The 142,863-nt window shown below is 48.6% G+C and overlaps 5 long non-coding RNA genes and 2 pseudogenes across 10 annotated transcripts; 5 read left to right on the plus strand and 2 right to left on the minus strand.

The window, feature by feature from the left end:
• Positions 1-24,299: 24,299 nt before the first annotated feature.
• Positions 24,300-26,612, minus strand: LOC112662078 (TOM1-like protein 1; annotated as a pseudogene).
• Positions 26,613-33,168: 6,556 nt separating this feature from the next.
• LOC112662242 (uncharacterized) lies at positions 33,169-48,528 on the minus strand. Its single transcript, XR_003138292.3, has 3 exons — positions 48,467-48,528; positions 33,565-33,857; positions 33,169-33,411 (listed from the first exon to the last, which is right to left on the minus strand). It is a non-coding gene; the product is annotated as an uncharacterized LOC112662242 (long non-coding RNA).
• LOC112662229 (uncharacterized) lies at positions 34,821-61,037 on the plus strand. 3 transcript variants are annotated; one of them, XR_003138271.3, is made up of 4 exons: positions 34,821-34,903; positions 50,268-50,335; positions 56,170-56,315; positions 58,754-61,037. It is a non-coding gene; the product is annotated as an uncharacterized LOC112662229 (long non-coding RNA). The 3 variants fall into 3 exon arrangements; XR_004814181.2 differs by lacking the exon at positions 34,821-34,903 and adding an exon at positions 40,179-40,509; XR_003138272.3 differs by lacking the exon at positions 50,268-50,335 and having other exon boundaries at positions 34,840-34,903; positions 58,754-61,036.
• A 5,254-nt stretch (positions 61,038-66,291) lies between these two features.
• LOC112662236 (uncharacterized) lies at positions 66,292-77,302 on the plus strand. 4 transcript variants are annotated; one of them, XR_003138282.3, is made up of 4 exons: positions 66,292-67,047; positions 75,443-75,578; positions 76,425-76,611; positions 76,865-77,302. It is a non-coding gene; the product is annotated as an uncharacterized LOC112662236 (long non-coding RNA). The 4 variants fall into 4 exon arrangements; XR_003138284.3 differs by having other exon boundaries at positions 76,425-76,577; XR_003138283.3 differs by having other exon boundaries at positions 66,294-66,996.
• A 29,373-nt stretch (positions 77,303-106,675) lies between these two features.
• LOC112662231 (uncharacterized) lies at positions 106,676-108,795 on the plus strand. Its single transcript, XR_003138276.3, has 2 exons — positions 106,676-108,242; positions 108,539-108,795. It is a non-coding gene; the product is annotated as an uncharacterized LOC112662231 (long non-coding RNA).
• Positions 108,796-114,434: 5,639 nt separating this feature from the next.
• On the plus strand, positions 114,435-114,534 carry LOC112662573 (U6 spliceosomal RNA; annotated as a pseudogene).
• Positions 114,535-117,835: 3,301 nt separating this feature from the next.
• LOC125752395 (uncharacterized) lies at positions 117,836-124,496 on the plus strand. The gene is made up of 3 exons (XR_007401827.1): positions 117,836-120,011; positions 120,601-120,706; positions 124,394-124,496. It is a non-coding gene; the product is annotated as an uncharacterized LOC125752395 (long non-coding RNA).
• Positions 124,497-142,863: the final 18,367 nt, after the last annotated feature.

Below are 142,863 nucleotides of genomic sequence, written 5' to 3' on the forward strand. Positions count from 1 at the left end.
CTGTCCCGTGGCTCTGGATCCGAGCTGGCGTAGCCGGCCCCCGGGTAGCGCGCTAGCAGCAAGGCCGGCAAGGCCGCGTGCAGGTTCAGGGTCACAGGTTCCCTGGAGCAGCGGGGCTGCAGCAGTGGGACCCAGGCTGGGTGCTGGCAGGATGCCTTCCCGCCAACCCTCTAGCCACCCCTGCATGTCTCCCCTCCTCGCTGGGAGTCGTTCTCAGTCCTGCCCCTCCCCCTCCGTGAAGGTGCACCTGCTTGCATGTCGGACGCACACACAGCCACCCTCAGCCCCAGCTGGTACCCGGCCAGAGACAGCTGCTTGCACCTGGTGCTTGTGTGTGGATCCCAGGCCCGGACATGGATTCCCTCTACTTTGGGGTGCGTGCCCACCCTTGTTGTTAAAGAGGATAGTACAGTTGGCAGCTCTGCGTCCTGGCCAGGGCCAGGGCGGCATGTTCTCAGGAGCAGGGACTGAGATCATTGTCACTGGCGTCCAGGACAGTCTATCCTCTAGCTACGTGTGACATGCATGTCATGAGGTCACAGGATTGCCTTCGTTTATCATCTCTGCCCCGTCTTCAGCCAAAATACGCTCACGTGCTCCCTAGCGAGAGAGACAGCTCCGTGTCACATCCCGTTGTTACACCAGCTCCCGGGGTAGCACTCCAGGCATCACCTTTCCTCTAGGACACACTCAAGCCTGGCTCTCTACGGTCTAGCACCCCGTGGCTAACCGTCTCCCAAATACCCAGTGTGTGATGATGCAGCTGGAGGGGTAAGTGCGGGTAAAGACTGTCAGTAAAAAGGGAAAGGGGGAAGCGGAATGCAGCAAGCCAGCCCTCGGCCTTTCCCCTGCCCTGCTAGACAGGGAGAGGGGGCTTCCTTCTCCAGCAGTGAGGCCGCTGCACAATCCCACCACCTGCTACCAAGGGGGTTCGTTGCCAGCTCACAGTGTCTCTGCCTCTGTCTGTGTCTAGGAGGGGCGTGGCCCATTTCTCAGGGGACGCGGAGGTCAAACCCCTGGCGTCTGTGCCGTCCTCTGACCAGTCTTTTTCTGGTTGCATGATGCTGGCCATACATTCCAAACCCCGGCCTGGGCCTCGTGGACCAGTGATGCCGGACCTCCCTTCAGGCATGTCCAGCAGTATGTGTTTTTTATTTTTATTTTTTTTAAAGATTTTTATTTATTTATTCACGAGAGAGAGAGAGAGAGAGAGAGAGAGGGAGCTTCCCTGCGGGGAGCCCAACGTGGGACTCGATCCCAGGTCTCCAGGATCACGACCTGGGCTGCAGGCGGCACTAAACCGCTGCGCCACCGGGGCTGCCCCAGTATGTGGTTTAGATGACAAAACATTCGCTTTTTAGGGACTTTATTTTGAAACTTTTTTTTTTTTTTTCAATTTGAGAGTAGTTGACCCACCGCGATACAGTAGCTTCAGATGTGTCGGGGCCTTTCCTTGTCATGCGAACCATTTGTGTTGGAAAACTCTCTATGATCTAACCGCACTTCTCCGCCTCTAAGAAAAATGTGAGTAATCCGGTTCATTGCGGAAAAGCAAAAACACAGAAGCATTGCCCGTGATACCACAGCGCGGGGATGGCTGTGAAGGGCCGACCTGGAGTCTTGCAACGTCCCTTTTCACTGTATGCCTGGCATTTGTGTGCACGTTGGGCAGGAAGGATCCCACCGCACAGCCCGCTGCTGTCCCACGCACCCCGACGCGGGATAGGCCAGAGCGGGGAGAGCACTGGCCTTCCTGACGCCCCGGAGGAGCCTGTCGTCTCACTTACTCAGGATTACGAATCCAGGGGCATAGCGGTGAGTGCTGGCCTCAGCCAAGGCCTCCCCCTACCCCCTCCTAACTACTCCCCGGAATTAGTCCCCCCTTCCCGCCCCGGGTACAGCTACCTTCCTCCAGCCTTCCTCCTCTTCCTGTGCTCTGTGACAGAGACCCCTGATGTTTTCCGTTTGCAGTTTTATGGGAAGTTCTCCAGGACATCCTAATGGTTTGAGGGGCCCGTGGGATGCGATATATGAGACCATGACTGTCCTGGAATGTGTGGGACCAAAGGTCACCATGAAATGGAGATAGGGAGTCTAGAGGAACAACACTTTAGTTTATTTTATGTTTTAAAGATTATTTATTTATTCATGCGAGACACAAAGAGAGGCAGAGACCCAGGCAGAGGGAGAAGCAGGTTCCATGCGGGGAGCCCGACGGGGGACTCGATCCCGGGACCCCCGGGGTCATGCCCTGAGCCGAAGGCAGATGCTCACCCGCTGAGCCAGTACCTACTTTCAATGATTTATGCAATAACACTTATTACTCACCTATCACTCGCCTCTGGTCAGACCCTACCTGGGATTCCTGAAGAAACGCGTAGCTGGACCCCTTGTATGCACACCCCTACCCTGCAGCGAGGGCGACACGGAGTCCCCTCCCTCTGAGCCTCGCGGACGCTCGGTCCCCTGTAATCTTTCCCCCAAAGCCGTTAGGTCCACTCTGCCTTTACTTCCCGTGCCTCACCCTCGGTGTCCATGCACGAAGCCAAGGACCCTCCTGCCCGGTCCCGCGGGCCCGCGCTGCCCCGCTGCACCCTCCGCGTCTCCGTCACAGAGCCTGGTTCTTTCCTCAAGACCGAATTTAGGTTTGGGGTCAGATCCGGTCCTTTTGTTTCTTCCTTTTTTCCCTCTCCTCGTGTTGCCCTGAGGCACGGCACGCCACGCGTCCCACGGCCCGAGCTGTGGCCCCGGGCGTGCATCTCGCCTGACCCATGGGGAGACCCCCTCTTCCGTCTCGCTCCAGCCCGTGCACCTCTGTGGGGTGCTTAAAAGGACAGAACTAGGGGATCCCTGGGTGGCTCAGCGGTTTGGCGCCTGCCTTTGGCCCAGAGTGTGATCCCGGAGTCCCGGGGTTGAGTCCCGCATCGGGCTCCCTGCATGGAGCCTGCTTCTCCTTCCTCCTGTGTCTCTGCCTCTCTCTCTCTCTCTTTATGTCTATCATAAATAAATAAGTAAGTAAGTAAATAAATCTTTAAAAAGAAAAAAAAGGACAGAACTGCTGTTTTCCCTATTTTTGCAAAAGGAGCTCTCCGCCCAGTTGTGGGAATCTCAGTGGGAATATGGAGTTGAGGCGGTGGGTGGGTAGGAACTCCTGAAGCCAAGTCCCAACGTCTCTGGGGCCTCAGGTCACATATGTCTGGCATCCACGTGCCGCTGCCAGAGGAATGCTTTCAAAGGGCAAGCAGGTCGCGCCTTTGCCTGGCTCAGGTGTGCAGTGCTGTCCCCTCTGCTCCCACGAAAGCCCCACGAGGCCTGGAAAGGCCTTCCTACTTGCATCTCTTTTTAATTTTTTTTTTTATTTTTAAAGATTCTATTTATTTTCTCATGAGAGACACAGAGACTCGATCCCGGGACCCCGGGGTCACGCCCTGGGCCGAGGCAGCCGCTCCCCCGCGGAGCTCCCAGGTGCCCCCGTCTGCCCCTCTGGTACCAGGCCTCTGACCTCACATCCCCCAGCCAGCACCCTCCATCTGCACCAGCCACGCTTGTCCTGGGGCTCCCGCCCAGCAGCCCCACTTCAGGGCCCGTCCATGCGTCCACGCGTCCACGCGTCCATGCGTCCTGCTCCTTCAGCTTCCTGGAGTCTGCGATCTTTTTGTCAGGTGCATGGGCCTGCCCGCGGAGACCCAAGTCCCCCTCCTGGTGAGGCCGGCCCCACACTGCCCCCGGCTCACTGGTTTCTCGGGCCCTCGGAGCAGTCCCGTCCGTGGGTGGGCTACCGCTGCCCCTGGGCCGCAGGCCGCCAAGGCGGACTCGTTGGCTGCAGCGTCCCCGGCGCCTCCCCAGCGTCCGGAGCCCTGGGGGTGAGTCCAGTGTCCACTCCCCGAGGGAGCTGATACCTTGTAGGAAGTTGGCTGTAAGATCAAATCTATTTGCCACTTGATTTTCATTATGAAATTAAAGATGCATTTCTATGAAAAAAAAAAAACCAACAAAAAACAAAAAACAAACTCCCATGGAGATTAAACAAGGATTAGGAACGCTTCCAAGCTTTTGACACTCTGGGCCTCATTGTCACGCTGGGTTTGCTCGCTGCCTTGGCGCCCACCCTCAGCTCCTACTCCTGTGTGACATTTGCAGCCCGTGATGGGGGTTCTAATGCTGGGTCTCTCTCTCTCTCTCTCTCTCTCCAAGGACGGGATTTTTTTTTTTTTTTTTTTTTAATGCCAGGATCCCCTCGCTTCCTACTCCCGATGTCCTGAACTTTCTTCTCTCCCCTCTCCTTTGGTCTCAGGAGCGTGGCATTACCCAGAGGTTGCCACGCGCGGCACCTTCCAGGTCCGGTGCGGTCACGACGCGGCAGCTTAGATTCCCTGCTGCGACCTCCCTGGAGTCTCTCGCCCTGAAAACACCTCGTGAGATTGCTGGCAGCCGGCAGGGCTGGGGCCGCCACCTACGGAGCAGAATAGACGCCAGTTGGTGTCCGGCTCCTTCTTTTCTCCCTTTGGCTGACGTGTCACAGTCGGGGGGTGGGGGCGCAGCCTGCTCTTGGGCCTCCCCGGTGTGGGTGCTGGCGTGTCCTCGCAGCTGCTGCCCCTGATGCCCCAAGACCCAGCGCCCGGGACGCCGCGGCTTTGGCACCGAAAGCACCGCCCGGGCTTCTCTCTGTGGCTGCTCTTTGCTTCACATCTGCCTGAAGCTTCGGAGTCGTGGTCGACCCGACGGCTACCGTTCCTACTTGTGGTTTTTTTTTTTTTTTTTTCTTTTTCCTACTCATGTTCTAAACATTTTAAGGTTGAATCTTGGTCAGAACTCAAGCCCAAGGTTCCACGAGCCTCCTGACCCTGTCGGTGTACCCGAAAGGACTTGAATGATCTCACTAGGGAGGTTGGGGATGGGAGCCTGAGAAAATGATCCACGTCTTGCTCCAAGGATCAGAGCCTTTTTTAAATTTTTTAATTTTTTTTAAAACTAAACCAACAGTTTGTGAGGAGAAACTAGCAGACCTTTCTCTTTGTATCCAGCTAATTGAAACAACTCTCAATATTTTAGATGCAAAGTTGTCATCCATTCCAGGCCTAGATGATGTCACATTTGAAGTATCTCCTGTAAGCGTCACTGGTATCACAAATGAATCACATTCTGAAGCTACTTCAGAGAAATCACAGCAGAACAGTTTACAAGACTCTGGACCACAGAGAAGTGAAGTAACACCAGAAAATATCTTAACTGTAGCCAAGGACCCAAGATATGCCAGATATCTCAAAATGGTTCAAGTGGGTGTTCCAGTGATGGCAATAAGAAACAAAATGATATCAGAAGGATTAGACCCAGATCTTCTTGAGAGACCAGATGCTCCAGTGCCTGATGGTGAAGGTGAAAAAAATACAGAAGAAAGTTCAGACACTGAATCTTCTTTTAGTGACTAAGCTTAATTTTGATAACAGTTACATATACATGTGTAGGTATACATATACATTCTGTAAGAAAGAGAACCTGAACTTGAACCCTTAATCATAAAACATCAAATGGCCATATATCCACCACCAAACTTCTTCTATGTTAAAAATAAATAAATAAAGCATTTATAAAAAAAAAAAAAGTAGGAAAGTATCCATGGTAGTTTCAGCGCATAGTCAGGGTGTGTTCCGTTCCTTCATTCCTTTATTCACCAGATCCAGCAAACGGTCCATGCGAGGTGTTGGGGATACGTCACCGAGGCAACACGAACATGCCTCCTGCCCACCTGTAGCTCACTTATAGTCTGGTAAGAGGGGCAGATATTAAACAGGTAAATGCACATTGACTGCAGATGAATTAAGAGCATTAAAGAAAAGTGCAGGTTTTCTGAGACCGTATGGAAGGAGGCAGGGAGGCGACCCGCAGGGATTGGGAAAGGAATCATGGACAGCCTCTGCAAGGGACTGACAGTGAGGGAGGCTGAGGTGTGAGACATGGCCAGGAGTTCTCCAGCAGTAAAGAGGAGAAGAATGTTCCAGGCAGAGGAAAAAACAAACAAACAAACAAACAAACCCAAACCAAAATTTCTTAAGAATAAGGTTTTAAGGGTCTATGCACACGTTTTAATTTATATTATATTTATTATAAATATATTATAAACTTATTTACAATAATATTCAATATAAAACAAATTATATTTAATTTACTTATAAGAAAATGGCAGACTGGGGCATGATAGCTTGAATTTAAACGTGGGTTGTAATAATATCCAAAATAACCCATCTTATTGCCTGTGACTGGGGCCACATTTCTTTGCATCTGTTTCTACTCCGATAATACCAGTGTTATGTGGATATTCATAAGAATGCCAGGACTCTTTGGTTGAGCAGTTTTTGGGATCCAGTTTTGTTTATTTAAATCATTCCTGGGCAGCCCGGGTGGCTCAGCGGTTTAACGCCTGCCTTCGGCCCAGGGCATGATCCTGGAGTCCCGGGATCGAGTCCTGCATCGGGCTCCCTGCATGGAGCCTGCTTCTCCCTCTGCCTGTGTCTGCCTCTCTCTCTCTCTCTCTCTCTCTGTGTTTCTCATGAATAAATAAATAAAATCTTAAAAAAAAAATCATTCCTGAAGCTAGTCATGTGAGTAAGCCACAGGGTTTCATGGTTTCTAGGTATGTTTTCAAATTGCTCACCAGCCTCGTGCTTTGGTGGGCTGGATCAGCCCGTGGAAAGCCCCTGCGAGTACACACGAGGGGAATCCCTGACCCGAGGCACAGTTAAAGAAAAAAGCAATGCCTAAGAAAGGTGCAACGAGAAAAAAAAAAAAAAAGAAAGGTGCAATGAGGATTCCAGTAGTGAGACCCTGGACGTTGGGCCTTTGGGACGTGGCTTGATAATAACCAGAACCAAGGCCCTGTACGTGGGTACAAATTGTTTTTGGAAATTGATGTGACTTTTCTGGCAGGGAGTGGGTGAAAGCAAGAAGCCAGGGATCCCCTTTGTGTGGAGACCTTGGGCCCTAGTTCATTTTTCATACACCATGGACCGCAAGCTTGTGAGTAACAATAATCCGCTTTCATGAGACTCTTTTCTACCATTCACAACCCCATCTCTGTTTTTTCTGAATCTCAGTCTAAGACAGAAAATATGGATGTCAAAACCACTCGTACTCTTGGGTGTTATGTAGGTGGCACCTTCAGGGTCCCTTGTTTGTGCCAGTTTTGATGGTATTCCTGTATTTGCTTAGGAGAGTGTGGACTTGCACATTGAAGAGATTTAAAGCTGCCCCGTGAACCTTGCATAGGCGTCTCATCCGTTTGTTCAATCAGCACATGTTTACTGAGAACCTACCGTGTGTCAGGCACTATTTCATGAACTGATGGTAAACCAAATGAATTTCCTGTCCTAATGGGCTCTCATTTAATTGAGAGACACAGACATAAAAGAGCACATGCATAGGGACGCCCGGGTGGCCCGGTGGTTGAGCATCTGCCTTTGGCTCAGGGCCTGACCCCGAGGTCCCGGGATCCTGTCCCGCATCGGGCTCCCTGCATGGAGCCTGCTTATCCCACTGCCTGTGTCTCTGCCACTCTCTCTCTCTCTCTCTCTCTGTCTCTCATGAATAAATAAATTAAAAATCTTAAAAAAAGTACATGCATAAATAGAGGAATGTGTTAATAATGTAAGTGCTAAGAAGGAAAAATGATAGGAGATAGAGAGTGATTTGGTGGTGGCGTCCTGCTTTGTGCAGGGTGGCCAGCAAGACTCCTCTGAGCTGAAAACAGTTTAGCAAAGATCTGAAAGAAATAAGGGAAGGGACCATGGGCTCTTGGAGCATCTTAAGCAGGGGAAATGGCACATGTAAAGGAGGGGCGGAGCAAGTACGTTTGGCTTTTCAAGGAATAGTGAGGACTTGAGAAGTGATAGAGCAGGGCATCAACATGGTGGCCGGGGTCGGATGCTGAGTGAGCAAAGAAGGAAAATGTGTTAGGACATAAAAGACTGAGTGGTGGTCAGAGACCAGACAAGTTGGCCAAGGTTTTCTCTCATGAGTAGCAACCATTGGAGGGTCTTGAACATCATCTATGACATAATCTGACTTTAGGTACTATTCAAGAGACTTTTGGGGTGGGCAGAGACATTGGTTATTGGCCTGGGAATGGTTTCTAGAAGGGTTCCAGGTCTCCCAGTGTTTTTCAACCAGGGAAACTTCACTTTGAGTTATTTTATGTATTTGGTTTCTGGATAGATTAAAAAAAATTTTAATTAAAAAAATTAATTTTATCTTTATTTTTAAATATTGCATTTTTTTAAAAAAATATTTTATTTATTTGAGAGCGAGGGAGCAAGAGTGAGCAAGAGAGAAACAGAGAGAACATGAGTTGGGGCGGGGAGCAGAGGGAGAAACAGGCTCCCTGCTGATCACAGAGCTGGATCCCGATCCCGGGATCCCAGGACTCTGGGATCATGACCTGAGCCAAAGGCAGACCTTAACTGACTGAGCCACTCAGGTGCCCCGATTTGTTGTATTTTTAAAGTAATCTCTACACCCAACATGGGGCTTGAACTTAACAACCCTGAGATCCAGAGTCACATGCTCTACCGACTAAGTCAGCCAGGTGCCCCTGCGTAGATTTTATTTTTTAAAGGAAAGGTTGTTATTGTTTTAAAAACTTCTGAAAATTATTATTTTATGTAGCCTGTGATCTTTATAAAAACAAGTGGCAAATGGGAAAATTAAAGTCATAGGAAATAAATATCATAAATTTTATTGCATTAAGGCAAAGAAGGAAACTACTACAAAATCAAGAGGTGGTCAGTCTTCATTTCAACTGGACCACCTCCTTTTATGCCAGTTGAATTATTCCTTTGTATTAACTACAAAGGAAAATGGCAAAATTACAAGTGAGGATTATTTAATTAATTTGTTATTATTATTTTTTAGTAGGCTCCATGCCTTCCACAGGGCTTGAACTCATCACTCCAAGCTCAAGAGTCACAGCTATATGGACTGAGCCTGCCAGGTGCCCCCAAAGTATGGATTATTTAGATAATTTATAATAATTTTTTAAGTGGATGGGAATAGAAGTCTGATTGTTCACATCCATCTTTAGGAACATGCGTCAAGATGGTGAGTGTCTGTAGAATTTGAGGCCGAGGTTTAAAAACATACACTGTAAATAAATATCATATGTGATAGAATTAGACATTTTTTCTTCTTTCCCTTTGTGTCATGTTGGCGAATAGGAAAAAGCATATAATATTTGAATTTTAAAAAATTGATATCGTAAGTTTTCAGGAATTTTAAAATTCATTATCCTGGAAAGGTACTGCCTTATTAACTTGTTGCCTGACATTTATTGAGCAACAACCGTATTCTAGGGCCTGTGATTTAATATGATTGATCTAAAAAGACATAAATCCTTTAAACCTCAAAACCCTACTAAAAGTGTGTCATTATTTATAGGAAGCCTGCCCCTGCTAGGTTCTAGGCTGAATACTTTGCATGCGTTCACCTTGGATTCCCACACTTGGCATTAGTTTATCCATTTCATAGATAAGGAAACTGAATCACAGAGAGTAAAGCGACCGGCCTGGCGTGAAGCAAAGGAGGAGTGGAGGTGAGCTTGGGAGGAGGGTCCGTTGGCCACACAGCTGGCCCTTTTGCTGCTGCACGCAGAGCCACCTCCCAGGGTGGGAGAGGCAGTTGGCTTGTTGAGGAAGGAGCCCAGATCTAGGTGGTAGAGAGAGAAATTTGACATCCTCTCCCTCCTGCGAGGACCTGTCTTCTTGAGCCTGTCATCTGGCGATCACATAGAAACTGTTCCTAGTGCTCTGGGTCATGGTACTTGAACTTGTCAGCACTTTTGTGGTTTTGGGGTGATGGATATTTACCATCTGAAATAGACTGCCTAAAGCATGACATAATAAAACCTCAGAACTCTGATATCCATAACATAAAATATTAATGGTGCTTGTCAGCAAAGTATGTCCTGGGATGTGAATGAATCCCTGCTACGGAGACGTGTTTGTCAAAGTCTTTCTCCTCAAGAATCAAGAAATCTTGGAATATCTGTCATTAGGATGTTCGCTGTTCTAATAATGTTACTTCCTAGTCCTGAAGATATGAAAGCCGTATCTGTATTCATTGGACCTTACAAAGTGTTGAAGAAATTTGATTAAAGTTAGATATTGACGTGAACGGGCGGGGGGACTGACATAACTTAGGTGATTGTGCCTACGTCCCGTTGTATTCATTAAATGTTGTTGGAAACCGAATTTCTTCAGCTGGAGTAAATCAGGCTGAGGAGGTACTAGAAAAGTCTCAGATCATTTTATCTCCCGTGCCCTCTCCCTACCTTCTCCTTCTCTCTCTCCCTCACACTGTTACTTTCCCTTCATCGGAAAGAAAAAAGAAAGTATGAGGGTAATCAATAAAATTTCAAACATTAGGATTAAAAAATGGGGTCCCAGCCCAGTAGCTTTTAAAACACGTTGTAAGTTTACGAATATTAAAACAGTGCTTGGCCAGGAATGAGGAACCCGATGATGAATCAGATGAGAAGGTCCATCCGCTGGATGGATTTTATTCAGAAAATAATTTTCTAATCCCCTAGGAAAAAAGAATGACAATGTGTTTTCTTATGGCTTACATCAAAATGCATTCAATTTGGAGAAGATTTTTTTTTTTTGGAGAAGATTTTTAATGTAAAAGCAAAATTCCCTAATATGTTAGAATGAAAATAAATACTTTGGGATGGTAAAAGGCTTTTGAAGCATAATCCTGAAAGCAGAAATAAGCACAGCTGATCTATTTTATTAAATTTTAATTGAGAACTTCTTTTTTTTTTTTTTTAATTTTTATTTATTTATGATAGTCACACAGAGAGAGAGAGAGGCAGAGACATAGGCAGAGGGAGAAGCAGGCTCCATGCACCGGAAGCCCGACGTGGGATTTGATCCTGGGTCTCCAGGATCACGCCCTGGGCCAAAGGCAGGCGCTAAACCGCTGCACCACCCAGGGATCCCTAATTGAGAACTTCTATATGATTAAGAATATAATACCCAATTGAAAAGCGTATAAACTTGGACCAAAATGTACAGTCATATGAAAGTTAGTATCTTTATTATACAGAAAGCCTTTGTGAGTTAGAAAAGATCATCATCCCAGTATCATAATTTAAGTTCATGAACAAAATTTCACTGAAGATACAACTGTTAAGTAAGTGTTTTAAAAACTACTTTTAAGGTCACAAGTGATCAAATATATGCATTTTGAAACAAAGAAATTCCAGTTTTTGCATATCAGACTCCCAGAGATTATAAAGCATAACGTCCAGTCTTGCTTTGACTAAAGGGAAACTGGCACCAGGGATGAGAAGGTTATATAACATTTCTTTTTTTTAAATTTTTTTCTTATTTATTTTATATGACTTTTCTGATAAAAAAAAATTCGATGGTGTGCATCAGAAACTTTAAAAATGTTTATAGCTTTTGACCCAGTAATCTCACTTAAAGTATTTGTCTTAAGAAAATAATCAGAAATGTGTACAAAAATGTCTTTTACAGATATATTTAATGATGGCATTAAAAATCATAAATAGTGCTATAGGAAATTGCTTATGACCAAATTATCAGTAAAAAGTAAAAGGAATTCCATTTGATTCAGAACAAATATAGATATACACCTATGGATACCAAAAGACAATACACCAACTTGTTAATAGTGATTATTTCTGGCATTATAGATGATGTTATTTCTCTTTTTAAAAACTTTTGGGAGTTCTCTGATATTCCTACAATGCTTATGTATTTCCTCTATACTTAAAAAGGAGCATTAAATGGTAAGAAAAAGTTCCGTCTCTTTGACTTCGGACGAGTTTGAAGCAAATCTTCCTTGGATGGCTACCCAGTAAATTATCAATCTTTAGTGCTTCAGCGTCAATTAATTTATCTATTTTTTCCTTTGTGGCTACAAGAAGGGCCCTTGGCAAGGGTAGTCAGAGAGGGAAGGTTGACAAGCAGGCTGCTTTGTCCCCTAAGTATTTCTGCTTTGTGGACTCCTTCCTCTATAAAATAATATGAAAAATCATACTTTATGATGGCCCTGGCATAAAGATGAATACAGTCCACCCTGGTAGATCGTATTCATCTTCTTCTTCTGACTTGAAAAGAATGTAAATTAAAACATTTTAGTGGGATGGTGGCCCTAGGCACTGGCCCGGAGCCCAGGCAGGAAGCACAGAGGTGCAGGAGCTGGAGATGGGGGTTGGCGGGGGGCGGGGGGGGGGTTGCCGCATGGAGGAGTGGTTTCCTCAAAAGCAGGTAGAACAATGCCATCGACTCCACCGAGCGGCCTTGAGCAGCTCCAGTTTCTTACGTCCTTGTGAGAACAACCCAGATCTCAGGCTGCTAGGGAGCCCGCTTTGAACTCGGTTCTGAATCGTGCATTCGGGCCCCAAGGCCTTCCTTGGGAGGCAGTACTGGAATTCTGTGAACTGGGGCGCCTGGGTAGCTCAGCTGGTTAGGCGGCTGCCTTTGGCTGGGGTCGTGATCCCGGGGTCCTGGGATCGAGCTCCAAGTCTGGCTCCCTGCTCAGCGGAGAGTCTGCTTCTCCCTCTCCCTCTGCCTCTCCCCATGCTTGTGTGCACGCTCTTTCTCTCAAATAAATAAATAAAATCTTAAAAAAAAAAAAAAGAGTTCTGTGAACTTCTGTTTGGGGGTACGAGTGGTTAACAAGAGGTAGCTTGACTCCCAGATCTCCCATCGGGGCATCTGGCTCGGCGGCGGCGCTCTTCAGTGCAGGGCACAGGAGGAGGAGGCTTCCTATTTAGGTATGCCGAATTTTAAGCGACTTGAGACCCGCAGAAGGACGTGGAAAGTAAAGCTCTTGGGTATGTCCCAGAACTCAGAGGGGAGCTGTGTGCCCGATTAGGCGGCTTGAGCCCCGAGCAGACGAGAGGAGCAAGGATAGGTGACTGGGAGGAGCCGGGTGACATGAGAACAGAATTCCCAGGCTGCTCCCAGAGCATGCGGTAGGGGACCCCTGGGAGCGGGAAGGAGGCAAAGCTCCGCGTAGAGATGCTGATGCCAAGAGAGGATGCAGTTCCCGAAGGAGGACATGATTCACGGTTTCGGAAGCCACAGGGAGGTTTAGCAGGATCAGGATTTAAAAAGGAAGATGATTTAGGGCCCCTGGGTGGCTTAGTTGGTTAAGCATCTGACTCTTGATCTCAGCTCAGGTCTTGATCTCAGGGTTGTGAGTTCAGGCCCCACGTTGGGCTCCACGCTGGGCGTTTAGCCTTCTGAAAAATAAAATAAAGGGATCCCTGGGTGGCTCAGCAGTTTGGCACCTGCCTTCCGCCCAGGGCGTGATCCTGGGGCCCAGGGATCGAGTCCCACGTCGGGCTCCCTGCATGGAGCCTGCTTCTCCCTCTGCCTGTGTCTCTGCCTCTCTTTCTGTGTCTCTCAGGAATAAATAAATAAAATCTTAAAAAAATAATAAAATAAAAATTGAAAAAACCCAAGTAAGATGATGTACAAGTCAGGTGGTTATTGGTGACGTTCTGAGGATGTTTGGTGCCAGGCCAGATTAAAGTGGTTTGAAGAGTTAAGTGGATGGAGAAATGGAGAGATTACTCTTTTCGGCTGTGAAAGGGAAGAAAGAAGGGAGGTCATAGTAGGTGTTGGTAGTAGCAGCAGTGGTCGTAGTTTTATTTATAACAAGGAAGACAGTAGAGTGTGCTTGTACGTTGAGCGGGTGGGAGCGCTGTGGCCTGGATCGAATGGCCCAGAACGCACGTATTGAGGTCCTAACCCTTCGTGCTCCCGAACAAACCCTCTTTGGAAACAGGGTCTTTGCATAGGTCTTCAGTCGGGATGAGGTGATAGTGGCGGGGAGCAGGTCCCCCGCGCAACGGGCCTTGGGGCTTTATATGCACGGAGAGTGTGGACACAGCTGTGCAAACGGAGGCTGCCGAGGGGAGCGTGAAGGCGAGTCGAGGGATGTCTGCACTGATGGCTCGGTGGCCTGCGAGGCGCCAGACGCTGGGGAAGGGGCAGGGGTGGCTTTCCTGTAGGGCGCCCGAGAGGTCCCAGCCTCTGGCCCCAGATCCGCCCGGACGAGGCACCATGAAGAGGGCCACGTCCGCTGCTGTGGCTGCGGCTCCTCCACCCAGGAGTCGTTCCTCCGTACAGCCTGCTGGAGACAAAGATCGTCGTGAGTGGTGCTGTTTTTTTTTTTTTTCCTTTTAATTGATCACTTCTCTATTGCATAAGTCCAATAAAATCTAACATCACGCAGCATAATTCATAGCGCTCTCGGCGATAACAGTTACAGTAACTTGGCAATATAAATCTTGGTAGTATTGACAAAAAGTGTTCATATAGATATTTCCAAGTACCCCGACTTGAGCAGAAAAGAGGGAGTGAGTAACAAATTGCACTCAACAATATCTTAACAGATTGATTTCCACTAAAATGAAAATGAAAAAAAGATTCCTATCTCGGCCGAATATTAATTCTTATGCTCTTTATAGAGAGCCAAATTAATCTTTAGGGCGAAATTCATAAGTCAGCCCAAGGAAAACTATATGCGTCAAGAAGAAGAGCTGAAAGTGTAGTCAATGAATGCAAGTGCTCTTGAATTCCAGCATGATCTTCACTTATTTATTTTTGGGGAGCAAATGCATTGTCTGACAAGCGCCACCTTATTTACTTTGCAAATGACTTTTGAGAACGTCGATCGTACTAAAAGGATATGAATAATGTGTCAAACAGGAGAAGGGCTCCTCTGTGTTTAGGGGTCGCCTGGGAAAGGCTTTGTGTGGGAAGAGGGAGCAGGAGGTGGAGAGGGCAGGGAAGGGGCGGGACGGCGGTTGCAGCCTTCGGGTCGGCCCCTGGGGCAGGTCACCTGTCTGGGCCTCAGGCCGCCCTCGCTGTCGTGCGCCAACGCGTGTAGCAGAGCGTCCGGGGCAGCATGAAGGCACAGCTGACGTTGGTGGCATCAGTTTTATCCTAGAACCTGTGGCGGGAGGCCGCGTGGGAGAGCATGCAACAGGAGGACTTGCGGAATTGGTTTCCCCGGACACAGACGTCGGCCCAGCTTCCCCGCAGCGTGTGCTGGAGTTTGAGCACGTCGCTGAAGTTCTCTGAGCTGCTGCTGCTGCGTTTTTTTTTTTTTTCCTTTTTTTTTTAAAGAAGATTTTATTTATCCATGAGAGACCCATGAGAGAGAGAGAGGCAGAGCCACAGGCAGAGGGAGAAGCAGACTCTGTGCAAGGAGCCCGACGCGGGACTCGATCCCAGGACCCCGGGGTCACGCCCTGGGCCCGAGGCAGACGTTCACCCCGGAGCCCCCCGAACGTCCCATCTGAGCTTCCCCTTCTTCATCCTAATACTGTTTATTTTATAAAGTTGCATATTGATTAAGTGAAGTTTCATGGAAGGAACCACCCGCCGTTTTGACTCTCAGGTCACCGCTGGCCTGTGTGGCACTTGCATGTAAGTCATAAAACATCCCCCCGCCCCCCTCCTCAAGTGCTCTTACTTCCGCGTGTTAGAGGACTTTCCCAACGTGCTGGTGATTACAACAAAAAACACTTGGCCGTGTCTATTAGCTTGCTGGAGCTGGCAAACAGAACGCCACAAGCTGGGTGACTTAAATCACGGAGCTTAATTTCTCGTGGTCCTCGGTTCTGGGAGGTCGAGGTCGCGGTGCTGGCAGGGCCGCCTTCTCCCGAGACCCCCGTTCCTGGCTTGCAGATGGCCACGGTCTCACCGTCCGCGCGGGGCCTTTGCTCTGCACACAGCGGTGGTGTCGCCTCCTCCCCTTTGGGGACCCCAGCCCTCTTGGATTAGGGCCCACCCACGTGACTTCACTTAACTCTGTGTCCCCCGCCAACGCATACGTTGAATCCCTAACCCCTGCGTGACTTGGACACAGGGCTTCCACGTATGCGTTCGAGGGGGACACAGTTCACTCCGCACACTAGTCTCTGCCAGAAAGTTGTCAGAATATATAAATGTATGGGGGGCGCCTGGGGGGCTCAGTTGAAGAGCTGCCTTCAGCTCAGACCATGAGCCCGGGGTCCTGGGGTGGAGCCCCGTGTCGGGTGCCCTGCTCAGCAGGGAGTCTGCTTCTCCCTCTGGCCCTCCCCTTAGACAAACAGATAAATCCTTTAAAAAGGTCATTAAAAAGAACATCAAATATCTACGCTTTGAACAGAGTGCCTTGTGCAGTGTGCAACCTGCGGAGCCTTACGCAAGCCCGGCGCATGGCAGGTCCTGATTTCATGTGGCTCTCCTCCTCCTCCCTCTTCCTCCTGCGTCTTCCTCCTGAAGTTGCTGCGACCTGTACACCTGTACGTGGTGTGGCGGGTCCCCAGGGAGCCAGACTTGTTGAGACGGCTCCCCGGCTGGTTTTCTGGCCCCCACGCCACCCAGAGGCAGGGGTGCCATTGCCACCCTCCATTTTTCTTTCTCCCACTGCCTTCTGTGTCCTCAAGCCGGCTTCCCTCGGGGTGGGGGGGGGGGTGAGCCAAGAAGGCCGGGCCTAGTGCCGGAGCTGCCCCGCACCTGTCCTGCCCAGCCTGGGGCCTGCGGGTGGCCAGCCTCTGCGAGTGGGCCCGGCTGGGCCGAGCACCCAGGAAGGCGCCAGGCGGCACCAGGTCCGGCCCGTTTCCAGGACTCCCGGCCCCGCTGGCTGCCGTGGGCTCCCTGGCGTCGCTGCGCCGTCCGGTGCGCTGGCAGGGCCCTCCCTCGGGGGCTACTCCTCGACCGTCGCATCCCTGATGGCTGCAGTCGCTGTCGCGTGGATATCTCCAATACCCTCGGCTCCGGGATTCCTTTTCTGTTCCATTTATCTGGCAAAGCTCTGACCTGGACCCACGTGTGTGCCTTCCCTGGGCATGGGCCCGAGCAGCTGGGCGCTGGCACGTGTGGCACGTGGCGGTCCTGCGTCACCTGGAGGTGGCCCGGCTTTGTCCTCGGCCCCGGGCCCCCGGCCCCCTCCGCTCCCTCGTTTCTCCCAGGCAGCTGTGGCCCACGAGCGCGTCTTCCTCGGGCGATAGGAGCCCTTGGTGGCAGCACCTGCCCTCGCCGTCACCGCTGCCACCGCCGTCACCGCATCGGCCGCAGGTCTTCTGTGTCCGCATCCGCCCCTCGGCCTCTCCCCTGTCTCGCCCTCCTTGCACTGTCACCTTGCACCCTCCCCTTTCTGCTGGGCCACGGGGCGTCCTCACGCCCCTCCCCGGACCCCACCGCGTCCGTGTCCGGGCAGCCCCTCCGTGTCTCCGCATCTCATCGTGGTCAGACGCGTCGGCAGAGCTGCCTGGCTCTTGTCGTCGGTGTCCACCAGGGAGACGCCGACCGTTTACATGGTCGCCCTGGGGGTTGCACGGTCTCCGGCCCTCCCTGCGTGTGCTAGAGCCGTGGGGACCCCTGGACGCCCCTCCTCCTTCACCCAGGCACCGCTTCTCGTTTGGTACCCGTGCCCCAGGCCCTTCTCCTCTGTTCCACCGTCACTACCAGGTGGCCTCAGGAGCTGCTCATCGGTCCCCTTTGTTGTCCACAGTCTCTTTCCTGGGGACCCTCTCCTGAGGGTCCCAGGTTCCTGGCATGTGTGTGCTGATGCTTCCAGCGCCCGCCTGTCTTCCGAGCTGCAGAGCCCACGGCCCGACCGCCGCCCTGCATGTCCCACGAGCGTCCCAGTAATGCGGCGTCCAGGCCCTGGCCGTGTTGGGAGGTGCTGATCGCCCAGCAGCCCCCCTGGAAACCGGGAGGCGCTCCTGGATCTTCCCAGGGCCCCCTCTACATCTAGCGCCTAACCCGCCCCCTGGGACTTCACGCTCTACTTGGGGGGGGGTCTTCACCTCCCTGCTTCCCCGCCCCGTCCTCGTGGCCACCACCCCTCTCGGGGCTGACGCGCATGTCCCCCTGCCTCCCAGGTGAAGGCTGCTCTGGCAGCAAAAGCTGGAGGCCAGGCGCCTTGCACGAGGCTGCCCCGCATGCGTGGCTCCTGCGGGTGTCCCCACCGTCCCGCCGTGTTCCTCTCCGCTCCGGCCTGAGCACCCCGAGCACCCTGATCGTCGGACGGCCTGCCCCGGCCTCCTGTTGGCACCACAGCGCACCTGCGCTGGCACCCAGTCTGCTGGCACCTCAGCCCCCGCCCGGCCTCCGGAACCCTGACACACACGCCTCTGCCACCTGTTAGCCAGCCAGTCCCGGGCCCAGACCCCTTCCTTGGGGTTGGCGTCCGGGGTTGGCATCGGGGCGGTCCCCTTGTCTGGCATCAGCTTCTCTCCCATCCCGGGGAGGCTGTTTCCTTCCCGACGCGGAAGCCTCTCCTGCAGTGTCCCCCTCCCCTTGTCATGGGGGGTCTCGTCCACCCTCCGCCAAATGTCTTTGCCTCCACACACTTATCCCAGGTGTAATTTCGTACTTACTTCTTTGTCACTCATTTCAGCCTGCCCCCACCCCACCCCCGGGACCATCAGCCGGACAAAGGCAGGGCCCGTGTTGGGTTGTCCCCCTGCCCAGAGAAGCCCGGCCCTCGGCATCACGCGTGGCTCCTCATTGGCACGTTTGCTGGATTTGTGATGGGATGAAGCAGCTGCAAAGTTTTTTATTTTATTTTATTTATTTTATTTTATTTTATTTTATTTTATTTTATATTTTTACATTTATTTATTTATTTATTTATTTATTTATTTATTTATTTGCGAGGTTTCCGGTTAAATCCGTTATCCTGGATTTGAGCTTCCTCACCTGTATTCCACGAAGTGTCACTCTGGGATTCAGGAGATGATTACAAGGAACATCATGAGTCATCATGGTTCTTAAAAGTACCCGTTTCAGCTTTAATTAGTAGCTCTTCCTTCCCTGCCAGGAAGGGTGGAGGACGCGAGGACCCCCACTTCCTGCCACTCTCCCTCCCCACCTCCCGTTTTCCTTCTGGTACCTGATTACATCCTGGCAAAGCCTTTGCCGTCTACACCTGTTTCGCAGCCCTGACTCCCTCAGTTACTTGATCATGGTTTTCTATCGAGATGGGGGAATTGCTCACCGTCTGCATTATTTTAGGTCTTTGGTGTTAAACAACAAAATTCAGTCTTGGCTGATTCGAGCAGAGAAGGAATTGGCCGGGTGGGTGTCGGGCGACTCACAGGCGGGAAGAGGGAGGGAACCGGCTGGAAGTTGGGTGGGAACCAAGGGATGCGGAGGGACAGGGAAAACCCAGCCCAGGCCCGGCCTCGTGCAGCTGGTTAGGACGCATCTCGGGGCCTCCCTCCCTCCCGTCCTTCCTCTGTTCCCTCCGTCTTCCTCCTCTTTTCTGTCCTTAATGATCGTCCCCAATCTGAGGAGCTTTTCCAGCTTTTCGTGTGGTGCAAATGAAGTCCCCTTGTCTCTGAAACTCCGTCTCCCACTCTCAGTTGTTTGAAGGCCGGATATTTCGTTTTCTTTCGGTCTTGGTTTTTGTTTTGTTGTTTGTATCCTCAGGAATGGGGAAAAGCATGGTTGAGGCTGTGGGAAATCTTTATCAGAAGACCCGTCTTCTGGGGGATCCCTGGGTGGCCCAACGGTTTAGCGCCTGCCTTTGGCCCAGGGCGTGATCCTGGAGTCCCAGGATCGAATCCCGCATCGTGCTCCCTGCATGGAGCCTGCTTCTCCCTCTGCCTGTGTCTCTGCCTCTCTCTCTGTGTCTCTCATGAATAAATAAATAAAAATCTTTAAAAAAAAAAAAAAAAAAGAAGAAGAAGACCTGTCTTCTGTTCTGTAATGTGATTTTTGTCAAATGACTTCTACGAGAATCCACTCCAGGGTCAGAGGGTGGATTCTGTTCCATGAGCTGGGAAAATTCCCTACGTTCCAGATTATTTACCCCCCACCCCACCCCACCCCACCCAAGGCCCTAGGTTCATTGAAGGGTCCTGACACCTTCATTTCTGGCGGAGAAAACAGGCCACGGGCGTCTCCTCTCTCACCCGTCCCTTCTAAGGAGCCGTTTCTATTTTCTGCCAGTTGGATGATGGGAAATACAAAGATACACCCTCAGTTCACCTCTGTCCAGATTTGGAGTAAAGTGGTTGCAGCGTAGGATTTTTTTTTAAAAAATATTTTATTTATCTATTCATGAGAGACAGAGAGAGAGAGAGAGAGAGAGGCAGAGACACAGGCAGAGGGAGAAGCAGGCTCCATGCAGGGAGCCCGACGCGGGACTCGATCCTGGGTCTCCAGGATCAGGCCCTGGGCTAAAGGCGGCGCTAAACCGCTGGATTTTTTTGTCTGGTGGGCCAGGGAGGTTGGTGGTAGAGGCTGGAGGGCGTGGGGGGAGGTCGTACTCAGGAGCTATGCTAGGCCAGAAACCCCTGCTTCGTTCCTCTGCGGCCCCTCCCCTTGTTTGATGTGGGTGAAGTGTCTGCTAATTGCTCGACTCTGGACGTTGGCGGAGGGAGAGGCCCTGAGAGTCTCCACGGGCCCCAGTATCCCGATATTGCACCTGTCACCTCCTCTGGCTCAGGTTGGGTTTCTGTCACTTGTGAACTGGACCGTGCGCACACGGGCAATGCCGTAGGTGGAGGAGGCAGCCGTTTCCCGTGCGAATGAGGGGCCCAGCCTGCAGCCTAGGAGCTTCGTACCTGGTCTGCAAGAGATGGCCGGTGGGGGGGGCGGGGGGAGAGTCAGGAGCATCTTTCTTCAGCGGCTCGTTGGATCCTCTGCTTAACTGCTCCCCTTGCAACCTCGTGGAGTGATGACAAGCATAAAGCGACCCGGCCCAGACTGGGTAATTTTAAGAGTGCTGTGGTGCTCGGTGCGATGCGCCAACTTGGCCAAGCCCAACTATCTGGTCAAATACCACCCTAGATGTTGCTGTGAAGGTGGTTTTGGATGCGATCAACATGGCAGTCAGTAGGTTTGAGTGAAGCAGATCACCCTCCAGGACACGCTCGGGCACAGTGGGAGGCCTTCAGGGGAGAGACTGAGCTCCCTCCCTCCCGACAGGCTGCCCCACAGTGCGGGCCTCCTGGCTGGCCCACCTGCCACCTCCCACCTTCGTGTCCGCGCAGCCGCTTCCTTAGCGTCCCCCCCTCGGTGTACCCGTGCTTGCACCTGCCGCAGCCGACGGCTGCTGCTTCCCTGGAGGACCCCACTCAATACAGGCGGGAGGCCTGCATGCCACGGTCACCACGGATGCCCAGTGGGTCTCCTAAGGGCCAGGCCACTTTGTCTCCTGTGGACCCGTGTGGGGTTTGCCGAGGTGAGTTTGCTGCTGAGGGGGGGCCGACTCTGTGGTCAGGCTGCCTTGTTTCAATCCCCAGTGCCCCCCTCCTTGCTGGCGACTTGGGCAGTCGATGTGGCCTCTGTGCACCCCGGTTTCCCCACGTGTGAGACGGGACGGAGGTTCGGATTGTGTACAGATCGAGGTGACACCTACAAAGGGATCGGAATAGCTTCTGATACAGTAGATCCTGGGGAACCTCGCAGATGCACTGTGGCCTCGCATCTGAGCCCCGATGGGGGGGGACCACCACTGCCGCCAGCCTGCCATCCCCGTCTAAGTGGGCCGCACCCAGAGGAGGAGATGCAGGGGACAAGCCCCGCATGCAGGTGGTGTCACGCTTCACCTCGGGCGTGGGCTTGGGGCGCCGCGAGCAGGGTACCAGGCTGCAGGGAGCTTGCGCCACCCCCACTCCCCCGGCACCGGGCACCAGGCACTGTCTTGTGGGGTGTTGGCGGGGAGGCCCGAGGCAGCCAGGCCTGGCAGCAGCAGCTTCTGCCCAGAAGCGCCCTGAGCTCAGGGACAAGGACCCCGGTCGGCCGGGGCCCAGGGCGCGAGGCGGGCTGGCCACCTGCTGCCTCCTCGGCCCAGCGCGGGCGCCCCGTGCCCCTGGTGCCTGTGGGGGTGGAGGCCGGCCGGTAGGCGCGGGGTGGGCCGCGGAGCTCGGTGCGTTAGGGCCCAGGTGGCCGAGCCGCTCCCCTTAGGCCGGCGGTACTGGAAGCCTGCACGTCGGGGGCACCCGCTGAGCCAGCCCTCTTTGGTTTTAATAGTAATCCCGTTGTCTCTGTTCCGACTAGAAATACTAAGTTGCAGTAAAAAAGGGTAGAGAAAGGAACATTTAGTATGAGAAAGAATAACAGAAAATCGCCAGGACTCAAAGACAACCTGATACTGAGCCCGGGGACTCGTGAGGGCGCCTGAAATGTGACTGAACTCCCATCATCAAGGCTTTCATAAGTGACATTGTGAACCAGAATATTTATAAAGCAGTACAAATTGACTTTTTTTTTTATTCCAACGTTGTGCTTATTTATTTATTAAAGGTTTTATTTATTTACTCACGAGACGCAGAGAGGGAGGCAGAGACACAGGCAGAGGGAGAAGCAGGCTCCCTGCAGGGAGCACAATGCAGGATTCGATCCCGGGACCCCGGGGTCAGCCCTGAGCCAAAGGCAGGTGCTAAACCGCTGAGCCCCCCAGGGACCTCTCAAGGTTGTATTTAAATTCAAGTTGGTTAACATATAGTGTAGTGTTGGTTTCAGGAGTAGAATTTAGTGATTCATCACTTACAGGCACCACCCAGTGCTCATCCCCACAAGTGCTGTCCTGAGTGCCCGTCACCCAGTTACCCCACCCCGCGCCCCGCTCCCCTCCTGCAACCCTCAGTTCTCTGTAGTTAAGAGTTGCTTGTGGTCTGTCTCCTTCTCTGTTTTTATCTTATTTTGTTTTTCCTCCCCTTCCCCTGTGTTCATCTGCGAAGAAGTACAAATTGACTTTCCCATTCGATTTTAGTTAAACGAAGGCACTCCACAGTCCTATTATTTTGTAGGAAAATACTCTTCATCTGCTCTTCTCACAGCTGCGTGGTATCTTCTCTTCCAAATGTGGGAAGGCCTGTGAACCACCACATGCTATAATATAACTAAGCTGGCTGGCGCTTGTACAACGCATTTTTCTTCTGCTGAAGTTTCAAGGGAGTATGTGTTAAACCAAGTTCTGGGATAAAGCTTGCACTATGGTCAGGAACCGGTAAGGTCACACCGGTTGGCCACTTTTCTGTTTTTATTTTATTATTTTATTTTATTTTATTTTATTTTATTTTATTTTATTTTAATTAATTAATTAATTAATTGGCTACTCTTCCGTTTTTATTTTATTTTAATTAATTAATTAATTAATTAATTTTTTTGGCTACTCTTCTGTTAAACTGCATTATTGCAGGAGAGAAATGGTCTACCATGTTTTTTCAGGCACAGGTGGGTCTTGTCTTCTGAGTTTCAAAGCTGCCCAGGGCCACCTTTTAGAGGATTGGCACCTCTAATGTAGTTAATGGGCCGATCATCACTTTCACCTCAACAGTCACTGTGACTTAGAGCTCTTTTATGGTGATAAACATCAGGCTTTTTTTTTTTCCTTTTCCTTTTTTAAAATTTTTATTTATTTATGATAGTCACAGAGAGAGAGAGAGAGAGAGAGAGAGAGAGAGAGGCAGAGACACAGGCAGAGGGAGAAGCAGGCTCCATGCACCGGGAGCCCGACGTGGGATTCGATCCTGGGTGCCCAGGATCACGTCCTGGGCCACAGGCAGGCACTAAACCGCTGCACCACCCAGGGATCCCCTTTTTTCCTTTTTCATACATAGCTTCTGTAGTGACAGCAGGAGCTAAGGACTCGAACCCCATCACCCCGTAGTACTTGGGTGGCTGGAGATCATTCTTTGCCGTTGCCGAGTGATTATTGGGCAAAGATGACAGTCTTCGGCTCGATGGTGTTGCTGGAATGGCCTAGCGGCTACAGTAGGAACACTGCATTTGAATGTTTTGAAAAACTCTCATATGTAGGACTCCAGGTGAGGCTTTGGCTGGCCCTTTGGGGAAACGGGGGTGTTTCTGTGTTTACCAAGGCCAACAGACCCACCTGTGGAGGAAGGCTAGGTTTCAAGTTGTTCGTTATAGCAGGACTTTAAGTCTGAAAGCTGAGCAGTCGTGGCGCCGGGCTCTCTCAGAGTGGCCCCGTGCAGTGGAGGGCTGGGATTAGGTCAAGGAGATCACAGGATGGGTTTTGCTGGTGGTGTGGGCATCTTCCCTCTGGTTCTTGTTTTGCTCCAAAATCCTTTGATGTTTTCTTTTTTTTTTTTTTTTTTAAAGATTTTATTTATTCATCAGAGAGAGAGAGAGAGAGAGAGAGAGGCAGAGACACAGGCAGAGGGAGAAGCAGGCTCCATGCAGGGAGCCCGACGTGGGACTCAATCCCGGGACTCCAGGATCCTGCCCTGGGCTGGAGGCGGTGCTAAACCGCTGAGCCACTTGCGCTGCCCTCTTTGATGTTTTCAAGTAAGGCTGTCACATCCAGGGACATTTAATCCATTGAATTAGCTCAACGGTGACATCTGCATTCTCCACTACCGTGAGCAGGTTCACCATCCTGTTCTGCGTCTCCTGACCCATCGTATAAGGTTTCCGCAGTAGCTCTGTGTCTTCATAGTTTTCGGACCCAGGAAGACAGTGGGTCTGCCTCAGTCGGGCGGACAGCACCGTCATGTTCATTGTCACCACATCCAATTCGCTGTGCAGTTGTCCAGTCTGTTCGGGACCGATGTAACAGTAGAGCTCTGGAGAGCAGTTCAAAAAGAAGGGCTGGTGGGGTAGGTGTCCATGAGGTCTGGGCGGTTGCTTGTCTTGCCGATTCAGCCTCAGCATCTGAGGGAGGAAAATGAACCCCTTCCTTGAGAAGGTCGGGGTAGACATCTCTCACTGCTCTTATGTCTGTTCCTCCTGGGAAACGCTGTCACCAAATCTTAATGAAACTTAAAGATTCTATACTGAATGTCTAATAGCAGAATGTATCTGGGATCCAGTAGCTTAACTAGATTATCTTTCATGAATTCCTTCTTCACAGTATTGGAAACTTGGACCACAGTCCTGCACGGACGGGCATGTCAGTAAGTGACCAGTAAGTTGGAGTTCTTTATGATTGTGGTTTTTGGAAATCCTTCACTTCAGAGTTCTTATTGCATCTTTTCACCCATGATGGGCAGTGCTGTTTATGTCACACAGGAACTGGCCCCCGTCTTCAGCCTGAATGCTAGCATATATGGCCTTTCTGTATTTTGGGGTGCTCTGTCCATCATTTGTAGGCTACGGATATGGCACATTGTTTCAGAGGCAGGATTCTGGGCATCCTATGATCGAGTCACTCAACACAGAAGGGTCTTCGTAGAACACCACTTAGGGATCCAGCCACAAAGGACACCCTTGGTGGGAAGCGTGGTTGGGAAAAAATGGAGAGTCAGAATCTTGTTCTTCAGCATGAGGCCCTACTCCCGCAGAACACTCGTGTGTGGCCTGTTCCAAATGCTTCAGATCGTTTGCGTTCCAGTTTAACTTCCAGACTTGAGCTTTGCAGAGTGTGCACTGCTAGAGCTCTTTCACAGGAAGAAGGCTCCTCTTGCTGTGCCCTGGGGTGGTAGCAGGTTAGGAACTCCTTCTCCCCTGGTCACAGTCCTGCAAGGCCCGCAGATGTGAGCTCCACTGGCCACCTGAGCCCGGACATCTAGAGGTGCCCCTTGGCTGGTGTAAAAATCAGGGTGCCAGAGGAGGGCCTGAGCTCCTTGATACCAGTGAGCTGCAAGAGGCAGAGAGAGAGAAGGAAGACGGGCCCGCCGGCCGCCATCCCTGGAGAGCATTTCAGCAGGCTCCTCGCTGTACATTAGATTAGCTGCCTGCCCCTCGGGCCACCGCCTTCAGACCAGCAAATATGCCTCCTTTCGCAGAGAGTCTGGGCACTTTTTAATCTGGACCCTGGGGCAAGATGAGTCCTCTAGAAATGTTCTCAGTTTGCAGTATAGCTTTGTGGGTCCAGTCGACGCAAGTTCTGTTGATTTTCGAAGCACCATGCTTTGGGGCTTGTCTCTCAGGCGCAGGGCTTAAGATGTGGGGTTCCCAACGTTAGAGTCAAAACTTTTACTCCTCAAGAAGAAGCAGCTGAGCATTTTGAGTTCCTTCCATGTTGTGAGTTGTCACCCTGGAGTATGATTTATGGTGAGATTTGTCTCAGCTTTTCCTACCCGCTTGGATGTAGGTTTCTTCTCATTTTTTGGACGTGTAGGAGTCCCTCAGCTAGCTTTTTTTTTTTTTTTCAGAGGAGGTTGTGCCATATGTAGGTGTAGATTTGGCGTGTCCACGGGAGGAGGCAAGTTCAGGATTTTCCCGCGTGACCATCATGAACCAGAATATCTGTAGTGTGTATACATATTTGAACCCATAAAGGTCAGATGGTTTAGCACTCGTTGGTGCCAGCCATCAAAATAGGATTGAAGTAGCTTTGGCAAAACATCTCCTGGAACTTGTTTTGGTTTAAGGAGGTTAATCAGAGATTTTATTCTTCTTCTGTGGAGGCTGTGCAGCATTGCCCAGGTCCCTGCTTGAGGTAAAAGGGCTTAGTCCCCTGGCTAACGTCTGTCTCTGGAAATTGCCACCTGCTGGAGAAAGAGCCTTCTTGCCCAAGGTCACACCCCTTTGGGGGCAGCCCTCGTCCGTGGTGCTGAAATATCCACGCTCCTCCCCCGCTTCCCTGGCTGGGGAGAACTCGGAAGGGCTGTTCCTGCACCAGACTTGCCTGTGGGGTCGGCTGAGACCTTGTTGTACCTGCTCCATAGCCCAGCTTCTCCCCTGCCCTGTCCTGCTCCCATCCTTTTCTTCCGTGGGTATTGAACCAAGGGCAGTCCCAAATATGCCTCTGTACCTAAGTCAGCCTCTCAGAATTTGCTTCCTGGGGAATGCAACCAGGTCTCAGCGGGAGGTGAAAAAATATAGTTCTCAGATCCTTACCATGTGAGAAGATACTCACTTTTTTTTTTAAAGATTTTATTTATTCATTCATAGAGACACAGAGAGAGAATGAGAGGCAGAGACACAGTCAGAGGGAGAAGCAGGCTCCATGCAGGGAGCCCGACATGGGACTCGATCCCAGGTCTCCAGGATCGCGCCCTGGGCTGAAGGCAGCGCTAAACCACTGAGCCACCCGGGCTGCCCGAAGATACTTTTGAGATACTCTGCCTTTGATCATTAAAAAGGAAAGAAAAGAAATGACTCTTTTGGAAATTCGCTGGGTCTTTCTGCGGAGCTGCACGCTCTGCTGTGTACTGTTTCCCTTTACTTAACTAACTTTCACCCTGGTTTTAATTTATCTCAAAATACGAATAGCCAGGCCGACTTGAACCCTTTTTGCAAGTGAAATTTGTTGCAGAACAGAAAATTACACGAGGAGCCGGGAGGACAAGGCATTTGTTGGAACGGGAAACTCAGAACGTTATAGCAGAAGGGAGTACTTCTGGTAATGATGCGTGGGGTTGAAGCGATGTGAAAGGGAAATCATTTAACCATGTAAATTGAATGAAGGAGCATCCCATGAGAATGACCCCAGGCCCCAGTTTTCAGGAAAAGAAAATGGTGGGTATTGGAATGAGGTCACCCCAGCGCATGTGGGACATTGGGTCTATCGGTCCACTTGGGTTTGGCATCCTGGTTTAATTCTCTACTGGAGCATGAATTAGTTTTCATCTCAACAGCCCTCCAGCTTCTCAGAGGGTAAAAAAATAGGCCCATTTTATAACAGACTGCAAGATATCTCCGGGTAGGAGCAATTTTAGGGAAAAAGGATTTTCGCAAACAAATTGGTGACTCCATTTGACCTGGAGTCTCAATTAAAGGTTTCAGTAACAGGTTAAAACAATTGCATTTGCTGGAGACAAGGAAGAGGAGGAAGAGCTGTTACTGTTGTCATTGTTTTTTTTTTTTTTTTTCTCTAATATTTCCTAACCAAGCAACTGCTTTGGGATAATAACAAAATGATTTCACTATGGAAAAAATGCAGAGAAGAGAAACTGGAGCCATTTGATTGGCTAATAATGAACATAAAGGACTTCATGCTTGTTGAATGGCAGATTGAAATCCAGTGTGTATTCATGCAGATCTTATGGGGGTGGTATTGGATTGGACCACAAATTAGTGCTGGCATTAATGAGATGGAGGCTGTAAAATACAGAGAGTTCCAATAACCATGATCTCTGATAAGGCCCGATTGAAAGCACCCAGACCTTTCAGACAAGTTCTGTGTGAGAGCAGAGCAATAAACAACAAAGAGACATTATTCAAAATGGGGGAAAACTGGGGATTATATAACGGACTGAAGTGGTGTTAGAACGCTTGGTTAAAATGACACAGCACAGCTGAGTGACAAACAGAGCCTTGCCTAGAATAATGATTTTTAGAAACAGACACTGTTTAGATGCTACTCAAATGATCAGAGAGAAAAATTATGCCTTTTTATTGTAGGGAAGTTGGTCTAAATGAGGAACTGCTCTGTGGCAATACCACCGCCGCTACCCTTAATGCTAATCACCTTCCATGTGATGTGTATTGTGATTTATGGTTTATGACGCTCTTAACATTTGTTATCCTGTTCTGGCCTCACAATGTTTGCACACCAATAGTTGAATACATGTCTGTGCACCCGGTTAGCTCTTGCATTCCATGACTGCAGGAACTGGATCTTACTCATTTTACGAAGCTTCTCCTCTTTTGTTTGTGAATTCTCCAAATCAATTTGTTTCCAAGAACACTGCCAGGTGAAAAATCTCTCTTTTCCAGCATTTCCGGGATTATCTGGCATACATAACAAAGGCTATTATGGCAAAATTATATTACGTAATGACATTAGGTTGACAAATGAACAGAAGACGCCGTGTGCTGTTAACGTGGGTGGCTTGCGTTTGCATGAGTGGAGTTCTTGGGTTACCTCAGTCTGCAAAACTCGTCCATACCTGCTGTGGGTGTGTTCTCTTTCCTAGGCCGACCAGCAAGGTTTCGATGTGCACGTGTGCTCCTTGTAGAACCGCGTGGCTTCCTGGAGCTCTGTCAGTAACTTTTCAGGAGTTTGTCTTCATGTTGTCTTAGGTGAACCGGCTGGTGGCTCTCCTGCTGGAGCTCCCCGTGCTTATTTGCTACTCAAACTCCAGTCTTTTATTTCCTGAGCCTCTAGCAAAGCCTTGAGTTCTAAAGTAGCTGTGGCCTGCTTTTTGTTGAGGGCACACGCAAGGCGTTACTATAGAGAGAACTTATTTCATTTCCTTGATGGTCACCATCTTGGATTTGTTCTTCCACATTCTCATTTTCCACATAACCTGAGTTATTTCTGTCTTTCAAGGGCCTCATCAGATACGCTGGCCTTTAACCTGCCTTTTTGTAATCTCTCCTTCCTGCAGAAATTTGTTGGGTGTTCAGCACAGAGCCTGACATACAGTGTTTGTTTATTTAGTAAATATTGAAATGAGTTGAAGTACCCTCCACGAGAGGCCCTTCTATATTCATTGAATATATAAGAACAGTTAAACCAAGAGAGATTATATCTATGACCTTAGATAAAAATTTACAGCTGAGGAGACCCTTAGAAATCAACTAAGCTTCTCTACTGCATCCCCATTGTTTGTTTTGATAAGAAAATTAAGTTAGAAGGAAATTGGCTTTGCCAGTATCTAGCACTCAGGGGGTGGTTTCATAAAGGCTAGAACCCTGAGCAATGGTTGTTGTCTGTGTCCCCATATGTCTTCCTCAAGGTTAAACACAGTAGACATAGAGACACTCCTGTGTGCATCATATTGATCTTGATTTCAACATCTTTCTCCCAGGCGTGGCGTGCCAATGGCTTTTTATTTACATCCCTTGGTGATTTCATGTCTTTCTATACCAGGAATTTAAGAAATGTCAGGGAAGGAGAGGCTGGAAAACTTCCTGAACTGGCTGTCATGGAATCGTAGAATCTTGAGGTCAGAAGAGGTTATACAGGTCACCCAGAGCAGCCATGCTCTAAAATTTGAATCCCCATCTACGACATTCTGACAACTGGTCAGTCAGATTCTATCGGAACATTCCTAGCCTCTCTCTTTGGGCAGAGCCGACTCTTGGGATTTTGCCTGAAAGCCGTCTTCCTGGAGCCTCCACGTGAGGACCCAAGTCTACCCCTTTGGGGATGCTCAGAAATACTGAATTTCTGGTCCCCATGGCAGTTCTTCCAGTGTGCTTCTCCATGATGTTTCTCTTTCTATATCAACGTTTTTTTCTTTTTTTTTTTTTCCTACCACTGTTTCCCAGCCTTTTGAAATCCAAGGCAGACACTGAAGATATTTGCAGAGCACCCTGGGGTGAACCCGAGGGGAATTAGGGATGTCTGTCTGGGGAGTGGTGAAAAACTCATTACGTTTTTTCACTATAGTATATAATTATGATAAAATAAAGTACAAACGATTAGGGAACATGTTAAATATTGAAATTGTAGGAAGCTTCCAAATAAAATCTTTTCAAAGGTTTGAAAATGAAACTTAGCTTGATTCCATGAACATAACCTTTAATACCAGGTTTTATGTTTGAAATGGCTACTTATAATTCCCGATCAAGACTCGTTAATGATGAATTCTTCAAATTTTCAATAGTCGAGATGGACAAGAAGCTGTGATTAAGAATTCAATACCGTTTTTTTCCCCACCTATGAAAAACAGAGTAGTTGAAATTATACTTAATTAAAGACTCTAATACCGCTCTCTTTACTTTCATTGACAAATATAATGTTGAAATTTCTAATGTTGGTGAGAAAGGACTTCTACTCTGATTGCACTTTCATGTTAAGTATTTCAAAATATGCTGGAACTCTGCTTTGCAGAATGCACATGCGTTGTTCGAGCAGACATCCAGCAGTATGGAAGCCTCCCGGAGGGGTACATCGGTGCACAGACACAGAGGGAAGTAGTTGCATGTGAAGGAAGAGACCCTGAGCAGCATGAGTCATACCCACTGGAGCAGCTGGCAGGCTCCTCCACCTCCGCCCCCCCCCCCTCCCCAGCCAGGAGCAGGTGGGTAACTGTGCTCTCTGGGCACCTGGAGTGGGAACTACTTCGGCAACGGCATCTCCACCTCTCAGGATGGGCAGCTGTGCTCTGCCTCTGGCTGCCAAGGTAGATGTAGAGGTGATAGATCTTGTTTGTGCTCAGTACATCCAGGCTGAGTAGCAAGTGCCAAGTGTCACTTTTAATGTTTTCCCATTGGGGGACCGTGAAAGACATCCTGACCCCACTGTGCTTGGACAGTGCTTGCACAGACCGACCAGAGCTGCCTGGGCCGGAGCTGGCCGGCATAGGGTCTTTGGCTGTCCAGGTCCTGCTCAAGAGCTGAGTGATCTAGCTCCAGGCGCAGCTTTAAACAGTTCGGAGCACACCATGATGCCAGAGGCGCGTGGCCTGGGAAGATCTCTTGGACATTGCTTCCATGGTGTGCATTCAGATTCTTTCATCATCATGGTCTTTCTCTGAGGTCATGTCTGATTGATCTCCATCCTTTTCACAGCCTGATGCCCAAACTTTGAACACTAGGTGCAAACTAATCAGCAACAGAGAACCCCCGTCCACCAGCCCCAGGGATCTTTACCTCTTTAGACATTGATACAGTGCTTTTAAGATGCATTCCTGGCACCTACATCGTGCCATCTCGTATTAAGCTTCTTGAATATTTTAGCTTTTTTTTTTATAGACTACATTTTTTAAATTTTTATTTATTTATGATAGTCACACACACACACACACAGAGGCAGAGACACAGGCAGAGGGAGAAGCAGGCTCCATGCACCGGGAGCCCGACGTGGGATTCGATCCCGGGTCTCCAGGATCGCGCCCTGGGCCAAAGGCAGGCGCCAAACCGCTGTGCCACCGAGGGATCCCCAATATTTTAGCTTTTAAGTGGCTAACTTTGTCTTAAAGAAAAAAAAAAAGCCTGCTCCCCTGGCCACAAATGATTAGGCCAGTGATTTTTGTAAGAGTTAAAGGCAAAATCTTGGTTGAATACAGGGAGACCAGCTGCCTCTGAGGTGACAAAACTGAGCCACATAGATGGCAGCATGTCCTCTTGCTTTGCTTAAGGAGGGTGAGTACAAATGCTAGGTACATGAGGAGGAGGCGTGTTACTCTTTGTGAACTTAAAGAACCTTCAGGTACTCCATGACCAAGAGCTTGGACATTTTTCTTTTTTTTTTTTTAATTTAAAGATTTTATTTATTCATGAGAGACACAGAGAAGGAGAGAGGCAGAGACACAGGCAGAGGGAGAAGCAGGCTCCATGCAGGGAGCCCGACGCGGGACTAGATTCTGGGTCCCCAGGATCACGCCCTGGGCTGAAGGCGGAGCTAAACCACTGAGCCACCAGGGCTGCCCTTGGATATTTTTCTGTAGGCAATAGCAGTCATTGTGTTTGGAAAAGCAAGTAGCCTAATCTAGTTGTACACTTTTACTTTGCTTTAGGTTAGGATTTTTTTTCCTTGTAATTTTTCTTCCTTTTTTAAAATAAGCCAGTAGTGTTGGAATATGTATAAAGAAGAGTGCACCAATCATACACGTACTCCCTAATTATTACAAAATCAACACACGAGTCAAGAAATAAAACATTACCAGGAACCTAGAAGATTTCTTACTTCCATTTACCAACCACTTCCCCTCCTCCTTGTCCAGATGTAACCACTCTCCTTACTTCTAATATATAGATTAGTTGTGCCTGTTTGGGACGTCCTACACGGACTCATCAAATATATATTCTTTTGTGTTCGGCCAGTGTGTCCAATATCGTGTCCACGAGGTTGATCTGTATTGTTGAGATAGCCGTAGTTTGTTCTTTTTCATTACAATGTAGAATTTCAGCGTATCGAATATACCACATTTCATTTATCATTCCATTGTTATATGGATGTTTGGGTCGCCTCCAGTATTTATCTCTCATGAATAATGCTACTAAGAGCATTTGTATACATGTCAGTGGCCCATATTTATGATTTTAAGGGATTATCATGCTTTGCTGCCACTTGGAACTGATCTGCTCTGGAGCAGAGCCTGGGTGTTCTTCTCCCTGGGCACAAAGGCAAGTAGTAGAGATTCCTTCTCGAACCACGAAGCTATTTTTCCTGATGTATATCCCAAAGTTGTCCTCGGTGAAATAATAACTCTGAATTTCTTTCTTTCTTTCTTTCTTTCTTTCTTTCTTTCTTTCTTTCTTTCTTTCTTTCTTTCTTCCTCCCTCCCTCCCTCCCTCCCTCCCTCCCTCCCTCCCTCCCTCCCTCCCTCCTCTCTCTCTCTCTCTCTTTCTTTCTTTCTTCTTTCTTTCTTTCTTTCTTTCTTTCTTTCTTTCTTTCTTTCTTTTCTTCTTTCTTTCTTTTTTTCTTTTTGGCTTGATGCAGTATGTATGCATGTATTTTAGTTCCAGTGTGGTTCACACACAGTGCGATATTGGTTTCAGGTGTGTAACAGAGCGATTCGCCAGTTCCACATATCACTTAGTGTTCCTCAAAGTAAATGTACTCTTAATCCTCTTCAGTTTCTTAAGGTATTTTCCTCTCTTTGAATTCCAAATGTGTAGTCCACACCTGTGCAAGAGAAGAAAACACAAGACTGAGCTGTGAGATGGTGACATTGGAGGTTCTTTCCTACTCTGAGACCTACAAAGCAATGAGTGAGAGCCCAGGAAACTTGACCTTTGCCTCTGTCTCCAGGGTGATCGAAGCCCAGCCCTTTCTTACCCTGTAGTACATTGTATCCCAGTCATTTGTTTATGCTCATCTCTCTGGCCCCATAGGATCTCCTCAGGGATCCACATGAAGTCTTCTTCATCTTTTTGGTTCCTAGCACGGCGCCTGCACATGGTAGATTGTCTGCGTGAATTCCATCCTCAGGGTTACCACTGGACAGCTGCAGAGGGGAGGCTGGAGATTGGCCCTGAGAATACATCAGAACTGCTCTCGCACCTCTAGATTTTTCAAATTTGTTTCTTAGTGTTGGTGATCCAGTATTAGCACTCAGAGGCACAATGTGGCTTAAAATAATAAAAAAACACATAGTTAATGCTAATTGCATCTTTCTAGTGACCAGACACCGTTCTATGTGTTTTACATTTATTAGCTCATTTAATCCTAGCAAATCTTCAGGTGAGAAAGTTAAGGCTCCAGCAATTAAGGCTTAAAGTCCTCCAACTAGAAGGACAAAAGCAGGATGGGAACCTGGGCTGTCTGGCTGCAGAACCCCTGTTACAGCCATTCCTCTGTGTTGTGTTCACCAAGAGACGCGTAGGACAAATACCTATTGATTAGTTTTTGGTGGAGATTCTTCACTCTTTAAAGAACAAAACCATTTCCTATGTTAAAAGTTCTCTGGATAAATTCAAATGTATTCCAAATGGAAGCCTTGCATGGTAGTCGGGTACAGAATCCCAACCCGCGGTGGAGTGAGTAAGAGCATGGGCCCTGGGGACAGATGCCATGGATTTGAGTCCTCGCTCTGCCTCTTATTCCCTGTGAATTTGACAGTTTACATAACTTCTCTGAGCCCCAATTTTCTTATCTATGAATTAGAAATAGTCATTTTTACTTTAAAATTTTTTTGAAAATGAAAAAAATATATAAAATACTTAGCATTACTAAAAAATAACAACAAATGGTAGTAATATTTTTGGTAGTATTAGTATTTCTGTTAGTATTATTCGCTGTGACACCACAAAAGGTCTTCGTAGGGATGTTTCTTTTCTGAAAACTTGTTCATCTCTAGCCCTCTACAATCAGGACCTTTTCTCTCTCAGGCAATCTTAGAAGGAAATAGACTCTATCTTCTCCAATACTCAGTGTTGTGGCAAAATATACATGAAATTTACTATTTTAGCCATTTTTAATACAGTGCTCTGGAAGGAAGTACACTTAAGTTGTTGTGCAACCATCACCACCATCCATCTCTAGAACCTTTTCATCTTCCCAAACAGAAGCTTAGTACCCATTAGACAATAGCTCCCCATTCTTCTTTGCTCCTGGCTTTTGGCAACCATCATTCTATTTTCTTTCTCTATGAATGTGACCACCCTAGGAGACTGGCGTAAGTGGAATCACACAATATTTGTCCTTTTGTGACTGGCTTATTTCATTTAGTAGAGTGTTTTCAAGGTTCATCCAGGTTAGAACGTGTGCCAGCATGTCCTTCCTTTTTAAGGATAAATAATACTCCATTGTGTGTATATATCACAGTTTTTTTATCCATTACTTCATCAGTTGGTTGCTTACCTTTTGGTTATGTCAATAATGTTGCTAAGAACATGAGTATACAGATACCTGTTTAAGTCCCCGTTTTCAGTTATTTTGGTATATACCTAGAAGTGGAATTGTTGAATCATATATTAATTCCATGTTTAATTTTTGAGGAACTACCATGCTGTTTTCCACAGTGGCTGTACCCTTTTATATACCTACTGGCAACACACTAGGGTCCCAGTTTCTCTACATCCTCACCAACACTTCTTAGTTTCTGTTTTTTTTTTTTTTTAATAACAGCCATCCTAATGGGTATGAAGTGATAGCTCTTGTGATTTTTTGTTTGTTATTTTTTATCATTGTGGTTTTGATTTGAATTTTCGTATGATTGGTAATGTTAACCATCTTTTCATGGGCTTATTGGCCATTTTTCTCCAATATCCAGTTTTATTCTTTACGAAAAACACATGCTCCCACTCAACTCTAACAGTCCATCAATTCATACCAGGCAAGTCACCATACGATATAGTAGGTAGTTGTTTCATATTTTCATGATACCTCAGCGTCCTCTTAGTACATTGCTGGACCATTGTAGGGTGAGTTACTTGCGATAGATGACTAATCTGAAATGCAAGACATTGATCTTTTTTCACTATCAGTTTTAGGGCGTGCTTTTTCATCCATCTGTTGCCTTATCTGATGGGCAAGAAAGCTTTCAGTAGGAATTACCCCTGTGTGCAAGTAAACCCCATTGAATGAATGATGAATGAATGATGCCTTTCTTCCCCAAATGTACTGAATATATCTTGAGCAGTCTTTGACAATGTTGACTACTCTGTCCTTTTGAACTTGTCTTCTCCTTTGGCTGCCCTGACACCATCCTCTCTGGTTCTCAGTCTACCTCTCTGACATTCCTTCTAAGTTTCCCTCCCTTTTCTTTGTTCTTTTAAATATTGGTGTTTTCCATTTCTGTTTTGGCTCTTTTGTTCATCTCCATGGTCTTTCTCCCTCACCCACCATTTTTACCTCCATTTATATATGGGGAACTTCCAAACATGTCTCTTGCCTAAAACTCGGAGCTCTAGGATCGTTTATTAAGCTCTTCATTAGAAAAATCCTATAAGCACCTCAAATTCTACATTATCTAAAATAGAACCCAGATTCCCCCCCAAATAATAATCTTTCTTGAATCTTCCCTAAATTGATGAAAGACATTGCCATCAAGTCACAAAACAGGGAAATCATTCTGCATTCCCCTCTTTCCCTTACCTCCCCACATCTAGTAGGTCTCTCAGTTCCCCTCTCATCTCCTACCTAAGATTTCTGAACTCAGTAAGATGATGCTTGCAGTATGTTGGCTCTGTGCCCTGCACACTGTAAGCATGCCATTCATGATAACTTTCCTGTTAGTAGTAGTTGCTTCCAACTCCTGTTACTACCCACCAAGGCTCTTTCAATGGTCATCTCTCCTCCTGCTTCCAATCTTGCCCCCATCAAATCCATCCGTTAAATTCCTTCAGTCATTTTTAATTTTTTTCATAGCACACATCTTACCATCTCACGTCCCTGCTTAAAAATGCTTTCCTGGCTCCCTAATGCAATTCAGTTTCTAAGCTCAGTACACAAGGTCCTCCAGCATCTGGCTGCTGGCTAAAGTTGGATCCATCTTTGGTTGCTTCCCATGGAACCCTATCCTATGTTCTGGCCAGAGCAAATGCCTATGCTTCCCTGAACACACCCCGTAGCTCCACAAGTTTACGGCTTTGTGCACACTCCTCCCTGTGTACAAAACGTGTTCCTCCCTCCTTTTCCTCCAACCGTAGTTCATCCTTTGAGACCTCACCAAGTGACTTCTCTTACATGTTGTCTCCCCTGAGCTCAGGTTTTCCAGGATGGTTGGCCATCCTCTGGCTTGTGCTACTGTAACTCGTACATTATCACAGGTAATTCAGGTGTCTGATGAATAAGACAGAAACTGCTGACAGCATCTTAGATGTAAGGTTTTCTAGCATTGAAAATAAAATAAAATTTCAAGGTCTAGTCTCCACTGGAAATCCTGTCACGGTATCATTTTTTCTCCCCAGATTGCTTTGTAATTGTTATTTTTTAAAATGTCTGCCTCCTGACTAATGGAAGACACGGGAAAAGGCCTGGGTCATAGTCACCTTTACCTGGCTCAGTGTGTGATACCAGACGCTTCTTGAGCACTATCTGTGTGCCAAGAACTGCTGTAGGCACTGTGCAAATTGTAAGGAACAAAAATCCCGGCATCCCTGAGGGCAGGGATGCACTCTATGCACTGCCCACCATTTCCCAGTTTCCCTCCTACCCAAAGGCTGATGTTATTCACAGACTTTTCTATGATTAGGAATATAAAGGGGGAAAAATCACTCAGAGAGAAAATACGAACTGTCAGATGAGAATGAAATTATAAGTGGTAAGAGGAGAATTAAATTAAGAGCAGTAAGCATCATGGATTTATAAAAACAAGTCATGTCAGACAAACTTAATTGCTTTTCCTGATAGAATTACCAAATTAGGGGATGGCGGGATACAATATCCTGAGAGCAGTTTCCTTCAACGACCAGGTAATGAATATTATTTTTGAAGTTAGCAGAACCCTTTGAAATAGTATCTGTTGAAATTGTACAAAATGAATTCAAATTGACTTTGATGTGAGTCTGGTTCACTGACTTGACAGCAGATTGAAAAGGAGAAAAGCTAAGGCAACTACAAACAATATGGCACTAAGCTTAAAGATATTGCCTAGCAGGAGCTTGGGGGGCTTTTTATTTAGATGTGTTTATCATGATCATTATCAGGGGTCAAAGTATGATTTGGTGGCATTTAAAAGACATTGAAAGAAAATCATAGTACTTGGGGGAAGTCATTGAATGGAGCACAGAAATGAGATGGTTCTATATTATCATTCTAATGGTATGGTCCTTGGAGTGATAAAACCCAATATTTTGCATAGTGCTTTAAACTCTTGCTACTCAAAGTGTGGGCTACAGACGGCAGGAGCCCAGAGAGCCGTCATGATCTGGGAGCTTGTTAGAAATGTAGAATCTCAGTTCCCACCCCAGTGATTCCAAATCTTCATTTTAACAAAGATCCCCAGGTGATATTTGCACGCACATTCATTAGAGAAGCACTGCTAGGCTATTTTCAGATTGTTCTATATGATTTGAGTTTTAGACCCTTCTCAGAGGTGCAAGACATTGCATTGATCTAATAAGTGGGGACTAAGTCCCAGTCTCAGTAATCCCACTTATTTACCCTTTTTACTTTGCTTAAAAGCAAGCCTGTGTAGCTGATGAAGCTGTGTCCTGGGGGCAGTTAACTTCAGTGGGTCACACCATTGTCGTCTGTAAGGAGGAGCTACCCACCTGTGCCTCCTCACAGTGTTTCTGTGCGCCATGCATGTGTGCCGTCCATTTGCATCCTTTAACATCACGGAGAAGTGTCTTACTAGTCTCATTTCACAGATGTGAACTCTGATGTTTGGAGTGTTAATATAATTGGCCTAAATTCATGTTTTTAGTAAATGGCAGAGCCAGAGCCAGAATTTAAACCTAGGCCTGTCTGATTCCCAAAGCCTTGGTGTTTCATATATAACGGGCTACGTCATGGCTATGTGTGATAGGGATTTCAGAAGATGGCACAGAGAGGGGGATTCACTGAAGAAATATTTATTGAAGGGATGCCTGGGTGGCTTAGTCAGTTAAGCCTCCGACTCTTGATTTTGGCTGGGGTCATGATCTCAGGGTCGTGAGATCTCGAGCTCTGTGTAGGCTCTGTGCTGGGAGTGGAGTCTGCTTAAATTCTCTCTCCCTCTTCCTTTGCCCCTCCCCCCAAAAAAAAGAGAGAGAAAAGAAGAGTCTTTACTCAAAAAAAAAAAAAAAGTATTTATTGAGCATCTATAATGTTGTAGGAAGCTTGAGAATATTTATTAAGGAATAAAACAGACCTAGGCCCTGACTTTGTAGAATTTACAATCTAGTAGAGATGGGAAATTGTGTGTGTGTGTGTTGAAGTGGGAAGAGTATGAGGAATATTGCTTCCAAACGTGCCGTTTGTTGGGATAATGCAGATATCAAGAACGACGGATGATTGGTAAACATGCGGGTATGAAAACAGCTTAAAATACATAATATACTATTAACCTATTAACGACAAACTTCTAGGTAACCATTTTGCTTTTTAAGAATTTCTTCCAACTTTGTAAGGAACCTTATTGGGCCCTTAGAAAATTCTAATATCAGTGTATGTCAATGAGAACTTTGGAAAGGAGAGGTGAAGGAGGAGACTGAAACGCCATCTCTTTCATCTGACTTTGGCCCCGTGTCTAGGTCCCACTCCCTTTTGGTATTTGAGGTTGAACTAAGAGAAAGATGTTTGTCTTCACGTGAGTCTGGTCTCTAGAAAACTGCTGAGTGACAAGCATCATAGAAATGTAGACTCCAAGAGTGAGGATCCTTAGTGGGGAGGTGGTACATTGAGACATGTGGGACCAAGCATCGCTCAGAAGCTTTTCTCCTAGTGAACTGTCCTTTATCCCTCAAGTTTCTGATCCTGCAGACCTGGTTAGGAAGGTGATCTCTGCCACATGGTCCTGCACAGCTTTTCCTTTTCCTTTAAAGTCCTCCTTAAATTGTATTCTTTTTAATATCCATTTCTTGCCACTAGTTCCCAGCTCCATGAGGGTAGAGCATTGGTCTCTTGCAATAAATACTACATCCCCAGGATCTAGCAGAGTGCAAGGCATATAATAGGTGATAAATCAATGATTCAATAGTTGTCCTATTAAAATTTGAAAAGCTGATATTTTTAAAAGTCTTTTCGGTTTTAAAAAATGTGGCTCAATAAATATCCTTTGTGTGTGTGTGTGTGTGTGTGTGTGTGTCTGTGTCAAGATGCATGTAACATAAATTTACCATCCTGACCATTTTAAGCATACAATTCAGTGTCATAAAGTACATTCAGATTGTTATACAACCATCATTACTACACATGCACAGATGGATGCAAAAACGAAACTCTGTACCGATTCAACACTGACTTCCTGTTTTCCCTTCCGCCCTGTCTCTGGCGACCACCATTATGCTTTTTGCCTCTATGCGTTCCACTACGCTAGGCACTTCACACTAGTAGGCTCGTGCAGTATTTGTCCTCTGAAGACTTTTTTACTTTTATTGTTCTGAAGGAGCAAGGAACACAAACTACATGGTGGTGTTTGTTGGAGTGAGTCTATTCTTCATCTCATTTAGAAAGAAATATGCTTATTCTTGGCCTGTTCACATTGAAAGAGCCAGAGACTAGTAGAAGAGGAAGAGAAGTGGATGGATCTTCTCCAGGCTTCTTACTATTAAACTTCACTTAGAGATTTGTGGCTACACTGAAATTCAAGGGTGTGACCTATTGAATGTGAGAATCCAAGGCAATGGATTTAAGGTAGGGTTTCCCCAACATTACTTATTTTCACAGCTCACCCAGGCTCCTAGCATAGTATTAAAGAGAAGGCTGAAATGCAGATAATAAAGAGAAACAGAACGAACGTGGCACGGATCCTCGGGCAGTAATTTAATACCTGAATCTGGGGTGTGGAGAAGGGACTGGCTCTGGTCTCTTTGATCTAACAGGGCCAAGCAGGGATTATGAGGTCTGTCTGTGCTTTGCCTGGGATATGCTTACCACACACACAAATCAGTGGTTTAGAGATGACAGAGAGGGCTTGCGGAAGTCACATTTACCTTTGCAACATCATCTTTGACTAGCGGGTGAATTGACAACAAATAGCAAGTAAAGATGAGACATTGGGGATCTCTGTTTAGATTAGCTATCTATACTACTCAGATTGGCCTTTCCATGGTACAGGGAGGGGTGGGGAGAGTGATGTTTGATGGGGGCTCAGCACCATGGCTGGGACCTGAAATGGGATTCTCCCTCAAGGCTTTGAGCATCATCAGATTCTGGGGAGCACATGGAGCCAGGAGCTGAATAAGACACCAGAGTCCACTAAGCCCATTTAGGAGGTGGGAAGGAGTACAAAACGTGAAGGGAGTCGGAGATTGTTATCAGAACGAAGAAGCTGAAAGATAAGAAAGTACTCAGCATTTAAAGCATAAGTGGGCAATAGCTGGGACGGGGTGTTTTCTGTGACCATGTAGGCAAGTTTAAAGAGCTAGGAAATTTTGCCCAAATTGCTAAACAGGTCACATTTATTTTACTGGGTAGACATAACCAAAGTGCCACGTTGATGTCTCTTTCCCCTAAACCCCACCTCCTCCACATCCTAGACGCTGGCCAGCTTTATATCCCTATTACAGACCAACCACCTGGATGCCAAATGATGTACTGGTGTAATAGTTAAGGGGGCTTCTAGCAAGATAAGCTCTCTATATCCAGTGATTTGCCTGGGATTAGAAATGTGCATTCCACTTGGAGAGCCCTGCAGGTATCTGAGAAGCTTTGGGTCTTACACAAAACCATTTGCATGTCTTACGCATGCGTTTTAGCTTTTACTTGTGCAGAGATGATAATGGTTTTATTTATTCCTTCAACTTTCTTTGACTATTGAAAGAAGTAGTTACAGAGTTTGCTGAGAATCTTTGCAGCCCAAGTGCAAGTGAAAATACATATATCATGGATCTGTGTCTCTCTCTCTATATCATATATCAAGTATATTTTTATCCATGAAAAGATGGCTTCCGAAATTAGTGGACGTATTTGTCTTAGCTTTTGCAACCTCAAGCCCTGCTGCCAGACCAGGTAATGCTTTTCTTCTTGGATCATATGGTATGTGCTTCAGTCTGAATAACATTAAAAATATTTCTCTTAGCAGGATGTGGTGGAGTTGTTTTCTTTTTTAATTTCAAATAACACCACTCCTTGAACTGGGAACAAACAATTCACTTGCAGCTCAGCTCTGCATTTATTTGTAATTTTCACATAAATCAACTTATATGAAAATGTATTCATAATTTGAGCTTTCTCTATAGCGATAAAATGTTTCTGCTTCTGTGGTAGAAAATAGCTTATTATGCAAACAACATTGCCACTCTTACATTATGCATGGGATTTACCTGGAGAACATCACAAAAGCTTCAGAAAAGGGGGGGCGTCCAGGGGAGGGTGTAGGGTACTTCATTTACTGCACCATTTACCTATAATAATTAGCTACAAATGAGTTAATATCTGTATTTAGCAACTTATTTAATATTGCTTTGGTTAATTCAGTGAAACAATGGAGGAAAAAGAAAAAAATACAAGGGAGGTCTTCTGATAAATGGTGCCTTTCAGGATGTCAGCCCAGTGAAAAATGAGATCTAGTGGTTTCAAACTTAGGCCAGTGGTGGTGAGTAATTAATGGCCAACTCATTTGAACTTGTGTGCTCGATCTAATTTGGGATATTGAGGGTTCACACTGATTTGCCTTTAAAAAGAATGTCACTGTCAAATAAGGTGATTGTATAAGATTGATATGGAGAGCTCTGACTTGGATGTATAGCACAATTTATATTTAGAGAGGCAGCAGCAGTGTTATTCCAAACCGTGTGTGTAGTGTCACCACCATATCTGGATGGAAAGCTGGTGTTCTTTCTATATAGGATTCAAACAGGGATCACTTTAGGTATAAGTGGTATATGGTATTTATTTTTTTCAGTCACATAACAGATATGTTTTAAATGTCTTTTTGCTGTGTTTGGGCGTGTGGATAAAGTAGTAATACACAATGGCCTCTGCTTTTATGTTACCTTATTGTGATTGGAGGGGAGTGGGTAGGCAAAGCATAACACAAGTAAATAATTGCAATAAGATTGATAAATGCTATGAAGGAAACATACAAGGAGCACGATTTAAGGAGTATTGGGATGGTAGAGATAATCTTTGACAAATGATTTAACCTTTCTGAATTTGCTCTTTGTAAATTGTGAAGGACTATATGTGAATTATCATTACTTTACACAGTTACATACAATTCTACATGGTTGCCTCTTGTGAATCTGCCATCTTGAATCACTGTTAGTAGTCCATTTGCTCCATCTGGGTGATCCCATTTCAAAGGACCAAAAAGCAAGAAGATCACTCTGTGGTTGTGGCTTCTCAGCAGTTCCTAGCTCTTCTTTGCAAAGGCTTATGACTTTTCTATTGGGTGTTCTCCAAAGGGCAGCTTTCTTTTGTTGGTCCTGCTATAAGATTTCTGCTAAACTTTGTTTAGGGCTGAATTAGAGGCTCTTACTTGGAGAGATGACATGGTAGATCAAAGATTCAGGCCTGGAATCAGAAGCCTGGTGTTCCATTCCTAGCTCTACCCTTTAATGGTTGCTTGACTTTGGTCAACTTACATACTTTACTGAACATCTATTCCTTGTCATGTTTAAAAACTATATTACAATAATACTTCCCTAATAGTATCTAATAATACCTTTCCAAGTTATCATAAAGTAAAATGGAAACTCCTGTTATTTAATAATTTCAGTCTTTAGAAAAAAATAGATAGTTCCTTAGTTCATTTTACAAAGCCAATGTAATCTGATAATTATGTATTGATTTCACTTATAAATATGGATGCAAAAAGTAAAACTAAAACTGTAGCCCTGTATAAAATGAATGACATACCATGACTAAGTAGGATTTATTTCTGTAATGTAAAGGTGTTTTAATATCAGAAAATCTACATGGTAATTCTTTAAATCAAACTAAAAGGGGAAAAAATCATGGGATTAAATCATTGGATACTATAATGTAATTTTATAAGATTAAATAGCCATTCTTGGCAAAATAGGAATATAGGGAAATTTATTTAAGCATAAAAAGATTATCACATGATTTTAGCAAGTATAATAAGCTATCCAATGATAAAGTTATTTTGTTTAAAATTAGGAACAAAATAGGGCTCTTCTCTATGACCACAATTATTTACCTTGATTTGAAGATAGTAGCAAATGAAATGAGAGAAGTAAATAATGGGTATAAATATTAGAAGAGATAAAATTGCTGTATTTGGAGATAGTATGGCTGGATACTTAGCAAACCCATGAGATTAAAAAGAATACTAAATTTGGTAAGAGGTTTTGGTAAGGTGTTTGGTTATTTGATAAATATACAAAATCTGTAATTTTTTTGAAAGATTATTAATGTGTTTATTTGAGAGAGAGAGTGAGCAGGGGGAGGAACAGAGGAAGAGGAACAAGCAGACTCTGTGCTGAGCCTGGAGCCCAATGCAGGGCTTGATCTCAGGACTCTAAGATCATGACTTGAACCAAAATCAAGAGTTAGATGCTCAACTGACTGAACCATCGAGGCACTTCTGTAATTTTTTTTACTAGTGTTAGTCAACTAGAGGTAGACTTTGAAAAAAACATTCCATTTATAATAGCAACAAAAATTTAAAGTACATAGGAATAATTTACAAGATTTATAGTCTTCCTTAAAAAAGCTTAAAAAATCTTATTGAATACATTGAGAGACATATGTTCTACACGGAAGACTTAAAACTGTAAAATTTTCAATTCTTTCAAAATCAAACACATATTTGCAATTTCATTTAAAATCTTAATGGGATTTTTTAAAAAAGAAAATAATTAAGTATCTTAAAATAGTCAAGAAAATTATGCAAAAGAATAATAAGACATACTTACTAGATATTAAAACTAACTTCAGAGCCATGGTAATAAAAATTGTTTGATATCAGCATCAAATCAAATAAATAGATCAAAGAAGCAGAGTAAAAACTCCGGAAAAAGATCCAGGTATTTATAAGACCTTACCATGGCATTGTGGGGTGCCTGTGTGGCTCAGTTGGTAAGTGTCTGACTCTTGATCTCAGCTCAAGTCTTGATTTCTGGATCATGGGTTCAAGCCCTGGGTTGTAGTCTATGCTGGGTGTAGAGCCTACTTTAAAAAAAAGGTGGTATTGCAACTTATTAAAGCAGTTATTTAATAAAAATTGCTGGCAAAAGTGGCTACCCAAGTGGAAGAAAACAAAATTTATAATCCTTACCTCATCATATAAAAAATAAAGTCTGGATGGATTAAAGAAAGTAATATGTCAATTTTTATTAAAATGAGTGATGTACTTAAGCTTTGACCTTGCAAAGTGAGTGGGATTCTAGCCAATAGACATAAAGCACGTATGTAAGGACATGTATACTAATATTTATTACAGCATTGCTTTTATTAGCAAACAAACAAGAAAACTGGAGACAACCTTAGTTTTCATCAATAGAACTATTGAGTAAGGAGATCCATTATTTGGCATTTTGTTTTTTGGGTTTTTTTTAATGTAGCATTTTGAAAGAATGAATTCCACCTCTATTTATTGGTTTGGAAGGATGTCTATAAAGTAATTCAAGAAATAAAAGCAAGCTGCAAAATTATGTGACGAGTATCATCTAGTTTCTGTATCTATATTTTTATATTTGCCCAAAAAGGTTTGAAAGTGCTCACCTAGCCGTTGATATTGGTTTTCTCTGGGAAGAAGGCAAGGATGGAGGGAAATGAAGAGGGGGATGTATATTTTCTTCTTTGCATATTGTTAGATTTTGTCACATGTTAAAATGAGCACATGTTCCTTTCAAAATTAAAACAAAAATCATTAAAAACGACCAAATGAGTTCATGGATACAAAGGCGTACTGTCTGATTGGCATTACTTTTTGCCTCTCCTATTTTTTTTTTTTGCCAGAGAATAGAAAACTAGCTTATTGAGAATGGGCCAGTTCTCATCTAATTAGATAATATTTTTCCAAAGATACTCTAAGAAATAAACCTTCCCAAAGATCCCTAAAAACCCAGATCCCCAAATCACAAGCACTTTCCTTTATATTCAAATAACCAATGTTTTAACAAAATACATTTGACAGTAAGAACAATTTATAAAAGTTAGATCAAAAAACCTTTGGTAGGGCAATTACATGGGGTCAGCCTCCAAAAGGAAGAGGCCTGGGGCCTAGACGTTCTCAAAGGACACCAGTCTCATAGCTAGTAATGCGAGGCTCTGACTCTCCTTATCTGACTTGGGATATGATATCCTTTACTGCCTCATAACTGCCTCTCAATATGGTCAAAGGGCACTAAACCTATTCCAAATGGAAATGATTTTTTCTCCCACCGATTTAGTAGATCTTTGAGGACTTTACAGGCTATTGTACTAAACCATATGTATCAAAATGTTCTGCTGTTTTGAATTCTGGTTTTTGAGATACTGAGTAAATAGAAATTTTCATAGACTGGCCATGACCATTTCTTGCCAGACCAAGTCAAATTGATGCCAGCTTCTACCTATCTCATTCTTCATTTTACTACTGTCCTAGTAAAAACTAAAGTTGGCTTGCAGTCTAGTGATAACTGGGCATCTATCTCTTGGTGCAATGCTATCAAGCTCCAGGTATCTGATGTGGGGTGAGTTATTTAGGAGATGCAAGCTGGTGGCATGGACAAAGCATACTCTCGGGTATTAGCATAGTAGCCCAGTCGTGTGTGTGTGTGTGTGTGTGTGTGTGTGTGTTTGTAAGGCTTAGAATTGCCTCAGTAATGATCACAAGCACTTTTTTGATGTTTGCAACCTATGAACACATGCCAACAATTGACTGGCTGGCTGAGTTGGATGAGTGTCCCAGAGGACGGGTTGTTGGCAGCTGTTCTTGGTGTATCTTCAAGCATAGTTACTTGGGAGAGAAGAAATAAGATTGGAGCAAGAGAACAACTTGGCTTCATTTCTCTAGTATGAGAAAGGGTTGTGACTTGAAGTCATCTGTCTGTATCCTGATGTTAAGAGTAGCTCAGATGTAAATTTCAAATTAAAGAAGAAAATCTAAGAGAATGCATTATGAGCTCAGTGCTCAATGAACAAAATAAAAAATGATTTCACTAAGGGAGTTCATTTTACTCTGCGGATGAGTTTATATGTTTCCCCTTTAAGTATACTTAGAATTCAGTCCTGAGGGTCAAATATTGACATTAATGAGACGACTTCTTATACTATACAGCAATGATAATGAAAGATTGTACATGAAACATTGTGAGTGAATCTCACAACATAATGTTAAGCACAAGAAGCCAGACACCAAAGAGTACACTGTATGATTCCATTTACATAAAGTTCAAAAACAGGCAAAACTCATCAATGGTGTTGGAAGTCAGGAAAGTGGTTGCCCCTGGGGGCAGGGGTGAGAGGAAGGAGCATGAGGGGAGGTGCTTGCCATATTCAATTTCTTGATCTAGGTGCAGAGTACATGAACATGTTCAATTTTTGAAAAATTCATTGACCTGCATGATTATAATAAGCATACTTTTCTTATGTATATGTCAATAAAAAATAAAAATAATTAATTTCTTGGGCCTTTCTTACCTGCCCTTTCTTTAATTGGCTTTTTTATTATCCTTGGTAAATGGCAACCGTTCCTCCTCCCCTATCTCACTTTCTTCCTATGGGTAAATCTTTAATAAAGGTTACAATTGATTAGCATGAAACTGTTTTTGAGTCCTTGACTATTTAGAATGGAGTTCTTTTTTTTTTTTTTTTAAGATTTTATTTATTTATTCATGAGAGACACACAGAGAGAGTCAGAGACCCAGGCAGAGGGAGAAGCAGGCTCCCTGCAGGAAGAGCCTGATGTGGGACTCGATCCAGAGACTCCAGGATCACACCCTGGGCTGAAGGCCGGCGCCAAATCATTGAGCCACCCAGAGATCCCCCAGAGTGGAGTTCATTTATTGTAGTCTTTTCACCTGACACTTACTGAGGGGGCAGCCTAATAAAACAGGTGCAGACAGCTTGAAATAAGTGTTAGGCATGAGGAAAAGATGGCCCATTAACCTCACACAGTGAAGGGTACCGTAATTGCAGGTTGAGAGGCAACTTTCACCCCGTTTACAGATTTGCTTAAGGCCTGGTCATCTAACTAAGCTTTTAATCTCTGTGCTGGGTAGTTTGCTTATTTATTCTGTCTAGAGGCAGGGCGTTGTTTGGGAAACCTCTGGAGATATTTTCTGGTCTTTTCATTTCAGATTAAGTCTATCAGGGAGCATGGTAGGAGATGAGCACAACTTGCATTGTGAGTAATCCAAGCAGGGAGTGCCCAGGAATGAATAAATGAAGGAGGGGATGGAATCTGGTTGACCTCTAGGTCAGGACATCCCGCCTTCAGCTCAGTAATGTCCCTACCCCAGACGCTTCCTCCTGAGTCCACTCAAGCTGCCCAAGGCTGCACTCATCTTTGGTTTGTCTGCACCTCTGCTGTTCCACCCCTACTTCTGTTGTGACCCCCTGGTACTGACCCATCTCTTGCCACCAAGTGGTGTTCCCAGGTACCATCCCTCTCTGCGAGGGATGGCTATCCACTCGCTGGCACTTGCCTATCATAATTCTCCCCTCCTTTCTGCAAGGGAACTCCATCGGAGCCTACCTTGGGATGTTTTCTCACCACAGCTTGAACTGCCCCTTGCTCACGGATCAGTGGCCCTGAGCTGGCACTGAACAGACAAAAAGAAGGGGGGTGGTGGGAGGAGCAAGTAGAAGGAGAAACTCTGATAAAAGTTGCTCATCTTCAGGGTGCTTCAGTTCAAATGTTACTTCCTTAGAGAAACATTCTCTAACCTCCCTTTCTACAGGGACCCCATCATTTTCTATCATATCACTCTTTTAGTTTCCTCCTTATTCCTGAAATTCTCTTGTTCATTGTTTACTTGTTTGCTAGCTAATTCTCTACTTCACTACGACTGTGATCTCTGTAAAGAGTCCCTTACTTATCTTGTTTGCTGTGACATCCTAGCACTGTGATAGGACTCAACTCACATTTAATGAATGAGTGAATCTTTTTTTTTAATTTTTATTTTTATTTATTATTTTTTTAATTAATAAATTTATTTTTTATTGGTGTTCAATTTGCCAACATACAGAATAACACCCAGTGCTCATCCCATCAAGTGCCCCCCTCAGTGCCCCCCTCACCCATTCACCCCCACCCCCCCTCCTCCCCTTCCACCACCACTAGTTCGTTTCCCAGAGTTAGGAGTCTTTATGTTCTGTCTCCCTTTCTGATATTTCCCACACATTTCTTCTCCCTTCCCTTCTATTCCCTTTCACTCTTATTTATATTCCCCAAATGAATGAGACCATATAATGTTTGTCCTTCTCCGAATGAGTGAATCTTTAAAAACACTCTGAAACTTGAAGAAAGTTTGAGTGACTCCCATTCAGAGTATAATATGTGAAAGTAAAATGGCCTCCATCAGTATGAAATCCTTGTGGTTTTGTCTTGCAAAACCCAACTGGCCAAAAACTATTGAACACCTGCTCGGGTTAGTTACACTGTGATGCTGGTGTAGACTTTGTTGGGCTAAGTGTAGATCATTGGCCTATGATGGTGATGCTGCTTCTCTAGGCTAGCTTCTGGCTCTGGCGAGGAGTGTGGCTTTTAGTTACAGAGTTGAGAAGGCACGCAAGGTTAATTCTGAGTTAAACTTTAGGATTCAACTCCCCAGGGAGACCTAGAAATGGCTAAGATCTTACATTAATATGTAACCAAAATTTAAACTCATATTTCAGCAACAAGGAATAGTAAATAATGCATTGCTTCATGAAGATTTGTTTAGTTTATTTACTTACATTATTTATAGATTATGTTGGGAATAGACTTGGCCTGCTCTGCTTTGTTCACAGTAACATTCCATAAATATAACAGCAAGCAATAAAATAGCATTGATTCAGAAGTGAGCTCATAGCTTTGTATAACATCAAACATAAAAGCTGTGTTACAATGATAAATACTAAATCTTTAAAATATCTTTAAAATATCATTGGCTTTTTACTGCCATTACTTATGCAGTGTGTATTTCAGATTTTCATATTCAGTATTGTACGTTTTATGTGTGAGTTATGTCCTGAAGCTTTTGGTGTAGTCTGTACAAAACCGGCATTTTGAAGTTTTGGATGGGTGGCGAAAGAACTTGATTCTGGTTCAGAAGACCATTGTGAGTTGTCCAGAAAGATCTCAGTGAGAGAACAAATGGCGTTCTCTCTCTCTCTCTCTTTTTTTTTTATGTTCTCAAAACATATTGGCGTTTTTTTTTTTTCTATGAATGTGAAGTTCAAGCAATTTAGAAAAAATAAAAGTGTGGGTTTAAAACAAAAGTCTTTTATTCTTCCTATAGTAGGAAGTGTCCTTGTTTTCTTATTTGACATCTAGAATTTTCTTGTGATTCTAGAGTCTCTGCATGGTCTGCTGTTGGTCTGATGGACTCCAAGATGGTGCTTAGCAGAGGCTGGGAGATAGGTATGTAGTCGTGTTAATATCTGGAATATGGAGTCACGTAGCTCTGGCCTGGGGTTCTGGCTCTGCTATTAACAGGTTGTGTGTTTTGGGCAAGAGACTTAATTAAGCACTTGAGTCTCAATTTGCTTGTCTGTCAGAGATCATACCATATAGCTAATAATGTAATGAATATCCAGTAACATAATGTTTGTGGAGCACAGTGCCTGACACATACTGAAGGCCTTTACATGTTGCATCGCCTTGGGGAAGGGCCGATGAAGAGGAGGGGGAGATATCCCGGCCGTATAACCAAAATAGAAGTTGCAAATTACCTGATATTTATGGGAAATGGTTTATATGAAATAGTCATAATTATACATTGAGACCTCACCTTAACACTATTTGGCATAAGGCATGTCTTGGAGACCCCTTTCAAGGAAATTTATGAAAACCAGTATTACAAAAAGGCCTGCCATAAAGTACAGTTATACACATCTATTTCCCTGGCAAAGGCCTGAGGGCAGTGTGAATATATTTAAAAAAAAACACAATCTGCAATATTGCTAACTCTGAGTGTTGGGTAATTTAAAAAAATTTTTTAATGCCCTTATGGAGGCACAGTTGTGTTTTTATTTTTTTTATTTTTTATTTTTTTACGCAGTTGTGTTTTTAATATAGTGACAGACAGAAGTAGGAATGGGAACGATGGAAAAAGCAAGCCCAGGGGAGGACGGAAAGGAAGGGGGGCTGACAAATAGCCCTCGGATGGGACAAGTTGGAGCAGCTCTCAATTTATGGGCCACCACTTTCAACCCTGGGTCTGTCTTTGACATGCAGATTGGAAAGCAGTGGCTCAGACGGTTAGATCCCCATGTGAGGTGACCTAAATTACAGCCTCAGTACACTGGGACACGGGAGATTTGTTAGAAATGATTTTCTGTCTCTTATGGTACCCTCAAGACTTATTTAATCCTCTCTCAAAGTTTGAAGAATACATAAGAATTATGGTATCTTGTTGAGAGTATCTTTTTTAAAAATTTCATCTTTTAATTTGAAAAAGAAAAGTACTGAAAAGTTACAAGACCAATACAATGAACTACTGTACATGTTCACCTAGATCCACCTATTATTCCTATTTTTCCACCTTCACTTTATCTACCCATATCTATGATATAGGATGCATGACATATAACATTTTTTACTTATCCTTCTGCTGAACCTTTGGGAGTAAATTGTAGAAATCATGGTCGTATCAGCGAACATTTTCTAAGAACATAAAATGCATCAACATCATGATCCCATCAAATCTAGAAAGTTTCACATTGATACAAGGCCATTATCTAACAAACAGTACATATTCAAGTCTTGTCCATTGTCCCAGAAATGTCCTTTCTGGCACCTGTTTTTTCCACCCCAGGATAATTTATTGTATTGACGTGCCATGTTTCTTTAGCTTGCAATCATTCCGTGGTTTTTCCTCTGTATTTCCTTTTTTTTTCCCTCTGTATTTCCTGACAGTGACATTTTTGAAAAATATCAGCCCCTTGTTTTGTAAGATGTCCTCCAATTTGGGTTTGTCTGATTGTTTCCTTATGATCCATTTCAAGTTCTGCATTTTTGTTACGACTACCACTGACGTGATGTTGTGTCCTTCTCGGGGCCTCAACGCAGGTGATATGCAATGCCAAAGTCGAAAATTTTCATCAGCACTAAAATATATTTTTAATAATCTTATTTGTTAAAATGAAGACTTTGGAGTACTTCTTAATCGGAAAAATCTCCTTGAAAATCTTACTTTATGGAACATTACAACCATAAGATCTGCCACCGTTTCTTGGAAGAATGGTTGTGGAGTCATCTTTCTAGTCTTCATCACTCGGTAGAATGGCGCTGATGTGTTTAAATGTCAAAATATCTTAGGGACTTCTCTAAGATGCCTTGTTATCAGGAGAATCCAATTACATTGGAAGTCTGAGGGTGCAAATTAATCCCCATTCCCTTTCCGCAGGTGTTTAACCAGTTGAGAACACAAGGGACAAAATGATGATCAGCTTTATCACCAGGAGACCCGGAGCATATGGGCAAGCCTTTTCCCTCCCTCTCCGAAGCAGAACCTTCAGTGCTTTCCCAGTCCTGACCTCACCATTCTCAGCCCACATTTGGAAAGGTTGAGACCTGGCCAGGCCTGCCAGAAACTGGTTGGGAGAGGAAACAGCTATCTGTGTTGTCGAGCACATGCAGATCTGAGAGGCCACGTGCAAATGGCAAGAGGTGGGGGCCCTCGCTGGCTCCCCACTGCCTGGAATGTGCCCACGACTGCTCTCTTTTTCCAGTCCTATCCTCTTCTGTGGAGAGGAACCAGTGACAGAGGAGAGAGAGGAAGTACAGGTGTTCTCCCTAACATTCCCCTAGAGGACGAGAGGTGAAGTCTTGTCCCTAGTGTAGGGTGGCAATGTGGGGAAGAACAGAAAAGGACTCTTCCTATAACATTGCCCACATTTATTTCTTGGGTTGCACCAAGTGGAATGGAAAATATGAAGTCTAATTGCAAAGTGAAATCTCATCTTTCTAATTAATGCTGCAGGCTGCCAGGGATGTCAACTTGCCTTTTCAACTTCGGAAAACTCATTGAAGAGCAAAACATTTGTCAGCTTTGCCAACCTAGACTGTTACTAAGATAGACTCTCCTACACTGTTTTTTCTTTTCTTCTCTCTCTCTCTTTTTGGAATAAATAATACATTCACATGGTTAAAAGTTTTAAAGTTACAAAATTTACAGAAATCTCCATTTCACCTTTTCTGTCTGTTGTTCAGTTCTTCTTTGAGGTTCCAGGGCTATTGCTTCTTTTTTTAAAATCTGTTCTTCAATGGTGTGGGTCCAGCATTCATTTTTCAGACAAGTCATTATCGCCTGAAGCTTCCTCACCCTTCCATCCCTCCTGTCCATCTTGGTTCCCAATCTTTTGATATTAAAGCCAGATCCTGGAAAGGGGTCAGTACTAGACAGGGAGAAGATTCTAGGCATATGTGTATGCATATTTATGTGCCAGCATTTCAAAGTCAAATATAAATGATTTAGGAATTGTTCATTTAGTCAATAAACCAAAATATATTTATTATTTAATTATCATGTGCCAAGGATGATACAAAGAGTACAAAGAATGGTCCCCTGAATTCAGAAAGCTCCAGAGTTTACTTGTGGAAGCAGAATTAATAAACCTGTTTGCAGACAACTTCTAAGCCGTGTGGGTACTGGGGTCTTCTGGAAAGGAGTTCTCTGGCGAGAACTTCATGGAGGAGATAGGATTTGAACAGCCCTTTGGAGGACAAGTGGTACCCAGTGGGTGTTGGGAAGGAGGGGCTTTCTAGACATGACTACCTAAGTCACACCGGCCCCTCTTCCGTTCCCCTCCCGTGGAGGCTCATTGCTGACATGCACCCTTACTGTTTCCTCTGCCCGGATCCCTATCCAGTCTGCTTAGCTAATTCTCCATCCCCGGGTCACTGCTCTAATATCACCTACCTGATGACACCCGCCCCAACCTCCCTATTGAGAATCAGAACCCACCTCCATGCTCTGAATGGGCTGTCAGCAGTTTATAAGACATTCTATCGTTTAATTTTGAGATTATTTATTTATTTATTTATTTGAGAGAGAGAGAGAGAGAGAGCAAGCAGGGGGAGAGGGAGGAGCAGACTCCCCGCTGAGCAGGGAGCCGACTGTGGGGCTCCATCCCAGGACCCTGGGATCATGACCTGAGCTGAAGGCAGATGCTTAGCCGACTGAGCCCCCCAGGCGCCCCTATCATTCAATTTTAAAAACTCTATTAGTTGTTCATTTTCTGTCTACCCCCCACTAGAAGGTAAGTACTGTAAAGGCAGAGATTTTTGTTTTCTTCCCTGTTTTCTGCTAACCTCAGCCCTTAGACATTGGCCTGTCATAGGCAATCTGTAAATGCCGAGTACAAGAAGGAATAGAGCCATCCCTTCCTTCCTCTCCAAGAAATTGTGGAGAGAGAAAGCCCACGTCAAAAAAAAAAAAAAAAATTAATCAAGTCATCCCTTTGAGCTCAAGACCTCTTTGCATTTCCTTTGTGTGTGTGTGTGTGTGTGTGTGTGTGTGTGTGTGTAAGATTTTATTTATTCATGAGAGACACAGAGAGAGAGGCAGAGACCCAGGCAGAGGGAGAAGCAAGCTCCATGCAGGGAGCCTGAGGTGGGACTCGATCCCGGGCCCCGGGGTCACACCCTGAGCTGAAGGCAGATGCTCAACCACTGAGCCCCCAGGTGCCCCACCACTTTGCATTTCTAAGGGACAGTTATTGAAAGTAGGTGGCTCAATGCTGGGCCTCTGATTTTCTGCAGGCCTGAACATACACAGTTTGGAAATAGAAAATGAAGGGAAGAAAGTAAACATTGTTCTGCATATTAATGTGACACAGTGATGCTATTGAGAGAACAGCACCTTGAAATTTATGAGCAGTTAGAAACTGATTCCTCTTCATCTCTCCGGGTCTAGACGGTCTAGACGGTGTTGCTGAACTGCTTTCCCTCCCTCGTTCAGCCTGGCCCTCCCCTCTGCGTTGAATCCCCCTGGATGTGCTGCTGACACCCACACTTGAATCTCTTAGCCTGACAGCCCCATTTGCATGTCATGTCTAAGTCGCCCCTGTCTTCTCCGTCTCCGTTAATGGCACTATCATGTACAAAGGCTCCGGCCCCAGGCCTCCTGGTCATCGTCCATTCCTCCTTTTCCTCCCTGCTCACATCTCATTCAGTGGCAAGTCCTGTGAGTTCTTCCTCCAAAATGTATTACATCCCAGCGCTGTTTGCCGTCCCTCTCCACCACCATCACCTCCTCCTCCTGCTGCTGGAGACTTCCACGGATCTTCCTGCTTCCTCCCTTATCCCCAAGAACCTATTCGCACAGATCAGGCTGTGGTAATTCTGTCAAAGATGTAGCTCCGATTATGCCCCACTCCTGTTTAAACCCTTTTAAGGTCATTGGATGGGACTTAGAATGGAATCTAAAGGGGATCCCTGGGTGGCGCAAAGGTTTAGTGCCTGCCTTTGGCCCAGGGTGAGATCCTGGAGACCCGGGATCCAGTCCCATGTCAGGCTCCCAGTGCATGGAGCCTGCTTCTCCCTCTGCCTATGTCTCTGCCTCTCTCTCTCTCTGTGTGACTATCATAAATTAAAAAAAAATAAACAAAAAAAGAATGGAATCTAAAGCCTTACCGTGGCCCTGGGCTTCACCTGATCTGACCTGGCCCTTGCCTGCTTCTCCATCCCATCACCATCACGCTCCTCCTTCACGACGTTGGCCTCATTTTCCTTCTTTGAATATACGGAACTCATTCCTGCTTTGGATCTTTTGCAATTGAATTGCTTTTCCCTTTGTCTGGAAGTCTCCATCCCAGGGCATTGCTGGACTCTGTTCGTTAGTCAGGTCACCCACTCAGAGAGCCCCTCCTGACTGTCCTGTATAACGCCTTTCCGCCCCCACCCTATCTCCTAGGTCTTATAAGCAGGAATCATTTTGATTGTGTGTCTGTTTCTCTTAAAGAGGTCCCACAGAAGACAGCCCGGTCACATGGGTGGATAAAAGGACCATTTACAAAGATTTAGGCAGATAAAGGGAAACGAATAAGTGATAGAAGTACTTCTTATAGCAACAATAACAGAAAACTGTTAACACCCCAAGGCCTGAATGGGGCAGGGGGTGAGAGTAGCTACTTGAACCTGGAGAAAGTAGCTGTAGTTTACAGGAGAGGCCATTTGGCACGTCTTTGGCCCAGCAGACAGGGTGTCAGGGGGAAGAAACACTCAGACCTTACTTTCCTGCTTCCATCCAGACTTTTGCTGCTGCTCCTCATTGACCAGATTCAACCAGAAGCTGAAGGGCATGACTACCAACTGATGCAATCCATAAAGGACTGTCTCCAAGGCGTACAGTTGGCTTGAAAAGAGAGGAGAGAGGATCCGGGAGGGCAAACAGAAGGTATCCACACACACCCCTTACTAGAATTCACGCTTCATGGGAGAAGCAACTGTCCTCCGAATCTAGGAGAGTTCCCGGCACACATAGATGCCCAGTAAATATTTGTAGAATAAATGAATGAGAATTCTTTGTCTTTGGAGGATGTGTCTGTTTTTTTTTTTTTCCCCCCAACTATTATAAGCTATAAAATTGGAGAGAGTAAATAGATGTGCCTTCAGTTCACACTGCCGGAGTGGGAAGTTGGGAATGGATTCACTCTGGCAGGTGTGTGTCCTCCCGATGCTGGGCAGTGCTGTTGCAGCTGGGAGCCTGCCCCTCCTAACCCTCCAGCTGAAGCCCTGGTCAGGGTGTTGCTATACGCGTAACTACTCAGACTTGGAGAAGCATACCTTGGACTGGGTCGTGGGAGGGGATTGATTCTCCAAAAGGAGAGCTGAGGTTTCCCAAAGGATGAGTTGAGATTCACGAAGAGGAAGCATGAGGGAAGCACTTTTGTAAGAGTGTGTAAATCTGAGGGTAGGAGTTCCTTGAGAAGGATGTAACTTGTTACCCTCTGTATGTGACACCTGAAACCCTTTAGCTGTCTGTTATGCAATCTTTTTCCTTCAAGTTGAAAGAGAGAGTATTAATATTAATACCCCTTTTTTCTTAAGGAAGATACACTAAAGGGCCATTGCACATGTGCTTGTATTAAGGAATAATGAACAGCATCTATATAGATGTGTTATCAGCAATTCTCCTCTCTTGACACCTCCTAATATATATAATGAGAGACATGCTCCTTTGTTTCAGGCCTCATGGAATTTCACCAGGCCAAGGTCTAATAGAGCTTTGTCTTGAGTAAAGGCCTAATGGGATTAGGCCTGGGGGAAAGAAAACTCATTGTGGGCCTTTTAGTTTGTGCCTCCGGAAAAGTTAGGGGTGGGGAGAGAGACAGAGACAGAGAAACTGAGGGAGAGGAAGGGTAGATGGACCAAACTTTTCAGAAAGAGGAGATAAATTTTACTACCTCCTTTGGGCCATCTCACACCTACGTGATTTCATTTATCCCTTAGGACAATATTATGATGTCAGGAGTCTTATTGTTTCATTTCTACAGATAGGTAAACAGATTAGCCAATAAATTGAGTTCCCCAAAGTGAGAAGTCTGGGAACAGTTCCCTGCCTTTTTAGTCTTGTACCTCTCAAATCCATTCTGTCCACCAGTAGAAAGAACTCCAATGAAAGGTTGCTGGGAACTCAGTTGTGACAGGAGGAGTTCTTTCTTTCTCTTTGCCTTGGCATTTTTCTGACACAGTAGACTTTGCCCTGGACGAGGTTCCAGGTGAGCATGAAGGATTGATGAGGCCCAAAAGGGGTGGGAGGAAGGGAGTTGGTACATTGGTACTTCATACTCTTTCTGATGTGGAGGACATGATAAATGTTTTTTGGTTTAAGAGAAACCTTCCATAAGAAAAGTCTCTTCTGAGGCACCTGGGGGGCTCCGTTAGTTAAGCGTCTACCTTCTCAGGGTCCTGGGATCGAGCCCCATTTGGGCTCCCTGCTCAGAGGGAATCTGCTTCTCCCTCTGTCCCATTTGTTCTCTCTCGTGTACCCACTCTCTCTCAGATAAATAAATAAAATCTAAAAAAAAAAAGTCTATTAAAGAAGAGATAGCGAGTTAATGTGAAAACTATCTTCCTAAACTAATAATGTCAACAATTATTAGGAAGCAATACGGATAATGCATTGAGGGTAATCAGGAGTGAATATTGCATAAGTCAATGTAATGATCATCATTTCTTGAATTTCAAGAAGGAGAAGGAACAGAACCTTCTTAGAGAACATGGAAATATTGGCGCAATGGATTATCCCCTTCTCCTGCTGTTTTTGTAGTCAGAGAACAAACACTCTTTATGTAAAGGAAATTTGGGGTTGAGCAAGGAGAAATATGTTAACTCAGACCTTTCTTTATTACTGGGTAAAAATAAGAAAGAAAGCATGAGAGGAATAATTTTTTGGAAGAAAAGTTTATGCAGGAGAAAACACAAAGCCATGCCTAGCTGTATCTGGGCTATATCGTGTGGAAGATTTATTTACTTTCAGACTGATCCTGCCCACAGAGCATGAGAGCGTGAGGCGAGGCAGACCAACCCATGTGTGATAACACTCTTGTTCTAGGCTCGATTATATTGTTTTTGAAACTTAGATAAGATTCCACTGCCCTGGTACCAGTACTGTGTACTTACTAGTTGTGATAGATATCACTATTTTTCACTGATATTTCCAATTTTCCTCTCCTCCTCAGACATATGAAAGACTATGTTTTCTTGCCCCTCCATTTGTTGGGTGGGACAATGTGACCAGTTCTAGCCAGTAGGCTAGGAATAAAAATGGCATGTGTCCCTTTTGGGGAAAGCAGTGAAATGCTGATGTGTTATTTTCTGTCTTTCTCTTAGCATGGTAGACCAAGAAGTGTCACGTTGAGATGGAGAAACCCAAGATTGAAGCCTGGAATGCTGACCCACTACATGGAGGACAAATGTCCCAAAAAAGCCACCAGGACCTGCAGTGAATTTGTGTGAACAAATCTTTGGTTGTGTCCATGTCTGAAGATTTAGGGAGATGTTTATTACCACAGCCTAAACTAGCCTATTCTTAGAACATCTGGTGGGTGGACACACACACCCATATACACACACAGAAGTCAAGAAGAATGTACAAAACTGGCTCTTCATTCTGTTTCTAATTATATCTCCTAAGTCCCACAAATTACATAGAATATGATGACACTCCTCTCCCTTTTGCCACCAGCTACTCATCTGGGGTACCTGTAACCTTGGCTCTTAGGGCCACCTCTTGTGCTTGCTTCTCAGGTGGTCACTGCTCAAACTAGTTGTTCTAACTCCCCTCACTCCCAGAACCTGGCAGCTTCCCCTTCCTAGCCTCTGGTGTGCATTTTAGTCATTACATTTTGTTTTAAGGCTTAAGGTATTTAGGATTCTTGTGGAAGGATAATCTTTAGGGCAGTGAGGATTTTCCCATCAAGATGTCTGCTATTAGCAGGAATTCTTAGAGTTATGAGGCTGAAAGAACCCAGTATTCTGGTTTGTGTGTACATTGGTCTGTACTGTGTCGCAGGAAGAAGTGTTTGTGTGTATGGGGAGAGGTAGCAAGAGGAGGGAAACAGACCACCCTTCCCGCCACACTAAGAGACAAGAAAATGAGGCCTATCTCTGGTAGGATTCTGTGAATGCCCAGTAAACGCCAATAATGATGATGCCTGACTTTTCATTTATATGGTCTTATTTTGTTTCTGCCCTAACCTGAATGTGGTGTCAAGGGAACTATTAATGGCTTCTATTCAGGGACATGTGACTTGGTATTTATATATTACCTGCCCACTTCATAAAGTGCTAATGAATGTTTGCAAAGCTCTTTGAAATCCTCTGGTGAAAGGTGCAACGTTAAGTGAAAAATATTATTATTATTATTAGAAGGTAATAGACAGCTTTGAATGATTGGTCATAAGAATAACCGACATAGCATTAAAAGAAGTGCCAGAAATCATCCAGACGTTTTCAGCTCCTCCGGCCCTATCAGCCTCCACATTACATATATTACACTGTTTCCCTGACACCCATTCTAATAACTGTATAATTCACACATTAAATCACCACTTCCAGGGAAAGGTTGAGCTCACTCACAGCTCTATTGATGGTGACACTGAGAGGATATTAAATGTTGGAAGGTCTAAAATGGAGGCGAAGTGCTCTTAGGTGGAGAGGCCAGATCTAGCCACTGAATGGCCACCATGTTTAAGAGGATATGAAAAGAGAATGAATCAGAGACACCTTGGAAATGGAGATAAAACTTTAAAATAGATGCAGGATGGGAAATCCATGAAAACAATCAAAATCTAAAGTGAGATAGCCGACATGTAGCCATATTCTTTATTGTATGCCTTCTCTGGTTTGAAAAGTAGTGGCAACACAAAAGGATTTGGGTTTCCTAATTCCTTTAGCTTGGAGTTGTTTAGTATTTCTATCTTCTGCATAAAACTCAGTCTTGGTTAGGGTTGGCAAGTTACTTCCAACTTTTCTCACTAACTCTGGTTGGATGGCTGGATGGATGGCTGGATGATGGTAGCCACCTAAAGTACGGTATTGAGAATTATGGGGGCACATTTGGCCTTGGCAGGAAAGAATGCTACGATCCATTAGCAATGTCTGCCCAGGCAGAGGGAGAAGGAAGATTGGCACATATGTGGAGTAGGCCTTGGGCTTAGTTCAAGGCTGCTTTTATTGTGACTTATAACCAAAGCTATTAAAAAGTAGTCCAGGGGATGCCTCTTGATCACCTGCCAGCAGAGGCCAGAAAAGCTTGTGTTCCTGGCCCTGTAGGAACATAATAATCCATGTCTCCTGGAAAGGAACTCCTACGTCTGTCTGGCACCGTGATCTTTCTGACTTATGTCAGGAGACACCTCTATATTGCCTGGCTTTAGTTGCCAGTGGGACTTATGCTTATGAATTCCATAGGACTGTAACCAGCCAAGAAACATTTCTTAAACATCTACCATCCTAATGCATAGTAAGAAGCAACCAACCCAGGAAATTTGCTTTTTCTGTGATGGAGGCCTATTAGCTTACCATCATGAACGCAACCAGGGGTAGGCTTCTGATTAGGCATGCATCTTGAGGTGGACTGTAATCCTTTTCAGAGACCTTGAAGAGCAGGTGCTGCCTTTTTTTTTTTTTTCCCCCAAGCAGTTTCTGTCTTCATGCTCACCCTCTGCTGTGCTCCAGAGTGCCAGCGTGTCCTGGAGGGAGTGTTACATGATTTTGGTGCTCTACTTTTTGTGTCTGGAGCTCAAGTTTTTGCAGTTGCCACCTGGGGGGATGCCCCTTAATTGCCTGGTTCTGGTGGCCAGGGGCACTTGCATTCCTGGGTCCCAAGAGACTGTGACAATCAGAGGGATGGTTCTTGGCAGGCAGGCTATCATCCCTATGGCACTGCACAGACGGCAGACCATGGTACACTCCCCAGTATTTCTGTGAAAGACACTTGTCTTGGAGTTTTGGTATGAGGTGCAAGATTCAGGTTTGGCACACATTTAGTGGCTTCTGGAATTGCTCTCAAAGAACATAGGCTGTGGATGCCATCTTGCTGCTTTCCCTCTGACCTGCTTCACCTCACCAGTATCACCCAGAAAAGAGTTTATATACTCTTCACAAATTATGTGACTGCTGCTCAGGGGACACCTCCAGATCCCTGGCTCTGGTGGCCAATGGGGCTTGCACTTGTAGTCCTATAGGACTGTATATATCTGCACACTTCAGAAAGTTGATGCCTGAGGGTCTGGTTTTAGTCAGCCTGAATCTAAATGCTGAGATCCAATCAATCAATCAATCAATCAATCAATCCATGCTGAGATCCTCCCCTTTGGGACATTGACAGGTTTTGGCACATTCTCAACCACTGATAGCTATTGAAGATGTAATAGGCTACTTGGAAAAGCACAGAGGTTTGGGAGAAAACCAAGAGCTGAGGCAGGGTTAAACCAGGGTCATCTCCTATACAAGGCCACTTCTCCAAGACTGGAAGAGGTATTTGTTTCATCTACCAAATAGAAACCAACATAGAGAGTCAAGCAAAGTGAGGAAGTAGAGGAATATGCTCCAAATGAAAGAACAAGATAAAACCTCTGGGGAAAACAAAGATAATGAAATAGAGATAAACAATTCAAGTGTTAAAGTGTACTAATTAGTGGTCATAAATATGCTGATCAAACCTGGGGAGCCAAAAGGATGAACACAGTGAGAACTTCATCAAAGAGATGAATAATATAAGAAAGTACCAAATAGAAGAAGTCATAGAGTTGAAGAATACAATAGCCGAAGTAAAAAAATATACTAGAGGGATTCAACAGCAGACCAGATGAAGCAGAAGAAAGAATCAGTCAACAAAAAGACAAAACAGTGGAACTCAACCAATCAGAGCAGCAAAAAAGCTAAAAGGATGAGAACAGGTGAAAATAGTGACTTACAGGGCAACATCAGATGTTCCCATCATAGGGTCCCCAGGCAACTAAAGGGAGAGGGAAAGAGAACCAAAAATCTTATTTGAAGAAATAATGGCTTAAAACTTCCCTAACATGGGAAAGGAAACAGACATCCAGATCCAGGAATCCCAGAGAGTTTTATATAAGATAAATCCAAAGAGACCCACAAGACATATAATTCAAGTGTTAAAGGTTAAGGACCAGGAGAGGATCTTAAAAGCAGCCAGAGAAAAACAACTCGTCACATACAAGGGAACCTTTGTAAGACTAGCAACAGAATTTTCAGCAGAAACTTTGCAGGCCACAGGAGAGCAGTATGATATATTCAATGCACTGAAATAGAAAAAAAAGGCTTCCAACCAAGAATTCTCTGCTTGGTGGTTATCAGTCAAAAATGAAGAAGAGATGAAGAGTTTTCCAGACAAACAGAAGCCAAAGGACTTCATCACCACTAAACTGACCTTACAAGAGACGGCAAAGGGATTTCTCTAAGCTGAAAATTAAGGGTGCTAATTAGTAACAAGAACACATGAAAGAATAAATCTCACTGGAAAGGCAAATATAGTGAAGGTAGTGGAGTAATCTTTTAAAGCTAGTATGAAGGTTAAAAGAAAAAAGTAGTAAAAAATAACTATAATTACGATAATTACTTAAGGGATACACAAGATAAAAAGATACAAAATATGATCTTAAACACGTAAAACGTTGGGAGGAGAGCTTTACAATGAGATCAAACTTAGGTTGTTATCAACATAAAATAGACTCAACTATAAAATGCCAAGAGTAAAAGAATTAATCTTATATCATTGTTGCAAAGATTAAATGAGATGATACATGTAATTTAGAATAGTGCTAGACGCACAGTAAGCTTTTATAATAATTTTTAAAATATTTTATTTATTTAATTGAGAGATGGCAAGCACAAGCAAGGGGAGGGGCAGAAGCAGAGGGAGAGGGACAAGCAGGCTTCCTGCTGAGCAGGAGCCCATTGAGGGGCTCCACCTCAGGACCCTGAGACCAGGACCTAAGCAAAGTCAGATGCTTAACTGACTGAGCCACTCAGGTGCCCTAATCATAATCATAATCATAATCATGATCATAAAATTTATTTTAAAATTTAAAAATATTATTAAAAGTTTATGATTTATTTGTACTAAATATTTTGTTTTATATTTTGTTTTTTTTTTTGTTTTTTGTTTTGCTTTATACTTTGAATTTGCTTCATTTTATTCTTTTTTTATGTTTGCCTCTTATTTTTGTTCTCGTGCTCTTTGTTAGTTTAAAGGTACACACAATTTGGCTGTAAATAGTTAGAATGTTCATCTGAAGTCTATGCAAAAATGTACTAGAACTTTCCCCATTGTCCTAGAATTGCAGCTAAAGCCCAATAGGCCATATTGGAAATGTGCTATTATTGAGGGATGATCTTCTCCCTCTGGGGCTTACAAGAATTGCCAAGAAGTATGTTTGGCCTGGCCCTACAACCACCTGCCTCCTTTCAAATGACCCTAGTCAATATAAAGCGAGGATTAAGAGTGAGGAGTTAGCATTAAGGGGGTGAAGTGTTTGAGACTGTTCCCTCCACTCATCCTAACAGAGACCTCAAGAGACCCACAGGTCAGGACAGGGTGTCCTGAAGGAAGAGGAGACTAGCCTTTCATTCTCCAGTTATGACTGCATAGCCAGGAGACTTGTGATTTGTCCCCAGGGCTTGTGACCATATAGGAGATAATTATTATGAGTCAAGGCACGGAACATAATCGGTATTTAGACACAAAAGAGTGCATTAGTAGCAAAAATACTAAAAAGATACTGAGGGACACCTGGGTGGCTCAGGTGGTTAAGTGGCTAACTCTTGATTTTGGTTCAGGTCATGATCTCAGGGTCCTAGGATCAATCCCCATTATCAGGCTCTATGCTCAATGTGAAGTCAGCTTGAGTTTCTCTCTTTTCCTCTTCCTCTCCCTCCACTAATGCTTGCTGTCTCCCTCTTTCCACTAAATAAATCTTTTAAAAATCTTTTTAATGTTTTTTTTTTATTTTTAAATATCTTATTTATTTATTCATGAGAGACACAGAGAGAGGCAGACACAGGCAGAGGGAGAAGCAGGATCCCTGTGAGAAGCCTGATGTGGGACTTGATCCCGGGACCTTGGGGTCATGACCTGAGCCCAAGGCAGACACTCAACCACTGAGCCCCCCAGGTGTCCCTAAATAAATCTTTTTTAAAAAGTAAAAGAAAAAAAAAAGGGATATTGAGCTAATTTTTGTAATTAGCATCCCATGTGTGCCAATTACAAAAAACAGTTTTTAGGCTACTATAGCAAAAGCTAGAAATTTGAGGTGTTTAGCATCATATCCTTCCAAGAGACAGTGCAAGTGTAGTGGTTAAGCATTGATTTTAGAACTGGATTATATGAGTTCAAATCTTAGTTTTCTTTTTGCTCGTTGGTGGCCATTTACAGCTGGGGTCCCCATGCCTCAGTTTGCAGTAAGTGGTATTCAGCTTGAAGGGGGTGTTGGCCGAATTAAGAAAGTTGGTGTATCTAGAGCTGTGCTGTCAAACGGAAGAGACCAATGAGCCATATATGTAATTTAAAATGTTCTGGTAGCCTCATGAAAACCCAGAAAAGGGGAATAGGTGAAACTAATTGTAATAATATATTTCATTTAATCCAGTACATCCAAAATATAGTTTCAATGTGTAATTAATACAAAATTATTAATGAGATATTTTACATTAGTTGTCTGACTCTTCGGCATCTGTAATTTATACTTACTGCACAACTCAGGTTGGACCAGCCTCATCCCATGTGCTTATAGCCATGAGCGGCTGGTGGCCACTGCGTCCGACAGCACAGCTGTAGGATGTTTAGAAGAGCGCCGGGTGCATGCAAGCTGTCATACGAGGTTTATCAATTCTTTTACCTTTCAAATATTTTTCAGATGGATCACCTTTTTCCTTCTCCACTGACATGCCCGAGACCAATTTATCATCATCTTTGCCAGGAAAGATGGATTAGCCTCCTACCTTGGCGCCCCCCATATTCACTAGCCACAGCCCTTTGCTCTCTGTTCTTCATACTGAAGTTCAAGGCATCCTTTCAAAATATGGGTCTGATCATACCCCCACTCCTTTGCCCCCGAACCTTCCCTGAGCCACGTTCGTGCTCCTCTGAGCTTTGCCACTAACCTTTGTTTAGTTCTTTGTGGAGTCCTTGGACATGTAACCCCATCTGTAGCCTTCCCTGCATGCCCCCCTTCCTTTGTATCTTCTTGGGAAGCCCTTTCTGGTGGCTTCGGTCTCTGTCAGATAACTTTGCTAAACTGCAGGCATAGGATCCTGTTCTTTTCCCAACGCTCTTTTCTCTGTTTGTAATTTTGCTTTTGTTAGTGCAATAAATTAGTTAACCTGCCTGCTGCCCCATGTAGACCATAAATTCTTTCAGGGCAGGCACTTCATTGGTCTTTGTTCACCATTTTGTCCCCTCCATCTAGCTCAATGCCTGGCACTTTGTGGGCCCTCATGAAATATGTTTAAATGAACTACTGAAATAAGTAAACATGCAAATATTGCCCGACAGGACCCAGCAAAAACAGAGTGAGGGGAATTTAAACCAAGGAAGAAAATGACACAAGGTCAGCTTTTAGTTTAAATTATTAAAAGATAAGAACAGAAGGATTCTAGAGTAGAACGATGCACCACGTAACAAGATGCAGAAGGCTTCACAAACATGGGAGTACCAACGTTTGGACTGACGTAGACAAAGCCGTGAGCAGACGGTGTCCTTAACCCAAGTGTATAAAATCAGCCTGTAAGGAAGAGAAAGAAAAGGAGGTGGGGAGCATGGAGGAATATTGTGGGCCGTCTTTTACTTCTCTGGTGCCTGAGAAAGGAAATGAGTTGGGCATGGGGGAGTATGGCTGGAAGAGGAAGCTTGGGGCCTTTTGACCCAGATTTTACACGATAGACCTGTACTCTCTTCTCTGTAAACAGCTGAACTATAACGGAAATTCCAGGATCTCAGCAAATAGTAATGAAATGGAGCTGGTCAATGAGTCAACAAATGTTTTTATTTTCCGTAAGCTGCGTGCTGGGAACCCTGTGGAAAGCAAGACAGCTTGGTGTCCGTCTCTTTAGGTCTAGGGATGACATCAGTTTCATACTTCCTTTTTCAGTTCTCTGTCAACTGAGCTCGGACCAGGCCAAGTAAGGGTTAAAGTGGAGTGTGTGGACTGGACACGTAAAGTAAGTGACGGTAAAGGTGGTTCAAGGGATCCCACCAATAAGGCCGCCTACTACGTCTACTACGCATTAGAGGACGGGGGAGACCCTGACTTGAAGAGTTCTCCAATATTGCCCCCCTCTGGAGGGTAGACGACTACTCCCAAGAAATCATGGAAAATGGATGCGAGCGTCTGCTCACTGCCGACGTGAAGTTTCTGTCCAGTCGGTTGGGTGGAGTGAGAACACCAGAGAGAGGAGCAAGTCGACTCCATCTTGGATGAGCCGCCTCGTGCCCCTCCCATAAACTGATCACGGAGTCTCAGCGACGTAACCCAGTAGGGATTTAGTCCGCGCTCACATAGTGTCTGTTGTGCATCTGGCGGCTCTCTGGAGCAGCACGCCTTGAAGCGGTGAGAGAAACCCGGGGCTCTGTTATCTCGGCACGACTTCCAGACCTCCAGGTGACCTCTAGGTGGCCAGGGCAGTGGAAGAGAACTGTGGCACTCAGTCCCACAGCCTGCAGGGGACATATGTCACTGTCATTCACAACCCCCCGGGCAGAGGGAGTCACCGTACAGCCCCGGACTGCAAACGGGTCTGTGACGGGCCAGCTTCCGTGTGCCCAGGAAGGAGGGCGACTGGATGTTCGTGAACGCGAGGAATGTCCACCACGCAGGAGATGCACTTAGGGTGCCCCTGAAACACCCGAGTGGGAATCTCCGATACGCAGCTGGACACAGGGGTCTGGAGCTGTGGGTCTCAAACTTGACTGTGTGTAAGAATTATCTGGAGGAGACGGTTAAAAATTCAGATTCAGATTCCTGGGTCCTCGGCTCAGAGGCTCCACGGCGGGAGGCCTGGGTTAGGCCCCGGGGTCTGAACGTTTAGTCCCCGCGGAGACCGTAACTTGACGAACACGAGTAGAGACGTAGAAGCTCAGCCCCGTAGGGGTGGTGCCGGGCTGCCAGTGGGGGAGACCACGGCCACGACCCGCGGCCGGAACGTGGGGGCGGGGCAGATAGGAGAGAAAGATCCAGGGAAGTCCAAGGGGAGAGGCTGTGTGGAGAAGGCAGGAGGGCGGCGTTTACGGCCGGTGTGGGGTGGGGCTCAAGGGCTTCGAGGGGCCAGAGCCCGAGGTCGACCGCAGCTCTGCTCCCTGAAGAGTGGGTGGAAGCGGCGGGCAGCGTGGGCCCCTCCTCGAGGATGTTCGGCTGCAAAAAGGGGAGAAGGTGGCGGCTGAGGTGAGGGCGCGAGATCAGGGGAATCAGAAGAATCCATCGGGTGAAGCTTGGACGGGGTTACGGGCTGACAGGAAGGGGCCGGGGGTGAGGGTTCAGGTGGAGGGACGGGGACCAGGCCTCAGCTGCATCTTCCCCGTGGACAGAAGGAAGGATGGATGCTCCTCCTCTGTGGTGGAGGGAAGGGGAAGGGCTTGTCAGCTCCGGCGCCCAGGAAGTGCCAGGGAGGCGGACACGCAGGGGCCTGTCCCCCGTGACCAGCCGGGACCAGAGTCCTGTGCAAGCTCTGCCCACGGTTGGGACGCGTCGCCGACCCTTCCAGGCGGCCGCTGGCTTCGAAGCAGGCCTGGTCACTAGGGTCCAGGCAGGGTCGCAAGCCCCGCTCAGACCCCAGCCCTCGGCTCCGGGACCTCATCTAGGGGCCCGTCCCCGCCATCCCCTCTGTCCCCCCCAACCCCTCCATCCCCGCCGTCCCCTCCGACCCCTCCTGTCCCCGCTGTCCCCTCTGTCCCCGCCGTCCCCTCCATCCCCTCCATCCCTGCCATCCCCTCCATCCCTGCCGTCCCCTCCATCCCTGCCATCCCCTCTGTCTCCTCCGTCCCCTTGGTCCCCTCTGTCCCTGCCATCCCCACTGTCCCCTCCATCCCCTCCAACCCCGCCATCACCTCCATCCCCTCCGTCCCTTCTGTCCCCTTTGTCCCTGCCATCCTCCTCCATCCTCTGTCCCCTTTGTCCCCACCGTCCCCTCTGTCCCCATCATCCCCTCCGTCCCCTACGTCTCCGCTGTCCCCTCCATCCCCTCCTTCCCCGTCGTCCCCTCCATCCCCTCTGTCCCTGCCGTCCCCTCTGCCCGGTTTCTGCTGGCCCCCCGCTGGCAAGCAGGGCCCGGGCCGTGGCAGGACAGCGGAGAGGTGGGAGGGACCCGGGTATGACCATGGGGGCGGCGGGGGGCACCTGCAGGTGCAGAACCGGCTGAGGGCGCCGACGCAAAGGCCCGCGTGGCCCACCCCCCGTGCCGCGCACGTGGGCGCTCCCTGTCGAGCCCCGCGTGGCTAGTTTGTCTGGCGCTCGGGGCTGCTGGCAGTCCAGAACGAGCCCCTGGCCTGTTGGCTGCCGGCGACTACGGGGACTAGACGGGGCCCCAGGCCCGTCGCAAGCCCGTTCAGGACTAGAGCTCCGGAGGGAGGCGTCGCGGTCGCGGGTGCGGTGCTTGTGCCTCAGCCAGCAGGACACACTTTGCTCACAGCCAGACCCCTGTTATTTTTTTTTTTTCACCCAAGAAGTCGAATCCTGCGTGAATCCATAGTACATACGAATGAGGAGGCGCTTGTAGTGTGTGTGGCGAGGACCCAGGAAACCACGGACCTCACAACCCTTTTTAGGCAATGTTTTCCTAATTGTGCCCCCTAAACTTTTCTTTTATTATTTACTTATTATTATTATTTTTTTTAATTATCGGATTTGGTTGACGTACGACGTTACGTTGGTTGCCGGTTTACAACAAAGTGGTTTAACAGGACATCTGTTCCGTCTTCAGCCTCCATCCTGCTAAATGGAACCGCCGACCGATGCGTGTTACATGGCTGTGGGCGGTTGGTATGGATGATGCTGCGTCATAAGTTTGCAGACTTTTTCTGTACACGTCTCATGTTTTGTGGGCTGTCCAGTCTGTCGCAGCCACTCAACTCCGCTCCTGTAGCCCCAGAAGTGTCTCAGACGATAGGTCAGTAAATGGGCACGGCCACCATACCGCTTTTCTTGCTGTGTCATAAATCATCACAGACTTAGTGGCTGAAAACCATGCGCATTTATGGCCTCACAGTTTCCGTAGGTCAGGAGTCCGCTCAACTGGGTCCTCTGCTCGGGCTACCATCAAGGTGTTTCAAGGGCTGCAGTCTCATCCGAGGCCCTGGGATCCTCTTCCAAGCTCAAGGGCCCGCTGGTGGGATGCAGGACCTTGTCCGTCTAACTCACGGCTGCTTGAGAGCAACACATGAGCTCTCTACTCATCTTACTCATCTCAGCCGGACACTTGGGGAAGGCCTAAGGCGTCCTTTAAGGGCTCATCCGGTTAGGGCGGGCCCGCCCAAGGCTGTCTTCCTTTGGTTACTTCACAATGAACGGATTGAAGGCCCTCATTACACCTACAAAATATCACATCCCCTCACCTTTGCTATGCAAGGTAACATAATCCTGGGGCGGGGGGGGGGGTGGGGGGCACCTCATCATAGTCACAGGTCCCACCCACACTTCAGAGAAGGAGAGATTACAGAGGGAGTGGGAATACGGGGGGCTGGCTACCTTGGACTTCTGTCTACCGCATCTGTGTGCTAACAAAACGACAGAGGTCCTGGGAAATGTGAGCGTCAGAGCTCTTTTCCCCTGTCACAAAAGTAGTATTCTTCTCTTGATTATTTTTTCGACCCTTTAAATATGTAAAAGTCACTCTTGTGGGCTGGAGAAAACAAAAAGCCAACATCATCAGGCACTCGGCTGGACCTGTGGCCTCTGGTTTGTCACAGCCTGATGCCATCTGTGGAACGGAGTGAGACAGCTCTCGTGGCCGAGAGGGAGGTGGTTTCCAGAACCAGACGCTGGATCCGGATGTTAGGGCTCTGCAGTGTGCGGAGCAGGGCTGGAGTTTGAGGGTGACCTGTTGGGATGGAAGACGCTCGATCCCTCCAAGACCTAACAGAGAGCAGAGCCACAGCCCTGACCGTCGCCCGCACAGGGACGCGTGTGCTCAACCAGTGCTCCGCAGCCTGTTATCTCCCCGTTACCCTGTGAGGACGTGTTCTCCATGCTTATTGATGCAAATTGTCGCTTTCCTGCATTTACCTGTTCCAGTGCTTATTTTCTTCAAGGCTTCACTGGGATCCTCTGTGGGGCTGTTGCAACTTCACATAGTCAATCAGGGATCGGCTTGCTCTTTGGTGTTACGGAAAATAGAATTCTGCTGAAACAGAATTTATGGCCAGAAAAACACCAAACAGAATAAAACAGGAAGCCCAAGCATTGCTTTTCATATCACAAGGCACAATCATAGTTTCAAATATGTGGATTGTACGTCTAGGCTAATTTTCATATTGTTTAAATCCAGATTTTCGCCTGCACAAACAAAAAGATGAACAACTGTGAAAAACGTCCTTGTTCCGGAAGCTCAAGAGAACTCTGCTCGTATTGTGTGAGACATTGGATCTTAGAATCATGATCTACTCATCTAGCCATAAATATACTTAAATGCGTATATGGCGCTTACTATGTGCCAGGCACTGTTCTAAAGATTTTATTTATTTATTCATGAGAGACCCAGAGAGAGAGGCAGGCTCCACGCAGGGAGCCTGATGCGGGGCCCCATCCCAGGACCCCGGGGTCACGCCCTGAGCCGAAGACCCCTCGGCGTCCCTGCCAGGCACTGTTCTAAGCCCTATGCAAGTAGTAATTTGGTTAAGCCTGGTAATAACTCTTCAAATACAGTGTTATTAATATCATGACAACAAACCGAGGCACGGAGCAGGATTTAGTCACATGACCAGTATCTCCTGACTAAGGAGTGGCTGAAATGGGATTTGAACCCCAGCAATTTCCATCCAGGGCCCGTTCTTTCAACCACTATCCATAGTACTTCCCCAGCATATAATAGTAATTTCTAGATGTCTCCTGAACATGCTGTTGTGATTCATGATGCACAACTAGTTGATAAGATATTTAAATGAAAACACTGAAATTAGTGTGAAAATTCTTGCCAGGTGACTGAAATGGCCAATTAAATGACCATCTTTCCCCTGGTCTCAGCCTCGCAGCCTTGTTGATTAGCCTGTCAGGGTGTCCTGTGATATTTCTAATGCCAGCTTTGAGATTCTTTCCCAATAATGGCGATATCAGAATCTTGGTAAGGATCAGTTACATGGCACACATTTGCAACGACTGTATTAATAATTCATCAGATTTTTTCAATTGATGCAGAAGTTGTTATTGTAAAATTATTCAAAATTTGTTACATTTCTATAATACGAGTGAAGACATTGAAATAATTGTGTGATTTTATCAAAGACAAATCTCGTCCTATTCAAACATAAGATTTCTGATACGGATGCCTGTTCTCAGAAGAATACTAATAATGTCTCGATCATCACGTGCTTAGTTTTTATCAGCTGAAAAAGTTCCATTGTCAAGACATTTTCCGAAGACCCTAAATCAAAACAAGGCCATTGCAATTTTCCATGACACTTTTTTTAAAAATGGAGAAGCATAAAGTTTCTCCATGTGAATCTTTGCATTTTAATCAGAATTGAAGAGAAAGATAAAAATATGGTTTCCTTCTAAAAATAAAAGAATTTCAGAAGAAAATCGCCAGTAATGTTAACTATTTGTTGTGATGTGGATTTGGTGAAACGGCTGAGGGGATGGGAGTAGAATTACCCGCCTTGAGAAGGAATATATTGAAAAGCCTTGAACAGTTTTGCTTCACTTGGAAAAAATGACAAAAACTTGTTAAAAGGCCCTGGAAAGGATTATCTGAGGAAAGCAGGGAATAATTTCTGGGATATTTTGTTTTCTGTTGCTGCAGACTTTTCAAAATGGGATCCTTAAACTCTCGCTTGAATAGTTGTTTGCTGAGTGGAAGCAGAAGAAAACAAAATTCCACAGAAAGATTTCCATGGAGAAACATCGTACTATTCCAGGGTTTCATGCCACATGGTATATGGTTCCAGTTCATGAGATCATTTTTGCTGACAGTTTTTGGAGGATTACTAAAATAATTGATATAAAAATCTCTCTTGGTAATCAAGTGAATTAGACTTTCCAAGAGCTGTTTGGAAAAAAAAAAATTTCTAACTTCACATGTTGAATTCTACAAATGGGCACAGACCCTGTCATCAGCTTTGACAGAGATGATGAAATTGTACTAAAGTAAAATCATATTAATCCGTCTGTAATTTTTTTGCAGAATTTTTAATTAAGCCCCACATACATGTACCCGTGTTGGTAAAAGGCAATGGGTTAAATGCATAACTCGTAAAAGTTATTTTTTTTTCTAATTTCTGAGGCTTCTAAAAATAAATTCACAAATGCAAAACACTGGTTGTCAGAACATGAATTTAAATTCGGGGTCTGTCAATATGGTCACCATATGAATGTTCTGGACCAGAACGAGTGTTCTGAGCCAGAAAGAACGAAGCAGAGCAGTCGCAGAGTGGATGTAAATGAGAGAACGATGAAGTGTGGGTGATTTGAGGATTAATGGGGACTTTTTTGTGTCCAGAAGGAAAACAAGGCTGACATAAGATGATTCTTGATAAGGTAATAATCACTCACTATCATCAAAGTGTAAGTACTTCAGCCAGAGACTGCTGAGCCCCAGGAAAGGGCTATTAGGCCTTGTTAAGGCGATCAGCCGCTTCCGTCATTATTTGTGTGCCTGGCATTTCACAATCAGAACTCGGCATCCGTGTTAGGAGGCCGCTGGAATTCACGAATTTGGACGGACAGATTGGCTGGATGACGACAAAGCGGGAAGGCTGTCTTTCTGCGCTGGACCTCAGCAGAGAGTGAGAAACACCGTGACGCACCCACGCTAGCCTGGCGCGCTGTGCTCGATGATGCTTCCCAAGCCGGCGCTGGGCGCGGAGAAAGGGATCCGGGGAAAGATGTGGTAAGTGGTGTTTTGGAACAACCAAAGGTGAAACTCACGCCTATTTCCTGAATAGAAAGTTATGAAATGGCTCATTTGCTCGTCCAACAAATCCTGAGTGTGTCCCGTGTGCCAGGCACCATCCCAGGCGTGACAGGCCAGTGAGCAAAGATGGGCCACAGGGCTACGAGTCCAGCAAAACCACAGGAAAGGAGATAAAACCATTATATGCAGGGCAGCCCGGGTGGCTCGGTGGCTCAGCGCCTGCCTTTGGCCCAGGGCGTGACCCCGGGGTCCCGGGATCGAGTCCCGCGTTGGGCTCCCTGCATGGAGCCTGCTGCTTCCTCTGCCTTGCCTCTGCCTTTCTCTCTGTGTCACGAATAAATAAATAAAATCTTAAAAAAACCTATTATGTGCAAGTTGGATTGACTGTGTATAAAAAAGCCACATACATATTAGGAGGAGGGATCTACTACCCGTGTTGTTACAGTAAACACTACTGGATATCGTGTATATATTTTTAAAAGGAAAAACTGCTTTTTCCTTTTAAAGATTATTTATTTATTAGAAAGAGCGCACGTGTAAGAGAGATCACGCGCGGAGCATGAGCGGAGTAGGGAGGGGCAGAGGCAGAGGGAGACTCCCCGCTAAACGGAGCCGGTGCGGGGCTCGTCCCAGGACCCGGAGATGCTGACCTGAGCTGAAGGCGGGCGCTGCACCGACTGAGCCACCCGCCTGCCCACAGTTCAACTTCTAATTAACGTTTCTTTTGCATGGAAATTATATTTGACTAATACATGCCAGGGGAGTCCGTGTGCTTCTTTTTAAAAAACGAATATTAACTATCGCATAATCCCAGAATTCTGTTCATCTAGTTTCTAAAGAAAATTTAGGTCATTATACACAATCGACCAAATTAAAACTGACTTGCAAAAAAAAAAAAAAGTGTTTTTAGCATATGTAACCTGGGAGATTTCCAACTTTGAGGAAAACTCAGACTCCATATAGTTCCACTTTAACTGCACTTCTTGTAGTTAAAAGCGTTTCCAAGAGATACGCACATTTAGGAAATATTTCTCACGTACTGAATTCTAGATGTTTGCATGACTTCTCAGATGGACCAGGAAAAGATTCTGATAGTTTCCTATAAAGGAATAGCCCTGAAAAGCACATAAAAATTCTGAGCACTTTACACAGCGCTTGGCACATAGTAAGTACTCATTAAATACTTGTAGACATGAGCAAGCAAATTGGGCATGACAAGTTAGCATCACGATAATTAGATAGTAGGGGCCGTCCCCGTTTTGTGAAATCGGAAGCTTTTGCAATTTTGGGAGCCCTCTAAAAAAAAAAGAATTCAAAATCATACGTATAAAATTAGGCATGAAAGTGAATATCCATTTAGAATGAGAAAATAAATCACTACAAATTATAATATTTAAAAGGATAGACAATTGTGAAAAAGCACTTCTTCTCGCATGTTTTTGGCTTCTCCCAGGATGTTTCATTTTGTCATATTTAATCAATAATCTGCAAAAATACACAAAACGAATCTGAAATTAAGGCATACAAAGGAAGAATGCAAATATGTTTTTTTTTTTAAATGCGATTGTGTAACCAAGTCACTGAGACCCTGGAACATGCCCCTATTGCCCTTCGGCCCCTGGCCCTGGGCTCTCATGTCCTGACGTTGGGAGAGCCAGTATGGGGGTGGGGGTGGGATGGGAAAGAAGCCAAGTGGTCCAATTCTGGGGGCCCCCGGTCACTCCTCCGTTTCCAGGCCTGGGGCCGAGCACCGGCACTTGGGCTTCATGGTGTTGGGACCGTGGCCCGTGACTGGCACCACCTGCCGCGTGATGGGCTCCCGTCCCCGACCTGCTCTCCAGCCAGGACAACTTTACCAACAGGGGGGCACCTAGTGTGACCTCTGATTTGCACAAATGGTGCAATAAAAGGGGTCCTTCTGGTCCTTTCTGCTCGCAGCTTCTCAGTAAAGGGACATCAGAGCTCATATGGCAACTTAGTGACCGAGGCACCTGTCACCAGTGACTGTCCTTACGGCCTCGATGCGGACTGGCTCAAGAGCAGGACGTTGTCGGGAGGACTCTAATCCTAAAAGGTCAGTCCTTAGCCCTGCTATCCTGCCCGGACCCTTTGGCCCAGACCCGCCGGGGCCCTGCCTCTCAGAGCAGGAGCCTCCTCCCTGGCCCGCCGGCCCTGCGGGGGCCTCTTCCCTCCCAGGGCACCGCCCGACAGCGGCCGCCCTCTTGCCCCGGACACTCTGCTAACTTGCCCAGCCTCCAGGCCACTGGGCCGCGTGGACCCTGAGTTCCCGGGGGTCTTGGCACTGAGGCCAAGCGGCGTCAGTTAGTTCCCCGTGGAAAGCAAACCTGGGGCTCAGCTTGCCTCCCGAGCCCGGGCACTCCCCTTCCTCACCGAGTGCGGTCGTGGTTGTGGGATCTCTGGGGTTAAGGCTGGGGGGTGCTTCTGGGCTTCCTTGAGGCTGGGCGCTGGTGAAGGTGACACACGGCCCCCGGGACCCAAGCTTGACCTTCTTAAGGCTCCCTGCCGAGCTAAACCACAGCTTGTCCATATGTGCAGGCTCGGGGGGGGGCGGGCACCCGCCCGGGGGACCAAGGGCTGAGGCCAGGCTCAGGGCTGGGGGAGCGGGTGACCCCATGACGGCGGTGGTGGCACTTCTCTGGTGTTGGAAGTGCCGGAAGCCGGGAACCCGCAGGACATGTCGCACTCCTGGTTCACGGTTCTGTGACCACACGGGTCTGTGTCCCTGTCGTGCTCACATTTAAAACTGGACTTTTTGTGTTTTTGTGTTTTTGTTTTCTGTTCTGTCTCTTCTGTCTCCCTTTCTTTTTCTTTTTCTTTTCTTTTTTTTTTTCTGTCTCCCTTTCTTCATCTGATTGATATTTCATCCTTCAAAACACTCTGCACTCGTCGCTGCTGTAAGGAGAGCCCTCCTGACGCCCCCAGAGTCTGCACTGGGCCCCCCAGGTGCTCCCGCGGCAGCCCGCCTGCCTCCACTGTGGGCTCCCACGGGGTCTGTGCTGTCTCGCAGGAGGAGCTACGTCTTTTGTCTTGCCGTTCCGATGTCTCGTGCCCAGTAAATATGCAATAGATGCTTGTTGAATGAATGAGTGAGTGAGAATTATTGACTTTTGGGGCATCAAACTATTCCAGACCCTGGTGATCTCAAATCCATCATCATATTCTGTACAAACTGATTGAATATCGATCCCTTGACATTGCTTTGAGTTTTTTTTTTTTTTAAAAAAAGGCCTTTTGAAACTATGATGTGCAACTGTAAAAAAAAAAAAAAAAAAAAACAAACCTGTTTCTACAACACACACATAGATACCAGTCTTATTATTTTATGATTATCCTTTGCAGGTAAGATGTGAGATGCCCAAGCTGCAGGCAGACCTGAACACATGCTTCACGAAGCTTCACTTTGTTCGCTCATAGAAGACAGTTTCGATTGAAAATCTTGGAAAGAAACAGCTTGACCAGGAGAAGATTTGCAAATAGTCTTTTATTTCACTTCCGCCATATGGTCTGTGCCCATATGCTAATCTTCAGGTCCTGCTCTCAGTGACCCTACCCCCTCGTCCTGGGACTCTCTTGTTGACACAAACCAGTCACACACCTAAGACGCTCGCAGTTTATTCACTTCCACGCAACTTTACTGAATACGTACTCCTCACATTCACTGTTGTTGAGATTAGGTCACGCGGTCAGGGTATCTGTATCCAATGTTTTTTTCTTATTCTTTCATTTCTTCAACAAATACAAAGCTTTCATGTCAGGGCACTGCGTGCTCCCGAAGCCATGAGAGGGAAAGAAAGGTCGATGCTTTCCTGATTTCAGAGAAATCTTAATTTAATTAGGAAGATAAGGGACACAGGTGTAATGTGTTGAGTATCAACAGGAGCCAACACTGTCAGGGACGACCCCTGGGGAGGTCCCTCGCTGTTGCTCTGCCTGCCCCTAGGATTTTCACCCTCACAAAAGGCCGAGTTGGGTGTGAGGGCGAGGAGATGTGGGCGGGTAGGTGTGCAGGATGAGGAGACGTGGGTGAGTGGGCCAAGCCTGGGGTATGGGGTCGGGGGGAGCCGAGCCTGGAGCTCCCGGGGGATGGAGTCGGGGAGGGGGGGCCCAAGCCCAGGGCCTTGAGGGATGGGGTCTGGGGGAGCCAAGCCTGGAGCTCCCGGGGGAGGGGCCGGGGGGGTAGGGGGAGCCCCCCGGGGTCCTGCTGGGCCACAGCCCAGGTGCTTCCAAGAAGCGGGAAGGGAGGGCACGGGGGTGGGGGTGGGGTGTGGGGCTCAGGGTGTGACCCTGGGTGTGCGCTCAGGTCCGGGTCTCAGGGTGGTGGGATGGAGTCCACGGGGGCTCAGCGCCCAGCCCGGAGGCTGCTGCAGGTTTTCTCTGGCCTGGCCCTGCCCCTCTCATAGGTGTGCACTTGCCCTCCCTCCCTCCCTCCCTCTCTGATTCTTACACACACACATAAATAAGTAAAATCTTGTAAAAAGCAAGTGGGGCGGGGAGGGGGTGGCTGGAGAGGGCCTGGTGCAGGGGTGTGGTGGCCTGCGGGCTCCAGGGGACGAGGCGCAGGGGCCTGCAGGTGCCGGGCAGCAGGTCTCAGGGGGCAGGGGCCCAGCACCCCAGTGCCTCCTGGGGACCAGGACAGGAGTGAAGCCGAGCAGTGCCCAGAAGGCTGCATCTATGCAGGAAGCCACCAGGCGAGTGCAGCCCGAGTCACAAGGAGCCTTGAGCTTGTCCCCTCTGCAGGGGCCACCGTGGGGGCTGGGGAGGCTCCGGGGCAACACCACCTTCACCCTGATGTCCTCCCCGGCCCTGCGGGGACAGCCGGTGGGAAATGAGACTCAAGGGCCTTCGCCGTAACCTTGACCCGGGCCTGGGCCTCTGACAACTGAGCGAGCGTCGGTTTGTGCTGCAGGATGGCCTCGCACCCCAGGTGTGGCCTCATGGAGGACCCGGGGCGGGGGGGGGGCTGGGTGCAGCACAGCTGGGAGCAGCGAGGGGAGGGGACGGAGCGTCTCCATATTTGTGCCCCTGGGAGCCCAGGCTCGCCCAGGTCACCCAGGAGCCGAGCGGCCGGGCCCCCCGGGGGTGCTGGCCATGGCCTGCAGCTGCCCTCCCCCAGCCCAGTGTCCCTGCAGGACTGGACCCCCCACCACCCGCGCAGGGTGAGAGCCCCCCGCCTGGCGGATGGGGCCTGGAGCCCCTTGGAGCCCCTTCGCTGGAATTTGAAGGGCCCACCCCCTACCCAGCGGCGGCCACCGGCCGTTCCCGGTCCACATTTCTGAGCTCGGTCTCTCTGCCTCTAAGCCGGGGGATGAAGGAACCCGCCTCCCAGGTTTCCTTGGGGTTGCTTCGGAAAGAACGGAGCTCATGCTTATAGGGCGCTTAAAACAGTGCCTGTGTACAGTCCCGCAATGCGTGTGAGCGTGGACGTGACTTCTACACGCACTGTATCGGCACGATGTGTGCCCACACGCGGGTCAGGTAACGCACATGCATGTGTACACATATAGATCACGAAATACATAGATAATGAGATATTTCCTGCGTGTCCCCGCTCATAGACTGGGAATCCCGCCCGCGCCCCCCGGTTCCTGGGGCGGCACGGTAAGGGCTCGGAGGTGGCCAGTCCTCTCCAGCCACAAGGAAACAGCGCGACGAGCTGGAAAACAGTAACTTGGCTCGGATTTAGCAGAGAAGAGCGGTCACAGGGCCGAAGCTGTCCTCAGAGCTGGAGGACAGACAGACAGACCCCTCCTGACAGTAGGGCTGCTGCTTCCCGGGGCTGCACATACACCCGGTGGCCTCATAGGGAGGCTTGGTGCCTTGGCCGGTTTCCCGCCCCCGGAAGGGCATTGGCCACAACGCAGGGAACGAGTGGCGGCCTGCGGAGCCCAGGTAACCTTGGAGGGAACACCCGAACGTGCATATCGACGCAGCCATTTGAGTAAGTATTGATTCCTGGTAGCTGGGGCCCGGATGCTTAGCTCGCGCAAGAGGTGGGAAGGGTTACTTACACATCAGGGCATAGAAAGCTTAAAAAAAACAACAATAAGCCGATAAACCCTTGGGGGATCTTGTCGTTTTTTTCTTTATAGATACTTAGTTGATGGAGAATGCAGTGGGGCCTGTGGCTTGGTGGTTATTGATCCATAGGTATGATTAAAAGAGCCTATAGGTAGCTGCGGAGACCACCCTGAGCGGGGAGCAACCGCGATTCCCTGGTAGGAAATTGATAAGGCAAACAGGAATTCGGAAAGGGGTGCCTATTGGACAGGAACTGGGCTGGTTTTTCTTCTGGAAGGAGGGAGGTGCAGTTTTATGAATTTATACTCTAAACCAGATCAAGGGCAAGAACCAGGGACAAGACTGAATGTGATGGGCCCTGGATTCTGCTTCCACTTCTCTTCAGTCATCCACAATTAAGCCGCTTGCATTTACTTAATATCTCACGCTCTCAAAATACACTTCCAAGATCTTTTTTTTTCCCCTGACACTGTCATACCATGAAGGAGACAGAAAAGTCTTATTTTTGGCCACACATGAGAGCAGAACAAGGCTGAGAGTCTACTGGTGGGTTTCAGGGGAATGGACACCTAGTGATACCACAGTTAGAATGTCCATCTGTCCACCCGTCCACCTGTCCAACCATCCGCCCACCCACCCATCCATCCATTCACCCATCCACTCAACCACTCACCCACCCATCCATCCACCCGCCCACCATCCACCTATCCATCCATCCACCCACCCACCCAGCCACTCACCCACCCATCCACCCATCATCCACCCACCCACCCATCTATCCACCTACCCAACCACTCACCCACCCAACAACTCATCCATCCATCCATCCATCCATCCATCCATCCATCCATTCATCCATCTTATATTTGCTGAGTGTCAGGCATTGTGTTTATGTCTGGAGATTCATAGATAAACAAAACACAAGTCCCTAGATCAGGAGCTCACGATCTTATAGGGGAAGAGGGAAGACAGCTGTGTAAACAAATATAGGCATCATCATTATCCACATTTAATTTTTTTAAAGAAAAGTGATGGATTGCCTATTTCCAGCAGAACCCAAGCTCTTTTGTTTTAAATTGGAAAAATAATGTGTCCCTATCCCATTCAAAAATGTCAGTTTCTCCAAGAATCTTTCAAAAACCCTTGTAAACACCTATACAACTATCCAATAAAAATGTCTGGTTTAGTATAAAACACCTTAAACAGCAATAATCTAAGTTATAGCACTTCACGGATTTCTTAATCATCTTCTTGTGCAGCATACAATGATACTGAAGAGCACTAGATAGATCATGTTTTACCCCATGATATCGTGTTCAGGGAACTGGAAGTATTTTCACACGGCTGAAGTGTAAGGCACGAAGGGCCGTGAGACCGGAGAATGAGGCACAAACCTGGATGGGACGGCCTTGTCTGGAATTTATTCTGGAAGACCTGGACCCTGTACCTGAACGTCTTGGGGCGAGAGTGTCAGCATCCCCTTGGAAGTTTAGAAAAGTCCTCGGGAAACAGAACAGAAGCAGTTTCTGGGGCCAGAGACCTGGGGCCCCGAGGTGATGAGGTGATGCAGCCCAGGGTGGGGGCCACTGCAGAGGGCACAAGAGGACGGGCTGGTCTGCAGCGTCCTGAGGGTGGAGCTGGTGGGGTCTCTGGGACGAGGTGGGCACTTCCCTGTGCTCGCCGTGCCCGGGCAGTTAGGATTGAGGGTAGGTTTGTTCCAGGTAGTGCCTCCCCAGCCCTGCGCAGCCGCTGGCAGAGCCCAGCGCGACACCTGGGTAAATGCCGTCGCTTGGCCAACGCGCCTTCAGCGAGGTGCCGAGGAAGGAGTCAAGTAGTGAATCCGTGAGTGAATGAGTCACTGACTCTTCTTGGCAGCGTCTGGGCTCCCCCCGGCCTCCGGCCTCCGTCCTTCATTCCTACCCCGTCCCCATCCCGGGGAGCGCAGAAGTCTCAGCCCGGGGCATCGTGAGACCCTCGCGGGCACCCTGCAGCCTCCTTCTCCTGCCCCAAGTCCCGAAGCCCCCCTGTCTGGGGGTGGGGGCCTCCTGATTTCCAGTCTGGGGTTTCCTTGACCTCAGCAGAGCCCCAGGCACTCAACTGTTTTCATCATCTCTCTCTCCGCAGTGGAAATAATGATCCTTATTCATCCCCCTCACACGGATGTCGGACAGATTGATTATTTAATGTGCAAAAATTGCTTGGAGGATGAAAAGTGCCTATTATTATTATTATTATTATTATGTTGTCCAAGAGACATTCTCTGCCTTTTAAGGGGAGCCCCGGAGTGGTCGCTGATGTGTCGTTCGAACGCTCTGCGTCTCACAGGTGGAATATTTATTTACCAATAGACAGAAATATCCGCGCGCAGGATGGCTCCCCAGAGCGCGCTCATCCACTTCCAGAGTTGGTGAGCGGATCACTCCCGTGGAGTGTAGACGGGCTGCTGGGTCAGGGCACGTCTGGGCCGATGTCCACGGGGCTCCGTCAAGAACCCTGACCCAGCTTCGCCTCTCGTCCGCCACTTGTCATCTCAATGATGGCCTCAGTCACGGAGGGGGCGTCTCATCCATCCGTCCGTCCGTCTGTCCATTATTCCCCCTGGACGCTTTGAACTTAGAAACTTTCACCTTGGCCAGAGGTGAATGACGGCTTCCCAGGGGCATCCTTTTCCAGGTGCTGCTCTACGGAGGTGGTTTTCATGCACGCACCTCAGGAATTTCTGTATTGAACAATGACAACTACAAAAAGAATGTTTTGATTTTCTTTCTTTCTTTCTTTTTTTTTTTTTTGAATCCCTTTTTTAGTTTGCGGCTTGATAGAGAGGGAAAGTCGTAAGAAAAGTTTCAATTGCTTTTTAAGTAGTGGGAAGGGGGGACCCTTAATTCAAAGCGTGTGAATGTAGAATTGATGCTGGTGGCTTGATGTCCCAAGCTTGATTTGCTGCTAGTTTTCTTTAGCAACTTGGGCTTTTAGTGTGATTTATGCCTAAAGTTTTAGAGTGAAATTTATGAACTGCATTAAATGCTAAGGAAGAAGCATAAAAATCAGTAATTTGAGAGTCTGCGGCAGGAGAGTGCTGTGTACAAATAGGCTAAATGGAAATAATAGACTAATAGATGTGTCGGGGAACAGCAAATGGCTCTCTGACATCAAGGACCCAGAGCTTTGGGAAATTCTTTAATTACCATCTAATTGGCTGGATGAGGTGGCACTGCGAAGGCTGTATGGATGCGAGGGGTGCCCTTTGCAATGGGCAGGCTGGGGTGGGGGGCGGCCAGGCCCAGTGGGGGGGCCACGGGCTCCGCTGTGCGCCAAAGCCGGAGTGCGGGCCGCCGCCTGCCATTTTCTTTTTTTTTTTCTTCTTTTTCTCATTTGTTTTTATTGAAGTTCTATTTGCCAACATCCAGCATCACCCCACGCTCATCCCATCAGGGCCCTCCTCACCCCGTCACTCGGAGCCCCATGCCTCTACCTCCCCTCTGCAACCCTTTGTTCATCTCTGGAGTCAGGGGCCTCTGTGGTTTGTCTCCCTCTCTGACCTCCCCTGCCTGGGGGACCCTGTCCCTGGGGCTGCGGGGCCTCTGTGACCCCCCTTCCTGGGACCCCCCTGCCCCCTGTGCCCGGCTCCCCTCCCTGGGACCCTCTGCCCCCCCTGTGCCCGGCTTTCCTCCCTGGGAGCCTGCCCCTGTACCCAGCTCCCCTTCGTCCCCATGGTGGCACCTGGTCCCCCCCACCCCATGTGCAGCTCTCTCCCTCCCGCCTGCGCTCCCTGAGGGGCTGCTGCGCCCCTCTGCCCTCCACTGTGCCCCCTGAAGCGCTGGCAGACGAGCAGGGCCGGGGTGTGGCTGGAGGCTGGAGTGCCCAGCCTGGAGCTCCTGGCTGCCCCTCGAGCCCCCGTGGGACAGGTGCCTTCTGGCCTTTGACTGACAGGGGCCTGAGGCTCCGGGCCCTTGGAACTTCCCCTGGGGGCGGGGGGGGAGCAGCAGCCCCTGGCCCCCCATGCACCTCCTGCCCGGGCCCCCACCCGGTCCCGCAGGCCCCACACCCGGCGTCCTGGGTACTGGGCTCCGGATGTACCTGCCGACCCGCGTGGCTGCGAGCAGAGCCCTGGATGCGGCAGGGTGGGCACAGTGGGGGGCTTCCCAGGGGACAGGGCCCCTCTGGGTGGGTGGGGTGCACAGGGTCCCCGCCCCGAGACCCGGAGCCAGGGCGGCTGGGCCCTGAGTCCTGGTCTGGGTGGGAAAGCCCGAGAGCAGCAGCTCTGGGGTCGAGGGCCGAGGAGCGGCTCCACTGGCTGCTGCGGATCTGAGCCTCCTTCGCCCTTCCGTTGTGCGCGGGCCCCCACCCACGGTGACAGCCTCCGCGCCCCTCAGCCCAGGCAGGTGACACCCAAGGTCACGGTGGGCATGGGGAGAGGAGGAGGTGGGGAGACCCGGGGGCTCAGATGCCGAGGGGGCCGTGGGGACTGGGGGTGCAGAGTGGGGGAGTCCCGCTGGCTGGGGGGGCCTGGGGCAGAGTCACCCGTGACCCCCCTCTCTGGGGGCTGCACCCCGAGGAGCTCGGCTGCGGGATGCTTGGGAGCCTGCTGAGCCGGGGCAGCCTTCTGGATCCCCCCACTCAGGACCGGTAGATGGGGACGTGGAGGCTCTGGGCAGAAGCTTCGAGGTGAGACGGCGGGAGCTGGTGGGGCCGGGCCGGGTCCGCGACGGTGCCGGGGTGCGGGTACCCCCGGGGAGCCGAGAGGGAGCATCGGGGGGGGGTTGGGTTGTGCCCCCTGCAGAGTGGGCTCCCCATGGGAACGCCGCCCAGCAGGGAACTAAAGGTGAGGGTCTCCTGCGGGGGGCCTGGGGCCCAGCTTCCTGGCTCCAGCCACAGCTCGCGTGTCCCCCGTGTCCCCCCTGGCAGCGGCGCAGCGGGACCCAGGATCCTATGCCACCTGGAGCCTCGGTGTCGCCACTGGTCCCCAGCCCTCAGCATCACACTCGGGGACAAGCGCTCTCGTATCAAGGTCGTGCTGGCGGGTGACCCTAACCCCATGGCGGCCCGACGCATGTTGCCAGGGTTTCCGCAGCGTGTGTTTTAGGAGGTGACAGGCCCTGCCCGGAGCCTTGCAGGTGGCCGGGACGGGGTGACAGGGCCTCTGCTTTGGTGGGTCCCCTCTCCGCCTAAGGTCCCGGGGGGCCCACAGCGCCTCCCCCCCCCGCGGGATGGTGGCTCTGCAGCAGGGACATGAGGACCGTGTACACCCGGACTTGTCAGGCCTTTTCCAGGCGGGATCCCCCAGCGGGGCTCCGGGGGTCACCCCGCAGAGGGCAGGGCCGACGCCCTCCAGGCTCACCGGTGCTCCGGCCGACGGCCCGGCCAGCTCTTACTCTGATTACACCGCCGGCTTGGGCCCCGGCTGCTAATCCACGTGCAGACAAAGGGACACGGGGATGGACCTGAGCCTGACATGTGTCCCCAGTGGATGCCCTGCAGGAGACGCGGCCTCCCCCAGAGGGCGCTCGCTGCTGCTCCTGGAGCTCGTGCAGCCCCGGCCGCGAACTCCGGCCTCGCAGCTGAGGCTTGTCGTCACCGGCACCTGACGCCCCTGGTGCTTCGGGGGCACCGGTGGGCATGATGTCCTGACAATCATCAGGACAGGAAGGGAAATGAAGGGCGCCCACGGCCCGAGGCCCCCGCAGTTGAGGCTGGCCCTGGGGACAGGGGGACAGCGGGGACGGCGGGGACGGTGGGGACGAGTCGGCAGGCACAATGTGCTCCCGCAGCCCAGGAGCCACGTGCAGGGCATGGAACGTGGCCGGAGCCCATGTCCCCGGCGGCCGAGCGAGAGGCCACAGGGTCACCCGCGGGCCCGGCAACACCCCTCTAGGAATCTCCCTTCTCAAGCCCAAGAGTGGCTCGGGTCAGAGCAGCGTGGAGGGAAGCGAGTCGGGGCCTGGGCGCCCGGGTGACCGCAGCCCTGCTTGTCACGCCGGCCCCGCGCTCGGCCCTCCGTCCCTGCGCACCCTGCCCGCCTTCCCCGGGGCCTGGGGTGCTGGGCGGGGGGCTGGGGCCACGGGCGGCGGGCTCGGGAGGCCTGGGTCCCCGCGGCTCTGCAGCGTGACCTGCTGGTCGGGACGATCCTGAGGGCTCTTTTCTGCCCTTAGGGTCCAGGGCCACCAACTGGGGGGTCCTGCTGTGAGGAGAACATGGCGTGAGTCCCTGTGACGCCCGCGTCGGGAATGGGACGACTGCTTCCCGCCCTCGAGTCCAGTCCCCCCAGAAGCATTAGCCACTCGCTTTAAAACAATGTGTATTGAGGGGCCCTGGGGGCTCAGGGGTGAGCGCCTGCCTCGGCCCAGGCCGTGACCCCAGGGTCCTGGGATCGAGTCCCACGTCGGGCTCCCTGCATGGAGCCTGCTTCTCCCTCTGCCTGTGTCTCTGCCCCTCTCTCTGTGTGTGTCTCATGAATAAATAAATAAAATCTTGAAAAAAAAAAAGAAAGGGTCCTTTCAGGGCCTGCCCCCGTCCTCCTCAGGGCCTGTCCCCATCCTCCCCAGGTAGCTCTCCATCCTCCCCAGGGCCTGCCCCCATCCTCCCCAGGTGGCTCTCCATCCTCCTCAGGGCCTGTCCTCCCCCGAGCCTGTCCCTGTCCTCCCCAGGTGGCCCCCATCCTCCCCAGGGCCTGTCCCTGTCCTCCCCCAAGCCTGCCCCGTCCTCTGCAGGTGGCCCCCCATCCTCCCCAGGGCCTGCCCCCATCCTCCCCAGGTAGCCCCCATCCTCCCCAGGGCCTGTCCCCATCCTCCGCAGGTGGCCCCCCGTCCTCCCCAGGGCCTGCCCACATCCTCCCCAGGTAGCCCCCTATCCTTCCCAGGGCCTGCCCCCATCTTCCCCAGGGCCTGCCCCCATCCTCTGCAGGTGGCCCCCCGTCCTCCCCAGGGCCTGCCCCCATCCTCCCCAGGTGGCCCCCATCCTCCCCAGGGCCTGTCCCCATCCTCCCCCAAGCCTGTCCCCATCCTCTGCAGGTGGCCCCCCGTCCTCCCCAGGGCCTGTCCCTGTCCTCCCCAGGTGGCTCTCAGTCCTCCCCAGGGCCTGTCCCCGTCCTCCCCAGGTGGCCCCCATCCTCCCCAGGGCCTGTCCCATTCTCCCCAGGTGGCTCCCAGTCCTCCCCAGGCCTGTCCCCGTCCTCCCCAGGTGGCCCCCATCCTCCCCAGGGCCTGTCCCATCCTCCCCAGGTGGCTCCCAGCCCTCCCCAGGGCCTGTCCCATCCTCCCCAGGTGGCTCCCAGTCCTCCCCAGGGCCTGTCCCCGTCCTCCCCAGGTGGCCCCCATCCTCCCCAGGGCCTGTCCCATCCTCTGCAGGTGGCCCCCCGTCCTCCCCAGGGCCTGTCCCATCCTCCCCAGGTGGCTCCCAATCCTCCCCAGGGCCTGTCCCCATCCTCCCCAGGTGGCTTCCAGTCCTCCGCAGGGCCTGTCCCATCCTCCCCAGGTGGCTCCCAGTCCTCCTCAGGGCCTGTCCCCGTCCTCCCCAGGTGGCCCCCATCCTCCTCAGGGCCTGTCCCATCCTCCCCAGGTAGCCTACTGTTTCCTCTGCTCCAGGCTTTGTCCGCCACCGCCCCGCCTGCTCCGTTGCCGCGGTGAGGCCTTGTCCCCTCAGCCCCCCACACACGATGCTCTGTGACCACGCAGAGGGCCCGCGGCCCTGAGGACAGTCCCCCTGAAGCCTCCTCCCCAGCGACGCGGCGTCCGTCCCATCCGTGGGGAGGGAGCTGATTTTAAGAAGTGCCGCAGGCATTTGGGTCTGCGTGTATTTATTTCCTGTTGTCCCGAGTTCTATGAATATGTTTGTTTTAATGTGTAATAAGGGGAAAGTACGGCAGGCCCGCGGAGTCCGTGGTTCCCGTGACGTGTGTCCATCTGGGATGAAGCCAAAGCACGTGGAAGTTCAAGGATGAGTTCATTCGTTTATTCACTTACTTACTCATTCATTCATTTATTTTAAAGATTTTATTTATTTGAGGGCGTGCACGGGGCAGGGGCACAGGGAGCTGCAGGCTCCCCCCTGAGTGGGGCCCACCTGGACTCACCCCCCCCACTGGGTCAGGACCTCTGGGGGGTCAGCGGGGACCAGGAAGACAGGGTCCCCTCCCCTCCTTGCTCACGCAGGAGGAGGTTCCCGTGAGGAGGCCACTGTGCGGGCAGCAGGGGTCGCTCATTGCCTGGACTCGCCATCATCCTCCCCGTGCATCTATTTTATTATTATTTTTTAATGACTTTATTTAGTCATTCATGAGGGACAGAGAGAGAAAGAGGCAGAGACCCAGGCAGAGGGGGAGCAGGCTCCCTGCGGGGGGACCGATGGGGACTTGATCCCAGGACCCCGGAGTCACGGCCTGGGCCCCCTGAGCCCCCCTGCACCCCAGTGCCCAGCGAGCATCTTCCCTGGTACGGGTCCTTTCCTCGCTGTCCTCGCAGGGTCCTCGCCAGCACCTCCCTTCTCTGGTCACCCCGGCCGCCTCGGCCTTTCCGAGCCCACTTCACCGCCCGCAGGATACTCGCCTCGGCCTCCCAGGGCGGCTTTGGTCCTTGATGTGCACGAGAGGCTGCCAGGCGCTCCTGACGCTTGCCGAGGGGTGGCGGGCCTGTCGCCTTCTGGCCGCTTGGACCGCGGGCTGCAGAGTCCGCGAGTGCGGGTGTGTGACCCCCAGCTCCCGAGCTGGAGCGGCCGGCGGGGAAGCCGAGGACCCACGCGTGCTGCGGCCGCCTCCAGGCCAGCCCCGAAGGGCTGGTGACCCACGGAGCCCTGAGTCGCCGACAGACGGGTGTCACCCGAGGCCACGGCGTTGGGGTGCTGTTACTCATGCAACGCATCCCTGCAGCCCCCTCTGCTCCCCGTTGGGAGAGGACCTTGAGGGTGTCCCCATGGGACCTTGCACCGTGGACCTTGAGGGTGTCCCCACGGGAGAGCCAATGACACTGCGGCTTAGGTTCCTAATACGTACCCGCCTGTCTTTCCCAGTAGGAAATATGAGGGTACGTGATGGTTGATGGTTTTGCCGCCCATCGTGGTTCAAATATCTAGTGTCATTTCTGCAAAAAAAGAAAAGATATGAGCTCGATTATTTTTGAAAATATGGGTTGAGTCCAATCAACAAAGTGGACCGCAGGCGGGGCGTGCAGGCTGCCGTGTTTGCCCGGGACCTCTGGGGCTGGCGTGGTTATCGCTGAAATCCTCCTTCAGTCTAGACTTTAAAGGATAAGTCCTACGGACGTCCCGTCGGAGGGGCCTTTGAGGGATCTGGGAGGCTTCCTGCTCGGTGTCCGTAGGTCTGTACGGATCCATAAGGTGCCAGAGGTCGGGTTCGGCTCCAGCTGGAGAAGGATGTTGGATTTTTATTTTTATGTTTTTAAAGATTATTTCTGTATTTAGAGAGAGAGCATGAATGGGCGGGTAAGGCAGAGGGAGAGGGAGAGACTCTCAAGCGCTGAGCTCGAGCCCGGCCTGTGGCTCGGCCAACGCTGGGCTCGATCCCACAACCCCAGGATCATGACCTGAGCCAAACCCAGGAGTCGGTTGCTCGGCCAGCTGAGCCACGCAGTGTCCCAGTAATGTTGAAATTTTATCTTATTTATTTATTAATTTTAATTTTATTTTTTAAAGATTTTATTTATTTATTCATGAGAGACACAGAGAGAGGCAGAGACCCAGGCAGAGAGGGGAGCAGGCTCCATGCAGGGAGCCTGACGCAGGACTCGATCCTGGGACCCCAGGGTCACTCCTGGGCTGAAGGCGGCGCTAAACTGCTGAGCCCCTGGGGATCCCATAACTTTTATTTTTTAAAATTAATTAATTAATTAATTATTATTTATTTATTTATTTATTTTTTGTTTTATTTTTTAATTTAATTTAATTTTTTTAATTTTTTATTTTTTTTAACGTTGGAATTTTAGACGGAACTTCGTAGGGGGCCTGTCATTGCCCCCGTCACCGCGGTATTGTGACCACGTGCTCTGGTTAATGCTGAGAACACGCGTGATCGCCCACCCTCATCCCGCTACGATCACTCTTGGTAAAGATACTGACCCCTGTTTTATTCTCCTCACAGAATTCCTCCTCCAACTATGCTTCGGTGCCCTCTGGCTCCGTCGTAATGTTCGGTCGCTTTGCGTGGCTCCAGTTGCAGCCTTGGGAAGCTGGGGCGTGTTCCGTGTGGGGCCCCCGCCTGGCGTCGTGAACAAATGTGGCAGCAACACCTGCCGGGGTGTGACGCTCGCTGCTACTCTGGCGGCCGGGGGGGGGGGGGCTCAGCGGCTGAGCGTCACCTTCAGCCCAGGGCGTGACCCCCGGGTCCCAGGGTCGAGTCCCACATCGGGCTCCCTGCATGGAGCCTGCTTCTCCCTCTGCCTGGGTCTCTGCCTCTCTCTCTGTGTCTCTCACAAATAAATAAATAAAATCTTTAAAAAATAATAATCATAGCATGACTCCGAAGGGAGGCCGTGGGTGATGTGTGCCCACAGGGTGTCCTGGCGGGTGCTCCTGGCGGGTGCCAGCGGACACACCAGAGATTCCGGCGTCAGTGGCTTCCCCTCTCCCTCCCGAGTGCCCGTCGGCGTCGGTGTGAGCTCATGCGGACCGAGGCTCCTGCTGCCGATGTCCCAGGGTGGGGGGGTCAGGAAGGGAGCAGCAGCCGTGGGGGCTCGGGTGCTGGGGGACAGTGGGGATGGCGGGCATGGTGTCCACTGCCGTCCGGGCCCCGGGGCACTGTGTTGGTGTCGTCAGGGTGGCGGAGGGCCCGGGTGGGGAGGCGAGTTCCAGGGAGGGGTGTCTCGCCCCCTTCTCGACGGGGAGCCCGACAGCGACTCAGGAACCGCGTGGCACGAGGCCCGTGGTTTGGGACACGGTGCACAGAGCTGGGAGGTTCAGGGCCCGCGTGCGTGGGACCCCGTGTCAGCGTGGGCCCAGCGTGCAGGTGTGCGCCCCCCAGTTCTGAGGCCCTTGCCCCGAGCCCAGGGCTCCGGTGCAGAGCAGGGCTGTCCCGGGGCGGGCGGTGTCCCGGGGGCCTTGGCGCGTGGGCCCTGGCACCTGTGGGCAGCCCTCCGCGTACCCCGTCGTCCCTGCCGATGCTCGCCCCGCCGGTGCCGCTTTTCTCTTTCTCCCCAAGATTCTAGTAGTTAACACACCGGGACGTGTGTTCCCGTGTCTGGCCCTGTGACTCCCCGACCCCACGCGCATGAGCTGCAGGCCCGCCCCCCACCCTCCTGTCCCCGGGTATCCGTCAGCCTGTTCTCCAGAGTGAACACATTTTTTTTTTGTCTCTTTTTTTCCTTTGTTCACCGGTTTTGTTTCCTGAAGTCCACCCAGGAGCCAATCACCTGGCATTTGTCCCTCCGTGACTGGCTTCAAGCGTCCTGCTCTCCAGGCCCGTCCACGTGTCGCATACGTCTGGGCGATACTCCGTTACATGTGCACGTACACGCCCCACGCCTTCCGCGTCCAGTCATCACCGGTGGACACCGGGGCTGCTTGCACCGTTGTAAGCAAGGCTGCGGGGACACGGCGTGTGTGCATCTTCTCGAGCGAGCCACCGTGAGTATGCTCATCGTGCTCACTTTTATGGTGGGAAACTGAGGCAAGGAAGGATTGAGCACTGTCCTCCGTGCAGTGGGGCCAGCGTGCGAATCCAGGCCCGCAGGTGCCAGAGCCTCCGTCCTTAGCTGCCGTCCCACTTACCTGCTCAACACGGGGACTGGAGGGTCTCCGGAGCCCAGGTGACCTCCGCCCCGCACCTGGGGCCACACTTGGTCTGTCCTTCCCCCGCCTGGACCCCCGGCTCGTGGGCCCGGGACCCGGTCCAGGCCGGGCAGCCCGTCCAGGGGCCCGTTGTCGCCGCGGAGGCCGGCGGGGCTGCGTGTCCTCCGGTCACCCCTCCAGCGCTGACAACGCGGGGACCCCCGTGAGCAGACCTGTCCCGTCTAGCATCGCGGCGAGTGTGTCCTGTCCCGAGGGGTCCGCGGCCACTGGGCCACTGCCGGGCCCAGAGTGGCCACCCCGCCACTGCAGGCTCCCAGGGCGCGACCCGCAACGGGCCAGCACCCCCGCTCTTGTCCTCCACAGAGAACTGGGCACCCCGGCCCCCCACGCCGACTCGGAGGCTTTCTTTACCATTATTCTATTTTTTTTTTTATGACTTTTGGAGTAAGACTATAATTTAAATTGAAAAAATTTTTTTTAAAAAAATTATTTATTCATGATAGAGAGAGAGAGAGAGAGAGAGGCTGAGACCCAGGCAGAGGGAGAAGCAGGCTCCATGCAGGGAGCCCGACGCGGGACTCGATCCCGGGACCCCAGGGTCACGCCCTGGGCCCAAGGCAGGCGCCGAACCACTGAGCCACCCGGGGATCCCCTGTAATATTATTTCTAAACGTTCAGGACTTTCAAACTTAAGAGGTTACTTTGTTCCTTACGTGGGATGTCAAAGATGTCTCGTCATGCGTGGACTTAAAGGGGTGTTTTCCCCTTGAAGGAAATATCGGAAACTGTGGGTGACGTGATGATGGGTTATTTAAACTTTGTTCTCCATCCTTCTCAGTAAGCATGTTGTGCTTTGATACTATGAGAGGAACTGGATTTTATTTGTACGTGTGGGTGGGTTTGTTTATTTATTTATTTATTTATTTATTTATTTATTTATTTGCTTTTTTTTTTTTTTTTTAGCTTTGCTGTCTCCTCCAGTATAGCTTTATTCTATCTGGTGCAGGCAACTTACTTTCTTAGTAGCAATGATGGTTGTTTTTTTTTTTTAATTTTCTTTTTAAAAATATTTTATTTATTTATGATAGACATAGAGAGAGAGAGGCAGAGACACAGGCAGAGGGAGAAGCAGGCTCCATGCAGGGAGCCCGATGTGGGACTCGACCCCGGGACCCCGGGGTCACACCCTGGGCCCAAGGCAGGCGCTAGACCACTGAGCCACCCAGGGATCCCCCAAAGATGGTTTTTTGTTTCTACTTCATTTTACTCCCTGAAATTCCTCCCAGACAGACCAGCTGAGAGGGAGGCAAACTAACGGCACCGGACGGCGAGGCCTCGGGGTCCTCCTGCCCCGTCCAGAGCTGACCTGCGGGGACCTGCGACACCTTACGGAGGTCGTTACGGGAAACAGGAAAACCATTCGCCTGCAGCTCACTTGCTGGGTTCTAACAATGTAATTACCTGAAGATCCTGGTAGTTCGGGGTCCCCAGGGGGGCTCAGCGGTGGAGCGTCTGCCTCCGGCCCAGGCCGTGATCCCGGGGTCCCAGGATCGAGTCCCGCATCGGGCTCCCCGCACGGAGCCTGCTTCCCCCTCTGCCTGGGTCTCTGCCTCTCTCTGCATGTCTCAGGAATAAATAAATAAAATCTTTTAAAAAAGAAAAAAAAGATCGTGGTAGCTCAGACTCAGTGTGAAAAAAAGGCCTTTTCAGCTTCTGGGTAAAGGCGGGAAGCTCAAGTGGTGGCGACCTGGCCGGGCAGGATTTCCAGGAACTGGTAGAGGGAGCGGTTGCATTTGAGGTCGTGTAGGGTGCCGTTGGGATTCGGAGGAAGGGGGGCGGTCTGGGGCTTATGGGTAAAGGGTTGGGGCGGAAACATCCCATCCAGGCGGATGATGAACCGGAGACAAAAGGCCAAACCACAAACGGGAAGCTGGAAACGTCCCGGCTGCGGAAAGCACGAAGCCGTGGGTGTTGTCTTCTCCCTCCCGGCGTCCCCGGTAGCCACCGACGGCACCCCCCGTGGGCCCCGTGACAGTTCACTAATCACCTCTGCTTTTCTTTCATTTAGCTGTAAGTTTAAAGTAAATATTGATATTTTCTAAGATATAAAACCAGTCACTCATCACGACGCATTTCAACAAAACCAAACGGCTCGAGGGCCTGCACTTCCAGAGGTTTCTCCTAATTGGATAAAACGATGAGGTCTGTACTTTTTCATTTGCCTGATTAATTACTGCTCCAAAACCCTGGAAAGCAGACATGGTCTGTAAGTGGTATCTGTTGTTTAATCGGGGACAGATGTTTTGGGGCCCGGAGAGTTACTCTTAAGTGAAGTGAATCATGGAACTGTATGTTTTAAAAGTGACGGTCCCGCAGCAGCAGGAAAAAGCACAATGTCTTCTGATGCTCAAATCAAGGCCGTGATTGTGGTTTATCCCGAATCTAAGAGCACCAGGAAGTGGCACCGAGATGACAGTAGTAATGGGTCCCCATCCACCTGGGGCCTAGGAGGACCCCCAGGACTTGGTCCCCATCCCCTGGGGCCTAAGAGAACCCCAGCACTTGGTCCTCATCCACCCTGGGGCCTAGGAGAACCCCCAGCACTTGGTCCTCATCCACCCTGGGGCCTAGGAGGACCTCAAGCACTTGGTCCCCATCCACCTGCAGCCTAAGAGAACCCCAAGACTTGGTCCCCATCCACCCGGGGCCTAGGAGAACCCCAAGAACTTGGTCCTCATCCACCCTGGGGCCTAGGAGAACCCCCAGCACTTGGTCCCCATCCACCCGGGGCCTAGGAGGACCCCAAGCACTTGGTCCTCATCCACCTGGGGCCTAGGGGAACCCCCAGCACATGGTCCCCATCCACCCAGTGCCTAGGAGGACCCCCAGCACATGGTCCCCATCCACCCAGTGCCTAGGAGGACCCCCAGCACTTGGTCCTCATCCACCCTGAGCCTAGGAGGACCCCCAGCACTTGGTCCCCATCCACCTGGGGTCTAGGAGGACCCCAAGCACTTGGTCCTCATCCACCTGGGGCCTAGGGGAACCCCCAGCACATGGTCCCCATCCACCCAGTGCCTAGGAGGACCCCCAGCACTTGGTCCTCATCCACCCTGAGCCTAGGAGGACCCCCAGCACTTGGTCCCCATCCACCTGGGGTCTAGGAGGACCCCAAGCACTTGGTCCTCATCCACCTGGGGCCTAGGGGAACCCCCAGCACATGGTCCCCATCCACCCAGTGCCTAGGAGGACCCCCAGCACTTGGTCCTCATCCACCCTGAGCCTAGGAGGACCCCCAGGACTTGGTCCTCATCTGCCCCGGGGCCTAGGAGAACCCCCAGCACTTGGTCCTCATCCACCCGGGGCCTAGGAGGACCCCAAGCACTTGGTCCTCATCCCTCTGGGGCCTAGGAGAACCCCAAGCACTTGGTCCCCATCCACCCGGGGCCTAGGAGAACCCCCAGCACTTGGTCCTCATCCACCCGGGGCCTAGGAGAACCCCCAGCACTTGGTCCTCATCCACCCGGGGCCTAGGAAAACCCACAGCACTTGGTCCTCATCCACCCGGGGCCTAGGAGAACCCCCAGCACTTGGTCCCCATCCACCCGGGGCCTAGGAGAACCCCAAGCACTTGGTCCCCATCCACTCGGGGCCTAGGAAAACCCACAGCACTTGGTCCTCATCCACCCCGGGGCCTAGAAGGACACCCAGAACTTGGTCCTCATCCACCCTGGGGCCTAGGAGGACCCCCAGGACTTGGCCCCCATCCACCCTGAGCCTAGGAGGACCCCCAGGACTTGGTTCCCATCCCCTGGGGCCTAGGGGAACCCGGAGCACTTGGTCCCCATCCACCTGGGGCCTAGGAGAACCCCCAGCACTTGGTCCTCATCCACCCCGGGGCCTAGGAGGACCCCGAGCACTTGGTCCCCATCTACCCGGGGCCTAGGAGGACCCCAAGCACTTGGTCCCCATCCACCCGGGGCCTAGGAGGACCCCAAGCACTTGGTCCCCATCCACCCGGGGTCTAGGCGAATCCCAGCACTTGTCTTACCTGCACTCCCCTCCCTGGTCCCTGCTGAGCCCATGTCCCGTGGTCAAGCCCACCTCGAGGTGTCTCTCCCGCTGTTTCCCCTGTCAGCCCCTACCGTCCTCGTCTAAGCTAACCCACCATAGCCGTGGGCCCTGAGGGGCACTAAGTTCACTCCCATTGGTTTGAATGAAGGCTTTAAGGGGGAGGCTGTTTTGGGTGTGCAGTCAAGGCCAGGGGCCCACGCAGGGATGCTCTATGCCAGGACCACTCTTAGGGAGGGACAGGGGACGCTGCTCCCGGTGCTGAGAGCTGGGGGGGAGGCCGCTGTGTCAGGGAGGGGTCAGCCGTGAGCTGTGGCCCTGTAGCCCCCAATGGGGGGTGTTTACCTCTAGCGGCCCATGCATCTCCTCTTGGCCTAACCCGCCCGAAGGCCAGCGGCGAGGGGGCCCTGGAGATGCACGCTCGGGCCCCAGCCTTCCGGAGCGCGGTGCGGGGCGGGGGTAGGTGCACATGACGCCCCAGGTGACTCCCCATGGTTGTCAGGGTGACAGTAGGACTCCCCAACTCAGAGCCACAGAGGAACGTGTGTGCGTCCCTCAGTCGAGGGTCGAAGCCTGTCCCCAGGTGATGGCATCACAAGTGGGCCTTTGGGAGGTGGTCAGACCACGGGGTGGAGCCCCCATGAGGGGGTCAGAGCCTCTGCGGGGACCCCTTCCCCCGCCTGTGACTGCAGGTGTGTGGCCCCCGTCGGCCGTCCTACGATCCAGCTCCTTCTGACGCCATCCCCCCGAGGTGGCATCGTCCCCGCCGGCTGGGGATCTGGTCTTAAGGCGCTGCCGCCTCCCACCCCCCAGACCCGCCTGTAGGCCCGGGTTGGTGACTCCTCGTGCCCAGCGCGCTGTGATGGAGCTTCCCACGCCCGCCCCCCGCCCGGGCAGCTCGCAGAGCAGCAGTTTACTCCTTGCACCACTGGTTTACTGGGAAAGGAAGGACAGCGGGACGGGCGGGCGTGGGGTCGGGTCAGCTGCGGGAGGCGGCCCCCGGGCCCCCTGCTTTGCGGACCTCATGGCTCTGGGCCCCAGGCCTGCAGCCCCACGGAAGTGCTCCGAAGCCTGCCCTTTTCCTTTTTCTTTTCTTTTTTTTTTTTTTAAAAAGATTTTATTTATTCACGTCCTCTGCGGGCACCCTGCCTGGATCCCGCCGCCTCCCGGCACCTGTCCCTCCTGGGCCTCGAAGGCAGACCCGGATCCCGGCGGAGAGGGCAGCGGCACCGAGGGAGCAAGTGCGTCCTGGGAGCCGCAGCTTCACGGCCTCCCTGCCGGAGGCACCGGGTGCAGCTCCCTCCTGACACCCAGCCCCGTCTACGCCTCTGCCCTACCGTACTTCCTTACTCTCCATGGCTAAATCCTGTCCCGGTTGGTTTGTTGGTTTTTTGTTTTTGTTTTCAGACTGTCTAGGGTCCTTCATACCTTTTTTTTTTCTTTTTTTCTTTTTTTGAGTTTGTAAAAATGGACCTTAATTTTTTTTAGAAGAGGTTTAGGGTCATAGAAAACCGGAACAGGAAGTTCAGGGCCTCGTCCACGTACCTCCTCTCTACTGCAGCCGGTTCCACCACAGTGGCACGTCGCCCGGTACCTGTCACCGCTCACCAACCAACAGCGATACATTGTTATGGACTCACCCCACCGTTTGCATCGGGGCCCACTGTTGTGTTGTAGATTGTGTGGCTCTGCCCAGCGCAGGACGTCGTGCGGGACCTCACGGGACAGTTCCACCGCCCTGAAGTCCCCTGTGCACCAGCCTGCCGTGCCCCACTCTACGCCCCGAGCCTCGGCCGCTCGGGACCATCATGCGTCCCCCGTGAGTCTTGCTCCCAGAACTTCACGTGGTTGGAGGCCTGGCCGGCGGGCCTCGCTCACAAGCGATTTGCACTTAGGTGTCCTGCGTGTTTCTCGTGGCGCGGTTGCGGGGGATGCGGCACGGTCTGCTTAGCCGTCCACGTACCAGGGGACAGCCTGCTTGCTTCTCGGCTTGGGCCGTTCGGGAAAGAGCTGCATTAACCTCCGTGCGCAGGTTCTGTCCGTGGATAAACACCGAGGGCGCCGTGGCGAGACTGCCCGGGGGACCGTGCGCAGCTTCCTGAGACCCGCAAAGCTGCCCAGAGTGGCTGTGCCCCCCGGCGCGCCCGCTAACGGTGCTCGAGGGCTCCCCTTGCCCCGCGCCCTGGTTTCTGTTTGTTGCCGCAGGGATGCGCTGGCACTGGGCTGCGGTTATAGTTGGCCTTTCCCCGACGACGACTGAGCACCTCGAGCATCTCTCCGTGGGCTTAGTTGCCGTTTCCACTCCGGGCCGGACTCTCGGCTTCGTCGACGCTTTCTGCGGGAAGGCTGCTTTCCTCTGCTTTCCTCCACGGGCGTCAGCCTCTGCCATCTGACCAGCCTCTCGACACTCGGTAGCTGGAAGCCACAAGCGTGTCCCTGGGGGTCACGCGGGCTTCGGGCAGGGCTGGGTGGGCTGGGTGGCTGTGCTCCGGGGCTCGGGGCGAGGGCTGCTCTGCTCCCCACGGTGGCCTTACACACTCGCCCCACGTTTCACAACCTCTCTGGGACCCGTGGGAGAGCCGGCACCCACGTTCATGGCAAAGGCAGAGGTATGAGCGGGTGAGCGGAGACGCGTGGGATGTCCCGGGGCCAGGGCTCACAGGTACGTAGCCAGAGGAAGCCCCGTGGCTAGCCCACAGTCAAAAGCCAGGATGAGGCCCTAGGGAGGGTAAGGATGCACGGGGGAGGATAGAGAACCGGGAGGCCATTGGGCAGCACAGGCCACTCACAGTCCACCCTTTGGGTTACAATTACTCACCCCCCTCCAACACGTAAAATGTCCTTAGCCCTACCCAGCGCTTCAAAGAGTGTCACTCAATCACAACATCACGATGCCATGATCTCCGCGGTCCCCACATGCCAGAGGCCTCTAGACAAAAGTGATCAGTTATCTCCTGTACCCAAGCTTGCAGAGCTGGACAAGCGGGAAGAAAATAACGGAAATAAATACTTCCGTGTGAAACGCTCCTGTTTCTGCCCACATCCCATTGGCCGTATCAAGGCATCCCATTGAAGTATCAAGCCCGCCGTCAGAGGGCACCCATAGCGAGGCCGTGGCAGGGCAGGAAGAAAGAATTGGGGACAATACGTCAGCCCAGGGCAAATGGCAGTGGGAGAAAGGTTGTCCTTCATTTCCATCATCTGGCCACTCTGCAAAAGGCTTGAGAAAATATACCCTTTTTGGGGGCATCTGAGCAAATTTCTCAGAATGCTTCCAACCTGGAGTCCACGGGGCGGCTCGCAGGCCATCTGACGTTTCCCACGATTGCAGTCGGTTTCAGTCAAGGCCTGAAGTGATTCTGCCCATAAGACTGTCAGAAAAAAACCTTTCTGAGTTTTTTTTTTTTTTTTTATAAAGTGGCAAAATATTTTAATGATAATACATACCCAGTGTTAGGAAGGTTTCAGAGAACCTTTCTGAGTTTACAAATGAAAACAAACAGGGGCAGTCGTTTAGCGCCGCCTTTGGCTCAGGGCGTGACCCGGGGTCCCGGAATCGAGTCCCGCGTCGGGCTCCCTGCATGGAGCCTGCTTCTCCCTCTGCCTGTGTCTCTAATGAATAAATAATAAAAAAAAGACCAACTAAAATTTGATTCCATATATACTTCCTTATGCATCATCGTTTTAGGAATTTTAGCAATTCCAGGTTTGGACCAAAATATATGTTATTTAGAATAATTTATAACAGATATTATCTTGGTAGTAGTAGTAGATTGAAATTGGTATTTTAATTTCCCCAGATCTTCCTGAGTATGTCAGATTAAACAAGGTGTCCCTCAGTGAAAACATTTGTGTAATTAGTATAATTTGTGTAATTAGTGGTTAACATATTAGTCCAAGAAAAATCTCTTTAGAAGAAGTCAGAAGCACGGAGAAAATGAAAGACTAATGTCTGGGTACAGGCTTTATGCAAGTCTGATGGTTCATAATTGTTTTCATTTAAGAAAATTGCAATAGTGTTTAACTGGGTTTTCAGTTGATAGAACTTTTAAATCTAGCTTTGATAAATGCTTACTCTATGATTTTAGCATTTACCCCAGAAGTTCAAAGCCTTGAATAACATGGTTCCAACCAAATTCCTTCCAGTCCCATTACATTTTAAGGGCACGATTTCTCAGCACATAGATCCGTGGTAAAAAAGAAATTTTTTTTTTTTTGTAAACAAGAAAATTAAAGGAATACAGTGGGGAAAACATCTTTATGAGCTTTTTTTTTATTATTTTAAATTTTAGTCTGCCTGTGTGTCAAAGTTCATTTGGGACGTGCTTCTCTGTCCCCGTCGCGGTCGCTCCGTCTGTCCATCTCCGTAGTTGCTGTCAGTCCGGGCATATTGGGCTGCGGTGGGGTGATGCCCTTACATCTTCTAGGAACCCGGTTGTCCGGCTCCAAGGATCTCCTTGTAGACCAGGGTGACCCCAACGTGCAGCATCGGCATCACCAGGAGCTGCCTGGAGCCCCACGTCCTTGGGCTCCTCTCACACCTGTTGGTTCCCACCCTCCAGGGGTGGAGCCAAAGTACCTGTGTGAGCAAGGCCTGCAGGTGGCTGTGCAGCAGGTTAAGGTCTGAGAACCCTGCCCCAGCTGCCACCTTGTTTCTTCTAGAGTTTGGTCATTGCCTTGAGGACCTGGCGGACCCGGCAGTGTCCAGGGCTGGTCTTTGTCTCTAAGCCGTACATTGAGGGCCAGACCCTTGACCTCGTCTTTGTCTCCAGGCTGTTATCTTACTTGAGAATCTTCTACTGGCTGGGAAGTCTGACAATAAAAAGGAACCGTTTCCCAGACCAGCTGGTCCGAGTTCCCTGGGTGCCGTCGAAATTCTCACAGCCTGACCAATTCTCTGAACGGACCCGCTGCAGGCGGCCGGCTCCCGGCTGGGATCTTCGGGAGCCTCCCCAGCTCCCAGGCTCCTTTTTCCGCCTTCCAGCCTCACTCCAGGGGCCCCACCCATCCCGAAAGCTCATGAGAGGCTTAATGATTATTATTGTTCCCAGGCCCGAGGGGTGGCTGTGGCTGAGGTTCGGGGTGGCTCTGCGTCGCCCTGTGGGCAGGTGGGAGCGGGTGAGGGCTCTCGGGTCCCGGTTAGGCCAGCAGGTCACCCGTGAGCCACTGGCCAAGGCAGGCCACGCAGGCAAGCCCAAAGCTGATGAAAATGCAGCAGGAGAGCGAGGCTCTCATCTCACGGAGTCGAGGAATAAATCTCGCAAAGGAGAGTAAAGGGATAGAAGTCGATTAAGCAAGGACGCAGAGAAAGCTCTGGGGGGTGAGGGGAGTCCCCACAGGGTTGCCCACGTGCGCCTCCAGGGACAGCCTTTAATTAGAGCTGCCCAGGGAGCCTGCGGCCTTATCCTTCTTGTGATGTCCCGGGTTGAGCGAGGACTGGTGAGAACATCCTTAACGGCTTCCTTCCTCCTGGGGTTCCAGTTATTCCTTTTTTTTTTTTTAAAGATTTATTTATTTATTCATGATAGACCTAGAGAGAGAGAGAGAGAGAGAGGCAGAGACACAGGAGGAGGGAGAAGCAGGCCCCACGCTGGGAGCCCGACGCGGGACTCTATCCCGGACTCCAGGATCGCACCCTGGGCCAAAGGCAGGCGCCAAACCGCTGAGCCACCAGGGGTCCCCTAGGGTCCGGTTATTCCTTGTTGGTTGCAGGCGACCATCACAGGAAAAGTATCTTCCCACCCACACCCAGGGCAGGGTGGTCTGGTTTGTCCCCTTATCTCTGGTTTCCTTACATCTCAGCATTTTGGGACTTTGTTTTGTGAGCCTGATTCCATGCCCCTGCCCGTCCCTCTCTGCCCAGCCCCGCGTGTCCCTTACTCAAAACCACGACAGGAGCAGAGATACGGGGAGGGCATGGAGCAGAGAGCATTACTGCAACCTGGTGTCACCCCCACCCTCCAGGGTGAGACTGGGAATCTCTCCTATGAGCTGCCATGACTATAAAAAGTATTATCTTTCAGAATCTTTCAACAATAAATAATATTATTGTTTTTTGTTTCTACCACCAATCAGACTAAGTTTCAGAAGCTTGGGGTCACGTCGCCATCGTGTTCTTCGAGCCCAGGTGGTGCCTGGTGCACACAGATGCTCAGTGACTATCCGGGGAAGCCACACGCGACCGGATGCGCGGGCAGCGGGCCGAGATCCGCAGGGACCGGGAAGCGGGTGCTGGCTGCAAGCCGGTGGGGCTTGTCCTGGGAGAGCAACAGCCCCCCTTGCTGTCTGAACTTCAGAGGAGCAAAGGGACGCTTAGCACTTGGAAGACCCCGCGGGCCAAAAAAGGGTAATAAAGGGGGAGAAAAACGGAAGCAAAGGGCAAGTGCTGAGTGGGGAGAGCTGATGGAACCCCTGGGTGGGTTTCGTGGGGCTCTCTCTTTTTCTTGAACTTTTTCTTTCGAAAAGGCTGAGGGAAGGCGCTCTGAGCCGTTGCCCCCCTGCGCAGCCTGTCACCGCCCGTGTTTTGCAGTCAGGGCCAAGTGTCCACGGGGGCGGGCTCCGGGGTGAGGCCCACCTACCCTGGGACAGCGAGTGGCGCCCTGGAGCACCTGCCCGCTTGTCCCCTCCACCCCCCATGGCTGCGCCCGGCAGGCAGGTGGCCGGGCCAGGAGCTCCCTTCCTCCTGACCTTCGGGCGGGTGAAGGGCGCTGACCCCCGTGCCCTGACGACCCAACCCTCCTCCCGCCTCCAGGCCGCTGGAGGGAACCTGGGCCAGGCCTCCCGAGTCTGCAGCCGCTGGGCCGCCGCGGCCTCCTGCCTGGCCTCCTGCCCGGCCTCCCTGGTCCAGCGGCCCCCCCACCTGGGCCAGCCTTCGCCGAGGGCAGCACCCGGAGGAGCATGGCCAGGAGCCCGTGTAGGCCCAGGGCCAGCTGCTGACCGACGAGGCCCCGGCCCACCTGGGGGAGCTCCCCGTTTCCCACTGGTGGCCTGGGGAGCAGCAGGGCGAGGCGGGGACGGCTGTTCAGGCCCCAGGTGCTCAGGCTGTGGGAGCCTCACGGTGGGAACTTCCACGAAGCCACGTTGGCCGCGTGACCACCATCTGGTGCATGCTCAGGGTCGGGGGTGTCCTCTGTCGGGGACCCCAGAGGGCACGCCAGGGCCTCCTTCTGTACACTCCTGGGGAAGACCACCGGCTGCCACCACCTTCCTGCATCCCGCGGGGTTGTTCCTGCTGCCCCCAAACGGCCCAGGGTGCTCGCAGCGGCTAGTGGTCCCCACCGTGGGCCCAGGGTGGCCCTGCGAGCGCCCACGACACCCACCCGAGCCCAGGGCCACCCGGTGGCCTGGCTCGGTCACAACGTGTGGAACCCGCCTGGCACCGACCTCAGGAGGTGTCCACCCGTGGCTGCGAGGGCCCCGCCGCTGCTCCCACGAGGTTGGGCCCTGCGCACTGGCCTGTCCTGTGCCCTCTGCACACGGGGTCTGCCCGGGGCTGCCGAGGCCTCGCAGCTCCACTGTCCCTCCCACAGGGCCACCGCTTGACAGCGTCTGCCAGCTCTGACCCCATAACACAGGAGCTCCAGTGGGGCTGCGGATGGGCTTTGTGGGATGCATGGGCCTGGAAGCTATGCCCGCCTTCCCTCAGTGGGGCCAGGGCATTCGGGAGCTCCGGGACCCCCCACCCTGACCCTCTCCCATGAAGCTCCGGGACCCCCACCCCCTCCCCCACCTCCACCCACGAAGCTCCGGGACCCCCCCACCCCCTTCCCCTCCGGGGGAAGGGTGCTCCCAGTGGAGGGTGTCCTCGGGGGAGGGTGCTTCCAGGGGAGGGTGCCCCTGGGTGGAGGGTGCCCCCGGGGTGGAGGGTGTCCTCAGGGGAGGGTGCCCCCTGGTGGAGGGTGCTCCCAGGGGAGAGTGCCCCCTGGTGGAGGGTGCTCCCAGGGGAGGGTGCCCCCGGGTGGAGGGTGTCCTCAGGGGAGGGTGCCCCCGGGGGGAGGGTGTCCTCAGGTGAGGGTGCCCCCGGGGGGAGGGTGCTCCCAGGGGAGAGTGCCCCCTGGTGGAGGGTGCTCCCAGGGGAGGGTGCCCCCGGGTGGAGGGTGTCCCCAGGGGTGGGTGCCCCCGGGTGGAGGGTGTCCTCAGGGGAGGGCGCAGGGAGGTGCGGTGCGGAGGGAGGCGCAGGGAGGCGCAGGGAGGCGCAGGGAGGCGCAGGGAGGTGCGGTGCGCAGGGAGGAGCAGCTGTGGAGCCGCCGAGGCCCGGGCTGCGTGGCAGGCGGCCCCAGGCGCTGGGGTCGTCAGCGCGTCGCTGCGCGCTGCCCCTGCTAACTAGGGAGGGTATGTTAACTCAGCTGACATTAATAAAGATTCTCAAAAAAATAAATAAAAGTGCAAATGCTAAGGGGACAAACCAAAGCAGCCGCAGCCGGTGGGAGGCCTGCGCCGGAGCCCGCAGTCCGTGCGGGGCGCAGACGCTGCAGGAAGCTTCTCTCTTTGGCTTCACCCTTTGGCTGCTGAGGGTCCCGGGGCTCCGAGCCTTTGCCGCCCCGTCTTGGTTGTCGTCACCATGCTGAGCCCAGCCCTGTATTCAATGCTTTATTTTCATTATTCCGTTTCTTCCTTAAAAGGGTGGGTGTCAACAGACCCACTTTGCTGGAGGGTGTACTGGGGTCACCTGTCGGGTCTGAGATGGGACGCGGCCCTGGCATGTGGGCCCTGAAGGACTGGGGGCAAGTGTTCAGAGTAAAATACACCTGCTTATGGGTAAAGGAGTCCTGGGGGGCGGGGGGGGGGTGTCCTAGGAATCTATCCACCAAAGAAAGATCATGTTTTCGGGCAAATATGTCCCGGGTTTTGTAAAATCGACTAGCTAAGGAATCTTTGAAACACGTTCCTTATTTGCTTGTTTACAGATTACCTGAGTCACTAAATTGAAATACTGCTTTACTTATAACAATGATTCAGAAGTTTTAAACATAAGCAGAGATATGCCTTTTTTTTTTTTGCTAAATAATGTCAGAAGATTCAAAATCTATCTTCTGTTGCTAGACGAAGCAAAGTGCTGATGGGCTGTTTGATTAGGGATTATCAGGATGGGAGCTAAATGGGGGGGCTGGGGATGAAAGTTACAAATTAAAAATAGGGGAGACAAGAGAGAAATCTCCCCCCCCCCCACCCACACACACAAAATCAAATAACCATCCTTTTGGGACTGATGAAGATGGCCCTCTCCATTCCCCTTTCTCCCCACGATCATTTGATTCAAAATATGGAGCGTAATCATGACACATAAATCTGCAGAATTAGTTTTTTTCTGACTTAAAAACCCCATTTGTAGAACTACCGCAGGAAATTATCGTCACAAAGTTGCCGTATGCTTTGATTAGTTATAAAAGTTACTTAATAGATAATCAAAAGAGACCTATTTTCTAGTTTTCTTGATCAGCGTAGTCTCTGTGGTGCTGTATTCATCAGATCTCAGTGACATACAAGTATGAGAAGCTTGAGTCAAACTGGCTTAAAAGGAGGACAGAGTGGGATTAATCCGTTCACCTAATTGAAAAGTCTAGGGGCAATTAGTAAGGATAGATTTACGGACCTAGAAGATAACCAGTCTCGCCCATTGCTAATAAACATGTGATGTGAATGTAAATCTAAATCTCCTAGTTCTCTGTACGTTACCTTCGGATCGTGATGGTTTGAAATCACTCAGTGGCAGCCTGAAGATAATTGTTCTTGTTGTGTAATTATTATTATTATTATTATTTTTTTTATCACCGCTAAAGGGTTGTTTGCTTCTGAATGCCGGGAGAGACATTTTTAAACTTGAAAAATTTAAAATTTGCTCATGAGGTTTATTTTATCTTTGGATGTTAAGAAGAATGGAAAACGGACCCAAAGTTAACCGAATAGCCCCTCCAAATAAAACATGCATGACATCCCCAGATAGTACTTGACCTTCACTATGTGCCTGAGGATGGCCAGCTCCGATGGAGTTGCGTTTGGGTTGCACAATTCTCGGCAGGCCTTTATCTGGCGTGTTGGACTATTGTGAGTAAGTGCGTGTTTTTTCCGTCCCAGCTCCCAGACTCCTGAATGTCCCATAAAAGTGATGTGGGAATGTCCCTACACGCTAAAATGAGGCCCAGCTTCCGTGCTCTGGATTTAAAAGTTGGGTAAATACGAGGTAATGGGTAGACCTTGCCATTTGATGGCAGACAAACACCTTTGTCAGGTAAAGATATCGCTCTTATTTTAGAACCATGGAACTTGAGAGAGCCAAATCCTCCAGACCCCACGTGGCAGATATTTTGGTCAGGCCTGATAAAAACTCCCCGGTTGGTAGGTGACAGTGGGACGATGTGGAGAGAGCACAGTCTGGATTTTAATTCCCATTCTGACACCATCTTGGTGGCTTTTCTGGAAGGATGGCGATGCTGGTCACCAGGGCCGAAGGTGCAGGAGGGAGAACGGGAGGGAGTTGGGAGTCCCACACCCACAGCAGAGCTGCCCAGACTTCCTTCTCGTTGCTACTTGAGGTTGGGGTTGTGTTCCCTGGATTGTCACAGCACCAAGAGAGATTGTGGGTCCCTTTAGAGGCGGTGGGAACAAGACTCCCTCCCTCTCGTATTGCGCTCAGCCAGGTGGTAACCAGAGGAGAGCTGCGTGGGCCCCAGGGTGTCACGACTCCCTCAGTAGTTACCTGCCCACAGACAATTACCCCGGGCAGACGCCCATTCCTGGGTGGCTGTGGTGGGTTTCAGTATCGGCTCATTTAGAGGCCTCCGACCACAGGCTGTGACATCCTGGGTGAGGTTTTCTGAGTAGAAACCGGGCAGTATGTTCTAATAAGCAAGCCTTTAATAGGGCTGAAACCGGTTCATTGTTTTGCATCTTCCTGGTAACGAGGACAGGGATTTAGAATCTGAATTCCCTTTCCACCAGCAAGCACAACGATGCTTAGGAAATCTGTGTGGGCACATACGTGTATGTTAAGAAGAAACGTAGCTCGTTTTCATTCACCATCAGGCATCCAGGTCCCCAGTGAAAACAGATTGTGAGAGATAATTCCAAATCCACCATCGGGACCATCCTAGGCCTGAGGTCTAGCAAAAATATCCTTTTAGGTTTGTTGTCAGCCTCAGAAATCCCTCAAATGTGACCCATATGATTCTGATGAGAAGGGTCTGCGGACTCCTGCAGGAGAGGCACCTTCACCGCTGCAATGTGGTTTTCCACATTTGTTAATTTTGAATTCATTTTTTAAAGATTTTATTTATCTGAGAGAGCTTGAGGGGTGGGGGGGGAGAAGGAAAGGGGGAAGCTGAGTGGGGAGTCCGACTTGGGGCTCCATCCCAGGACCCCAGCATCACAACCTGAGCCGAAGGCAGGTGCTTAACCGACTGAGCACTCCGGTTTTCCAGGGTTTCTCATCCTGCTGTGTAGTCACTTGCTCTGGCCGAGCACACCCTACAGCCTTCCGTGGAGCCGACAGCAACTATAATGCCGTGGGAGGCCAAGCTGGGCGGACGGAGCGAAGACAGAGACGTTGCATCTTCACCAGGACACAGCGAGTATGATTGCTCAGAGGGGAGAGTAACCATATAATGCAAAGACCAGGAATGTCGCTTCTCACTGAAAAGATTGCACAAATCTCTCAGATTTCTCCTCTCCAGACGGTTGGGCATGATGGTGATCGTGTTGTAATCTGCGTGTGGGTCGTTGTTGTTCTTTTTCCTATTCTTGTCTCATCCTATGGCATTTCTAACGGGTGCTCAGAAAAATACGGTTGGGACGGCATGGGCACTCAGAAGCCAGGAGTCTGAGCACCCACTACCACGTGTCAGCTGTGTGACGCTGAGCAAGTCGTTTGACCGTCCCTGCAGATTGAGGGTGATGCTTTCCAACATCCCATGTGGTGGTTGTACCCGATGAGGGGATGTACGAGAAAGTGCTTTGTAAAACGGAAAGCCCTGGATGGATGCCACTTGCTACCACGGGTCACTTCACCAGGGAAGTGAGGCTATGCACTTAACTCCCATTGGTTTTCTCCGCCCCTCCTTTGGGTTTGCTAACTTCGAGAAGCCCCAGCAAGGTGTGCCCAAGCGTAGACATACATCATCACCCACCCTAGAAACGGTAGGAAACCCCCCCCCCCCCGGGCCCTCGAGGACGCATTCGTTGTAACGTTTCTGGGCTTTGTATCAAGTTGAGAACTCACGTCGAGAGGCCTATGCTTGACCAAACTATTTTTTTTCTCACTCTCCCCAGTACCTAAAAAGGATCATATAGTCCTAATTAGGCCTAGAGAGGCCCACAAAACAAATGTGTTTCCAAGAGCTTTGGATTTATGAACTAAAGACTGTAGGCTACTGTGTATTTTAATATATTCAGAGAGACAATTAAGATGACTTTACTTACGGTTCTGGAAAACAGTCTGGGCAGCGTTCAGCTGAGCGTATAGCCGTTCTCTGTCAAAAACCAAACTGGAATGACATTTTTTGGAATCAGCTCGCTCTGTTAAAAGCTACCAACCATCTGAAAACACTCCATGAATTGGGATGAAGTCGTGTAAAGTTTTGTGATCCTCAGGAGAGGAACAAAAATCTGGAGGAAAGTTCAGCTGCCAAAGTGCAGGAGCAGACACCTCACAAAGGAGGGTGTGAAATGGCCTGTGATGCGTGAAAGCGCTTGCCCTCACCGAACAAAGAGATGTCCGTTGAGACAACAGCAGAATGCCTTTACCGGAGATGGACACGAGTCATCTTAATGGTCCCGTGTCCTATCCTGTGCGTGGGAGCGTCACGGCGCAAGACCTCTTTGGATGGCAATCCGGCAAGAGCTGAAATGTATAGATTGGGAAACACCATGAATGAAGGCGTTCACCGCAGTCTTGGTAGTGGTAAGGACATTGGATACACCTAAATTGGGAAAAGCCAAGTGTTCTTTGGTGCTGGGGCCTGGCTGGATCCATAGGGTGGAGCTGGGTGCCGTGGGCTGCACACGCAGTCCAGTCCATCTCCGCGTTGAAAGCCCAGCCCCAGGGATGTTAGGAGGGGGCTCTGGGGAGGTGATTCCGTCAGGACCAGGATGGAAGGGTCCCTGTGGTGGGATTAGCGCCCTCATTAAGGGGGGGAGAGTCAGTGCTCTCTCTCTGCACCCCGCGAGGGGCCAAGGCCAAGACGTGACTCTGTACAGCAGGGGGAAGGCCTTTCCCACATCTCAGCCGTTGGTACCCCGATCTTGGAATCCCAGCCTCCAGAGCCGTGCGAAACACACGATTGTGGTTTGAGCCCGTCCGTGATGCTGTGCACGGCAGCCCAGGCCCGGCGCAGACCCCAACCCGACGTGAAATGTCATGCCATCCATAAATTTCATTATTTTGAAACGTACTTGATAATATGAGGACTATTGTTCTAGAACATTCACTATAATAAAGACAGATTGACAACCTCCATGCTGTGCATCGTGCTGCCTGGGAACTCTACGTAGAAAAGGAAGCGGGAAAGAAAATATAATAAAACGTGAGAGTTACACCATTAGGTGAGGCTATGCGTGGCTTCTGTTTTCTTTATGTATTTTTATATTTTCCAAATTCTGTATAATTAGCATGGATACATTGTTATGTTAATAATCAATAAAAGCGCCGTACTAAGTAGAGCAAATACTCGGCGTCCTCTCAAAACTGTCAGCGGAGACCGACCTGCAGGTGGAGGCCCCACCTGCGCGGCAAGGACGCTCGGTCGGCCAGATCTCCGCCTGTTTCTCCGAGAGGGATTCCAGCTGGAGCAGGACGTGTCGTCGGAGTGAACACAGGCCTTTCAGTTCTGTCAGCATCAAAACCCTATTGAGTAAGTACAACAAGAATTAAAAAGGAAGAGGGTGGAAAAAAAAAAAAACCCTTATGATTTTCCTATGCTTTTTCCGTTTTTTTTCCCTTTTCCCTTCGCTGTAAATTCTGTTAAGTTTTACCTGTACATTCTGCCCAATTGATATTCTGAAAACGACGATAAAGAGAGTCAGGCATTTGGGACTTTCTTGACAATGTTAATTAAAATGGCCCAGGGAAGACATAACTGAGACATCTTTTTATCTAAGATGGAGATGAAAACCCCGCGTGTTTCTAGGGTTTAACGACACCCGTGTGATCCCATTGTTCCTAGTTCTGCTGACAGAAAGGGCTTTCTCTTTGAAACCAAGTAGAAAGCCACTCAAATCCTATCCAGTTCCCCCTCAAAGTAGGCTAGAAATCACAATGCAGCATCAAAAAGAAAAGAGCTGGTTGGCAGCGGTGCTGGATGTTTCCTGACTGTGTCTCTACGTGCATTTTGCATCCGTCACCCTGTCCTCTGTCCAGGACTGGCCGTTGGGGCCTGCGTGGACGGCCCATGCCTCGGGGATCCCGGTTGGGTTTGGCCGACGGAAGGCCCCGCAGCAGAAGGGGAAAGACCTTCGGGTACTTCCTCCCTGGCCTGTCGGTGGCTGGAGGGCGCAGGGCCCCAGCGCTCTCTGGGTCCGGGCTCGTCCGACGCTCTCTCCTTCAGAGGCGGTCGGAGCGACCTCCTGTTGCCCCTAGCCCACGGGTGTCCTGCCATTCCCTGCTGGCGGGGCCTTGGTAAGTAGGGCCTTCGCCAAACTCTCTTTTATCTCTGTTTTTGAATTTGCCCTCTCTTTCCCGCCAGGATGCTGAGCCTTCCACTAGCTCCTGAGACGGCGCAGCCTCATTCTGTCACGGCTCTCCGCGAGAATATTCTGATAGCCCATTTGACAAGCCCACTTTTCATAATTATATGGTAGGGGGAAGAGTCTGTGGACATCTCACAGTGTGACAACGGTCGGTCTCAAGTGCTCGTCTGGACAATGATGGATCTTAGCAACTGGGTTTCACAACACCCTGCTGGGTCGAAACAGAGGTACGCCGCAGTCCTTGATGAGCACTGACGAAGAACTGAGTTCTGTGCATTAAACACATAATAAGAGTAGATGTGTTATTTTAAAAAGTGTGCCATTTTTACTCACAGACATTCCAGCATGCTTTCTCCAGGCACAGGGAAAGGAAACAGAAAGTTCCAGCAAGTGTACCTGCAATTGCCGGATCCATCATCTACGACACGGCTAGTCCAGAGGAATGGCCCTGGGAATGTGCTCCATATCCTACATGTAAGGGTGGGAAAAGGATGGGAAACTATTGTTGGCTCACATAGCAATTTATTTATTTATTTATTTTAAAGTTTATTTATTTATTTATTTTAAAGATTTATTTATTTATTTATTTATTTATTTATTTATTTATTTATTTATTTATGAGAGACACAGAGAGAGAGAGAGAGAGAGAGGCAGAGAGACAGGCAGAGGGAGAAGTAGGCTCCATGCAGGGAGCCTGACGCGGGACTCGATCCCGGGACTCCAGGACCGCGCCCTGGGCCAAAGGCAGGTGCCAAACTGCTGAGCCCCCCAGGGATCCCCTACATAGCGATTTATTAAGGAATTCCCTGGACTCAGGAGCTCTACTGTTCGTCATCCAAGGTTTTCATTGGCCTGTGCAGTATAGGGTCACTAGTATTCTAATTAATATTCACCAATAGGTGCTTTAGAGGCACTATCTTATTTAGTCCTCATACCTATTCACATCTCACCGATTAAGAGTTCGTCGGTGGGCTGAAAGGGAGACGGGCTTTGAAGCACGTGGCCCACCTTGACCAGGGAGCTCTGGGTTGTGTCCCTTGGTGCAGATGTGATCTGGGTGGAACTCAGCTCTGCCTCCTGCTGAGGCTGTGACTCATGGATCGCAAATGGTGGGTAGAACAACAACAACAACAAAATTTCAAATCCCTTTGGTCAGTTTAATTCAATTACGTTGCTAGATGTGGTGGATGCTGAGATGAATGAAATATGGTTCCGGCCTCCGGGGATCTGAAGCCTACTTGGTAGACAGAGATATAAACAAATAATGAGAGAGCTGTCATAAAATGTGATTCAGATGATAAAAGAAGTATGCTTAAAATTTAATAGGAAAACAGACGAGGGAGCAATTATATCTCTGGGATGTAGAGGAGTGTTGGGAAAAATTATGCACCAGAGGTGATGGTTAAGCTTGACCTTGAAGGGTGTGTAGGAGTTCAATAGTGGAACTGGTGGAGGAAGCGGCGAAAGGGCCCAGCAGGGGTCTTCATTCTCAATCCTGACAAAGGCTCGGAGTCTCCAGTTGCCTTCGGCCTCCAGTTGCGTTTCCAACATTGGACTTCATGTGACTTGTCCAGATTTCTCACTCAGTCCTGTTTGGGTCTAAGTACCATTGGAAGAGAAGCTTTGGGAGGAAGGAGAGCTGGCTGGTCTGGAATAAAATCTAACCATTGATCTTGATCTCAGCAGGACCATGTACTAACCTGAGAAAACCATCCAGAGACCCCGAGTCTGAAAGCTGACAGCAGCGTACCGTGTGAGATGTGTGCACGGTTCGCAGGGCCCGCCTTTCGCTTGGTTTTACAGATTAATCTTGGAGACAACTATCTCTCAGAGACCCCTGTGGCCGCATGGAGTTTGGATCATGAAAGTATGAGGGAAATAGGAAGAAAGGAGAATTTATAGAAGGGATTTAGTAACTCAATACTATTACTCATTAAGGATGCTGTATTATATCAGACCCAGACGAGGGAAGAGGATTTAGAAGATTGTCCAAGATGTCATGGAAATTGATAGAGTTTACTTGACTGAGGAAAGCAGACGAGTTAAATCCAGTTTTAGATTTTTAAATATGTGAGAGCCTTGCTACTCTTATCTTTGCCCCCAGACAGATGTGAATTCTTTCTTGCTAAGACCCAAAGACCCTCTTCACCACTGTCTTATGTCATCTTGTCTTAGAACTACCGTTGTTTCTTATTCTGCCGACGTGGCCGACGGACACACCCTCAAGTCATGCCAGTGAGACGGGTGGCCTGGGCAAAGGGAAATGAGAAGAGTGGGAAGAGTATGTTACTCTTTATTTAGAACCCAAAATCGGTGCCTGGATGTAACAACGAAAAAAGTAAAAGGATGTAACAACGAAAAAAGAGGTGACACTTAGACATAAATGTGCAGATTTTATAAGGGGAAAAAAAAACCTTTAAGACACTCTTGGAAGACATAAAAGTAAACTTGAACAAATGGAAAGAAATCCCTGTTCTTGGATGGGTAGGAAGACTCGGTATCCTGTGTTCAGAGAAAATATGGCTAACTTCCCCTATAATGTAGGCATGAGAAGATCCTTTCTAAATGCAGCTCAGAATTCAGAGAAAGACAAGAGAAAAGACGAATAATTCAAGCTGCCTGGAAATGAAATATATTTGCATGGTAAAAATTTTAAGAAAGTCATGACAAGGTCCTGAGATAATTGGGGGAATACGTTTGGAGCATATATGACAGTTAAAGGGCCGATCCCCCTAACATACGCAAAGTAACCAGATGTGGGAGGTGAGAATGCTCGTCCAGCTTTCTCCTGGCTTATCGGCCAGTCTTCACCCTGGGTTTTCCATAGAGGCCTCAGCAATTAGCTGGCTGTGGGGTTGATCTGATTTAACATTTCATGGTCACTTTGTTGTTATTTTTCACTAACTTGTACTTTCACTCCCTGGGACCCGCTTGATTTATGTGTTTTCTCAGATCACATTCTGAGCTGTGCTCTGCACCTGGTGTTTTTCCTGGGCCAGCGGTGATGACTGGTTTGCCGGGCTCTCGTTTCGCGGGTTCCTGGTGAGATCCGCCCCTGTGTGGGTGGTAGGAGGCCCGGGGAGGGGCGTTGGATTGAGGGGATCCTTCAGGAGAGATGAATACACTCCAAAATATGCTTAGTTTACAGTCTTGGGGCTTTCCAGGTGTTATTAGACCCAGAGGGCCCTTTCTGGTGTCTCAACAGGAACGGATATGTTTTCAGAGGAGAGGGGTAAAATAAATAAGTCTGAGGTTATAGATATCTAAATCAAACCTCCATTTCCATTGTTGTTATTCGAGTAATCATAGTTGAATGCACACAGACTAAATTTCATTGTCGTCGAAGTAATTAAAGTGTCACGGATGGACAGCAGGAAGATAATGGTGTTCTGGAAAGAGAATGTTCTGGAAAATTAAAGGAATGGTGCCCTCACTGCCCCATCCCCACCCCCTCGTGATGCTGGGGAGCAACTTTAGCCAGAGATTCGTGTTCGCATCAGGACAGAGGAATGCATTTTCTGGAAGTGTGGTCTTACAGATCTCTGGTCTTGATTCTGAGCTAGAGCCACAGCTGACCTGCTACTACCACCACCACAACGCTTTGCACGAGTAGAGGGATTTCTGTTGTTTTGTCTTCAGAGAGGGAGCGAGGGTGGAGGGTGGGGCGTGCAGAAGGGCAGAAGGAGAGAGAAAATCTTGGGCGGCTCCACACCCAGCAGGGAGCCCGAGGCGGGGCTCGATCTCTCAACCCTGAGATCCTGACCTGAGCTGAAATCAAGACTTGGATGCTTAACCGACTGAGCCAGCCAAGGGCTCCGAGGGCTTTCCGGTTTGGGACTGATCTCATCTGGTCTTTATGTGGCTCCATGAAGCAGGCAGGGGCAGGTATCGCTGTCCCCATTCTGCAGGTGGGATCATCGAGGCTGAGAAAGGCTGAGATGCGAAAAGACAACCCAGCGGATGACTCTGGATTAAGAACCAGGACACCCGAGATGGGCTCATCTTACCGCTCACCACCTGCGATGTGCTGAGCTCAGCTCCTGTGGTTTCTACGCCCCCACCCCAACCCCAGCTTCAACTAAATGAGAGGTTTGTGCAAGATGGTCCTTGAGGGCCCTCCCAGGGTTACTGGGGCAGGATCTGATCACTTGCTGGGCTTCACCAGGAGCTGGTTAGCGGAGGTGAAACAGTACGCGACGTCCCTGAGCTGCCAAGGCCTCCCCCTACCCCTCACAGAGCAGGACCAAGAGCTCACCGGGGATGGGGGAAGCCTTTTCCTTTTGTGGACCACAGATGGAAGGCATACGTTCTCCTGTGTGATTCCAGGAAATTTTTAAAGTTTACTATTTTCTTGTAATGTTTTCCAATGCCTCCTGTGTACATTTTATTAATATTTTCCAGCTTTACTGTGCTCACTTCGGCAGCACATACACTAAAATTGGAACGAGAAAGAGAAGGTTAGTGTGGCCCCCACGCAAGGTCGGCACGCAAACATTTTCTAGCTTTATTGAAGTATGATTTGCGTGCCATAAAAATCCAACTGTTGTAAATACGTAGTTCAAATGCTTTTTAGTAAATTTATGGACTTGTGCAACTGTCACCATAATCTAAGTTGGGAACCTCTGCTTTATCTTAAATCATTCCTTTGTGCTCCCTTACATCAGCCTCCACTCCCTTCTCCAGCTCCGGGCAACCCCTGATATGCCTTCCGTATCTATAAATTTGCCTTTTTCTGGACAGTTTACAAAAACAGAATCATGCACTATGTAGCCTTTTCCATCTGGCTTGTTTAATTTAGCATACTGTTCTTAAGGCTCATCTACGTTGTAGTCCACGTCCGTAGTCCATTCCCTTTTTTATGACTGAATAATATTCCACGCTTTGGGTATAGTATAGACCATATTTTGTTTACCTGGCCATCAGTTGGATAGTTGGGTTGCTTCCACATTTTAATGATGGTGAGTAATGCCGTTATGGACACTTACGACTGAATCTCTGTGTAGACATGGGTTTTTTATTTCTTTTGGGTACGTTCCTAGGGATAAAAATGCAGGTTGGTTTTCTTACGTTTTTATGCAGTACGTGACCCTCTACTTTTAATCCTTATACTTGAGTGAAAGATTCACAGGAAATGTGTGGCGGAGCCAATGTGTAGCCTGTCGTAATGGGCTTTCGCGATGCCCGGTAGCTCTTACAGGAGTGTAATCTGTCTCTGGAAGTAACGCAACCACACAGAGTAGCCGTGGTTACGGTTTGTGTCCAACCTTCGAATTCGTAGGTGGAGGCCGTCACCCCCAGCGCTCAGAATGTGACTGTGTTTGGAGACAGGGCCTGTGGCCCAGTGAGGTCTTCAGGGTGCGGCCTGCACCCACCACGGCTGCGGTCCTCCGAAGGGGGGAAGGGCCCCGGGAGCCTGCGCACAGAGGCCGCAGAGGACATAGCAAGATGGGCCATCCGGGCGGCAGAGTCCGGCTCGGGGGAGGCCAAACCTGCCTCAGCTCGGGCTCCGACTTGAGCCTCCAGAACTGTGAGGAAATAGAGGTTTGTTGTTTAAGTCGCCCGGTCCGTGGGATTTAGTCTTGGCAGCAACAGGCCCACACACGGTCCCGGACTTCAAGGAATTTGCTCCTGCGCCTTCGGGAGGCTGTCTGCGGGCCGAGCCTTCACCCAGAGCAGCCTCCAGTAGAGCTGGGCTCCGTTGTCCTTGGTGCCCTCCAGCGCGGCTGCCTTCTGTGCTGTAAAATCGCGGGGGGGCCTCCTTGCCGTCCTCCAGGTCATGGTCACATCACTGCGCTCCCCGAGCGACCCCGAGCAGCCTCCTCCCTGGATGCCTCCTCCTGTTTGGAGGCCGTTGGCCTGGGAGTGACCAGCTGCCTCCACTTGGCCCCACCGCCCCGTCTGCCCGCTGCCAGGCCACCCTGTCCCTCATGCCACCCCATCCCTCACTCCACCGTGAGAGCCCCTGGCGGCCGGGGGGTGGGCTTTGCATTTGCTGCCCTCTGACCTTGCCTCTGGCTCAAGGCCTGACACAGAATTGCACCAATTCCTTAAACCTGACAACTCCAACTACCAAAATGTTCGTCAAGTTCCAGAAATGTGTCGAGATGTGAAATACTGGTCAGTGCAGTAGGAGTAGAACAAGAATGGCTACAAACGTGGGAAGAGCAGACCCAGCATGTGGGCAAGTCACTGCGAGGGCCTGGGGCCAATGACTCACCAGCCCCAAACCTCGGTTGCCTTACCCCTGAGTGAAAGGGTTGACCTAGCGAGGGTCTGGGGACGGCGAACCCTTTGCAGCCACCCAGCTCTTGGTGAGTTCTGCAGGACGTGCCTCCCTGGGTAGTGGCTGCTTGAAGACACTCAAGATCCAAATTACATCGCGCTTTGATTAAAACGAACTTAGAGTGAATTTTGAGTGTCTGGCTTCCAAGTATATGGAATTTAGAAGTGTTAGTTATTAGTCTCTGGGGGCCCAAACCTTTGAGAGGGAAAGAAGGTAGAGGAACCTACATCACCCACCTTTTGATAATGGACAATTTAAAAGAAATGTGTACATGCACGCACTCACACTCGCACACATGCACACGACTAGCTTGGATCTTTAGAGCTTCGTGTTCAAATCAGACCCCACTGGGAGAATAGTTTGTGTGGGAATTCTACCGTAAAGCAGAATAAAACACAAAAATTCCCCAAATGATAAGAAAAGAAGGGCTTATGTGGTAAACAGCCCCAGAAAGGCAAGTACTTCTGTGCAAGTGGCCTCTGACTTTCTTGGCCCAAGTTTTCCCTTTTCCCTTGGGTTCCGTTAACCTCTTCCTTCACTCTCCCTACCCCACGGTCTCCAAGGATTTGGAGATCTTGATTTCTTTACGCTGAGCACAGACAACAAGTCTTTTCTTTCATTCACTCAGCAAATTTTTGAGAAAAACAAAAAAAAAACAAGGCACAGAGAAGGGAGGGTGGAGGAAGGAAATGCTCACACGGGTGAGCATTCAGGATAGGGTCTCTGATCCCAAGGCAATTAAATCCCTACCCCAGGCTGGCAGCCCCACCGCCAAGCCCATACACCCATGATCCTTTTCTCCCTACTCTTGTCTCCTGCTGGTCTATACCATCTCCTGCTTAAGAATGAATCTACCTCATTAGCCTGAACCATCAGTGGCAAAGGAAGACCAGTTATGTGGCCTTTTGAAAGTTCCCTAATCCTCAGGAACATCCCACCAAATTGCTTTTATTTTTCTTTTGCTTCTATCATCTGCTGAGCCCTGATCATTGATGCCACTACAGCCCAGTCTCAGTTCTTTCTCAGCTCCACATCTCGGGTACACGTTCTGGTTGGCAAATGTTGGGAAAAGCAGATTTCCAGCCATAGTAGTCATGGCAAGATGTTATTTCCTTTCTCCCTTGCCCTATCTCTGATGGGAAGGGTCTCGGTACCATAAAGAGTATGGGACTTTGTTGGCATAATGATGTACTGAGGTTAAAGTAAATAGATGGCCAATATTAGGAGGGAAAAAAATGGACTTGCTTAGAAGAAAATGCTAGTGGTTTCCCCAGCTTTCCACGTGTCTCAGGATCCGGCTCAGGCCTTCTAAGTCAGAATCTCTGAGGATACAAAAATCTGCATTTTAATAAGCCCTCCAGATGATTCCGACACATGCTTTGGGCCTTGGGGTTACACAATATCATCCATTCTCCATTCTTGTCTTTTTCATAATAAGCCATTCTCCATTCTTCTCTTTTTAAAATATATATTACTAAGGGAAAGAAGTTTTTTTTTTTTTAATTGGAGTTCAATGTGCTCTTCTCTTTTTTTCATAACAATAAAGCCCTCAAGGCAGCAATGTGCCCGACTAAGAGGTAACATTTCGTATCATCCTTGCTGATAGAGCGGGCGCATGAGATGCAAACAGTAGTCATTGGGTGGGGCTTCTGGGAGATGCCATGAAAGGGAGCTGCCTCCCTCAGCAGGAATCCCCTTGTTGCCTTTGCCTCCCCTTCTTTGTACTTTCTGCCAGCAGCCGCCTTGGACCATGAGGTGACCTTGGAGATGGAAATGACTATCATGGAGCAAGGAGACTGAAGGAGCATCGGCCCCTGGTAGCGAGGTGCTCCATATCAGCTTTGGACTGCCCTCCTTCATCTTCTTTAGAAGAGAAAGAAAAATGATCATGCTTAAGCCATGTGGGTTTTCTGTTATCTGCAGCTGAACCCAATCCTAATACATCGTGTTGTTTTGGATTATTTTTGTATCACTCCTCTGAAAAAAGTGGAAAGAGCTAAAAGCCTTCTCCAGCAATGCAGGACAAAGAAGAGGTATCATTTTCCAGGTTGAGGCATGGATCTCAGAGGCATGGACCGAGGATTAGGAGGAGAAAAGATGGAAAGGACAGTAGGGAAATAAAAGCAGGTGGGGCAGGACCAGAGAAGGGGTCATTCTCAGATGCTCACCCAAGGGGGACTCTTTGCAGACTGATAATTGACTTCCTCGATAGAAGGATTATTTCTCACCAGCCTCTGCACTTTATATTTTGTATACTTATAATGAGAAATGCCTCCCAGTAATGGATGATACTTAAAAATATAACTAAGGGGTCGTGCACTTTTATTTTCTTGCGCTCCTCTTATCGGATGCTTCGACGCCAGAGATTGTGACGGGAATATAAAGACGAATGTTGTAAAGTTTTTGCCTTGGAGATACTCAAGATTTAAAAATAATATGCAAGCTCAGTAGGAGGAAAGTCATTGTCTTTTGTAGCTGTTCAGAGACTTCGCCTCAAGAATACTTAATGTGAATTTTATTTTTTATCTTGGGCTAGAGCAGTGCCGCGTCTTGCTTAAGGTTGGCACAAGCCATCTTGCCAAGATTGGCACCATGCTTCCAGGGGTTTGCCTACATAGGTTAGGGGTTGTTTTGTAAGGTGGTCCGAACGTGGCTGGACACCTGATTCAATTTGGGATCCAAGTTCATTTCCTTCGTTTAGAAAACAATTCAGGAATTGTTTCACTGTCCTTCTAAGTGCTCCTTGGGGTGACTTCCTCCGGATTTGGCCTTAGAAACAGCCCACCCAACCCACTTGGCTGGTGCACCCTCTTCAGAGGTCTCCCCGAACAGAGTTCAGAACCAAAGTAGCAAAGAGCTTCTCAGAGCAGTTTGGCTCACCAGGCTTCTCTGGAGATGATGGTCACTCATTCGCTCGTTCATTCAATAAAGGGATATTTCTTGAGTGCCTATTACGCGCCAGGTGTTATCCCTAGAGCCCTGAATTCAATTGGCGAGACCCAGCCCTTCCTTTGTCAGAGTCAGCAGAGAGACCAAAAGAAAACCAAAGACAAACAGTAAACTCAAGGAACTGAAAATAAATGGGACAATTGCAACTTGTGACGTGAGCTAAGGACACAAATAGGATACTGATAGAGAAAACCAGGCTTGGGGGCACGGACCTCTGATGACGGTCAGGAAGGCTTCTCTAGAGAAAACCAGGCTTGGGGGCACGGACCACTGATGACTGTCAGGAAGGCTTCTCGAAGGAGGAAAAATTTGAACTAAAGTCAAAAATTGAGAAGAAGGCCTCCAAGCTGGGAACCAGTGAAGCGGTCTCCAGGTGCAAGGAACAGCGTGCTCAAAGGCAAGGAAAGGGCTGTCAAATCCCAGGAAGTGGAAGAAAGCCAGGGAGGTGGGGCTTCGGGAATGTTTGCTCCCTTGGGCCTTGGGGGCCTGCAAGATTAAACACTGGCCAGTTCAATTGCCTGAGGTCAGGAGTTGGGACCAGTGTCTCTTTCTCTACCCACTTGTACTTCTTCCTGTGCATTTTGTTTCAGATACGCTTACTAAAAATCATGAAAGCATTCGCATATGTACACGGAAGGACATAAAAAATGAAAAGAAAATTAGAGATGAGAGATGGAAGGAAAGAATAATTGGAAGTAGAGGGACATATGGCTTCTCTGTCTCAGAGAAATCGCAAAGCACAGCCCTTTGAAGGTATATTCTCAAGGTTCAAATCTTATTATTTTATTTTCTTAAAGCTCAGTTTGTAAAGTAGGCAATTAGAAGACTCAAATTAAAAAGCCAAAGTAAATCACAATTATGAGCTCTTAGTCTACTTAGATTCCCCTTCCCTTAAAATGCAGAATTGTGTTTCATGTCAACTTCCGTCGGAATCAGAACCAACCAAATTGTTTTCCATGGAATGAAGGCGGGGAGGGGTCTTGTCACAAAATGTCCCCTCAACCAGAGTCCTGGGAGGATCACGTATGGGACACTATGATCATTCATATGGACAGAAGTCTAGAGAGGAGTTTTCAAATGAATTACAACAGTCAAAGAAAAGAGAAGCTGTTGGGAAAGGTTATCTTGTACCCTGAGCAGGCTAAGATGTCAGTCATGTGATTCATCAGATCTGTAAACGTACAGCACAGTCTTCTTTGGAGATTGCAGTGGGGAGACCTCAGATTGCCAGGGTCCATGGAGGGCAGGGGAGGGTTTCACCCAGGTCAGAAGGAGAGGGTGTGGGGGGGCGGGGGTGGGTGGGTAAGGACTGTCTAATCCTCTCTGGCTGCTTCCCAACCAGATGCACGTACAGGGGAGAGAAATCGCAAGCTGTCCTCTTCCTGACCGATCTCCACTGTGGCTGAAGACAGTAGATCGTTGGGCTCAGGAAGGATCAGGGTAGCTAGGTGAGAATCAGGGCTTCCCCAGGTTCTGCCTCTATGTGCCTTTTCACCAGCAATACATTAGAATTTGACTCACCACCAGAGTCCAGTCACCTAACACATTTCGAGAGCACCTTGACTTAATTTCCAAATTGCTCTTAAATCAAACCAAATTCTCAAAAAGCTGCCGACTTAGAATGTGGTCTTCCACTGTTTTAATTAAACCATTCCAATTAAACTTCTCACCACTGCAGGTAGAGCATGCGGTCTGGGGAACCAGATTTAATTTGATTTATTAAAATACTCTGCTTTTGAGGGATGTTTGTATCCGTTTCATTATAAATTACGATTATGAATTATATCTGCTTCATCTCTGTCTGTAGATGGCTCACCCCAAAGTCTGACCAGGAGAGGGCTTTCCTTTTTGTTTTTTTCCTCATAAGCAAAGGCTATGTAGCTTCCTGCTCCCGTTTTCCTCGGGGGAAGCCTGAATGGAAACCAAAGTCAGAAGTGAAGCAGCAGGAGTGACCACAAGGCCAGGGAGGGAGGGGGAGAACCAAAATGACCTACAGGACTATGGGTGGAGGAAGAGAGTGAGATAAACCAGCCAGAGGGACAAGGTTAAATTCAAGGGGAACAGGAGACAACTCTTGCACCACCTTCTGATATCTGTGTTTAGAGTGAGTGTGTAAGACTTTGTGTTCAGCAATGAACTAGACCTTCCCAGCCTTGTAACCTTGCAGCCGGTAGGATGACACTGGGTCATAAGCCAACTCCTAGAGCCCAGAGGGTGAGGTCTATTGTCAGGTCAAGCCACCGTTTCCCTCCATGTGTTGGCCTCCTTCTTGCCAACTTCCTTTGGCCCCTTAGCTCAGCAGCTCCGGTGGGAAGAAACTTTGCTCTCTTATTGAGAGCAAAGTTATCTGTTTTATAATCTCGAAAGCATTCTGATTGCCCTTCCTTGGGTAATCCAGGAACAAGAGCTCCCGAAGTCCACTGACCACGCGACGACGCTGGCATGGCTAGGATGGGAGGTTGTGGGCAATTAAGTGGGCCGTACCACTCAGCACAGCTCTCGGAGGCTGAGGAGTGCTAGCTGTTGGTGGTGCACGAATCCATGGTAAGAATCCAGGGTAAGTTCTAACCAGAAGGAGGACCTGAGAAAATGATACCAGGGAAGCTCATTTTGGTGGAAGTATTTTGGTTTTATTAGAGGGAGAGACTACTGGAGGTCCATATGTGACAGACGAACCTTGCCCCATACTTCTCACTTGATACACAAATTAACTTAAAATGGATCATGGACCTAAATGTAAAACCTAACACTTTTATAACACTGCTAGAAGAAAACATAGAAAAACACCCTTGGGACCTTGCATTGTACAAAGATTTCTTAGCTATGACACCAAAAACAAGATCCATAAAGGAGAAAAATTGGGAGACAAGGGGAGCAGCATGCTTTTCTTTCCTTGGGTTTTGTTTCATTTAGTTATGAATAATTTGACACCGCCCTCACCTTCGAGGGTGATGGAACTCTCTGCTCACATGGTATTTTGATCATCGCTTAACTTGAGGGCCTGGCCCTGGACTGGGCCCATCACGGACATGCAATAAATACTGGTGAAATAAATGAATAAGCGAGATGTAGGATGATCGCACGATAGCCAGGAGGAAATTCTCTAAACAGAGACATGAATCAGAAGTCAGATGAGCGAACTGAACATAGCGATAATGGAATCAATTAGCATAGAGGTGATGGGAACGGCTGCAGGAGGCCACGCATTCCCAAGGGAGGAGTCTAGACACAGAACAGAGAAGGCCCTGGGGTGGTCTAGTATTGGAGGATGGGAGGGCTAAGGGGGGTAGTCTGTGGAGGAGACAGGGAAAGCATGATTGAAGAGGGAGGAGGAGGGTTAGGGCCACAGAGGGTCATGCAAACCAAGGGAGGAAGCATTTCAAAGAGTGAAGGGTCAATAGTATCAGTTGCAGAAGAGAGGTCAAAAAAGGATGAGATTGGTGGAAGGAACCAGAGTTTCTCTCAAAGGAAGTCACTGGTGAACTTAGAGAGCGATACTTTCTACCACGTGTTAAATTTTGGTTACTATCCAACAGAAAACCTATCAAAATGGCTGAGGCAATATGGAAATTCACCAACTATCAGGCAGGTGTCTGCTGATTTAAGACACAAACATAACCGAGAGCAAACTTTGTCCTCTAGTGTCACGGTCAAGAAAACGTCATAGAGAACTCCAGGGACAACCGTCATTGTAAAAATGGGGAAAAATTAGACGCTGTCACCTGCCTCAGACACTCTGTATTTTTTTTCTTGTTTCATTCTTTTCCCATTGGGAACAAAATCTGTATGTTGGCAAATTGAACACCAATAAAAAATAAATTTATTATTAAAAAAATAAATTTTAAAAATGTGGATGTTGGGAAAAAAAAAAAAGAAAGTAGCTACAGAGAACTCGGGCCGAGAAGACATGTGATTGGGAAGCAGAGGCCACCTCGTCGCGGTTGACGGTGGGTTGATCCACAGCAGCAACTCTAACTGGACTCGGGAAGAGTCGTCGAGACGGAAAGTGCGGGTGCAGGTGGCGACCGGAGGGCGCAGTACCTGACGTGTGAGCGCGAGGGAACTTGGGGCGCCCTTTAAGGAGGATGATTTACTTTGGGGACTAACCCAAGGGCGCGTACAGAGTGTAGGGGTTCGTTTATTTCATAAAGAGGAAAAAAGCCAATGCAGTTCGCCGAGCTCTGTGGTGGATCCTGAAGAAGGACCAGGAAGGCTCCGTATTTGCCTGCAAACTGACCCCGAGCTGTCCCAGCGAGTGCTGACCTCAGACACACGGCCAGGAGGCTCCGGGGCAGGGCTCCGTCCACGCGGCGGCCGAGGCCGGTCAGCCTAATAAACACCGTGGGGAAAGGAGTCAGAGCGGTGGCCTAACGTTCACTTAGAACAAAATTATTAGTGACTTAATAGTAACAGAGGGGGAAACGGAACAGTAACTCCTTAAAGAGGATTGACCAGAGTCTCCCAGAAGAGCAATAGAACATGCACATTTGTTTCTTGGCTTCTTATCGCTATAAATGATGGACTATCAAAGCAACAGCACACCCATTAATCAAGACTGTAAACAATTAAAATCTTTCTCCAGATCCGGGAAAGCATCAGAATGATCAAGACCGTGCCAAAAAAAAAAAAAAAAAAAAAAAAAAAGGAACATAAATTTCAGCTAGCTCTTTGGATCTGGGAAGTGTTTGGGCTACGCAGCCAAAAAGTCAGAGAGCAAAGAGTCTAAACTAAGCTGATAACAACTGATCATTAATTAGAGCTGAAGCCAACTATCTCAGGCCAGAGAAATATCTTGGCTACTCAGCTAAGAGCCAGAGAGCCAAAGGTCCAAGTTGGGTTCGTGATAATTAATCACAGGCAAGACCACTGCCCCGAAAAGCCCCTGTTAGGGACGGGGTGCCTCTGAGAAGAAGCAGCCCCAAGAGAAGCCGGCGGGGCGGCTCCTGCTCCGGGCGCCCCCGAGGCTGAGGCCCTGGAATCAGCAATCAGAGCAGATTCCAGCATCTAAAGACAAACTGAGCAGCTGATAACTCATCCTATGGCAAGGATTTTCTTTTTTTCTTTTTTTAAATTAATTAATTAATTTATTTTTATTTTTAATTCATTTATTTTTTTTTATTTTCTTTTTTTTAAAGGGAGATTCAAGTCTTTCAACTTCATTGAAATAGGAAGAAAGCACACGAAGGAGAGCAAGTGGAAAATAATGGAGATTATTTATCTAAAAGGTGTCCAAGGGGAAATTAAATGTTGATTAACACCAAAAGTCAGTCACCAAATGGAAATGTGTAAAAAATGGAAGCATGTGAGGGGCGGGGGGCGGTGGTCACGGCGTAAGGATGGCTCAGGGGGGTCGAGGATTGGATGTCACGCAGAAGTCGATGCACACGGATGCTTACCTTCTTTTCTGCATCTGCAAGGAAGCGTTTTTCCTATTTAATCAGAGAAGGCCCGAGCACCTTTTGGCACACACATCCGCTTTCCTTCTACAGTCGTATCTCAGGGTTTCTCAGCTGCCTGTGCACCCCCCCCACCCACCGCTGCCACGGAGGACCCCAGTCCTTGCCCTTGGGGTCTGCATACAGCAAGCCGGGGACCGCCTGAAGGCCCCGGATGCACACACAGCTCAGCAGCAGCTGGAAGAAAGGCGTGCAGGTGCTTAATACGGAGGCAGCCGGGACCTTCCAGGTGTGTTCCCGGATCTTTGCATGTAATGCAATTTTTGGCCTTCCAGCTCATTCTGTATAGAGCCCAGATTCTTCTTGGGAACCTGGGTGAGGTGCTGGGCTGCACTGGGATCATTCTCTCACACTAAGCAACGATTTTGTGCTAATGACTCATTAAACCCTCAGTAACACAGTAGAGTTGGCAGTTTGTAGCCTCCCCATCTCACAGATGAGGAAATCGAGGTTCCAACAGGGCGGGGAACCTGCCAAAGGGTCACTGCTAGCAAGTGCGGAGGTCAGTACTTGAACGCAGGCCCACGTGGCTCCAGAACCCGTGGGCTCGACCCTCGTGTCACGCTGACTCTACCAGGACAGCCTTAGGACAAGAAATAGTACCGGCGATTTAGAAGGACGGGAGAGGGAGAAGAGAATAGGGACAACGGATGTCAAGCAGAAGAGTAGGTACACATGGGGGCCTGCTCACGCTCAAGCTTTGATCCCGCCTGCAACTGCGTGTTTTCACCCCGTGAAGGCGGCTTTGTGAACCGTGGGGCTGCTGGTACCGAGCATACGGGCCCTACATCCACGTGTTCAGACCCCAGGTCCCTAAATAAGCAAGCTCTTGGCCCCGGGATTCAGATGGTGTGGTTTCCACCACTGAAAGATTTACAAGTTATATTCCTGGAAAAGTGGATTGAAACCCTCAGTGTCTTCATTGTCCAAAGAAGGAATGACTCAGACACTATATTCGGGCCTGAATTCCCCGCGTGAACGTATGTGGAGTGTGTGTGTGCGTGTGTGCGCGTGTGCACCCGCGTGTGTGCACCCTCAGAGGCACCTACCATTTGAAGAGCTATAAAATACAATTACTTGGGTAAGCTTTGGACATGTGTGATGGTTCACGGACCCCACTCTGGGAGATCTAGGTCGTGTTTACATATTTTAAGACACATTAGGGTAATTCCCATTGGAAAAAAACAAAACAAAACAAAAAGTGTATTTTCCCCCAGATTCTATGCAAATGGCGATTTTGAATGCATAAGTACATTTTTGGTTAAAGAGAACATCACTGTCACTTAATATATTACTGGAGATATACACAGATGTTGTTTATGTTTGCGCTTTATGTAAATTGCCTTTCAGTGGAGAAGAAATGTATACATAAGATTTAAACTTGCTATGTTTTACATATTTAGTTTGTGTAGTTTGTTTATATTTCACAGGAAGCAAATATAGGAAAGCATAGAAACCAGCATATTGCATCAAGCTCTTGCGATAGTTTTAAACGAAATGCCCCGAATGGATTAACCTTTACAAATGCCGAGAAATTAGGGGACAATTTCAGTGGAGTGTGTCTCCCGCGGCTGTCCCCGCAAAGCAGTTTCAGTGCTTAACTCGTCGTTTTTCACCGTTGGCTGAAAGCAGGCCTCCCCACCATCGCTTCTTTGCTGCTCCCCCTGTCTCTTCAGATCCCATTTCTTTCTCTTTCTTTCCTTTTTTTTTTTTTTTTTTTAAATTTTATTCTTAAGTCATCTCCGCACCCCACGTGGGACTAGAACCTGCAATCCCAAGATCAGGAGCTGCCTGCTGCAGCCACGGAGCTAGCCAGGCGCCCCCAGACAGTGCTCCTCTTAACATGGGTCGACAGCCGGCGGGTCGGAGAAGCAGGAAGGCCCACTCCCCGACAGGTGGAAGGGGCAGCCAAGGCAACGTCCCCCCAGCTTCTAGAAGGAGCTGGTCCGAGGGCCAGCCAGAGGCCCGGCAGCCCGAGGTGCAGATCTTTACAGGGTAGAGGGTAACGCAGGTCGCAGAGTCAGACCAGAGACCTTGGGGTGGCCGCCGTCCGGCCTGTCAGGCCACACCAGCTGCTCCCCTAACCCGCCTCGAGTCCTGCCCTTCCCGTGAAGGCGGAGGATGGGAAACGCTCTGACGCGCAGACCAGAGGCGCTAACTTGCTGTCACTTCTGCCACCTGCTCCTCTGTACCTGCGCGTCCTTGAGTGTGAGATACGTGATGGGCTGCATAGCATTTTGTCAACAGGCTGCCTCGGCATTCTGGAGAATTCTTCGATGTGAAAGACTTTACTACACTTAGCATCCCTGGCCCTAAATAAAAATAGGGGTCCCAGTCACCATGACGTCCCCGCCGGTATTTGCCAGTACTCTGGGGTGGGGGGGATGATGCTGCCGCAGTCGAGAGCCACCAACATGAGGCAGCTCTAGGATCCCTTTTCTAGACGATGATTTATTTATTGATGATATTCCCCTCGGGGTTAGCAGCAATGTCATGCCGATTAAAAAAATATTGGAAAATAGCTTAAGTGCCACCAGGAAGGAAAATCATCCAAAACAGTTGCCATCAGCGGTTTGACCTCGTCCATCTGGTCCCTTAAGTGTCTATTTCTTCTTTGCATTTTACAACTCAGATCGGATCTCACCCGATGTTCTGTTTCATGATTTGTTTGTTACCCGAAACAGTAAACTATGAACACTCCTCCACTCATGAAATACTCTCCCGCGACGATTTTTAATGAAACTTGTGAAACCTACTATTTCATATACGTCATTGATGTAATACTGAGTCACATCACTCTCATCCCGTGAACACCGTGCGTCTTTTCTCGTCTTCTGTTTTTGGCACCAGATTATATTGTGCTTTTTATCCTCCTTTTTTAAAAAATGATTTTATTTATTTATTCATGAGAGACAGAGAGAGAGGCAGGGACACAGGCAGAGGGAGGAGTAGGCTCCCTGCAGGGATCTCGATGTGGGACTTGATCCCGGGACCCCGGGGTCACGCCCTGAGCCTAAGGTGGATGCTCAAGCTCTGAGCCCCCCAGGGTGTCCCTTTATTCTCCATTTTTAATTTTTATTTATTTATTTTTAAAGATTTTATTTATTTATTCATGAGAGACAGACAGAGAGAGGCAGAGACACAGGCAGAGGGAGAAGCAGGCTCCATGCAGGGAGCAGGATGCGGGACTCGATCCTGGGACCCCGGGGTCAAGCCCTGGGTCCAAGGCGAACGCTCAACTTCTGAGCCCCCAGGTGTCCCTTTATTCTCCATTTTTAAAAATAAGTGTATAAAATCACAAATTCCTTGAGAGCAAGTACTGGGGAAAAAAAACTTATTTGAACAAAAATAAATGTTGGAAGCACCTAAAAGAGCTTTAAACACTTCCTATCGAAGTGGATGCTCTATGCTCTCCCTCCCACCCTGAGGTCCCATCCTGGAGGCAGAAGGATCAACAATAATAGAAATTAACTCTTACGTAGCATCTTCCTGTGCGAGGCACTGTCTCAGCGCTAGTAAGTGTCTGGACTCTTTAAAAAAAAAAGATTTTATTTATTTTAGAGAGAGGAGAGGGAGAGAGAAAGGGAGAGGATCCCAAGCCAGCTCCACGCTGAGTACGGAGCCCAACACGGGGCTCGATCCCAGGACCCTGAGGTCATGACCTGAGCAGAAATCAGGAGTCAGGTGCACAACTAACTGAGCCCCCAGGCCCCGCTTTCGTAGCCTGTAAAGATCTGCACTGCAGGCTGCCGGGCCACTGGCCGGCCCTCGGACCAGCTCCTCTAGAAGCTGGGGGGACGTTGCCTTGGCTGCCCCTTCCACCCGTCGGGGAGCGGGCCTTCCTGCTTCTCTGTCCCGCCGGCCGTCGACCCATGTTAAGAGGAGCACTGTCTGGGGGCGCCTGGCTGGCTCTGTGGGTGCAGCAGGCAGCTCCTGATCTTGGGATTGCAGGTTCTGTCCCACGTGGGGTGCGGAGATGACCTACGAATAAAATCTTTAAAAAAGAAGAGAGAGAGAGAGGGGGAAAAAAAAAGAGTGACTCTCTCCAAACTAGGGAAATGGATGGTGGATCGTCAGGCCAAATATTTAAATGCCAGAAAAATGCTTCAAATTGGGAGTCATTTACAAAATGTCATGTGTGTTGTTACAATGTCAGCCGTGAGTGCTTGTTCCTTCAGGGACTGCGTGGCTCTGTTTGCAGGGACCGCACGAGGTCGGCAGGTGCACCAACGATCTGCAGCATCTCTTCGGGCCTCCCTGCCTCCGCCCACCTTGCCTGTCTGTTCCGCCTGCGGCCTCCTCTCGCCCCTCATGGTGTCACCCCAGTCATTGGTCCTGGGGCCGGTTCTGGCTTCCCTGACGGCCCGTGGGCCTCCTGGTGGGCCTCGGGGGCGCCCTGGGTGCACGGGCCTCGGGTGCGGGGTGGGGAGGTGAGGGCAGGCGCTCTCCGGGTGTTGGCCCGTGCTTCTGAGCCGGGGGCTTCCTGGGTGCGCCTCGGTCGTCGGCTCTTCCACGAGGTGGGACAGCTTGGCTGCGGGTGGCTGCCGTCAAGCGTGTCCCCACCCAGGTCCCTGGGACTCTGGGTGACCGGCTCCCTGGGGAGGCTCGGCGTGCTGGCCCGACTTCAGAGTGGTTCCTCTCCTCCTGCCCCCGCGAAGTCCAAGGAGTTTTGTCTGGTCTGGGTGGCCAGGTGGGCACCAGGAGGTCACAGGGTGGGGGAGGCGTCCCCGTCGCTGGGTAGCCCTGCAGGGTTTCTGTTTCTGTTTAAGATCTTATTTATCCGGTTTGAGAGGGAGGAGGACAGTGGCCGCCGGCTGGGACGGCTGAGCAGAGCCCGGGTGAGGGGCCACCGACCCGTCGGAGGGGCCTGGGGACAAGGAGGCCGGGTGCCCCGCGTGCGCCCGGGGCGGGGAAGGAGGGGCTGAGGACCTGACGGCCCTTCTATGCACCTGTTGTAGGGCCACGGGAGGGGCAGGCCTTGGGGCACAGCCCGGCGGGGCCACGCAGGTCAATCTAGAATGTGCTTTTAACGGGATGAGCACTGGGTGTTATTCTGTATGTTGGCAAATTGAACACCAATAAAAAACAAATTTATTATTAAGAAAGAAAGAAAGAAAGAAAGAAAAAAAGAAAAGTGGGGGAAAAAAAGTGGATCGGATGGGCAGCTGTGGGGTGAGGGAGGGAGGGAAGTCAAAGAAGCCTTCTGGTTTTTGACGCCTCGGGACAGGCACGCTGGGGACGGAGGCCAAGCGCCACCAAACCTGACACCTGGGCGGCCTGTCGGGTACCTAAGTAAAAGGCTGAGTCAGCCCGGGGCCGCAGGAGCCGGGGGAGCTGCCCCTGCAGACCTAACCCGGGCGCAGAGACGGGATCTGCACCCCGAGATACGCTCAGGCCCCGAGCCCGCTTCCCGCCGGGGTAGCTGCTGGAACCACACGTGTCTGCTGAGCCCTCAAGCCGCAGCCAGCAGGACGAGGAGCTGAATTTTATTTAACGTTCATCAGTTTAAATTTAATTTATTTTTTTTTTTTTTATTTTTATGATAGTCTCAGAGAGAGAGAGAGAGAGGCAGAGACACAGGCAGAGGGAGAAGCAGGCTCCATGCACCGGGAGCCCGACGTGGGATTCGATCCCGGGTGTCTCCAGGATCGCGCCCCGGGCCAAAGGCAGGCGCCAAACCGTCTGCGCCACCCAGGGATCCCCCATCAGTTTAAATTTAAATGCAGAAACTGACACTCGATTCGGTTATTGGAAGACTTCAAGTGTGTTTGGAAAAACACACTGTAAATATTATAACATCAGGCATTTCCTAGGAAATGGAATCTAGGCATTTCCTTGCGAAAATGCGACGTCTGAATTAAGATGTGCTGCAAGTGTAAAACCCATTACCACACCTCAAAGACCTGGTACCCCAAAGGTAAAATAATGCATTAATAGTCGTAATATTGATTACATGTTGACACGATCATGCTTTGGGTATATTGACGTTAAGTGTGCCAATGAAATTAATTTCACCAGGTTCTTTTGCTTTTTTTTTTTTTCCCCCAAAATGTGGCTCCTAGGAAACCAAAGATTATATACGCGGCTTGCGTGACATCTCTATCGGATAGTGCTTAGCCTGTAAAGAAGAAATGTCTGAGTGTGGCTGGAACTAGAGGGTATTATGCTGAGTGAAGTAAGTCAATCAGTGAAAGACGATCGTCGTAGGATCCCACTCGTATGTGGAATTTAAGAAACAAGACAGAGGATCAGAGGGGAAGGGAGGGGAAATAAAACAAGGTGAAATCAGAGAGGGAGACAAGCCCTAGGAGACTCTTAGTCATAGGAAACAAACTACGGGTCCTTGGAGGGAAGAGGGTGGGGGACGGGGCGACTGACATGGAGGGGGCACGTGACGGGATGAGCACTGGGTGTCATAGAAGACTGATGGATTGCGGCCCTCTGCTCCGAAACCAATCATGCACTCCATGTTAATTCATCGAATTTAAATAAAAATAAAATAATGATATAGTTTTAAATTAAATAAAAAGAAATGTCTGAGGACTGAACCCTTGGGGACCTTTACTATTTAGAGATTTTGGAAAGGAGGATAATCCTATAAAGAAGTCTCAAAAAAAAAAAAAAAAAGCAGCCTCCTAGGGAGACTGGCCAGGAGTGTGAGGTGTTGGAGAAACCAGCTGGAAAAAAATATGTCAAGAAAGAGGAAGTAAAGCAAGTGTGCTGGGGCGGCTGAGAGCTTGGGGATAATGTAGACGGGCAAGTGGCCATTTGATTTGGCACCATGGTGATCGTTCGTGAACGTGACGTGACGGTTTCACCGTGTGTGTGTGTGTGTGTGTGTGTGTGTGCGAAGGGGGCGCAAACAGCTGATGGAGGTAGATTATTAAAAAAAAAATCGATTATAAACTAGTCCTTCAAGAAATTTTGCCTTTCAGGGGAATAGAAGGATAGAAGTATTGGAGAATAGGGATAAGGGACAGGTTTTTTTTTTTTTTGTTAATCCAACGGGAAATATATTATCATAGCACCTACTAGTTTTTTTTATTCTCTATTAAGCTTTTGACCTAAATAATCCATCTTGCGAATATCTATTACCTAGTTAGGATGATTCTAATCTTATTTAATGAGAGTTAAGGAATGCTAAGAATTCCAAATAAATACCTGTGTCGAACTTGGCCCATGAAGTCATTGTGTAGAAGTTGGTCTGGGATTGCCAAATCCCTTCCTAGGATTACTAGACTGAGTAACACCATGGATTGAACACAGTTCCCTAGAATATAGAACCGGGACATCATCTTTGTTGCAGTAGAAGTGTGTCTGCCTTCTAGAACTCGAGAACAGAGCCACAGGCCCCAAACTCGTATTAAATTTAAATTGATCATCATGTCTCATTTTAATTTCCGCTGTACTTAGTTGTCGATTTCGGCACATAATTAGCGCTTTGTATAATTGACCGAATGAGTGAAGATAACCTCAGCATCCTAAAGTACCAAGGGGACTAGCAGTACCCAAGGATTCACCGACAGATGGCACCATTCCATTCTTAATTTCAAGTGCCGGATGGATGGGGGCGGGAAGTGGAATCCCTGGTTATGTATTTGGCTACTTCAAATTTCACAATTGAGTAATTGGAGCATATTCACCTGTATTTATTTGTTGCAAATGTCTGTGTTTCTGCTCTGCATCGATCCTGTCTTTAGCTCAGATCTTGAGAGACAAGGAAACGAGATTGACCTGTAGACAAGAGAGGAAATCTCTATAGGGTTTGGCTATTATAATATTTGTGGACGCCAAGAAGTCAGATCCTGCTAATTCATTTTCCCCGAAGAGGTTACTGTCCTTCGGTGGCAGTAAAAGCAAGGCTGTCTAGCGAGCATCCAGGGCGCCCGCGCGGCACTCCGGGCAGCACATGCTGCGTTCAGCAAGTTGGACGAGGTTCGGCGGGACAGGTCACAAGGCCTAAGCACACCCCATGCTTCAGAAACACAAACCCAACCAACGAAGCCCCATCCCACGTGGTCTGCACATGCACAGTGCAGAAGAGGCCAGGGCTCCCTGTAAGCACCCTGATTCCTCCCAACTTGGTTGGTTGTGACTTCCACGAGCCCCCGTGCTCCTGGTCTCACCTGCAGGCCCAGGCAGTGGTCAGCTGTGTCGTAAGACCCCGGGCCCGGGTCACAGCATGTCAGGTGGGACACAGAGGTGGCCCATGCAACCTCTCGGGGTCCCCCACCTACACCTGGAGGAGGGGGCTGCTGCCACGATGGTATTTTTAGACTCATCCAGAGAAGTGTCTGTGTCAGATCAGGGCAGCTGGTTTGCCGTGAGCCTGGCCGGGTCCTGCCGTCAAGGAGCCAGACGTTGCCCAGCAGCCCCCCCAGTTCGTGCGGAGGGAGCCCTGTGAGCCTGCTGCCCGAGGCCTGGGGGGCATCCGTGCCGACCCGGGCCTCCCCGGAAGGGCAGGGAGGTCACCAGGCTCTGGTGTATCTGAAACAGCCACCACCTTGCGGGGAGGTTATCGCTGCGCTTCCTGCGAACAGAAGCATCGCTGTGAGCTTGGAAACCTCTGTGCATAAGTCAGCACATCTTCAAATGACACATCAGTTCCTTTCTCCACGGTTTCTTCCACCTGGACACCCCCCAGTCGCCTTTGTGGGTTTCTTTCATCCTCTTTTAATTGGCATTCACCCCAGGCCTTGGCAGCACCTTCCCCGGACCCGTGACTGTGACCGTGACCACGGGGGGACGGGGACTGAGCGCCGCAGGCCTCTTCCAGGCCCTGGCTCCTCCTGCCTGAGGAACCTCTCTCCCTGCGTGTTGCCTTAGTGCCTCCAACACAGTACGTGGGGGAAGAAGACCCCCCAGTATTCTCTTCCCGAACCTGCTGCCCATCTGCATTCACCATGTGTGCCTGCATGAAAGTGTTGTGGTATAATATTTGACATTTCAATGAAAACACGACTTATGGAAGTTGTGAAGCATTGTCATAAAACAGATATTCGTGACCCTGCCATGTGACCTTGGAATCGGCGTTCACCTACTGTGCTGGCGTCTGCGCAGAACCGGAGCGTCTCATAGTGTGTGAAGGTCCCATCGCTGCCGTAACCGACGGGCCCAACTGAGGACCCGAAGGGGGGAGATGGGAAGTGTCCAATGGGCCAGGGGGCTGCAGGAAGAAGCTGTGCCCTGGCCTTCTCCAGCTTTTAGAGGCCGCCCATCTTCCTTGGTTGGTTGCTCCTTCCTCCACCTTCAGAACCAGCAGGGTCACATCTTCCAACCCCCCTGTCTCTGTGTGACCGCTGCTCCTCCCTCTGATCTCTTCCCTGACTTTCTCTTTAAGGACCCCCGTGATTGCAGGGAATCCACCATATAATCCAGGATAATCTTCCCATCTTGCGATCTTTAATTTAAATGCCTGTTTGGCCTGCAAGATATATGCACAGCTTCTGGGGATTAGGACGTGGGCCTCTTTGGAGAGGGGGGCATCGTTCTGCCTACTAGCTGTGTAGTTTCTTTAAAAAGACCTTACCAAATAGGTAGGTATCCATAAAATTTGTAAATTGAATTTTAAATTAACTTTCGAAGTTCATAAAAAGTATACATGGTCTTCAATTTTTTTTTTTGACTTAATGTTATTACTCTAAGGTCCACCTACTTCACTTTAAAGTCAACTTGGTTGACATACCTCAAATCGTGTATCCATTCCACAGTTGATGCAAGGAGTCCTGCTGTGAATAGTCTTGATTCCTGGGGCAAGAATGTGCATGGGGTTCTTGAGTGTCCTCTCTCCCGTCTCAGAGGTGCACCCTCATGGAATGTGAATTTTTCCACGTGTAGGACTTCTTTATATATTCTGTAGATTAATCCCTCATTCGTTGATTGTATTTCCAATAAATTCTGCCCCAGTTATGTCTGTCTTTCCCCCTACCTTCTTTACGGTGCCTGTGATAACACAAAGGATGAGCTGCTCAGATCTCACAGGAATGAGAAGTCTCATCCAGTCTTAGACTTTTTTTTTTTAAAGCTTTATTATTAATTTACAGGATACAGGCAATTTTGTAATAGGTGAAGCGGGAGGAGGTCTGGGACCATCAATATCATTCTTTAGATCTTTTCTCATAGGCAATCTGTGAGATTCACATCATTTCAACACTAGGAGGTCATTTTGAAAGTAAAATGTCCCCGTCTGTGCACCATCAATCCGTAGATCTCAAGTTTGTTTGCCACAATCAGTTTTAGAGAATCAGGTATATCCGCTAGAAGCATTCTGTGGATAAAGACCTTTCCCTTCACAAATTCCAGTAATTCATTTGCCAAGGGGTCTACCATCGGTGTGTTTACAAGGACATTAGATTGGGCTCTTTCTTTCCTGGTATCATTACTCCTCACTCCCTAACTGGAGAGACTGATTTACAGACCTGCTGTTTAACCATTTATTTCACAGTATTTTCCCTCACGTTACGGTGTGAGGTAAAGAGCCAGTGCATTTTACATATGGGTAACCAGTAACCGTCTCAGTAATGTTTGTTGAATTTCATGAAATTTTTTCTTCAAAGAGTATAATCTATATGAGACTCAAGTCTTTGGAATATGTGATAATTGGAGATTTAATTTATGAGTTAGTATGCGGTCAAGTTTTGAAATACTCTATACGTGGGGGGAAGCCCGAATATTATGGAAGTGTCGGAGAAAGGGTTCTATGACTGCCAAATAATTCTGGCCAGCTAAGTGTGTCGTTTTCAAATGATTACTTTGCAGATTTTCACAAAGATTTATTGTGTTCGTGACTTGTGAACAATTGATGTAGACGTGTTGAAATCTCCCAGTCCCTTATCTGCCAGTGTTCTTCTGTGGTTCTACTGGTTTTTCTCTCTTTGTGAGAAGGTCTCATTACCCTGTGTATAGAAAGTTTAGAATTATTCTGTATCTCTGTGAACTTATCATAATGTGGTGGCCTTCTCATTTCCTAATTATGCCTTTATCTCTAAGCTTTTCTTGTCTGATAGTAATATAACTATGTCAGCTTTTCAAAGTTAATATTTGCCTGGTCTTTTTAAAAAAAAAATTTTTATTTTCAACATTTCTAAGTCCTTATGTTTTAAGGGTGTCTCTTGTAAAGAGCCTATAATTAGTTTTATGTCTCCCAGGGGGAAAAAAAGACCCCAAACTTTCATTGTTTTAATCAGTTTATATTTGTTGTGATTGCTGACATCTGTGAAGTTATTTTTATCACTAACTTTTCTCCTTTTTCCTTTAAAAGTTGATGACATCTTGCACTTATTTTTATTTGTATCTTTATTTTTTAATTTTTTAAAAAAGATTTTGTTTATTTATTCATTCATTAGAGACAGAGAGAAAGAGAGATTGAGAGAGAGAGAGGCAGAGGCAGAGGGATAAGCAGGCTCCATGCAGGAGCCTGATGTGGGACTTGATCCTAGGACTCCAGGATCACACCTGGGCCAAAAGCAGGCCCTAAACCGCTGAGCCACCCAGGGATCCCTGCACTTATTTTTATTTATTTCATTTTTTCTCCACCTGCTGGATTGAAAACATGGATGCTTCTTTTCTTTAGTCAGTACATTTGAAATATTATTTATATTTATTAATATAAATAATATATTTATATATTAATTATAATATATTATAATTACTAATAATATATTAATATAAATAATATAAATATTATTTATATTTAACAAGTATGACTAAGTAGAGATTAAGTTCATGTCTTAGCCTTTCTTCTGAACAATACAATTATTTTAGGACGTTTTAATTTCAATCACTCAGGTTTTTTTTTCCCCTTGGAATGTCTTGTTTTTTCCTTATTATTGAAATGTAGTTTGTTTGGCTATACAACTTTAGATTAATTAACATTTTTCTCAATAACTTTGAGATTTTAATTTATTGTCTTTTGACTTTCAATATTGCTATTGAAAAGTTGGCTGCAAATCTAGTTGTCTTCTTTTTTTGTAGGTAATTTGTTTTTTCTCACCACCTGCTTTTAAGCTCTTCTCTTTTTCTTCGGTGTTCCTCAGGACCATTGCTATGTGTGTAGGTGTGGATTTCATTTTCTTTATTCTGCTTGATACACATCATGCTTTCTGTATATGTGGACTTGTATCTTTCATTGTCTTCCTGGAAAACTCTCAGCCTTTATATCTTTAAGAGTTGCTTCTCCTTCATTATGGCTAGCATTTCATTCTGGAGCTCAAAATAGGTGTAGGACATCTTGGTAAATCTTTACTATTTCTTACTCCTTTGTTCCTATTCATAGCTCTCTGTGCTTCCATCTAAAAATGTTTTAAAATACACCATCCAGTTTACTAGTTCTTTCTCTCCTTATCTGTGTCTGATCTATTGTTTAATACATCCATTGTATTTTATAGTATGATAGTTTTTACTGTAAATAAGTTGTACTTGATAATTTATTAAGTCTACTTGGCAATTTTAATAGATTCTACTCTTCTTTTTTTAAATAAGTTTTTATTTATTTATTCATGAGAGACACAGAGAGAGAAGCAGAGACACAGGCAGAGAGAGAAGCGGGCTCCCTGTGGGACTTGATCTTAGGACCCCAGGATCACGCCTTGAGCAGAAGACAGACACTCAACTGTTGAGCCACCCAGGCATCCCTAGGTTCTACTCTTCTTAACTGCTTATTTTCTATTTCCATCTTCTTTCTTTTGAACCCAACATACACATTTTAAAGATATTGTTTCCAATAGTTCCAAATTCTGACGTCTTGGGAGGTCTAAATTAGTTGTGTCTGTTGACTCTCACTCACAGAATCTCCCTCCACAATGTTTGACTTTGATTGTGAGTTCATATTTGTTTGAAGGCAGTTTTCTGATAGAATATGCATTTGCTTCTTCTGGTTACTGGGGGATCTCAACTACCTGGGACAACATGAGCCTCCTTTCAACTTTTCCAGCCTAATGTGAGAGTTTCCAGTTCTGCTCACTTATTTTGCAACCAACACAGGGCTTGGACTCACCAAGACAGGACTTCAGGGCAAATTTTGACTCTGTCCCAGAGACCAATCATTTTCAACCCATAGCATTTAGTATGACTGGAATATCACACAAGTGTGAATGAAAGAAATCTCCAAAGTCCATTTTAATATACTTTATAACCAACCTACTACTGAAAAAACTCTTTTTAATTGCAGAAAGAAATATCCAAGGATGAAAGCTTAATTCAGTTGTGATTCTTGGAATCTGAGCTTTTTAATTAAAAAAATGAGACTGTGGAATGGCATTCACTCCAATACTAACAAGTTTAGACTACCAGCTAGGCTAAGGTGTGCATAATATTCAGTGTAAAGGGGCTGCTTGAGAAACCTAACTCTCTAGCTTTCTGCAAATCTGCCAAGTGACTATGGGCGCCCATAGTCACTTGGCAGATTTAATCAAAATATTAAATCAAAGTTAATCAAAATATTAAATCTCAAACTATGTTGGGTGAATTGAGTGAAAATGAAAATCTGTTTATTAAGAAAATGAATCAACTTGGATTTTTGTATCACATAAATAAAACAACCAATTGATTCAATAAATATTTCCCTATTGTTCTCATTGCGCAGCTGTCTCATAATACACAGACTACCCAGCAGATAGATTTAGACCCTGGAGTTGGTGAGAACGTTGGGCAAGTTTCTTAAATTTGGAGTGTTCTCATGGGATTGATGTGACCATTAAACAAGTTAACACATGGCAAACACTCACCATAACACCTAACGCAAAGTAGGAACTTAAAAAATTATTCACAAAGACCCTCCACACTAAACTCATAAAATGAATTGTCATTTTGTGACCTTTATTCAAGGGATTTTCTTTTACTTTTTTCTTTTCTTTTATTTTTTTAACCTACAGGAACAACTTAACGCAAATAAGTTAATGTTTTATCTGCAAAAAAGTGATCACAAAGTTAATTTTAATGAACCAAAACCCCAATGTTCACTAATGATCACCATTTTATATGAAGTTCCCCTAAACAGAGTGTTTCTTGTGTGAATAAGTTATTTTTCTTTCTTATAATGAAACCTCAGAGGTCTAGGTATACCATCAAGATGTTAGAATATTTTCATTCAATTAACTTAAATTATGTAATGTGAAAATGAATGATGGCCAGAAGGCTGATGCCAGTGTAATTCTGGTGAGAAATTATATTTCACACATTGGTTTATTTAGTTAGAATTTTCTTTGGGTAGTAAAAATAGTGTTACATAGAAATTAGTTGTATCTAACCTCACACATACTGCCATAAATGACTCTTGCAAATCCTATACTGAGTGACAGTGACAAATCTCCCAGAAGGCAATTTTACAGTAAAATAGGGCTATCCCAGCCCCACTCAGAATGAGGTGTTCTCGATAGCCGAATGTTTCAAATAGCTGATTTAAAATAACAGAACACTGAACATTTCCACTATTTGGATTGGAACATTTTCTAATTGTATGATTCACTTATTTTTTTCTTAAACAGATTGTATATGGATTATGATGCAAACTTTTCTTAGTGACTTAGGATACATCCTTCTGGTCTGGATGTTAAGGAATCAGACCTAGGTCTTGGTATTTGAATTATTCCCCCCATGTCACTCTTGGATTCACTTTTTTTTTCTTATGAATTTACTAAAAGCCCTAGACATAATAATTCTAATGACCTGTCACAAGACATTGTTTTGGCAGGAATATAATTTAGATCAGCAAAGATGGTGGTCTCCACAGAATGATCTTGATCTTGTAGGATCTTTCTCCTCTTGCTATTTATGCAGCATTCCCCCAAGATCTGGCCTCTGCCATCCACTGTGCAACCAGGAAAAGAACTCAGAGGACTGGTGAAGGGACATCAAGAATTGTGGCCTTTGTCTTCAACCATTTTTGTGGCTCAGTTGACTGTGTTTTGCAAATCTGGAAGGATGTCACTCAAGATGTCCAGGTCACATACTCATTGTTTAGTGCAGGTGTCTGATAGTATTTCTTCTGAGTGCCAACAAGTAGGGAGGGGGGTGTTCCAATCAGGAAGTTAAAACTGCGCATCGTTTGCTGCCATTGCTACATTAACTTGCCTCATAAATGGGAAGAAAGAGGAAATTAAAATACCTAAATTTAAAAAGGAGATCTAGGATAAGGGTTGTCAAACTACTGCTGATGGGCCAAATCCAACCCACTGCCTGTGGCATATGGCTCACAATTAAGAATGGCCTTTACCTTTTTAAATGGTTGAAAAAAATCAAAAGAAGAGTGTTTTGTGACAAGTGAAAATTGCATGAAATTAAAATTCTAGTGCCCATAAATAAAGGCTTATTGGAATATACAATAAGCCATGCCCCTTCATTTATGTTCATCTATGGCTTTTTTTTTTTTTAAAGATTTTATTTATTCATGAGACACACACAGAGAGGGGCAGAGACACAGGCAGAGGGAGAAGCAGGCTTCCTGCGGGGAACCCGACGTGGGACTTGATCCCAGGACCCGGGGTCACGGCCTGGGCCTGGGCTCAACCACTGAGCCACCCAGTTGTCCCCATCTATGGCTGTTTTTGTGCTGTAACATAAGAGTCGAGTAGTTGCAACAGAGACTATGCAGACTGCAAATCTTAAAATATTTACTATCTGGCTTTTTTACAAAAAGGCCGCTGACCGATGGTCTAGAAGAATAAATTTTGTCTTCTGCCTAGAAAATTCATTTTTTGGACTGAGAAGTGGAGCTATCTCCATGCTTACAAAGCTTACGAGCCCACCCACTCTTATAAATAATGGTGAGGAATTCTCCTGAAATCTCATGGCGGGAATCCCAGGGATGTATGTGTATATGCGTGTTTATGTGTACGGGCACTAAGTACTTAAAAAAGACCTGAATGTAAGTTGACCACCACATGTGATGATAATTATGATCATAAATTGTTCTTGTAAAAAGGTATTTATTAAATTATGTCAATAATTTAAACAATATATCTTAAAAATGTTTTGTGACTTTCTCCCCAACCAGCTAAGGACATCCATTTACCTCAGGGCGTTCAGAATTCGTTAAAACAAGAAAAAAAGAAAAATAAAAGGTAATGCCCAGGTTTAGACTACCAAGATGGGAATCTTTTTAAGTCCATAGAAAGACAATTGGTTTGAGAATCTTGAGGATATTTGAAATTCCTGAAGCTTTACTTATTAAGACCTCTGCTGTGGGATCCCTGGGTGGCGCAGCGGTTTGGCACCTGCCTTTGGCCCAGGGCACGATCCTGGAGACCTGGGATCGAATCCCACGTCGGGCTCCCGGTGCATGGAGCCTGCTTCTCCCTCTGCCTGTGTCTCTGCCTCTCTCTCTCTCTCTGTGACTATCATAAAATAAATTAAAAAAAAATTTAAAAAAAAAAAAGACCTCTGCTGTGAAACTTCAGGGTTATGATAAATCATCGGTGGAGAGAATTCAGTAAATGATGTGAGGGGAAGACTCTGACCCATGGGAAAAAGGGAAAACATACCCCTTGGGCTCCGGGAGAGTATGGGTAACACAGGGATATACAGCGAAGAAGCAGTTGGTCTCCTGCCTCACAGTTAGGTCTTTCGTCCATGCCGAGTTGCTCTTCGTGTCTGGTGTGAGAAAGCGCTCCAGTTTCACCCTTCTGCGTGGGGCCGTCCAGTTTTCCCCACACAGTTTGTTGTAGAGACTCTTTCTTACTGGATAGTCTTTCCCGCCTTGTTGGAGATTGGTTGCCCACCGAGTTGAGGCCCCATTTCTGGGTTCTCTATTCTGTTCCATTGATCTATGTGTTGGTTTTTGTGCCAGGACCACACTGTCTGGATGACCACGGCTTTGTAGGTACAGCTTGACGTCCGGGATTGTGGCGCCTCCAGCTTTGGTTTTCCTTTTTAACATTCCTTTGGCTATTTGGGATCTTTTCTGGTTCCATACAAACTTTAGGATTATTTGTTCCAGCTCTGTGAAAAAAAGCTGATGGCCTTTTGCTAGGGATTGCATCGCGTGTCTAGGCTGCCTTGGGTAGCGCAGTCATTTTAACAATAGTTGCTCTTCCAATCCGTAAGCATAGGGTATTTTTTGCATTTCTTTGTGTCTTCCTCAATGCCTTTCATGAGTGTTCCATAGTTTTCAGTCCTCTTTGGTTAGGTTACCTTTCTGGATTTATTCCAGAAACCAGGTCAGACCAGCAGCCCCGAGAGGGGTGACAGTAAGGACCGGTATGTGCATCCTAGACCCTCTCGGGCCCTCACAGCTGGGGTAAGCGGCTTCTCTTCCTCACCCCTCACACAGCGTGAGGACGGAGGCAAGCGGCCCTGATACAGAGATGAGCTCCAGGGAACTGAGTCGGTTGCTCGAAGGGAGCAGCTTGCACCAGGCTGCTAGGTCTCCGGCTGCCTCCGTTCCCTGCGCGAGCCCGCCCGTCCCGTCCCCATGGGCTTACATAGCCAGGGCAGGGCCGACTGGTCAGTTATGGAAAAGGGGCAGCTAGTTTTTCTAGAACACGTTCTTTTTTAGAACATAGGAAGAGTAATGCGCTAAAGACGTCGACCCTTTTGCTCCCTTCAACACATTCAGCTTGTGACTGCAGGTTTGCTGGAGGCCTGACCTCTGGATGCCGTGACCCTGCCCTCAGCAACAAAAGCTGTGGCGCATCACTGTCCGGACGTGGGGAGTCACGCATCGATCTGAAATAAAATGTCATGAAATCAAACTTACCTTTATCGCGTGTGATGTATTCTTTGCTTTGTGTCCTAGTCTATCTTTAAATAAATGCCAGTGAATCCATATCGTGACCCACTCAGGGTGTTCCAACTCACAACCTCAAATACGCTGTCCGAAAGCCCTAGTGAGGTGAATAGAACGTTTGATTTTTCACACCACAGCTCCGGATGCTGTGCTTTCGTATCATCCTGTCCCGAGAACCTTAGCAACCACCCAGTCCCCCTCGCTTTCAGGCAGCAGCCAGCCCTTAATGTCCCCCCAATACTCCTGCAGCATCGGATCTGTGCTCAGGTATGTGTGATCAGAACGTAACCCAAACTGGCTTAAGCCAAACTTAAAGAAATTGGATCTGCATTATTTTTCTTTTTCATTTTCTTTTAAACTTTTTATTTTTTTAAAAAGATTTTATTTATTTATTCATGAGAGACACAGAGAGAGAGAGAGAGAGAGA

This window comes from Canis lupus, chromosome 13 (genome assembly GCF_003254725.2).
Source record: "Canis lupus dingo isolate Sandy chromosome 13, ASM325472v2, whole genome shotgun sequence".
In the NCBI taxonomy this organism is placed as follows: domain Eukaryota; kingdom Metazoa; phylum Chordata; class Mammalia; order Carnivora; family Canidae; genus Canis; species Canis lupus.